General features: G+C 42.0%; 2 protein-coding genes across 7 annotated transcripts; one reads left to right on the top strand and one right to left on the bottom strand.

The window, feature by feature from the left end:
* Positions 1-23,824: 23,824 nt before the first annotated feature.
* LOC115831757 (putative uncharacterized protein FLJ13197) lies at positions 23,825-93,254 on the bottom strand. 6 transcript variants are annotated; one of them, XR_004027249.1, is made up of 4 exons: positions 53,625-54,237; positions 49,287-49,377; positions 43,808-43,891; positions 23,825-24,053 (listed from the first exon to the last, which is right to left on the bottom strand). XR_004027249.1 is itself a non-coding variant. In XM_030800973.1 (4 exons), exons 1-3 carry the CDS (start codon positions 92,603-92,605, stop codon positions 31,781-31,783), a joined length of 699 nt encoding a protein of 232 aa, XP_030656833.1. In that variant the 5' UTR covers positions 92,606-93,254; the 3' UTR covers positions 30,057-31,400; positions 31,664-31,780. The 6 variants fall into 6 exon arrangements, 4 of the variants coding, with proteins under 4 accessions (XP_030656834.1, XP_030656835.1, XP_030656833.1 ...); XM_030800973.1 differs by lacking the exons at positions 23,825-24,053; positions 49,287-49,377; positions 53,625-54,237 and adding exons at positions 30,057-31,400; positions 31,664-31,848; positions 92,059-93,254; XM_030800976.1 differs by lacking the exons at positions 23,825-24,053; positions 49,287-49,377; positions 53,625-54,237 and adding exons at positions 30,057-31,400; positions 31,664-31,848; positions 91,441-91,662.
* Positions 91,461-128,174, top strand: KLF3 (Kruppel like factor 3). Its single transcript, XM_030800972.1, has 6 exons — positions 91,461-91,726; positions 107,801-107,896; positions 115,789-116,275; positions 116,926-117,076; positions 121,883-122,043; positions 124,208-128,174. The coding sequence occupies exons 2-6, from the start codon at positions 107,840-107,842 to the stop codon at positions 124,387-124,389; spliced, it is 1,038 nt and encodes a 345-aa protein (XP_030656832.1). The 5' UTR covers positions 91,461-91,726; positions 107,801-107,839; the 3' UTR covers positions 124,390-128,174.
* Positions 128,175-144,179: the final 16,005 nt, after the last annotated feature.

The following is a 144,179-nucleotide window of genomic DNA, read 5'->3' as shown; positions in this document are numbered from 1 at the left end:
AATGGTTTAAGATGGGATTGACTGCTGGAGAATTGGAGCAGCCATCTCTTTTTAACATGTCAGTACGTGTCCCAAATAGTGTCCTCCAACCTATAATTTGCTTGTATAGTCCAGTCAAGAAGGACTGACTGCCCAAGGGCATGGAACTGAGTCTTCTCTCTTGCCAACCCCCCTTCTTCCTCCCACTAACAATCCAGCAGATTTCAGTCTCAAAGACAGGAGTTTAGACTTCATAGCTCTACACTGACCCTATCCCATCCCAACAAACCTAATGTTTGTATCTTCACTTCTCTGCAGATGGCTTTCACAAAGAAAGCATTCTTAATCACTCAGGAGGAGCTAGATCACCACCACAAATTGTCCTCCAGTTAAAAGCATGAGCTCTTCTGGACACGAATTCTCTTCTAAGTGTGAGGATGCCATGACTGTGATACAGGGTAAAGTGGGATGGAGTGCTTAATCCCCAAGAAAGTCCATCAGGAATAGGAGAAGGCCAGTTTAAGAGCATTTAATGTTGTCCAACAAGTCCAACTGAAATCGGGAGTGGTTAATCCTCATAAATATAATATCTATCATTAGTTATTCAGGAAATATGGGAAGTCAGTACCAGGTCAGATGGTCCAAAACACGTAAGTCAATTAAGCAGCCTGAAGGAGGTGACACGAGGCATGAGTGATGCCCAAAGAAGGTGACACGCCCAGTGTAGCTGGTTACAAAGCAAGCCTCCTGATAGCTGGACTTGTTTTGAAATGCTTGTAAAGTCCTTGGATAAGCATCTCCTATTCTTGTGATAAACACTACCAAGGAAAAAGTACTAAACCACTCAACTGAAGTTTGAATTGATAAAGAATGGTAATGTGCACAATACTGAATGACCTTGGAGCCTCTTTGATCTGTGCGTTTCTATATTCGGCTCAAGGCCCCATTGAAACCAAGGAGTTTATGTTTGGGCCAATAAATAGAGCTAATAAAAGTTCACCCTTGGACTGGGACTCTTTGAATGGCTGGAACATGGGTCATTTATGGTGTTTGATGACTGTGAATGCCGACAAAACTACTACTGAGTATATACGGCTTCTTTTACACCCTAGATGAGAAAAGCCTGCTTGTAGCATGTAGGAGAGTAAACAAGAGAATAAGCAACCTGATGTCACACACTGAAATTTCATTTGACTAATAGGCATTGAATATCTACTACGTGGCAGACAGCCTTGAAGCAGGAGGGATACACAGAAGAACCAAATGCAGGCCCTGCCTGTGAGACTCCAGACTAGACAGAATGCACTGAAGTCCTCATAGCAGTAATACACGTCGGACTGTGAGGATGGCTGGGCAGAAGGAAGAGCAATGAAGAGCAAGGAAGAGCATGGGAAGACTCTGGAAGGCTTTAACAAGGAGGTGCTCTTTAGTTGAACCTTAAAGCATGAGTGAAAAAGAGTAGAAAAAGGTGGTGTTTTGAGCAGAGAACAGACACTGAGCAAGAAGCAGAAAAGCAGAGGAGCCGAGAAAGCTGGACAGAGTTCTAGAAATGTGGCATGGAAGGAATGAAAGGTCTGAGGAGGGAAAGGGAGTCAGGACCAACTACGAATGGTCTGGAATAACTTGCTACACGTGCATTTGACTTTATTTGTAGGCTGGGGGGTTGTAGAGGTTTTCTATTTTTATACATTTATTTTTTAATTTTCATATTTCAACAGAGCTTGTTTCAAGTAATTCTTATGTAAAACGTGAATATATACAACAAAAACAAGCGGGTGATGTTTCATTAGTACAAACGTGCGTTTATAATCTTAACTTTATTAAACTTGCTTATTCTTAAGTTAACCAATGAGAACAATTCTAATCGTTTGCACATCAGTCAAGATTTTGCACTCCGTGCAAGTGACTGAAAACTCAATTCAAACTAACTCAGGAAAAAAAAAGTGGGGTAGGGGAGGAAGAGGACTTATTACCCATATAAATCCAGGAGGGGTTCTGGGATTCAGGAATCAGTTGATTGTAGCGCTGAAAGAATATTATCAAAGCTTCAGCTCATTTCTCAGCTCCATGTCCCCTCTATAGCAGTTGCTTCATTCTCAACATGAGCATCCTTGGTAGTCCCCAGGAACGCTGGGCTTAGAATCATCTTTACAAGCGGCAATCTTCTCTTTCCTACCAAAGCCCACCACAGTCCCAGAACTAAGCCTCAGTGACCTGGCCCGCCTCACATGTCCATCCCTGGACCTGTGGCCAAGACAATGGTGTATCCCAAATGAGCATGGTGGATCCTGCATACATCCAGGTCTCGAAGGAAAATCAAGCTGTTGTCACCGGAAGGAGGATGCACAGGGAAAAAAACAACACAGTTTATTCTATTTTGACTAATGTGAAAATTTTAAATTTAGGATAAGGGATTGCAGGTTTATATCAGTTTTAACACTCACTTTGTTTCTGTATTTTATTTGCACAGTATTGAGAAAATTCTGATTCATTACTGGTAACTGCTTTTTAAACAGCATACCTGTTTAAATTACACCTGGAACATTCAAAATAGTCTTAAACTTGTGCCAAAGTGTAAGTAGGTTGAAAGTCTGAGTAATGGGAAGTTTATTTCAAAGTTTAATTCTATAAACAATCTCCTCTGTTAATTTAAGTGTTCACTGGGAAGATGTTTCTCAAATGTATCTATAATATCTGACAAGAAATTCAGCAATGTTACTTATTTTTTAAACTTAGATATCTCAGTAACTATTGTTCAAAGCTTGAGTGTGATAAAATTAATGTTTTGCCCTTTGAGTCATAAAGTTAGGTTTCAACTTAATTGCTGGCATGCTATCAGTAAATGTAAGCATGGTGATATTGCAACTACACATTGCCAAACTGAACTCATTCAGTTTCTTGAAAAACATCAGCAAGTTGATGCAACTCTGTTATATCAGAGAACTATTTGCTAAGTCTCATTTGGGATACAATATTTAGTGATTTCTTGTCTCATTTGAAATAGTAATAACAACACCTTGCCTCAAGACAGTTGATAAGTGTTCCCAGGAGAAGGTACACTGTGGAACCCACTACCCAATACATTCCCAAAAACTATAAAAAGGCTGAAATTGGAATCTCCTGTCTCATTAAACTGACAGTGTAAAGGAAATCGCCAATCACTGTTTTTGGTTTTTTTTTTTTTTTTTGAGACGGAGTCTCACTTTGTCGCCCAGGCTGGAGTGCAGTGGCGCAATCTCGGCTCACTGCAAGCTCCACCTCCTGAGTTCACGCCATTCTCCTGCCTCAGCCTCCCCAGCAGCTGGGACTACAGGTGCACACTGCCACGCCCAGCTAATTTTTTGTATTTTTAGTAGAGACGGGGTTTCACCGTGTTAGCCAGGATGGTCTCCATCTCCTGACTTTGTGATCCTCCCGACTCGGCCTCCCAAAGTGCTGGGATTACAGGCGTGAGCCACTGCGCCCGGCCTAATCACTGTTTTAAGAGATGCTCGTGACACCTTAATAGCTAGTGCTTTTCTGTGCAACTCGCCATGTCTTACTCAAAATCACATTTCACCAAGAAAATTCCTCAGCACTTTGCACCACTTCATCCCATTCTGCATAGCCTTATTTTCCTAATTGGGCTAACATGACTCTTTTCCTAGCCTGAGAGCCTTGCAAGGACTGGAACTCTCTTATTATGTGCTTTCTCTCCATTGAGCTTACTAATGTATACTCAGAGCTTAGACTGTAAATGTTTGGTGAATAAATATATATGTATGTATGTGTGTATATATATTTAATGTGCTTTATTTACAAAAAAAATAAAGGGAAATTTTCACCAAGCCATTGTTTCAAATAAAATTCTCTTTTATTTTTTTTATTTATTTTGAGACAGTCTCATTCTGTCATCCAGGCTGGAGTGCAGTAGTGCAATCTTGGCTCACTGCTGCCTCCGCCTCCTGGGTTCAAGCGATTCTCGTGCCTCAGTCACCCAAGTAGCTGGGATCACAGGCATGTGCCACCATGCCCGGCTAATTCTTGTATTTTTAGTAGAGACCGGGTTTCGCCATGTTGACTAGGCTGGTCTTGAATTCTTGGCCTCCCAAAGTGCTGAGATTACAGACATGAGCCACCACACCTAGCCTCAAATAAAATTCTTGAGAGTAAGAGTTTTTACACTGCTTATGAATAGCAAACAAAACAAGAAACCAAAAACTTATCTCCTCTACAGAAATGTTTTCCAATGGCTATTTTGACCACAGGACCATTTACATTCCTCATTCATTCATGAAACAGGAAGTACCCACTACATGCTATTAAACTGTCCCCATTGCTGAGGATATTTTTTGAAAGACATTAAATACAGTCTTTGACCTCAAGGAGTCTAGTCAGGGAGAATCATAAGAACTCAAATCATCAGCATGCCACCTGATATGTGCCATAAGAGACATACGAATATTACGTGGTGTTGATTAGGCTCTTCTGGGTTGCCAGGAAAAGAGACGTGCTCTGGTGACTTGCATTAATGTGGTTCGTTATGAGGCTACACGAGGAAGTAGGGAAGAACAGGAAGCAGTTTTAGCAGCTGCCTGGCGGGTCTGGCAGAGGCAGGAATGTCATTCAGGACATAGTATACCTCCAGCCACCTGTTCTTCTTGACATTGCTTCAACGGCAAGCATCTGTTGCTCCTTCTCTAGTGCTCTGCCAGTGTGATGACTCAGCCACACTCTGCTCTGCTTTCTCTGCTCGTGCTGCTAAATCCTCTCTGCATTCCTTTTCTCTCCTCCATGGCTCCCGCTTAGTTGTGGCTCCCACTGTCGTGTGGTTATGGCTTGCAGACTCCTCTCAGGACGTCTGCCTTTTTCGGCCCAACTTTTTGGCTTAGTCCTCTGATAAGTCTCAAATTCAAAATGTGTGAAACAGGCTTTGTTTGACTGGCCACTCATCATCCAGGGTACAGTGACCTCGCTGGGTGGAGCTCTGGCATCAGCCGCTGGCCACTGGACTCTCCATGGATGGCTGCCTTTGGGTCAGGCATCAGTTCTCAGTTCAGTGCACCATAGCCAGGGAAGCAGGGTCCTGGCAGAAATCACATCCACCCATGCAGAGAGCACTGTCTGCAGCAGCTCTCATCCCAAGAGCAGTGTGGCAGAGGCTGGCACTCATGCCAGCACTGACTTTCCTCCAGCATGATGTCCCAATGCATTGATTGCCATCCTAACTTTGACTGTGTCAACCATTCAGCTTTGCTACAAATCATGTCAGAGCTATGACAGATATTTGAAAACACATTTTTAGAGCTATTTAAAATAACCAAAAGTTCACTTTGGGAGGCCAAGACAGGCAGATCACTTGAGGTCAGGAGTTGGAGACCAGCCTGGCCAACATGGTGAAATCCCATCTCTACTAAAAATACAAGAATTAGCCGGGCATGTTGGCAGGCACCTGTAATCCCAGCTACTTGGGTGGTTGAGGTACGAGAATCGCTTGAACCTGAGAGGCAGAGGTTGCAGTTAGCTGAGATTGCACCACTGCACTCCAGTCTGAGTGACAGAGTGAGTAGCTCTGTCTCAAAAAATAAAATAAAATAACCAAAAATTAAAAACAACTTGAATACCAGAGGAAAAGAAAATACTTGAATAAATTTTAATATATTTGTAAGGAATATCATACAACTGTTCAAAAATATGACTTGGAGAATATCATGACAAGGGAAAATGCCCACTGATATACTGTTCAATAAAAGTCAGTGTACGCAAGTTATATAGTATCATTACTGAATTAATTATACACATTCACATATAGAATATAGACAGAATAAACTGGAAAGATAAGTTGACAGTGGCTGTTGATGGTGGGATGATGTGTGAGTTTTATGTTCTTTCTTATGCGTTCATTGTATTTATTAACCTTTCAAAAGTTAAAAAAAAGTAGTTCTCAATTATAAGATATAGAAAGCAGTATATAAGACCACATTATTTCAGTAGGCAAAGCCCATAAATTGGTTTGAGAAAAAGTACGAGATATCTCGGATCCTATTTCCAGTAAAGAAGCAACATTTCCTTTCTTATTCATGACTATATTAGCAAAGAAGACAAAGATGACAATGAAATCAAAAGCATGACAGAGTAACAGGATGCACAGTGCCTACTCATGAGCCCTGGGCTGTAGCTCTTAGGAGGATGTCTGGCTTGTCAAAGTACAATTCTATTTGGTGGATGGAACATGGGAGATGGCCTTCGGAAAACTATAATCCAACAGGAAAAAATGGAAATAACAGAAGATGATACAAAGGAGTATGGGAGCCCAGAAGACATGGTTAACTCTGCCTGTGAGAGGGAGGGGAAAATTTAGAAAGTTACCAACCTTTGAGCTGAGGCTTCAGTGATATTTATTGAATTTTCAAGGGAGTCTCCCAAAAAGGGGCACTTTTCTTCCATTCTTGAATTATCAGCTGATTGAGAAATAAGATCAGAGAATAGAGCAGATGGGAGACCAAACTATGACATTTACTTGGTAAAGTTGATATTGAAGAAGACTTTATAGCTTCAGGTAAGATAAGTGGGTTTCCAATTCTGAACTCAGAAATAGACAGATTTATCCCTCCAGTGTTGCTAGGCCACAGCAAGCTTTATAATGGAGGGCAAGGCCCTTGGAAAACCTACACAGGAGAATCAGAGCAGAACACGTGTTCTCAACAGGCAGACTCACTCCAAGAAGAAAAGGAGAGGAAGAAGCTGAAATGCACACGCCTAATGTGGTGGGCTGAGTGTGCCCCACACACCCACACATACTATGTGTATATATAGAGAAAGATATACATACACATATAGAGAGAGTCTGTAAATGTGGGCTTGTTTAGAAAAAGGATCTTTGCAGATGTAATGAAGTTAAGGACCTTGAGATGAGATCATCCTGGATGACAGTGGGCCTGGATTACAGGAGACAGCCTTGTGAAGATGAAGGCGGAAATTGGTGTGAAGCATCTACAGGTTAAGAAACTTGGATTCCAACCAAGGATTTCAGAAACCTAGCACCCAAAACCAGGAGAGAGGCAGGGAATGAATTCTTCCTTAGAGCCTACAAAGGAAACCAACCCGGTCCACACATTGATTTTGGACTTTTGGCCTCCAGCAGTGCAAGAAAATCCATTTCTGTTGCTTTAAGCTACCCAGTTTCTGGTAATTTGTTACAGCAGCCATACACTCAGTTTCTCCTAAACTCAGCAGGCCGTGAGTGGAGCGAGGAGGCGAAGGCCACATTATTCCCCAAGTGGAGCTTCCTCCACCTAGAAAATACTATGAGTGGGGAAGACACATCTCATTCAAAAATAATAATAAAAGCCAGTAGCATTTTTCAAGTGCTTGCGATACTAGCCACAGTTTTGAGTGGTTCTATAAAGACTGCACCAGTGACTATGTAGGGGAAGGGAATTCTAGGCCAAGGGGAAAAGCTCTGTGGGGTTTCCCCATCCCACACACTTCCTCATCTATTCCTATGCAACTTCCACCCATTTCATGGACATTTATTTGGTCAAGGACAAAATACTTCCCACACACTTCCTCATCTATTCCTATATGACTTCCACCATTTCAAGGACATTTACTGTGATTTACAGCTTTAACTCTTCAGGTTTCCCACATCCTCTGATAACAAAAATACAGGCAGTGTTTGTTTAATTATAAAATTTTTATAAATATCATACAAGGCTTATGAAAAACATGGGCGTATTAGTCAGTGTTCTGCAGAGAAACAGAACCAACAGGATGTATATAAATAAATAAATAAACACACACATACACACACACACACAGAGAGAGATTAAAAGCTTAAAATAAGGAATGGACTCACCTGATTGTAGGCACTGGCAAGTTCAAAATCTGCAAAGCAGGTCAACAGCCTGGAAACCTAGGGAAAAGTTGATGTTGCAATCTTGAGTTCAGAAACAATCTAGGGGTAGAATTTCTTCTTCCTCAGGGCACCTCAGTCTTTTTTCTTAAGGCCCTCAACTGACTAAAGGAGATTCATTCACATTATGGAGAGTAATCTGGTTTCCTCCAAGTCTATTTATTTAAATATCAGTCACATGTAAAAAATACTTTCACAGCAACATTTAGGCTACTGTTTGACCAAACTAATGTTATCATAGCCTAGCCAGGTTGACACATAAAATTAACTATCAAAATGGACTTTTTTATCTTTTATTTTTTACATTGTGGTAAAATACACATGAAATAAAATGTATCATCTTAACCATTTTTAAGTATCCAGTTCTATGGCATTGAGTGCATTCACATGGTGCAACCATCACCACCATTCTTCTCCAGAACTTTTTTCATCTTGCAAACTGAGATTCTGTACCCATCACACAACAGATCCCCATGTTCCTCTCTTCCAGCCCTTGGAAACCACCACTGTCCTTTCTTTCTCTGTGAATTTCACTACGCTAAGTACCTCGTATGAGTGGGATCATACAGCGTTTGTCTTTTTGTGACTGGCTTATTTTACCTACCATATGACTTCAAGGTTCATCCATGTTGTAGCATATGACAGGATTTCTTTCTTTTTTAAGGCTGAATAATATTCCATTGTATGTATAGACCACATTTTGTTTCTCTGTTCATCTGTCACTGGACATTTTGGTTGCTCCCACCTTTTGGCTATTGTGAACAATGCTGCTATGAGTATTGGTATATAAGTCTCTGTTCAAATCCCTGTTGTTAATTATTTTTTGTGTATATACCCAGAAGTGGAATTGCTGGCTCATATAGTAATTCTATGTTTAATTTTTTTACTGTTTTACTATGTTATAGTCAGCATTTTAAAATTTATATCAGGGCCGGACATGGTGGCTCATGCCTGTAACCCTAGCACTTTGGGAGGCTGAGGAGGGTGAATCACCTGAGGTCTGAGGTTCAAGACCAGCCTGGCCAACATGGTGAAACCCTGTCTCTACTAAAGATACAAAAAATTAGCCAGGCGTGGTGGCAGGCATCTGTAACCCCAGCTACTCAGGAGGCTGAGGCAGGAGAATCACTTGAACCCAGGAGGCAGATGTTGCAGTGAGCCAAACTCCAGCCTGGGCAACAAGAGTGAAACTCCACCTCAAAACAAAAACAAAACAAAACAAAACTTGTATCAGAAGATAGGACAAACAGTTGCCCAAGAAAGCCAATATATACATTAGTACTCAGATTACAGCCATACATCCAAAGGTGAGCAAAAACACTCAAAGAGCAATCAAAATACATTATGGATACTGCAGGTTGACTATCTAGCCTCCACTCTACCCTTCTTCTTTCCTAAGAGAACCCTAGCTTTATTCATATAATCTCCTTTTTCCTACGGAGTCATGTTCCTTGGGGTAAACAAACACTAGCTTTAGGAATGGGTCTGATTGATCTGAGGAGAATTCCATTGCCCTTGTCAGCAGTTAAGACATGCTTAGGCACATGACCTCATTTTGGCCAAGAAAATTAAAGAGAACTCTGGGGTGAGACTCCTGGAAAATTATTCTTCATTCTTAAGAAAGCACCATAGGAAGAGGCCCTCCTCTTCTCCCTTTGGCATTGCCATTCCTGCCTGTAACTCCTAGAATTGGCATAGCCAGTCTGCCACTAACGTGAAGATGAAGCCCACATCAATGGTGGAACAGTGGAGAGGTGGAAAGTATCCAGGTTCTTGATGTTAACATCACTGAACTGCCTAATGGACTCAATTGGGAGCCCGCCCTACACACTTTGATCTACTTGATGACAAAACAAATTGACAACAAGTTTTGGCCTTCTGTGAAAAATCAATCTGCTTATTAATATGAAAAAAATAAAAACAAAGAAAAAGGATAAAGGTGAAAAAAAGTATAAATTGCTCAAAATCCCACTGTGTTAATGAGAGTTCTTGGTGGCAAGCAACAGAAACCAACTCTGATTCACTTAGGCAGAAACATACCATATCAGATGGATTATCAAGGAACTGACAAAACCAAAGGCAGGAGAACCAGTAGTCTTTCCCATGAGAACCAGATCAAAGCTTATCCCAGTGTTCACGCTACCATTGGAATCAGCAACACTGCAACCATGGCCACCATTGTCACTGTTTCTGCTGTCACTAGTACTATCACAACTGCACACTGCACTGCCGTCATCTCTGCCACCACCACTGTGATGATCTGCTTGCTGACTTTCCAGACTTTCCAAGTATCACACCAAGGCTGTGGGACTAGTAGAAGCAAGCCAGCAGCCTACGGCACACCGTTTAAGGAGGCACTCACTTTCAGGGTTGTACAAATGCAGATCAGCACTCACATGACTCTAAGAACGAGTGCCTCCTTAAATGTTACCCCCTAGCACCCTAGATGATTCTTTGACTCACTTAGTCCCATTCCTGTGCCATCATCCAAGTTTCGGAATTTCATCATCAGTGTCCAAGCTTAGTTCATGTGACTACGACCATGTTGCTATGCAGTGAGCACTGAAGGGTCTCCCTCTTCAGCTCCCACAGACGACTAAGGCACTCTAGCCAAACTACACACAATGGGAAATTGCCCCCAAATGGGAGCCACATCAGAGATAATGACTCTGAGCTATTCATCCAGTCTTTCTTCCATGCATAATACTGGGGTTGGGGTGCAAAAATGACTTTATGTTACTTAGCATAGTTTTTTGGTTCTTAGAAAATACACAACATTCTCAAGTGAAATTTCCCCCCAAATTTCCTCCTAACCAGCCTCATGCCCTGGTGTCTGACCTGTGTAACCCCCTGCAATACATGACTCGAGAAAATGATTTAAGTCAATCACATGTTAAATTTATACTTTTATTGCCAATATTTGAGCAGTGACCAATTACCCACTTTGTTAATTATTTTCTAAAACCATTGTGGTTTGCCTTTGAAAGTCCGTGGATATCTAAGTCATTATAGGCAAGAAGATTGACAGCCAAAAACCCACACACATTCTAATGAGAAAATCCTACCAGAGAATCAACACCAATACTATTTTTTAAAAACCCAGAGTGTGGAATGCACTAAACCACTGGCTGATTTCACTTTAACAGTAATGCTTGTAGAAAGGGGAAAAGCTTTTGAAGCGTAAGCAGTTTAACAAGGAGAGAAAATAGACATTCAAACGAATCATAAATGGAAGGAAACTGTAGAACAAAGCAATGTTCAAACTGGCCATTCAGGGTAACTTCTTCTTTTTTTAAATTTAAACTATGTTTACTCTAAATTTAAATAGTTTCATCTTTCACAAAGCATAGTCAGAAGTCACTTTTTAAAAAATTTTACTTTCTTTAATGGCAAAATAATTACACCTTAGCTGCAGGTTTATTCATAGTTTTGCTCTGTCTTCATAAAGCTGATTCAGTTGACAGTTGCCAAGGTGATGGCCTTTTTACAAGACACTTTGTTTATGGAGAAGAGTTAAAGGATAAGCACTTTTCACTTGAGACTTTCTAGAAAAATGATACTTGCATTTGCCATACATGCCACCCCAGGTCAAATTTTAAAGACAAGAGAACAAATAGATGTAGTGAGACTTAATTAAATTAAGGACAAATGTACTCTGTAAACAAAAGCTTTAAAGTATCCTAGCCGGTGTCTATTTTTCCAGCCTGTACTTTTTGACTGTTTAAGCTGTGAAACACAGAGCTCATTGCTGCCTCTAAGATTTAAAGAAATATACTTCTTATTACATGACTCAATGAGCATACATAAGTAGTCAAAATAATCACATAAAGAGAAAATTTTGAAAATTATTTGTTTTAATTTACTTGAAATGCATTGATCCGCATCATCTCCTACCAGATGAATTAGTGTTATGTTTGCACAGATGTTTACCATTCATTATTGTTGTTATTATTGTTATTAAAGAAATCACTGCAAATGGTAGGAACATCCAGAAGGATAAACTCAAATCAACTATTCTGAGTAGAACCAGTTACCCTACATTCAACCTTCCTAAGCTGCTATATTTCTTGAGGAAAATTCTCACCACCCAATTCTCACCTTCTCACCTCAATAGCTAGTAGTAAGATATCAACGAGCAGAGCTTTTCTATAGCCAGGCTGACACTAACATGAAGATGAAGCCCAGATGAAGATGAATTCCTATGCTCAGGCATAGAAATGTGATGTAATGGGACCTAATGGGAGTACTGCAAGGGCTTCTGAGTAGATGTTCCTCATTTGTAAAAGAAGACACAAGACAGAGCCATTCCATTCTTTTCCTCTGGATTCTATCATCTGTGAGTACAGCCTGAAACTGTCATGGACATCTTGTTAAAATGTGGACAAAAACCAACATGCTGGATATGACAGAGTGGAAAGTGAAATTTAAAAAATAACTCTAGGACCATGATGGCATTGCTAAGCAGCTGAAGTAACCCTGGAATCACTTTTCTTCCAAATGTTGTATTTCAAGAGATACATAAGGTGTTTTCATCATTTAAACAACTTGGAGTTATTTTCTGTTACTTAAGGCAAAAGCACCGCAGCTGATTGTGATGTGTTGCAAAAATGGCCACCATTCTTCTTCCCTCCCTGTATCTATAGCCTATGCAATGCAACTCTGCCTCTCCTTTCAAGAGACAATTTATTCATCCCTTGCATCTGGGTGAGGCTTGTGACCTGCCTGTGGCAATAAAATGTAGCAGAAGTAACAGTGAAAAGTTCAGAACCTGGGCTTCGAGAGGCTTTGCGTAGTTCCTTTCTCACTTGTAGACTCCTAATGCCATTATATAAAGAAGACGAGGTTAGACTGTGGAGGAAGAGAGATCCTGTGGAGAGTGACCCAGTTTTCCCAGCTGTCTCTGCTGAGCTGTCAAACCACCAAGCCCCAGTCAACTTATTAGCTGATCATAGATACTTAAGTGAATTCAGCCAAGATCAGCCAAGATCAGCCAAGCCAGCCCAGACCAGAACTGCCCAGGAATCCCAGCCTAATTGCCAAACTACAGAATTAAGAATTAAATAACTGGTTTCTATTTTAACCATCATATTGTGGGATTACTTGTTACATAGCAAGAGCTAATTGATACATAGATAAAAGTAAAATTCTAGGTTATTGCTAAGAGCAACAACTTCCCTTAAGTGCATGTTGCATTATGTAATCATTGAATATACATTTTTCTTGGAATTGGAAATAGATACATATGTGTACTGCCAAAATTAAGCCAATAAATATATAGTACAGGTGAGACTCTTTCACAGGTGTGGAAATGGAACAATTGAAGGTAATAATGGCATCCTACCACCATTTCCTATTTTTGACCTATTGTAAGGTTGTCCCTGTTAATGGGAGAGAGGAGAGAATAGAAAGAAAGGATGGCTAGTATAAAACTGTGCACAATCTGAAACCATTCATATTTGGCATCAGCAAACTGTATTTGTGTGCGTTCATGAACCCAATCTTTTCTTCTTTCCTTGGACTGGCATGAGGGTAAATTGCATTCTCCACGCACTCAGTAATCAAGTGAGGAACATGCAGCTTAGATATCTTCTCACAGGTAGGGACATGCAACCTGCAATCAAACGGATTATAAAATTTTAGAGCAGAAAGCCTTAGAAAATGCCAAGTTCAACTTCCCCACTCCCTAGTTCAATGCAGTCATCTTCTTTGTAACATTGATTCCACTCAGCAATCATTTATGGGGTATCTCTTATGTGCAAGTGACTATGCAGCAGGGAATTCAGGAAGAGTAATGAACCTCCCTGCCTTCAAGGAGATTACCATTTGATAGCGAAGGTAAAAGACTTACATAAATAAGATCCCGGTGCAAACTGTTAAGGAGACCTAAATACTAGACCTAAATACTAGGAGTTCAAGGGAAGAGAGAGCTCTCCTATAGTGGACATAGGAAAGAGGTAGAATGGGAAAAGAGGTATCCATCCTTTAAGGATGGATACGGGCTGGGCATGGTGGCTCACTACTATAATCCTAGCAGTTTGGGTGTCCAGGGCAGGTGCTTCACCTGAGGTCAGGAGTTCAGGACCAGTCTGACCAAGATGGTGAAACCCCATCCCTATAAAAATACAAAAATTAGCTGGCCATGGGGCACACGTCTGTGGCCTCAGCTACTTGAGAGGCTGCGGTGGGAGAATCGCTTGGATCCAGGAGGCAGATGTTGCAATGAGTTGAGATGGGATGGATACACATTTAACACGATAGTGAAGAGGGAGGAGAAAGTTCCAGATTGAGGAATTATGAGCATTGTATGGAGATAGAAAACAATAAACCAGTGTGTCAGGAGTATCAAATGCTGGTAATAACTTTCGGCATTTATTATATAAGCATTCTGGATTTTAACTTTCACACTTTTCCTCTCCTGTCTTCTTCATGTAAGTAAAAAGCCTGTCCCTGGCTGGGCGAAGTGGCTCACACCTGTAATCCCAGTACTTTGGGAGGCCGAAGCGGGTGGATCATGAGGTCAAGAGATCAAGACCATCCTGGCCAACATGGTGAAACCCCATCTCTACTAAAAATACAAAAATTAGCTGGGTGTGGTAGTGCATGCCTGTAGTCCCAGCTACTCAGGAAGCTGAGGCAGGAGAATCGCTTGAATCTGGGAGGCAGAGGTTGCAGTGAGCTGAGATGGTGCCACTGCACTCCAACCTGGCGACAGAGAGAGACTCTGTCTCAAAAAAAAAAAAAAAAAAAAAAAAGCCTGTCCTTCACCTAGCTGCTCCAGCCCAAACCTAGGAGGCATCCTTGATCTCCTCCCTTCCCTCAAACCCCATATCCAAACCATTATAAAGCCAGTCAGCTCTAACCACCAAGATATGTCTCACCACCTCTATCCCCACCAGCTGAGTGTAATCCATCTTCTTCCACAGTATCTTCCTGACTTGGCTTGCTTCCTCCACTCTTAACCTCTTCCAGTGTAGTCCTCACACAGCAGCCTAAGTGAGCTTCATAAAATGTAAATCAAGTCCTGTCACCTCTCCATTGGAGGGGAGCCTCTGATGGTTTCCTGTCACACTGGGAGTAAAATCCAAACTCCAAGGGCTTGTAGTATCTAACCTCTGCATTGTCTGGTCTCACTCATTATGACTTGCTCACTTGCCCACTGTGCCTTGGCCACACTGACCTTTAATTCTACTTTAATTCTCCAAGCTCTTCCCCTCTTTAAGGACTTCGTATCCTCCATCCCCCCATCTGGAATGCAGACCCATGGCTTGTGCTCTCATCTCATTCAAACATCTTCTCAAATGTCATCTTCCCGGAGATGCCTTCCCTGATCATCTAAGAGATCCCCCGTCTCCATCGTTCCCTGTATCCTGCTTCATCTTTTATTTTTCTAATCTCCCAAGGCTCGGTCATCCATATCCTGCTTCATCTTCTTCCTAGTGCTTTTCATTACCTGAAATCATACTTTATATTTGTTTGTCCACTTACTTCTTATCTGCATTAGTATTAGTTTCCTGTTGCTGCTGCAAAAAATTATCACAAAAAACATAGTGGCTTAAACAACACAAATGTATTGTCTTACACTTCTGGAGATCAGAAGTCTGAAATGGTTCTTAATGGGTCTCACTAAAGCCAAGATTTCAGTAGGACTATATTCCTTCTTGGGGCTTTAGGGGAAAATTCATTTGATTTCCTTTTCAGCTTTTTTTTTTTTTTTTTTTTTTTTTTTTGAGATGGAGTCTTGCTCTGTCAGCCAGACTGGAGTGCAGTGGCATGATCTCAGCTGACTGCAACCTCCGCCTCCCAGGTTCAAGTAATTCTTCTGTCTCAGCCTCCCAAGTAGCTGGGACTACAGGTGCATGCCACCACATCCAGCTAGTTTTTTCGTGTTTTTGGAGTTTCACCATATTAGTCAGGCTGGTCTCAAACTCCTGACCTCAGGTGATCCACCGACCTCAGCCTCCCAAAGTACTGGGATTACAGGCACGAGCCACCACGTGCAGCCTCTTTTCCAGTCTCACAGAAAAAGATTCTACATTCCTTGGCTTGGGTCCCCCTTCCATCCTCAAAGTCAGCAGCAGCACATTGAGTCCTCCTCACATGGCATCATTCTGACACTCACTCTCTTGCCTCCCGCGTCCTTCTCTTAAGGACCCTTGTGATTCTATTGGGCCCACCTGGATAATCCAGGCTACTATCTCTATTGCAAAATCAGCTGATGAGTAGCCTTAATTCCATCTGCAACCTTAACTCCCCTTTGCCATGTAACCTACCATGTTCATAGGTTTTGGAGACTAGAACACGGACGTCTTTGTGAGGTGGCATTATTCTACCTCCCACCCCACAAACACTAGAAGATAAGTTTCATGAGGGGCAGAACCGGCCCTCCTTCATCATTCTCCCATGCCTGGCACATAGAGATGTATATTACTCCATATACATTAGTTAACTAAATTCTTGAATGCAACCTACTGTTCCAAGAGCTTCACATGTATTATCCCAATTCCATCATCACAACTACTCTGTGAAGTAAGAACAATTTTTATCCTCATTTACATTTGAGGAAATAGAAGCATAGAGAAATTAAGTAACTTGCCTAAGGTCACATAATTAGCAAGTGCCAGAGCCAGGGCACAAACGGAAGCACAAAAACTCTAAGGCCTGTGCTCTTGACCACTGTGCTACGTCCTCCTCATCAGGGAGTCATGGAAAAGATAAGGTAGGGCCCCAGTAGAACTTTCCTTGAATGAACTTTGGCCTAACTGGTAAGCACCAGTTGGGAGAATGCCATTCTCTCTCACACATGCCTATTCAGTCTCTGTCTAGATACTATTGATGGAGACAAACTCACTATTTGAGGAGGAAGCTTACTTCAATCTTTCAGCCAGGTCTGGTTTTGGTCCAGCTAACCACAGCCACCCACAGATTCCTGAGGATACTTTCAAGCTAAATGCACACTCATTTTTCCTGAGCAGGCCTTCTACACAGAATCTTCCTCTGCTTTCCTACCCTGGTAAAATGGGCTGGGCCTTGAAGTAACTGTGGGACCCCACCACCACCTTCACTTCGATGCTAGATCAGAGCCAGCCTCAGCAATCAACTTTTGTGGGCTTTCTCCTGGATTCCACTCTGTTCTCACTCAAAGACCACAAACCTCTACTCTACACACAACACCCCTTGCTCCAAAACTCAGCAGCCAGAACTCCTCAGAGGAGGGAGAGTAAGTGAGGGTCTTTCATAACCATTTCCCTTCATTCCTCCCCCAAATTTCCAGCTCCCAGGCCAGGAGAGGGGGTGGATAAGGCATTGTTCTAAAAGAACCCCATTGAGTATTTGATGAATACCAGGGCCCCTCCCTCAGGAGGGTGGAAAGGAGAATGGAGAGTGGGTGGCCACAGAGAGTATTTTTCTTTTTCTGGCCAATAATCCAGAAAATGGATAATTCCTGCAAACATAATCAAGTTAGTATTCCATGTGTAATTTGGCAGTAGACTTGCTAGTCAACCAATGACTTAAATTGTGTGTGGGATTTTTAAAGAAAAATTTACTTAGTCATTTTAATAAGAATATTCCTTGGAGAAAAATTTTTCAAAGAAAACCAATAAGGCTAAGGTCAAAATATTATCTCCAGGTCTGTGTCATAAAAGCTGTCCAGTACATTATCTCCCCTTTGATCCAGCTACCTTACCCACACATCCACACGTTCTCTCTCCCTCTCTCTCTCTCTGTCCCTCTCTCTCTCTGTCCCCGTCTCTTTCTCTCTGTCTGCTATACACAAAAATATACGCACTCAACCATCTCAACCATACACGTGCATCCATTCATAAAGACACTCATGCACTACCTCCTGGTATCTCCCAGTCACCCAGGAATTCTCCTGGCCCTTCTCCTGGATGTTGTCCTGCTCTTCACGTGCAGACACTTGCATAATGGCAGCACTGGAATTGCTGAGGGCCAACCAAGTAGTCTGTGGGTATCAGTCCCTGCGCATAAGTTGGTTTCTCAGCTCCACCACTTAATGTCTATGTGACTTCAGCAAATTAACTTCTCTGAGCCTCTGTTTCTGTGTCTGAAGTTGGCAAATTTATACCTATCTCATGCTAAATATTGAGCACCAGCTATGCGACCAGCATTGTTCAAGTGCTGGGGGTACAGCAATAAAAAAGATTAAATTCCTGCTCTTGGGAAGCTTATCTTCTAATGGGGAGGAAATAGGTCTCTACCAAAAAAAGATGATTTCAGATAAAAACCATTAAAAATAGAACACAGTAATATGATAGAAATTTAGGGGGAAGATGTGGTAGGCAGCTTCAAAGATGGCCACTAACGATCCTCGCCTCCTGGTATTCATCCCCTTGTGTGTTCCTCTTCATGTTGAGTGGGCTAACACAGGTAACCAATAAGATATTGTGGAAATGGGAGGGTATTATGTCCAAGGACAGGTCATGAAAGACATTGCAGCTACCAAATCACTCTCTTGGGTCACTCATTCTTGAGAAACCAACAGCCACGTTGAGAGAACACTCAAGTAATTTAACGGACAGTCCTAGGGTGAGGTGGTGATGAATGAAGCCTCTTGCCCATAGCCAGCACCAAGCTTGCCAATGGCCAGAGCCAACCTATGATGTTGAAAGTAATCCTCCAATCCTGGTCAAGGCTTCAGAAGACTGTAGCCTGCAGATTCATAAGAGACGTCCAGCCAGAACCACCCAGCCAAGTTGCTTCAGAATCCCTGGCCCATAAAAACTATGAGATGATACATTTTATTATTGTTTTAAGCCATGAAGAGTTGAAGTTATTTGTTACACAGCAATAGATAATGTATACAGGGAGCTTTGGATTGGATGAGGGAAGGCTTCAGTAAGCTTCATTAAACTTGGGTTATTGTGAGGATTAACTAAAAAAGTAAAAAGTGTCCTTAGCAAAGGGTCAGGTTTTTAGTCCATGTGTAGTAAACCTCAGCTATTGTAATTTTTATGCTTTGTGGTAAGATTAATCTTCATCCAGCACCCTCATATTGCAGATGAGGACCTTGGGATCTAGGAACTTCAGACATTTGCCCATATCCTACAAAGCAAGTATTGGCCAAGCTAAGTTGGAGGCTAGGTCTCCTAGCTTCTCCTAGGCCCTAAGCCACATTTCTTTCTTCTACACTCTGTTGCTTCCCTCCTTGCATAAAAAGCTGCTGGAACAAGAATCTGACAAATCTGCACAGAGATTCAGACTCCGCTGAGTCTGCTCTGTGCCCTTAGACATGGGGATAGAGCAAGGGACAGAGAGAAAATGGATGCGGTATATGTGGGTCCGGCGACTCCACAGTTGCCCACAAGGACTTCTTCAGAAGCCAATAGCCATGGCCAGGAGAACGTTTCTGGATTTCGATGGAATGCTCTCCTCCTTGCTAATTGCTGTTAGGAGCTCAACAGCTGTTTTTAATATTCTGATGCTAATCACCTGAAGGGCCATGGAGAGAAGGAAAGAGAGAAAGGCAGATTGTCTGCAAAGCCTAGGAGCCCATCTGTACCTCAGCGCCAGAGAGTTTAGCACAGGCTGGTTCCCACGTGCTGCTGTCCTCATTCTTCCCTGGGGTCAAGGATGCAGCCAGCTTTCCTCTCTTGGTGGCCACCACACCCATTTTCTCCCTGGGCGTTCTGTCCTTCCCTCCACCCCCACGACCAGCTGTGGAGTTGCACATGACCCATGCCCCTCCCTCCTTCCTTACATCCTCTCAAAGATGAGCTCACAGGCTCTGCTTGTTATAAGAGATTCATTGCTAGTCACTATAGAGAAACAGACAACAGACAATGAAAATAACTGAAGTGGGAGAAATTACAAAACAGTAGAATCTTTTGATGTGACCATGCCACTCCCTTACTTAAAACCTCTGGGTCACTCTGTATCCCTACAGAGCAAATACAGAGATCTTCAAAGAGGCACAGAAAGTTCTTCGAGATCTTGCCTGAGTTCAAATCCTTACTCTGCGCTTGACAGGTGTGTGCCCATGAGCAAGTTATTTGTTTAATCTCTTTGTGCCTCATTTTCTTCTAATATAAAAAGGTAATAATAATATAGGTTTGCTGTTAGAATTGTTTAAATGAGTTAACATATAGAAAACCTCAGATCCACATCTGGCATATATCAAGTGTTCAATAAATGGCATCTATCCTGATGATGATGATGATGATGACACCTCTGCAAACTTACCCATTACTTCCTGCTTTCACCTGCTTGAAAAGCCCTCACATATATACCATGCTATTCATCACCTTCATCTTTTCTTGCTCTGTACCTAGACAGCCTTCACCTTCCCTCAAGCCTGGTTCACATCCAGGTCTATAGAGATGTGAAGTTTGCTACTCAAGCCAACCTTCTTTGGAAAGCATTCAATGCCCATCCCACCATCACCACAGGCTATCTCTGGGACCCCTCCTCTGTTCTCCTGTAGCATCCTATGCGTATCTCTATCATTATTGAAGAATATGTGTGTGTTTGAATGATCTATTAGCTGTGTCACAACCTACCCCAATACCTACTGGGTTCAGATGACAACCACTTTATTTGTTCACAATTCTATGGATCAAAAATTTAGGCAAAGCTTGGCTGGTCAGTTCTTCTGCCCCACAAGGCATTGGCTGAGGTTCATTCACTCAGCTGCATTCAGCTAGAGTCTAGGTCCTTGAAGGGTTCACTCACATGCCCAGTGCCTCAGCTTCTTCTCACATTCCCACTCCATGTGGCTAGCTTGGGCTTTCTCATAGCATGGTGGCCTCCTTACAAGTCAGCCTCCTTACAGGGTGACAAATGCTCCTTACAAGCAGCATTTTAGGAGTGACAGAAGCAGAAGCTGTAGATCTCTTAAGTCCCAACCTCAGAAGTTGCACATTTCTTCCACCACATTCTATTGGTCAAAGCTAGTGAGAGAGAGGGTCAGTCCAAATTCGAGGGAAGGAGTAGGGAGAATGTGTGGCCATCTTGAAGCCATCACCACAGGTTCATCTCTTGTTAATATTCTGAGCTCCTTGAAAGCAAGGACAGAATTTATTAGTCTTGGTATCCCCAGCACCTAACTGGGACTAGATGCCTGGTATGGAGTAGGTGCTTAACAAGTTGTTGAACTGAACTCCCACACAAACACAGGAAAGCTCTAGAGGAGGATGAAACATTCTAACAAAACCCCCGAGGAAGCTCCTCTGGGAGCTGCCAAAGCCTCCCCGCCCACAACCTCTGCTCCTTGTTAAATCCATCTTCAGTTCATTCCTGGCACAAGGTGTGTGAGCAATGCCAAAGTCACTAATTAAGTACCAGTGTCTCTAACTGGCTTTAACACAGATAAAGGACAGAAGCGAAAGAAATGAGTGTAGCTGGAATGTTCTACAGTCCTATCCAAAGAACAGATAAAATGTGAAGTGCATTTGTATAAACATTTCCAACTCTAGCACTGTGCAGGTCAAGAGCACCCCCAACGAAGAGGACTTTCAGGTCTCCTTATTTGGGAAAACCCTCCCCCAGCCTCATGCAGTAAAAGCCAGTGGTTAGACCGTGAGACTCACTCCTGAATTCCCTAAAGAAAGTCCTGTTGTTTTTGCCTATGGCTCATGGCAGCAGCCCGAGACTGCTGCAAGAATGCAAACCTCCCAAGACCAGGCGCCAAGGGCAGAGCCATGGGAGGTGAGGGCGTGAGGGTGAGTCAGCCCAGACCACCAGCAAGTGTCTGCAGAGAGAATGTCCAGGCCTTGCCTAAGCCAGCATTGGCATAGGCACTTAATTTTTAATGAGCAAACCATTGGGAGAAAAACAAATACAACTTTAAACTGAGTATGCAGGTTTGCTTCTTTGTTCATCTCAGTGTCCACATGTCCTTGGCAATGAGATGGATTGGGTTCGTTCCTAACCTAGGATCTCAAACAGCTAGAAGCACCAGGGGCAAACAACTGCAGACAGAGCCCACCTGACACCAACAGGCACGGGGAAGCAGCTGTCCTTCCCTTGCTGTCACTGGGGACACTTGACAGAGGCAAGCCAGACTGAAGAGAATCACTTACACAAGTTAGAAGTGTTCCAGATGCATGAAAAAGTAACCCATTTAGCAACTCTCTGGAATCCTGAGAGTGAAATTTATTGCCCAAGTCCCCATGTTGTCTTCTTATGAGACAACCAAGGGCATAGAAGACTCTGCAGGGAGAGGAAAAGTGCAAACCCCTTTCCTTCACACTGCAAGCTGGCAGAATCCTGGCAGCCGTGACACAGGCAAGGGCATGTGGGGTGCATCCATATTCCCCAGGCTCCCATGTTCCTTTTTCAGTGCTCTTCATTTCCCCTCAAAACTAGGTTATAAAGTAAGAGTCCCATGCCAGCCACCCACGTTTGCAACCAACATATATCTAGTTGAACACATTCCACATACCAGGCCCCGATCCAGGTGCTGGAGACAGCAAAGAACCTAAGAGATGAGGAGTCTGTTATATTGGAATTTTCCAACAGGCAAATAAAAAGGCAATTTCAGATCACGATAGGTGATGGGAACAGAATAAACTAGGAGAGCGGGAAGCATCATAGAGAATGGCTTCTTCAGGTAGAGAACACCTCACTGGGCCTTCGATGATGACACAAAGAGAGCCATAATCTAAGACAGAAGAGGCTCAGGCAGAAGGAGCAGCAAGTGCACACAATCAGAGATAAGCCTGGTGTCTTTAAGGAGCAGAACAAAGGCCAAAGTGAATATAAGAAGTGCAGTGTGAGAAAAAGTAGGGCTATAGTGTGCAGGGCCTCATATATTACAGTAAGGAATTTGGACTGATTTTACTCCACATTTTCCCTAAACATTGCTAGCCTTTTTTTTGAAGACAGAGTCTCACTCTGTTGCCCAGGCTGGAGTGCAATGGCATGATCTCAGCTCACTGCAACCTCCACCTCCTGGGTTCAAGTGATCTCCTGCCTCAACCTCCCAGGTAGCTGGGATTACAGGCACCCGCCACCATGCCTGGCTAACTTTTTGTATTTTTAGTAGAGATGGGGTTTCAGCATGTTGGCCGTGGCTTGTCTCGAACTCCTGACCTCAGGTGATCCACCCGCCTTGGTTCCCAAAGTGCTGGGATTACAGGCGTGAGACACCACACCTGGCCTGCTACTCTTAATTCTTTAGCACTATGAGGTTTCATTTGTCAGAGACTATGATGTTCCAAAGCAGCAGTCCTCAAAATGTGGTCTTCAGACCACAACATCAGCACCACTTGGGAATTGGTTAAAAACACAAACTCTCAGGTTCCGACATGGACCTGCTGAATCAAACACTCAGGAGGTGGGAGCCAGGCAATCCGCCTGTCATAAGCCCTCCACGTGATTCTGATTCATGGTGAAGTTTGAGAACCACTGTTCCAGAGAAAAAGGACTTCCTACACTGTGGAAACATCCTTTAACACATCCTTTAACACAAATACATTGTTAAGGAAAACAAAGATATGTGTATTATATGTCTTAGTGTGGTTTCTCTGTAAAAGAATGGAAATAAACAGTACAGTACATAGATTCTGACTGGCCTTTGCTGACTTATGACCCCCCATGTGGCCTGTGATACATTGAGGCTCTTAGTATCGAGGAAAGCCGACAAAGCTAGTTGCCCCTAAACATAATGGCCCAAGGTAGCTATTCTTTGGGGTTTAGAAGCTTCCTTTTTATAGCTGCTCTATAGCTCTCTTTGTTCTTAAGCATTCACTTTACTCAAAAATAAATATAATACAAATGAAGGTAGCTATATATTAAGAAGTTACTAAATATCAGGATGCTGCCTCAAGAGCACTGTAAGTAAATATTATTACCATTTTGAGAAAACCAAACAGGCTCCAAGAGATGAAGTCATATGTTCAAGTACACACCTAGTAAGGGGCAGTGCTGGTATTCAAACCCAAGTGTATTATGTATCTATTGCCAAGTAACAAATGACTCCAAACTAAGTAGTTAAAACAGCAAACATTTATTACATAGTTGTGTAGCATCAGGGATCCAGGAGGGACTTCGCTTTGTGGTTCTGTCTCAGGGTCTCTCATGAAGTTGATGTCAAGCTACAGTCATCCGAAGGGTAGAACTGGATCTTCCAAACTCATTCATGCAGCTGTTGGCAGGAGGCTTCAGATCCTTGACAAATAGACTTCTTCATAGAGCAGCTCATGAAATGACAACTGGCCTCCTCCAGAGCAAGCGATAGAAGAAAGAGAGATAGCAATCAAATTGGAAGCAACAGTGCCTTTTATAAGCCCATCTTATATGTAACATGCCATCACTTCTGCTGTACTCTTTTGGTCGTGGAGACCAATCCTACTATAGTGTGGGAAGGAACTACACAAACGGAAGAATATCAGGAGGTGGAGCCCTTGGGTGCCATCCTGGAGGAAGGCTACCACACCGTGTCTGTCTCACTTTGAAACATATAATCTGTTTAATTATTCCTTCAGTAAATATCAAAGGATTAGTCATTTCCAGATGCTGTCCTAGGCTCTGGGTATTGTTGGTAAAAGAAACAAACATAGGCCTGACACGGTGGCTCACGCCTGTAATCCCAGCACTTTGGGAGGCTGAGGCGGGCGGATCATGAGGTCAGGAGATCGAGACCATTCTAGCTAACACGGTGAAACCCCGTCTCTACTAAAAAATACAAACAAAATTAGCCAAGCGTGATGGCGGGCGCCTGTAGTCCCAGCTACTCCGGAGGCTGAGGCAGGAGAATGGCATGAACTCGGGAGGCGGAGCTTGCAGTGAGCCGAGTTTGCGCCACTGCACTCCAGCCTGGGTGACAGAGCGAGACTCCGTCTCAAAACAAAAAAAAAGAAACAAACATAACCCTTACCATCCTGGAGCTCATAATGTAATAAATAAGTAAACAAACAAATACATATATAATTATAATTTGTGATAAGTACTATGAACAATATAAACAGAGTTCAGTGGGAGGAAAATGGGGTGAGGGTAGTGGGTAGAGACCACTTATCCAAATTGGTAAAACTTAGAAGGCAACTTTCCAGAGGCAACCCTAAATAATGGTCACCACATTTTTGGGACTAACCAATAAAAACTTTTGAGTAAGCATTCCTAAAATGTATATATTTTATTCAGTTTTAAATTTTATATATGTATATATGAGTATAATATAGACATTGTATATTTAACATATAGAAAACACAGTATATATAATATAGAGAAAAAGTAAAAAGATGAAAGTTGAAATATAAAATATTTTACCTTTTTATAATGTTATTAATGATGCAAAAACTATTTTGTGCTTACCTTTGAAATTTTCATTAATAATATTTTGATGAGAGCTGTGTGATTGAATATGCTTCACTATTTAAGCCTCTATGAATAAAAGGTCTGATTTTACATTCATTTCTTTTGGTGCTTGGCTTTTTTTGTTTTTTGTTTTTGAGACAGAGTCTTACTCTGTCGCCAGGCCAGAATGCAGTGGTGTGATCTTGGCTCACTGCAACCTCCACCTCCCAAGTTCAAGCGATTCTCCTGCCTCAGCCTCCTGCGTAGCTGGGACTACAGGCACGCGCCACCACGCCCAGCTAATTTTTGTATTTTTAGTAGAGACGGGATTTCACCATGTTGGCCAGGATGGTCTCTATCTCCTGACCTCTTGATCCGCCCGCCTCAGCCTCCCAAAGTGCTGGGATTATAGGCGTGAGCCACCATGCCCGGCCTGGTGCTTGGTTTTAATAGTTATCAGACATGGACAAGATACTTCCAAAATACTTTAATCAAAACAAGAAAAGAGCTTTATTGCTTATCTCACTAAAGTATGATACTTGTTTTTCAACCCTATCCATCAAAGTTTCCAATACAAATTGGATAGTAAATTTTTATCTTCCCTAATGTCAACTACTTGTTAATACAAACTTAAAAAAAATTGATTCAAAGTCCCCTAGAACTGTTTATTTATCATTTTTAAAAGGTTAAAAATTCCATTTCCAAGTATGTAGATACAAGAGTTTTCAAAGAGGCATATTCATTGCATTTTTGGCAATAAAAATACATAACTATTGGAGATTTTCCAAATATCCATTTTCAAAATGCTCTACTCATAGCATTAAACGTGGTTACTTCCTCGTTTATTGTTAAAAGATCACGTTTATCTGAATAATTTCACAATTTTTTGGCCAAATTATTTTGTTCATGGCTTTCTCTGGTAACGTAGCTAAAGAAGTACTTATGTAAGGGGCTAGAAAAAATGTCAGCCCTGCCCTTTCTTGTTGTTCAATTAAATTTGTATTATTAGGGAAATCTCCAGAATCAACCTCTTTTTTAAAGTATTTTCATAATCACTTATTCATTAATGGAGATATTTGGTTAAACCTAGATTATATAAGACTTCCTGTTCTAGGAATGGAGAACTAGGTAATTCATACCATCCGACCTACTGGGGACAATCAGCAAAACAAAATATACTTTAAAAATCTACTCTGGTGTGCTAGACAGCTAACAAGATGGTGCAGAATTACTGGGTTAGTATCAGGTAAAGGATAGAGACCAAGGGAGTTGAGTCCGGCATGTAGGGCAGTTTTCTCTACAGTATATGCCAATACGGTATATGCCAATTTCTTTTTTCTTTTCTCTTCCTTTCTTTTTTTTTTTTTGAGACAGGGTCTCACTCTGTTGCCCAGGCTGGAGTGCAGTGGCATGATCTCGGCTCACTGTAATCTCTCCCTACTGGGTTCAAGTGACCCTCCTGCCTCAGCCTCCCAAGCAGCTGGGATTATAGGCATGCACTACCGCACCCGGCTAATTTTTTGTATTTTTAGTAGAGACAGCCACCATGTTGGCCAGGCTGGTCTCGAGCTCCTGACCTCAAGTGATCCACCCGCCTCAGCCTCCCAAAGTGCTGAGGTTACAGGTGTGAGTCACTGCGCCTAGCAGCATATGCCAATTTCTAAAAGCAGGACTGAGAGGGCAAGTGGCTGAGCAAGAAGGTGGTTAAAAAGTGTCTCACAGAGCTAAGGCCAATTTTGGGGCCCAGCATCACCAAGCCTGGATAGCTCTGGTGAATCCCTTTACATTTGGATGGGTCACTGAAGGACAGTACCCTAAAAACAATGTTAAACCAAAAGAAGGTTCTAGAAACTCAGTTTCACAGTACCTGGAATTGAATTAACATGATCCCATAATGCTAAGGCCCCAAGTACCTAGCAGAAGTAAATATAAATTTGCTTTGGAGAATGACAACATCATTACAGAATTCTAATTATGTCTACAAATAATGTTTTAAGTACAAATATCTGAATACAATAAAAGAAAAAAAAAAACAGAAAAACAAGACAAGACCACACAAATGAAAACCAAGAAAACACAGACATAGATCACAAAGGCTCAGAAATTAGTTTTTCAACTTAAAAAAAAAGTGTATTGACTTTAAATAATACTATACTCTATTTAATTTGCTCAGAGAGACAAAAGTCAACCTTGAGACTTTTGGCAGAGAACTGAAAACTATTTTTTTAAAAGAGCCAGTGAAAATGCTAGAATTAAAAAAATAACAGTTAAAACACAATAGCTTTCATATTTAATTACAAACAGATGAAGAGAGAATTTGTAGTATGGAAGAAAATATCCATACTACAAAGCTAAAAGACAAAGCTAAAAAAAAAAATTATAAGAAGGTTAAGGAACCTAGTAAAGCACTTTCCAAACTTAAACAAAAAATCCAAAATGTCATAAAATGATACCTTTGTAAAATGTAATTTAAATGAATTATTAGAACAATGAAATAATAAAAAGACACTGAATATATGCCCAAATTTTTATTGGATTCAAAAGACATAAAGTTACTCTGCCAGTTGGTTTCAGGATATTTAATCTCAATTTTGTACTTCTCTTTTTCCAAATCATGACACTGATATAAAAGATCCATGAAAATTTCTGATATGTATTTAACTGAAATACTAAACGGAGAGAGATAATGGAACAGAAACATCATTTACGAGTAATTAGCTGAACCATTTCTAAAACTAATTAAATACATCAATTGATGGATTCAGGAAATCGAAAACTAGTTAAAGAAGGGGAAACCTAGGTGCACTTTATAGTAAAACTGCTAAAAACAAAAAAATGAACAAAGAAAATATCTTCAACACAATCAGAGAAAAAGATTGCCATCAAAGGAACAATAATCAGACTCACAGCTTATTCCTCAACAGCAACATTCTGAGCCAAAAGACAATGGAACAATAGCTCCAAAGTGCTGAAAAACAATTACTGCCAACCCTGAATTCTGCTCTCAAGATATAAATATATGTAAAGAACGAAAGTAAAAAGCGACATGTTCAGACAAACCAAAACTGGGAGAGTTCAACCCCAATAGACTTGAATTTATATATCTACATATATATAAATCTGTCTTCAGGCAAAAGGAAAAGGTTTCAGGTAGAAAGTCAGAAATGCAGAAAGGCATGATAACTATAAATGAATATTGACTATATAAAACCAAAAGTAAAATCTTGTGGAGAATTATATAGAAAATTACAATACACTGAAAAAGCATTAAGTCAGGAGAGACAGAGTGATAGTGTTTTACAGTACATACATTCCCCAGAAGAGAAAAAAGAACCAAATGATATTTTATTTTTATGTCAGATATACATATCGCAATATTTGGTGTAATCACCACAAGAATTTATAGGATTCAAATAACTTAAAAATTTTCAATCAATGCAAATGAAGGCAAGAAATGAAAAAAATGGAACATAGAACAAGCAGTACAAATTGAAAAGCTGAGCGAAATGGTAGATTTAAACCCCAAAATATCAGAAATTACATAACATGTAAATATTTAAATTCAGTGATTAAAAGACAAAGGTTGTTATCTTGAATAACACTGAATTTGATATGCTACTTACAAAACACAAGACTAAAATATCAGAATTCTCAAAGATTTAACAATAATGTCAAACTAGACACTAAGGTTAAAAGCATTCCTAAAGACAAAGAAAGTGACCTCATGATGATGAAAATTAGATTTGTCAAGAAGATATAACAATTCTAAATTTACATGTAACTAATAGCATAGATTCAAATTTTATTACTCTCTCTGAGATCTAATAGAATAATAAGACAAAAATCAGTTTACATTTACAGGAGTATACATTTGTAAACTTGACTTAATCGGTCTTCATAGAATACTGCACCCAACATCTGCAGAATACACACTTAGTTCATACACCAAAATTACAAAATGCTGGGCCATTAAGCAAGTCTCAACAAATTTCAAGAACTGAAATCACAAAGTATGTTACCTGACCACAGGGTAATTGAGCTAGAAATCAGTAACAAAACTATATTCACAAAGTAGTCATATGTTTGGAAGTTTCAAAACATACTTCTAACTAAACTTATAGATTCAGAGAGGAAATCACAATGGGAAGTTAGAAAACATTTTGAACAGAATAATCACGAAAATATGACAAATCAAAATTCGTTTGATGTAGCTAAAGCTGTGCTAAAGGAAACTGTATGGCCTTGACCATCTCTAATCTGAGAGACAATGTCTTCAAAAAACCTATGGAAAATATTATACTTATTATACTTATTTAAGTAGGTGCTCATTCTCATTAATAATCAGGTAAATGTAATTAATGCCTCAATGATATTTTATTACAAACTCACCAGAATGGCTAAAATTCGAAAGACTGACAATACCAAACGTTGAAGAGGATAATTACTGCCTATGCTGCTGGTGGAAATGTAAACTGGTGCAATCACTTTGGAAAATTGTTTGGTGATATCTACTAAGCAGAAATATACGTGTGTGTATGTGTATATATATGCCTGTGTGTGCGCACACACGTACTTTTTCTATCAAAGGTCCTGCCCCTCATTTACCTCTAGGCTCACAAGGCAGAGACATAAGTGCCTTGTGAGCCTCTAGGTGCACAGGGGGAACAGGACCTTTGACAGAAAAAGTGAAGGGATTATAATACTACAAGGCAGTCTTTGTAGTGCTTTCTCTTTTCTCCCTGGAGACTTTGAATAGAAAAACGTTGTGACTGAGTGTTTTAGAGGTGCTCATCTGGGAGCCTTTAAGGTTTTGGTAAATGTCTTAGTCCCTTCAGATTGCTACTAACAAAATATCTTAGACTCCGTCACTTATAAATAACAGAAATTTATTTATTTCTGACAGTTCTAGAGGCTGAGAAGTCCAAGGTCAAGGTGCCAGCAGTGTCTGGTGAGGGCCACTTCCTCATAGACAGGGCTGTCTCGCTGTGCCCTCACATGGTGAAAAGGAGCTAGCTAGCTCTCTGCAGTCTCTCCTATTCGACAGGGCACTAATCCCAATCATGGGGGCTGCACATTCATGACCCAATCACATCTGAAAAGGTCCCACCTCCTAATACTATCAGCTTGGGGGTTAGGATTTCAACACATGAATCTGGAGGGAACACATTCAGACCATAACAGTCGGTGCTTTGAATGCTGGGTCTAAAATCAGGTACTCTGAATATTGGCTCTACATTCAATGTCCTGCTTTTTTCTCTTCTAGTTCTGTGAATTTGGACAAATTACTTAACTTCCCTGGGGCTCACTTACAAAACGAAACAAGGTAAGGCTGAAATTAGACCATCAAGGGGCCTAATTAGTGCATATATGAAGACATTTTCCCCTTCTCTCAAAGCAGGTATAGAGAATAGGAGGTAGGATTTGCCTAAAAGAGGTTTAGGCAAGAGAGATTCAAGGGATCTTTGAGGGTGCAAGAGGTATAAAAATAGAAAAGATGTGTAGGGTACAAGAGGAGATGAGTCACAAAAGCAGAGGAAGAAACTAGGTGTATGTGCTGAGGACAGAAGGGAAGGTTGACTGGGCACTCCTCAGAGCTGCCAAATGAAGATTCTTTACATTATCCCTGACCAGCCATTATGGTCAAGTGGCTCTAGAAATGAGCAATGGAAATATGCCAGGACAGGAAACCAGACAAGGCATTGCATAACTCCTCCTGTGTGTGCACACACACCGGTAAGAGTGGGTTTTTCACTTCATCTGGCCTCCCATGGCATCCCTTATATTCCTCTATTTCAGCACCTGTCAGTGTCAGGCAATCAATAGTCAATGGCATTTCTGTCCACCTCCCACTACACTATGAATTTCTGAAAAACAAGGAAACATCGTTTTATTCATCTTTGACCCCTACCACCTAGCACAGTGAGTAGCATAAGAGACTCTCAATAAATGTTGACTTAACAAATAGATGAGTAAAAGAATGAATGATATCATTCTGCTTACAGAAATCAGAGCCCTGGACTGCACAGGCACTATGAAAAACCCGCCAAACGGAGCACCCTGAACCTCCCTCCCACAGTTCTCACCCACCTGACCCATAATGTCTCTTCCATCTGACTTGCTCCCATTTTGCCTCCTCCAAATTTCTTCCCAACCTTGCAGGGAGAAGCCCAGAGCCTGAGGGTACATGCCTTGGCTTCTCTTACTTCATCTAAAATATTCCATCAGTTGACTGATGTTAATTCGAATGTTGCTTCTATTTTCTTCTTCAGATCTAGGTGAAACAACATTTTTTTTTTTTCTCAGACAGGGTCTTGCTGTGTCACCCAGGCTGGAGTGCAGTGGCATGATCACAGCTCACTGCAGCCTTGACCTCCCAGGCCCAAGCAATCATCCCATCTCAGCCTCCCGAGTAGCTGAGACCACACAGGCATGCACCAACACACTCTGCTAATTTTTGCATTTTTTTGTAGAAACGGGCTTTCACCACGTTGCCCAGGCTGCTCTTGAGCTCCTGGGCTCCAGTGATCCACCCACCTCGGCTCCCAAAGTGCAGGGATTATAGGCGTGAGCCACAGCACCCAGCCTGCAACTAGATTCTTGATGGTGACTGTGACGAGATGATATTGCCTTCCTCAAGCTCTGCCCCGGCCTTCATTCATTGCTTCCAGACCAATAACTGCAGTTAGCTCTCAGGGTAGTCCAGGTAGAGAAATACAGACCTGGATGCAGAAGAAAACAGCTTATGTTCAGAAAGAGCTGCAGGGCTTGGCTTGGTATCAGCATGAACTAGGGGGACACAGTGGGGACTGTCTGGAAGGATGATAAACAGGAGAGGGCGGGAACTACTGACTCAGGAACTGTCTTGAAGGTAGTATTAATTTGTTTCTGAATGGTTCCTTGAGGGTTGGACATGATTATGCCTTACAGTAAGTTACAGGAAGAGGCTGCAGTGCCTTGGCAGAAAATTGAGGAAGGGGTCAGAATGCTCAGGGAGATAGGATTGTTGGAACAAACTTATTATGTGACACCTAGACTTCCTGGGAGGGTTCAGGGACATTCCCTTCAAATATATCAGTGAGGGACAAGAACATCTCTCGGTGTAGGGGTGACAACATCTTTTGGGAAGCTTAGTAATGATTGTCCACTGTAGGCCAGGGTAAGAATAGGTGATTCTGCCATTTAACTGGGCTCCCTAGTGTCAATGAAGACGCTAAGATTTCAAAATAACGAAGACCAGGTGTCTGCTCTTAACCATCAGAGTCAAGATGAATATAAACCATAACAGCCAGCAAGGACAGAGTGCTTCAGTCCACAGAGTTTTTGATGATGGCTAACAGAGCATGGTGTTCCTATGAGTGAGACAGACAAGCAGTCAATGAGGGTACTGCATGACTTGTATAACAATTTAAAAAATCAAGAGCTGTCAAGAAGGTTGATGGACCCACAGTTTCCAGATCCGAGCCAGTTCTCAGACCCCACAGGCTGCACTCTCTTGTGAAAGGATCCTGCAATGTCTCCCATATTAGTGAAGTGTTTAGGGGTTCAACGGTCTAAGGCATGTTGAGACATGCCCTGTAAGATAAAGAATAAGTCATTAGCCAGTTGCAGTGGCTCATGCCTGTAATCCCAGCACTTTGGGAGGCCGAGGCAGGCGGATCATGAGGTCAGGAGTTTGAGACCAGCCTGGCCAGCATGGTGAAACCCCATGTCTACTAAAAATACAAAAAAAAAAAAAAAAAAAAAAAATTAGCCGGGCATGGTGGTGGGTGCCTATAGTCCCAGCTACTCAGGAGCCTGAGGCAGGAGAATTGCTTGAACCTGGGAGGCAGAGGTTGCAGTGAGCTGAGATCACGCCACTGCACTCCAGCCTGGGCAACAGAGTGAGACTCCATCTCAAAAATAAATACATAAATAAAAATGAAACAAGTTATTACACCCTGTACTTACTAGGGCTGAGGAGATACAGTGCTTAGTGAGCCTCTTTGGATTTTGGAGAACTATAAGCCGTATTGGGGAATACTTCTTGTACCAATGTGTTGAGTGACTTAAGAGGCTGTCAGTTTTGTGGGGGGCCCAGAACAAAGAGAGCTCTGGAGCAGATCCAAGCTGCCACGCAAGGTGCCCTTAGCTCATACGATCTGCCGATCCAATGGTGCTAGAGGGATTTGTGACAGATAGGGATGCCGTGTAGAGTGTTTGGCAAGCCCCATCATAGAGTCATAGGCGAGGCTCCTAGAGTTCTTCTTAGCTATCTGCTTCAAAATAGAACAACCCACTGTTTGAAAACCAGCTCTTGGCGTTGCTATTGAGCCATTTTAGAGACTGGGCATTTCTCCCTCCAGCAAATGCCTCCATTTATTTCTTCCCTTTATATAAAATTCCTTAAAAGAATTTTCATATTCACTATCTCCACCTATTCTTTTTCCATTCTGTTTTGAAACTACTTCATCTTTCATCCTCACAATTCCACTAATACCACCGTTACAAACTCACCAATGACTTCCATGTTGTAAATGCAGTGACCAATTTTAAGTCTTCTTCCTACTTGATCTGTCAGCAGCATCTGACCTAATTGGACACTCCCTCATTGAAACAGCTTCTTCCCATGTTCCCCAAGACATCATTCTCTCCCGGTCCTCTTCCTATCTCACTGGTTATCCTCATCCCCTTGGCTGATTTCCTCTCATACCACAAACCACTAAATGTTAGAGGACCCAAGGCCAGTCACTGATTTCTTTTTTACTTTTTCTTTCTACCTATACTCTCTTCTGAGGTGACCTTGTCCCATCCACAGCTTTAATTTTTCATAGACTGCCTACTTCCAAGTTTATATCTATGGCCCCATCTTCCCTCCTGAACTCTAGATTCCTGTATCCAACAGCCCATTAGACATCTCCACTCTGTGAGGCATCTCAGGTTTAACAATTCCAAAACCAAATTTTGAATCCTCTACCTCCCAACCTATTCCTCCACCAGCTTTCTCCATCTTAGTAAAGGACAGCTTCATCCCTCCAGCTGCTCAGACTGAAGATGTTGACTCATCTTTACTTCTTTCCTTCCAATTCCATCCATCAGAAAATCTTGCCAGCTCTTCCTTCAAAATATTTAGAATCTGGTAAACCCTTAGTCTAAGGCACCATCATCTCTTGCTTAGATTATTGTATCCTGTTTCCGTGCTTCCACCCTTGCCCTCTTCAATTTGTTTAAAACAGCAGCCAGAATAATCCTGTCTTGCTTCTGAAAACCCTCCACAGGCTACCCATCTCATAAAGAGAAAAATTCAAGTCCTCAGAGTGACCCATGAGGCCCACAAGGTCTACACGGCCTCTGCCTCTGATTCCCCTCTGACCTCACCTTCTGCCACTTTCCCTCCACCCTTTCTGGAACACCCCCTCTGCTTTGGACAGCTTCCTTCAGCTGGCAGCAGGCTCGCTCCCTCACTTCGGCTCCAGTTGCCCGTCCCCAGAGATACTACCCCTGTCTATCTCTTGTATCCTCTTCATTTTTATTTTTCTGGTAGCATGTCTTGCCATCTGACATATCATATGTTAATTTCATTGTTTGCCTCCCCCTAGCCCGGTGGATTAAGTTCTGGAGACAGCAAGAGCTGATTTGTTCTGTACGTGTCTATGGCCCCAGGACTTAACACAGTGGCTGGAAGAAGATAAATACCCAGTCGATTTTTGCTGAGTGCATGCATGAATATCAAATCCTTTGCTAAGCTGAAGGTAGGGGAGAGGAAATGCAGATCGAAAATGATCAAGACCTAGCCCCAACCTTTAGGACCTCCCAGCTTAGTACCCTTCCCCAGAGCACAGAGTGTGGTCTTTCATAGGCCACAACACACAGTTACAACCAGAAAAGTGTGATTAAGCATACCAAGTAACTGACTGTTTTGCTTTTGCCCCCTCTCAACTTAGGATATTACTTTACTTCAGAGACTTGCCAGAGATCCGTTTGCTACAGCAAATTCAGATGTTAACACCCAAAACCACATATATTTTCTGCTCTCCTGTCAACGTAAGGATTTCATGTGGCTGACCTGGTCTTAAAGATAGACCAGGCCAAGAGTTTCCTAGGTGTCTCAGTGACACCACCCATGCCTCTCCCACCAACCCCCTCAAAAGTCTCCTGACCCTGCAAAGGCAGATCCTGAAATTACACAATTTACAATTCACTGACCTCTGAAAGAGCAAGTCAGGCTCCAAAGAGAGCTGCAGACAAAAGCGTTCCAAGCCAGATTCCTTGTTGACATTGGTCTCTGGTTACACCCCAGGCATAAAAAGGAGGAAATTCTTCAAAGCCAGTGAGCGCTTCCCTACCTTTGTTTGTCCCCAGCAGAACCTCTTCCCTGACTCCACCCTCCACAGAGGACTCACTGTAAGTTCAACAGCACAAGTGCTGCAAGGGGAGGCATTTTCAGGTTACACACTATATATAGCTAAAGTAACTTACAGGTCTTGTCTCACGTTATTCGCCTTGGCGAGGGTTGAAAGCCTTAAAAATTCCTCCCAAGCATGCCCTGTTGTGAGTCCCCTTTCCTGTCCAAAACCCTTCCTTGGCCCAGACCTTGGGAGTCACCTTTCTTCTTCCGGCCACTCCCCACTCATCTTCTTTCAGCCTCCTCACAAAGCAGGGACTTTCCCATGAGTCTAGGTCTGCCCTGGAGTTGCAGGACCACACCACGGCCAAGCAAGGCCACTGCTCGGACCCTTGGCAGCTTCCTGAACTGTGAGTGTCCTGTTTTTTTGAGGCTGGGGTCAGAGGGAACAAATGCAAGACCCAGATGAAGCACCTCCCTCACCACATGCTAACAGCCAGTTCCACCCCTCCACCCGGACACCTGCCCTGTTAGCCTCGCCACCCTTCTCAACACAACCTTCTGAAATGGGAAAAGTTCCCTTGTTCTCTTAAAGGGCGTGTGATGGGGATGTGGCTCACTTCTTCGGTGCCTGCTGCTCAAACCCCTAGTGGGAGCAGGCAGATGGGCAGGTCATGGGGAGCGTGGGTTCCAACTCCATGGCAGCATCTAGGGTTGAGTGTTTACAGCTCCTGAAGCCCCAGTGGGCGTATGTTACAGTGTGCTCTTTCAGCTTCGCCGCCTGCAGGCAGCTTGTGTCCAGTTAGACCCTCTGCCTTATCACAAGGACGGAGGGCTTTCTGTATCCCGGATTCTTGCCCTAGTGCACCAGAAAAATCGAATCATGTGTGGGCTTAGAGAATGAATGCAAAGTTTTATTGAATGATGGAGGTAGCTCTCAGCATATAGATGGGGAGTCAGAAGGGGGATGGAGTGGGAAGATGGTCTTCCCCTGGAGTCGGGCCGCTCAGCAGCCAGGCTCTCCTCGGACCACCCTCCGTGTCATTCTGCTGTTGATGGCCTGTCAGTGTCTATATGTTCTTCTGCCAGTGTGTTCCTGTCGATGTCCAGCCACTTGTGTGTGCTTCTGCCAGTGTGTTCCTCTTGATGTCCAGCTGTTAGTGTAGGTGCCCGCTAAGGTCTTGGGGTTTTTATAGGCACAGGGTCGGGGGCATGACGGGCCAGGGTGGTCTTGGAAAATGCAACATTTGGGTGACGAAACAGGAGTGCCTGTCCTCACCTAGGTCCGTGGGCTCAGGCCCAAGGGTGGAGCCCTTGTCAGGGACCCTGCCTTTCTCTACCGAGCACTTCCCTGTACCCCTCCCATATCACTTCCACACAGCCCCAGACCTGAGCTAAGACATAGCAGTATTTGCCATTCCTAGTTGGTGCTGTGGGGTTCATCTATGCCAACTTTATCATTTTCACAGAGGAGAAGACCAAAGCCCAGAAAGTGGCAGCCATGTGTTCAAGGTCAAAGAACCTGTTCGGGTCAGAGCTGGGGCAGGAATCCCTGACTTAGAGACCCCGGCCAGGGCTCCGCTGCAGCACTAACCTCTTCACTCATGTTCCTTGGAGTTTTTCCATTCCTGGTTCTTGCTCTTCTTGTCCCACTTTTGAATCCTTCTTGGAGTTATTGCTTCCAGGATTTCCATCCAGGCCCAACCTACAGGAGCAGCTCAGTAGCTTTCCCCTGTTAGGATTCAGCCCCCAACCCTGTTCCCTCCCGGCATCCTCAGCCCATGTGCTGGGTTCAGCCTCCTCCACTTCTCCCTTTTTGCTTCCCTACACATCCTACTGTGAAGAACTTTTCATCCTTACAGCACGTCTATGTACAGTACCTCACTGATGACTACAAAAAATCTCATGAAGTCATCCAGGGAGGTGGATTATTTTCTTCATTTTTACAGATGCAGAGATTGAGATGCCAGGTGACAGCGAATAAGTGGTGGGACCTGGGCTGGGATCTTCATGCCCATCATGATTTTCAAAGGTCTTCTATTCCCAGTGTCCTCTCCTTCCATAGAGTGGTCCCCAGGACACCAGCATCACCTGACTTCTTCCTCTACACATTCATTTCCTAAAGTCCATTATCATATGTCAATTTCCAAGTTTCCAAATGTATATATTTATAATACTTTTTCCCAGGCATCTCCATGCTCTCCTGGCACCTCAGGCATCTTAAGACCTCTCTGGGTATGCTTGCCTCCCTCACTAGGGCATGCTGTCAGAGTTTAAGGGTTAAGATTCTGAAATCAGGCCAGGCCCAGTGGCTCATGCCTGTAATCCTAGCTATATAGGGAGGCTGAGGCAGGGGGCGCACTTGAGGGCAGGAGTTTGAGAACGGCCTGGCCAACATGGTAAAACTCCATCTCTACTAAAAACACAAAAATTGGCCAGGTGTGGTGGCTCCCACCTGTAATCCTAGCTACTCGGGAGGCTGAGGCAGGAGAATCGCTCCTCTGCCCTAGGAGGCAGAGGTTGCAGTGAGCCAAGATTGCACCACTACACTCCAGCCTGGGCAACAGAGCAAGACTCCATCTCAAAAAAAAAAAAAAAAAGATTCTGAAATCATACAGACCCATATCCTGGCTCTTACCAGCAGTGTGACCTTGCACAAGCTATTTCACCTCTGAGAACCTTAGTCTCTTCATTTGAAAGTTGAGAGTATGATTATCTATCCTTTCAGGCCATTGAGAGGATTAAATAAGAACAGAGTAGCACATAAGTTCCACTGTACATAAGTGCTTAATTAAATATTCATTGTCATCATCAACATCATCAATATCTCTTGCCTTCTAACTTCTAACTGTGCCTCCACCCCCAAGCATGCCTTCCCACACACACAACTAATTTCCCAGGCCACCTACAAGTTACCTTTCACATATACACATATGCCTAGAAGAAAAATTAAGGAAATTTTAGGAAAAATTTTACTCCCATACAGAGATAAGCAAAAGAACTTTTTAAATCACTAAAGTTTCTCTTACACCCTCCCATCCCTCATTGGCCACCCACTCCAAAAACCCCAGTTGCAAAATTCCGATCGGGCTTGTGATTAAGAAATATATCACTTCCCAGGTAAAAATCCAACAATCTGCCACCCAGGAAGCAGGCTAGGCTCTAAGTTTACCAAGCTCCTTAATAGGGTCAAACAGAGCAGATCCTTTCTGCAAAAACAGGTTAAGAGACTGGACTCTGAGATTCAAATCCTGGTTCTACTACTTACTAGCTGTGCAACTAAGGGTAAGTAGCATAGCCTTGCTCTGCCTTGATTTTCTGTGGATTAAAATGGGGATGAAATTGGAACCAAAGTTTTTTTGTTGTGAGATTAAATGAGATCATCTATGTAAAATAGTTAGCAGAGCAGCTGCCTGTAATAAACTCTCAACAAGTGCTAGGCACTCTTATTATTATTAGTTTTCATATGCTTTTTCCCTTTGCCCAAACTAGTTCCACAGGATCCGGTCACCGCCACTTCCTCCTCGCTTCCTGTTTATCTAGTTATTTGCAAAACACCTCCTCAATGAAGCCTTTCTGGATTGGCTGCTCTGTGTGTGGCAGGTACACACCCCTTCTACAGCCCTTTCCACTCTGGGCTATCTGCATTTGTTTGTTTGGAGTCCTCCTTTACTCTCACACAAGCATCACGAAGAAGACATATCTCAAACCACTGCAAAGGAGAAGAGGGATCTAAAAGAAATTCTGATGCCCGTGCTGAAAACTCCCTAGACCTTAACTCAAGCCTCAGTGTGATCAAGAAGCATCAGATTGACCCATCCATCCTCAGTACTATCTTTCCAATAATTATTTTAGAATATTTAAGAACCCCTATTGACGTATTACATCTGCCTCCAGCTCCACCCCTCAATCAAGAATCGGTTTAAGGGTGGGTGCTGTTTTGGCCACATGTTTTTCTGACATTCTCTTTTGAAATGGTTTTTTAAAGAAATTAAATTGTGGCTGGGTGCAGTGGCTCATGCTTGTAATCCCAGAACTTTGGGAAGCTGAGGCCAGAGGATCACTTGAGCTCAGGAGTTTGAGACCAGCCTGGGCAACATAGGGAGATGCTGATTCTACAAAAAATTTTAAAACTTAGCCAGGTGTGGTGATGTGCACCTGTAGTCCCAACTACTCGGGGAGCTGAGTGTGGGGTCCTGAGGTGTAAGGATTGCTTGAGCCCAGAGGTCAAGGCTGCAGTGAGCCGTGCTCGTGCCACTGTACTCCCCCCTCCGCGACAGAACAATGCCCTATCTCAAAAAAAAAAAAAATAAATAATAAAAAATTAAATTATTAACTTCTATGAATTTGTTTATCTGCTCTATTATGCTTTAGCCTAGTCTCTCAATGAGCCGCAGTTGCCTTGGAAGAGCATACTATACAGGCAAAAGAACCACAAAAGCTAAGGCTAAGGACAGCCGTAAAAGCATAAGCCTGCATCTAACAGTGACAGGCTTATAAAGCACACTCACACAACACAAATCTTGGCCCCAAAGACCAGGAAATTTTATTTGCCATTAACCGTGCTCTTTCCAGGAATTGGATGCCTCATGGCAAAAGAGAGAGCTGTTTTCCCACACCACCTCCTCCTCCCCCCCCACCCCCCCCCCCAATCCCCGTCATTCCCACCGAATTCATACTTTCTCCCTGTCTCCTACAAACAGGGCCATAGTTCACATAAACAACTCAAGGCAAAGATGAGGGAAATGCAACGTCTCCTGGAATTGATACTTCTGCATTTTACCAAACAATAAATACATGTCATATCCTCTTTTGTTTGTCATGGCACTAAAAAGGGAGGAAAATCTCAATTCTGCTAGTTTCGATCTGGAATACAAACGACAGGCGCCAGGCTTCCCATCTCACAATGAGTGCCTTGGAGAGATGGTGGTGTGCCAGGGGTGGGGGAAGAGCTGTTTTTAAAGAACCCAGACAAAAATTGCAGAAACTGCAAAACCCAAATGTTTGCAGCATCTAAACTGGCGGAGAAACTGTGGGGTACAAACTTACAGTCTGCACTAACAAGTACCTGACTGGCCCGGAAGTACAGAGCTCTCTGAGCTGAATCCTGTGAACTGCAGGTGCAGGTTACAGATGGGAGGTTCAGCTGTGGGAATGTGCCAAAGATGTAACAACACTCAGTTGAAGGGAACCAAGTTTACCATCACAGCCCGAACTTAAATACAGGAGGCGGCAAATTCCATAGGATTTAGGCATAAAAGAAGAAATGCCATGTTTTTCCATATGCGTCCATTCAAATACGCATAATACCGTGTATGGAAAGGTGGCATCATGTTTACTTTTCACTGAGTGCATTTTCATGATAGAGTTAACTCTTCAGAGACAAAATTCTGTGTATAATTTGGTTCTCCAAATATTATATCAGAATCAGTCCGATCTTCATCAAAATAAAAACAGATCTGTTTTAAGAATGTTTACAAAAACTTGTAAATTTAAAATACAAGTATAAAATGAAGCAGTCAGAAATAAACCACCACTCAAACAACCCCATCCTAACACAGATCACAGTTTTGCCTATTTTAATCTCTAGATTGACTTGTAGTGGTGGAATGAATTGAGGAAGTTGAGAAAGGAACTAATAAATTCATAAGCCTTTACAATATGTAGGCGTCACTGAGATACTTTATAAACACCCACAGCAGCCCCATGAGCTAAGTATTATTATTTATTTATTTATTTATTTACTTTTATTTATTTATTTATTTATTTGAGGCAGAGTCTCACTCTGTTGCCCAGGCTGGAGTGCAGTGGCGAGATCTCAGCTCACTGCAACCTCCACCTCCCAGGTTCAAGCGATTCTCCTGCCTCAGCCTCCTGAGTAGCTGGGATTACAGGCGCCTGCCACCATGCCTGGCTTTTTTTTTTTTTTAAGTAGAGACAGGGTTTCACCATCTTGGCCAGGCTGGTCTCGAACTCCTGACCTAGTGATCCACCCGCCTCGGCCTCCCAAAGTGCTGGGATTATAGGCGTGAGCCACCGCACCCACCTCTGAGCTAGGTATTATTATTCCTGTTTTACAGATGACACTGAAGCTCAGAGAAGCCAGGTAACTTACCCAAGATCACACCGCTAGTGAATGGCATAGGCAGATTCAAATCCTTATATTTGGAATTTTTTCTCCCCATGTTTAGACAGAACCCTTGTACATCACTGGGTATCCCAGAGCATATGATGAGAATCTTGGTACTATTTAAACCCTTGTTAAAATGACATGGTTTGTAGTCAGCTTTTACTATTCATTAGATAATAATTTCTGGGGAGATATTTATACATTGAATTTTTTATGTGTCCAATTTTAACCTTAGAATTTATCATTGAATTTGCAATACTTGTAAAATATCTGCTCTAATATAAAGACATTTTGACATTTTCTTTTTTTATTTTTTTATGGCATAGTTCTAGAATTGAAAGTGAAAAATTCTATTTCAGCATGTTATCTGCACTTCCAAATTTTCTTGGCCATTACCAGTAGTTCCTTATATGCAAACATATGAGAAAACTCTGAAGAGCAAATTCAGTTTCGAAAAACAGCTAATGATATCAAAGAAAAGTAGGCACTGGGGGATACTTTCTAGAAGACAGTATTAATACAGCAATACTTTAGGAATAATGATGAATCTGTTTAAAGGCAAAAGATCACTAACCTAATCAGATCACTTAGAGGAATAAGTGCTTTTCTCTGTCTTATCCTGAGATCATATTGCCATTTAACCTATTTTTAAACAAACAGAAATTTTTAAACATTTTCTATCCTTTAAGAAAATCTTCTTTGCTTGGCTAAATGACAATGTTCAAGAAATGCCTGCCACAGAAGCATAAAAAATCCTTGGCAACATTCCAGAAGAAATTCACCCTGCATAATGTGTTCCAGCAAACGCTCAATAGCTTTCTGGTGAACCTGCTGGCTCAGCGTACACTTGAACAGGATCTAGAGAGAACAAAAGAAAAACTGATAGACATTTTCCTTTTTGTCAGTCTGGTGAAGTAGCCCTCAGCTCATTTTAGCAAACTTCCCCAGCTTGGAAAAATGAGCTTGTGTACGGCTCACTTACGAACCCTGCCCTGGAGTCTGGTTCACACGCTGTTGTACTACTTTTGATTCCCTGAAATTCAAGTATAATTATGTTGTTTGTCTTTTCATCCAATAAAATGTGCATTAGCATTTGGTTCACTTTGGAGTGTATTTGTTGAGATGAATCTATTCTTTCAAATGACAAGTTAGTGCTTTCATAATGAGAACACTTTAGATTATATAAAACTCTTAATATTAAAAAGAGGTAGACTGGAGGGACAGACTTCTTTAAAACATCTCAAAAGTGTGTTCATAATTGGCTGAAGCTAATAATTCCCTAGACATTTATGCAAAAATGTCACCAAATACAGACATAAAGACTTTAAAACGAGATCCATTTCCCTTCTATAAAGTGAAATAGATGCATATTTTTAATATTTATGTCTCTTCACAACTTTTTCTCAGGATGAACATTTCCTACTTCAAAAATAAAATGGTTGGACATTTTTCAGGTCTATTAAACTGCAGTGATACATTTGGCCCAAATTCTCTCCTTGGGCATGGTGGGAGGGAGCGTTGGGTGGAGCAGGCACAGTGTGTGTATTAAAAGCCTGTTTGACCTTAAATGCCCTGAATTGAGGGCGGGGAGGATGGTTAGGAAGGTAAAATTTTCCCCATTCATTGTTGTAGAACAGCACATAGTTCTGAAATAAACCCATTTTGCAGGAGAGAAGTTCTAGATCCAACTCTCAGGCCTAGGAGAGAATTTACACCCTGGGGAAAGAGCTGAAGGCACTAGAACATGTCTCTACCACCCTCCCATCACCAGTCATCCAGCCTGTTTTATACAAGGCCTTTTTCTGATTCCTTGGGGCCAGCAGCAGGGCCACTTGGAGGAGTGAGCGGGCAGACCATTGGCTCAAGGTTTAAAATGTAGGCTTTGGATGGTCTCATAGAGACATGCCAACAAGAGTCAAGGGGAAGGATTCATCACACAACTTCAACAGCTAAATATAAACATTAAAAATATACTGTGCCTGTGCTGGCTGTAACATTCTTTTGGCTTTCTTCATTTTTTACTATGCTGGAAACCTCAAAAAATGGAAAGACCCAGCTCCCTGGACCTCTGACTACCAGCAAGTCATGTGGTCTATTAGAAGAAGGCAGGATATTTACAAAATCCTCAACTGCTTTCTGCAGAAGAAGACGGGGCTTCCAGACTCCCAGTCACCAGAGTAAAACACCAAATACAAAACCAACACAAAACATGTCAAACTAAGGATACCTTCGACTGGCTCCTTCATCCTGGTCTCCTCTCTCTCTCCAAAGGTTAACCATGATGATGAATTCAATGTGTTTTCTTCCAGAGCTTTAAAAGGAAACACACACACACATATTAAAAATAATATGTGTGGGTTTATAAAACATATTTTGTATAATAGTGTACATATCCTAAAAGTTGCTTTAGTCACTAAATAATTTTTGAGACCTATCCATGCGACTACACATAGATTTAGTTGATTACTTCTGAATGTTGAATAATATTCCACCATTTGAAACCACCACTTCCATCTAGCCATTCCTCCTATGGATGGACATTGGATATTTGTCTGTTGACGATCTGATGTATTCTTCTGACTTCCCCTTCTCTGATTGTACTGGATTACTCCTTAGTTGTTTCATGTATGTGAGGTCTGTCTCCCAGACCAGAAGGTAAACTTCCAGACCTCCATGTCCAGCATGCATTACTGAATAATTTTTTGAATGAATGAACTTTGTGTTTCTGACTGCCTCATAGACTAATAGTAGCTTTGGATTCAACAGAGGCTCAGCAAATTCTATTTATTTATTTATCTTTTTCCCTTTTTAAAAGAGAAGTTTTGACCGGGTGCAGTGGCTCATGCCTGTAATCCCAACACTTTGGGAGGCCAAGGCAGGCAGATCACCTGAGGTCGGGAGTTCGAGACCAGCCTGACCAACACGGAGAAAACTCATCTCTACTAAAAATATAAAACTAGCTGGGCGTGGTGGCACATGCCTGTAATCCCAGCTAGTTGGGAGGCTGAGGCAGGAGAATCACTTGAACCCGGGAGGTGCAGGTTGCAGTGAGCCGAGATCGCGCCATTGCACTCCAGCCTGGGCAACAAGAGTGAAACTCCATCTTAAAAAAAAAAAAGAGAAGTTTTGTATTTTCAAATCAGGTTCACCTAAAATCCACTTCCTTTCCCAGTCTAGATTTATGGCAGTCAACATCTCCTTAACATGTTCCACATCCTGACACTAGGGATATAATAAAGGTTGTGCCTTTTATTATTATTATTATTTTATTTGAGACAGCATCTCACTCTGTCACCCAGGCTGGAATGCAGTGGTGCAGTCTCAGCTCACTGCAACCTCCACTTTTGGGTTCAAGCGATTCTCCTGCCTCAGTCTCCCAAGTCGCTGGGACTTCAGATGCGTGCCACCACACCCAGCTAGTTTTTGTATTTTTAGTAGAGACGAGGTTTTACCATGTTGATCAGGCTGGTCTCGAACTCCTGACCTCAAATGATCCACCTGTCTTGGTCTCCCAAAGTGCTGGGATTGCAGGCGTGAGCTACTGCGCCCAGCCCTCGTTGTGCCTTTTAAAGATGAGTGTGTGTGTGTGTGTGTGTGTGTGTGCATGAGAGAGAGAGAGGAGGAGGAGGAGGAAAAAGGAGCAGGAAGAGAGTGAATGGAGCCAAAACCACCTTAGGGTGTGGCCCTGGGGCCCCTGCTGGCCTTTAGGCAAAGCCAGACACAGAGGACTTATTCTCTTTGCAAATGAAACCTGGAAAACAGGCATTTTTCCTTCTTTTTTTTTTTTAAATCTCATCCTGCCACTTTTACTTTACATTTTTAGGTTGTTGGTGTCAAAATCAATTTTCTTTCTTTCTTTTTTTTTTTTTCGAGATGGAGTCTCTCTCTGTTATCAGGCTGGAGTGCAGTGGCGCAATCTCGGCTCACTGCAACCTCTGCCTCCCAGGTTCAAGCGATTCTCCTGCCTCAGCCTCCTGAGTAGCTGGGACTACAGGCACATGTCACCATGCCCGGCTAATTTTTGTGTTTTTTTAGTAGAGACGGAATTTCACCATGTTGGCAGGATGGTCTCGATCTCTTGACCTTGTGATCCACCCATCTTGGCCTCCCAAAGTGCTGGGATTACAGACGTGACCACTGCGCCCAGCCAATCAATTTTCATTTATTTCCCTGGAAACTTTATTCTCTGACACTTTAGGCTTCCTGTAAAACAGCAAAAGTGCCCTTTCTAGGGACAAAGGGAAGCACGCAAAGTCTCCACTTCCACTCATCAGTGATCCTCCAGACCATTCGACCAGACCCTGGGTTATGTTATAAAGAACTATCTGAAACCGTGAAAACCTTGCCAAAGAGACTTAACCATTACGTTGTGGGTTAGAGGGAGCAGAATATGTGGAAGTTGTATGAAAGCTGCAGAAGTAAATGGGTACTTAGGGACCTCTCTGTGCTTGTGTTATGCCATCTTTCCATCTTGTGACATCATTTTTATTCTTCCCTAGTCTGGGACACTCTCAGCAGCAGTTCTTGGCTTTTTTGTGTGTTGTTGTGGTTGTTGTTGTTGTTGTTTTGAGTCTGATCCCTTTTCTCTGGCCGGCATTCTTCCAAAATACAAATATGCTCATACACAAGCAATCCTGCAAAGAATTTCGAGAACATGAAACATCTAGGAGACAGCCCAGGTAAGGTAGATCTAAACTAAGGTAGGAGTCCAGATGTTTGCAGAAACAATAAACTTGACGGGTGTAATAAACATTGATAGTAGCTGCAAAATAAAGCCAAACTTCATATTTGAGTATTGGAAAAAAGAACTGCTTATCCTGGGTTGGTCTTTTCAGATACATTCGTCTCTATATGGATAACAAAAGTAATCATATGTGATATCGTTTGGACATTTGTTCCCTTCAAATCTCATGTTGAAATCTGATCCCCAGTGTTTGGAGGTGGGGCCTGGTGGGAGGTGTTTGGGTCCTGGGGCCCAAACATGAATCCTGGCTTGGTGCCTTTCTCTTGGTAATGAACGACTTCTCCCTCTATTAGTTCCCTCCAGATCTGATTGTTAAAAAACAGTTTGGCAACTCGCTTCTCTCTCTCTTGCTCCTCCTCTTGCCACGTGATCTGCGCACTCCAGCTCCTCTTCACCTTCTTCCATGAGTGGAAGCTTCCTAAAGCCCTCATGAGAGCAGATACAGATGCCATGCTTCTGACACAGCCTACAGAACCACGAGCCAAATAAACCTCTCTCTTTCTCTCTGTCTCTGTCTCTCTCTCTCTCTATATATATATATATGTAATGTGTAATATGTAATGTAATATATATGTAATATATATATACACATTACCCAGCCTCAGATATTGAGTAGCAATGCAAAATGGACTGAGACAATATGTCATCAATATACCATCTTTTTTCAAAAACAAAACAAAAAAACAAAAAAAAACAGAGTCTCACTGTCACCCAGGCTGGAGTGCAGTGGCACAATCATAGCTCATCGCAGCCTCAAACTTCTGGGCTCAAGTGATCATCTTGCCTCTGCCTCCCGAGGAGCTGAGAGGATACAGGTGCATGCACATCAGCTAACTTTTTTTTTTTTTTTTTTGAGACAGGGGTCTCGCTATGTTGCCCAACTTGGTCTCCAACTCCTGGGCTCTAGCGGTCCCCCCATCTCAGCCTCCTAAAGTGCTGGAATTACAGGCATGAGCCACCATGCCTGGCCTATCACCATCATTGAATACAAAAAATGACTGTGTCCAGGAGATAAATCATGGACAAGGCACAAAACTGATAATGAGGTTTTCTCATCAAAATATTGACACTGTTACAAGTGTATACATGGGTAATAAATGAATAAATTATGTTGCCCATCAGAGCCCCTCATCTGAATTTTTTTTTTTTTTTTGAGACAGAGTCTCACTCTGTTGGATTGCAGTGGCACAATCTTGGTTCACTGCAACCTCTGCCTCCCAGGTTCAAGTGATTCTCCTGCCTCAGCCTCCCAAGTAGCTGGGATTACAGGCACCCGCCATCATGCCTGGCTAATTTTTGTATTTTTATAGAGATGGGGTTTCACCATGTTGGCCAGGTTGATCTCAAACTCCTGACCTCAGGTGATCCACCCACCTCGGCCTCCCAAAGTGCTAGGATTATAGGCATGAGCCACCGTGCTCAGACCCTCATCTGAATTTTTAAATTCACATCCTTTGCATCATTTATTTCAGTAGCTGCTCTACCCTCAAAGTCATTCTTAGCCTTTCTTTAACTTCAAAGAATTCTGCATATGTCATCTTTCTTAGATCGAATCTATTTCAAACCCTTAGCTAATCCAAAAACCATGTAGTCACAAGTAATCATAAGATTACTGTCATCTTAGTAACTTTTGCCATTTTCGGAATGACTGCTATGTGCCACCTAGGCTTATAGCACCTCAAATGTGCTATGAACGTGTACTAAATCTTTACAACAGCGCTGCTCTGTAGATAGCAGTATTTCCATTTTAAAGAGAGAATCCCAGCCAAGTGCCGTGTCTCATACCTATAGTCCAGCACTCTGGGAGGCCGAGGAGGACGGACCACTTGAGATCAGGAGTTGAATACCAGCCTGGCCAACATGGCAAAAACCCATTTCTACTAAAAATACAAAAAAGTAGCCAGGCATGGTGGCGCGTGCCTGAAATCCCAGCTACTGGGGAGGCTGAAACATGAGAGTCACTTCAACCCAGGAGGCAGAGGTTGCAGTGAGCCCAGATGGCACCACTGCACTCCAGCCTGGGTGACAAGGCGAGACTCTGTCTCAAAAATAAATAAATAAATAAAAAAGAGACAGAGAATCCCAAGGCTCAGACAGAAGTAATTTTCTAGGGGATATGGAGCAAGGAACTGGCAGAACTGGGTTCAATCTTAACTTCATTTGACTGCAAACTCTCCATCTTAGTCCTGATGGCTGGTGCCAGGGTGCCATCTTTCCAGATGAATCTTAAAATTACAGAATTCTCAATTTATATGTGTTCTTAACCTTCTTTGGCTCAATGAATATTCGAGCAGAAAAGGATCTTGGAGGCAATGTTGCCTGACGCTCACACTTTATAGATGAGGAAACTGACACTCGGCTGTGGTAGGTTACTGCTCAAGCTATGGCCTTCCCTTTTCTGATTCTGAGGAGGCAGGACCCACTTCCTTTGGGAGGTGATTTCACGCTTCTGCTAGCATAGCTCTAAGTGCACCAACAGTCTTTATGCAGACCTTTGAGGACCTTCCAAAAGGAGCATAAAAAGGCCAGAACACGTGAATGACCCAAGAAAAGGAGACCCATACTCAGATGGCATCTACTGCAAAGGGAATAGAGCAAGTCTGCTCAACCCACAGCCCTCAGCCTGCATGTGGCCCAGGACAGCTTTGAATTTGGCCCAATACAACTTCATCAACTTTCTTACAACATTATGAGATTTTTTTGCATTTTTTTTTTTAGCTCATCAGCTATTTTAGTGATAGTGTATTTTATGTGTAGCCCAAGACAATTCTTCTTCTTCCAATGTGGCCCAGGGAAGCCAAAAGGTTGGACATCCCTGGAATAGAGCAATCCAAGATTTGTCCCGCCCCACTCCCCACAGGGCACAAGGGCAAGCCAAGGATGTTGGCTGATCCACAAAGCTGGTACAACAACAAAACAAGACATGCAAAATTCCAGCAAAGGAGATCCAAGAAACCAGCACCTGCATCCCGGAGCAACTTCTAAGGACAGCAATGACATGCAGCCCAATTAAGCAGGAAATTTCAAAGCCCTCCACTTTAGGTCCATAGCAGCTGGAATGAGGAAGAAAAGGACAAATCAGTGCTCAATAGCTTGCCCTTAGATTTGTTATCAAGCTAGAATAACAAGCAATTGTCATATTTCAAGTGTGTTTTAAAAGTCCTGAATCAGATAACTATCATGCCTTGCATTGTTCTTGAAAATGCAAAAATAAAAAAAGGAAGAAATTATCTAAGAGCAATAAACCAAGGAAACAGAGACCAGGCAGGGGTGGGGCTGCAGATCATCACTACTGATGCTTATGAACATTTACTACATGACAATAGTTACTACATGACAGAGTTAGACACAGTTCCAATCTCTCTGTCCAAGAGAAAGAAAAGGAGAATAAAAAATGTAGCTATTTAAAAGAATGTAATGAATTAATAATAATAGAATAAGAGAATAATGTAACTAATAAAAGAATGTCACATTTGTATTTTCTAAAGAAGGCAGTTTAGGGTGACCCTAATGTTTTTCAACTTTTTTTTTTACTTTATTATGTTGTTAGGGAACATCAAAAACACAAAGTACTATACTAAATATATCACATGTCATAAAGACAGTACACATTGGGTGGGTCAATTGACTGAGGCTTGCCTGAATTAGCTTTAATTGATTCACTTAACATCTCCAAGCTTTTCCAGGCTGTTTTGTAATTAAGTATGATTATACACAAGGTGATACATAAATATTTAACATAAGCATATGTATATATCTATACATACACATGCATATGTATATGTCTATACGTACACATGCATATCTATATACACACACATGTGTGTATGTATGTATATGTATGTGTGTGCACGTTTTTATATGTAATATACTGAGACCATTTGACATACCCAGGTACTGAGCCTACCATCCCACTGCATAAGTTAATTTACTGGGCTCTCAAAGTATGAATCCTTAGCCTTCTCAGAGCACATGCACTGTTTGCTCAATCTGAAAACACGTAATTATTTAACTTGCCTTCTAAAGTAACACCACACCCTGGATATGATGCAAGACCCAGCATTACAAGATAAGCTCTGTCTCAAGTTTCTGCTCGTTATAGTGCCTGAAGTATTTGCTCATATGCTCAGGGACTGAAGCAGAAGTAAACAGTCAGGCCAGTATTATAGGGACACCTGTGTTACAAAATCGACTTTCTTATATTGTGAAAGCAATGAATGAAGTTCAGCAGGCCTCCTGTAAGGATGCCGATTCAGCCCACATCACCTTGGTCAAACAGGACTTCAGCCTTATTGTTGCCCTCCCTAAAGCACCCAGGTCAGTCTACTTTCCTCAGGTATCTGATCCAAGCTACAAGTCATTGGTCTCCGCTGCAGCACCTCCCCTCCTGTTTATCTTCTGTTTGCGCCCGTCTTCGGGGAAGTTAACCTTGCTTTCTCTCAATGTGTGCTACCCCCGGATCTCCAAATAGGCCTTTGCATGGTGCGTTTAACAAGCCTGGACTCTATCTTTACAATTCTACAAAATCAGGCCAGGCGCAGCGGCTCATGCCTATAAACACCTAACACTTTGAGAGGTCAAGTCAGGCGGATCACCTGAGGTCAGAAGTTTGAGACCAGCCTGGCCAACATGGTGAAACCCCGTCTCTACTTAAAAATATAAAAATTAGCCAGTTGCGGTGGCAGGCACCTGTAGTCCCAGCTACTCAGGAGGCTAAGGCAGAAGAATTGCTTGAACCCAGGAGGTGGAGGTTGCAGTGAGCCGAGATCATGCCACTGGACTCCATCCTGGATGACAGAGCAAGACTCCATCTAAAAAAAGAAAATTCTACAAAATCACTTCGTTTATGACTCCCTCTCTAATTAAACAGAACACGGTGTCCTGGAAAACAGACTCAGGTACAAGTTTACATTTCTATTCGGCTTGATGCCTGATATCTTCCCCACAACAGGAGTACTGAGATTTGATATAGCTGAGTGATTAAGAGCAAGAACTTGGAGAACTAGTTAGCCAGGGTTTGAATCCGGACCACCACACACTAACTGTGCCTCACTTTCCTTACCTTTATTTTTATTTACTTATTTATTGAGACAGAGTCTTACTCTATCACCCAGGCTGGAGTGCAGTGGCACAATCTTGGCTCACTGCAACCTCCACCTCCTGAGAATTGAGGCAATTCTCCTGCCTCAGCCTCCCAAGTAGCTGGAACCACAGGCACGCGCCACCATGCCCGGCTAATTTTTCTATTTTTAGTAGAGATGGGGTTTCACCATGTTGGCCAGGCTGGTCTCAAACTCCTGACCTCAGGTGATCCATCCAGCTTGGCCTCCCAAAGTGCTGGGATTCCAGGCATGAGTCACCGCACCCAGCCTATTTATTTTTTCTTTGAAACAAGTTCTTGCTCTGTTGGCCAGGCTGGTGTGCAGTGGCCTCATCACAGCTCACTGCAGCCTTGATCTTCTAGGCTCAAGTGATCCTCCCACTTCAGCCTCCCAAGTAGCTGGGATTACAGGCATGTACCACCACACCCGGCTAATTTTTTGTGGTTTTTGTAAAGACACAGTTTTGCCACGTTGGCCAGGCTGCTGGAACTCCTGGACTCAAACAATCCACCCGCCTGGCCTTCGGAAGTGCTAGGATTAAGGCGTGAGCTACCACACCCAGCCTTCCTTACCTTTAAGATAGATGGATAGGTAGGTAGCTAGGTAGATAGATGGAAGGATGGATAGATAGATAGATGATAGATAGATAGATAGATGATAGATAGATAGATAGATACATACATACATAGACAGATAGACAGACGGATGGATGATAGTTAACCAAAGTGCTCAGACTAGTGCCTGGTATGCACTAAACGCTACCGAAGTGCTAGCATAACAAATGTGATGATAATGGCGCTTCCTGTCTGCCTTGGTGTTCAGGAGAGGATGAGGAGGGACAGGGCCACCCCCGTGGTAAGCAAGCGAGGGCATGCCTGAAGTGGCTACAGCTGTGCTGCACTGTTCCGTTGTCTCCATGGAGGGCCTGACTTGGTGTGACCAGCTCTGCACATTTTCAAGAGAAAGCAAAATCCAAATTTCTGGATTTTAAATTGTTGGTTTACATTTTTAAAACTTAGTGTTTGAGCCAAAGAAAGCATGTCTAGAAGCAGATTTTTCCCTTAAGTCACCATTTTGTGACCTCAGACACATATGAATCTATAATGTGTCGGTTTCCATTTTTCTTTGCTTATCATCCATACTTCTTTCTCAGCTGAACACCCCAGGGGTAAGAGAAAGCACACAGAAGGCACTCAATGAAACCCAGCTGAACAATGACCTGGTTTGTTAATAAACAAACATCAGTGGGCTTTTCTGCAAGAAAACAATGAGTAACAGTGTCAGCTACATTTAGGAACTTTTGTTGTTGTTGTTGTTGGAGCCTGAGTCTCACTCTGTCGCCCAGGCTGGAGCGCAGTGGCTCAATCCCGGCTCACTGCAACCTCCACCTCCTGGGTTCAAGCGATTCTCCTGCCTCAGCCTCCCGAGTACCTGGGATTACAGGCGTGCAACACCACGCCCAGCTAATTTTGTGTATTTAGTAGAGACGGGGTTTCACCGTGTTAGCCAGGCTGATCTCAAACTCCTGGCCTCTGGCGATCCGCCCGCCTCAGCCTCTCAAAGTGCTCGGATTATAGGCGTGAGCCACTGCGCCCGGCCTAGGACCTTCTCTTAAAGTGCATCTTTAGGTCAAAAAGCCAGGCCCTGGGAGCACACATCTGAAAAAGATGCGGCCCCTGATTCTGAGGAACTTACAGACTTGTGGGGGACACAAAAGTGCAGACAACTGGCCGGGCACGGTGGCTCATGCCTGTAATCCCAGTGCTTTGGGAGGCCAAGGAGGGCAGATCACAGGGTCAGGAGTTTGAGACCAGCCTGCCCAACATGGTGAAACCCCGTCCCTACTAAAAATACAGAAATTAGCTGGGCATGGTGGCACACACCTGTAATCCCAGCTACTCGGGAGGCTGAGGCAGGAGAATCACTTGAACCCGGGAGGCAGAGGTTGCAGTGAGCCGAGATCATGCCACTGCACTCCAGCCTGGGTGACAAAGCGAGACTCCATCTCAAAAAAAAAAAAAAAAAAAAAAAAAGTGCAGACAATTGCAATGTTTACAAAAAACACTGGCATACATTATGTCATTTCACATCATGAGAACCTGCTGCAGTAGGTACCGCACGTGATTTTATACCCAACAGAAGAGAAACTGAGGCACAGAGAGGCTAAGTAACTTGTCCAAGGAGGCTAAGTAACTTACCGCACTAGTAAGAGGAGTTGTAACAAGAACCAGTTCTGCATACTCCAAGCCCAGGGCTCTTTCTGTTGCATTCTAATGCTCCAGCATACTGTGCATATTTTCCCGTGCCTGTGATACTAGCAACATCAGACTCATTAGGAGGGCCAATATCCTGTGAGCTGAAAGAAGGCATTGATAGCATCATGGAATGCAGCCCTTAAACACACCTGAGAATAGTTAGGAAAATTTTTTCTTTTCACGAATTACAATTTCCCTTCTACCAAAAACAATTTGAGGCCACTTTCAACAAAATGTAATGCTGTTTTTAAACAGTTAAAAGAACAGGTGATGAGGGGAAATGGAGATGAAATCGCTGCTTCAGGAAATCGAAGTTAAGAATAGGCAGCACGAGTGGGCACAGATCGTAGTTCTGAGTCTCCTGAATGACAAGACAAACTGGGAAGTGACAAAGTTCTTGTTGTCTATAAAAGGAGGCATACTAATTTTAAGTTTAGCATATATTATCACCATTTGTTCTCTAATTTCTAAAGCACATAGCAAAAATCCCTATTATGGAGAACACTGATTAAAAAGTAGAGCACTTGGCCAGGCGCAGTGGTTCACGCCTGTAATCCCAGCACTTTGGGAGGCCGAGGCAGTGGATCACTTGAGGTCAGGAGTTCAAGAACAGCCTGGCCAACGTGGTGAAACTCCGTCTCTACTAAAAATACAAAATCAGCAGGGCATGGTGGAGTATGCCTGTAATCCCTGTTATTCTGGAGGCTGAGGCAGGAAAATCGTTTGAATCCAGGAGGTAGAGGTTGCAGTGAGCCGAGATTGTGCCACTGCTCTCCAGCCTCGGCAACAGAGTGAGATTCCGTCTTAAAAAAAACAAAAAACAAAAAACAAATATATATATATGTATGTATATACGTATATATGTATATACGTATATACACACGTATATATGTACATATATACATATATGTATATACGTGTATATACGTGTATATATGTATATATGTACATATATACGTGTATATGTGTATATATGTATTTATATACGTGTATATGTGTATATGTGTATATATATACGTGTATATATGTATATATGTGTATATGTGTATATATGTATATGTGTATATATGTATATATGTATATATATGTGTATATATGTATATATATGTATATATGTATATATGTGTATACATATGTATATATATAGAGAGAGTATTTTATTAAAAAATTGATTTGTTATATTTATAAAGTCTATAGTTGATCAGAAGATTTTGTAAATTTATTAAGAACATACTCCCTACCCCATGGTCGCCAATATTAATAGTCTGGTACATCTTGAAAAGGAAAATAGGACAATTGTCATCCAATTTAGAAGGATTGTATAAGAAAGTTTTAGAACTGTAATTTTGGGGAAAGGATAAGCAAAGTGTCACCTTTGTCATAAATAGCATACACTTCAAATTCGTAACTGGATGAATGATAGCTGCAAGAGCACTTCAAACACAGGATGACACACAGCAGCTCTGAGCACATTTCCTCCTTCACGCACTCATTCGGCCAGTAGATTCTGAGGGCTCACAGAGCAGGCATTCACACACGGTCCTTAAGGGTAGAAACAGCAGCGAACAAAAACCTCTGCCTTCACCATGCTCTCCCATGATAAAACACAGTACGTTGCACACATTAAAGATGGTTGTTCTCATCCAAATCAGTTTTCCTAAAAAGGCAACTGTGTTTAGGACAGCCCTGTGTTACTGCAGACGTTGAGACAGATCCTTGGCTTTTGCCACAGCACTACCTAGAGCATAGGAACAGCTAGAAAAAAAGGAGGAGCAAACCTCAATCCATAAAAAAGGCTGAGGCCTAGATCCTGCCCTTCTGAGATCACTACGGATGGAGGGTGGGCCTACCTTCTGCTGCAGAAGCAGCCAAGTACCTCTTTCAGTCTGATGGTGTAGTTCTCTTCTAGAAATGGCTTTAAGAAGTAGCAAGAAGAAGAAGAAAGAAAGCTACAACAGCCATAGAAGCTGTTAGCCAGGTTAAAACAAAAAAGGAAGAGGGGAAAGACAGGTTTTTAAAACCCATACAGGCATTCATTCAACAAATATTTATGAAATCTTCACTGTATATACAAAAGGTCCTGGGGAAATAGTGGGAGAGAAGGAAAGACATGGCACTACCCTCGTGTCTCTTCCAATCTAGAGAATCAGATGTAGAACAAGTAATCAATTTTTTTTTTTTAATGGAGCCTCACTCTGCCACCCAGGCTGAAGTGCAGTGGTGCAACCTCAGCTCGCCGCAACCTTCTCCTCCCGGGTTCAAGCGATTCTCCTACCTCAGTCTTTCAAGTAGCTGGGATTACAGGCGCCTGCCACCATGCCTGGCTAATTTTTGTATTCTTAGTAGAGATGGGGTTTTGCCATGTTGGTCAGGCTGGTCTTGAATTCCTGACCTCAGGGGATCCACCCACCTTGGCCTCCCACAGTGCTGGGATTACAGGCATGAGCCACCGTGCCCAGCCTAATTCTTTATTTAAAAGTAGGATAGCTACTAGGAAGAATGACTGGAGATTGTGAGCTATAAAAAGGCAAACTAACCTAGTGCCAAAGATTCCAGAAACCCCTTTACCCAAACCAACTCACCTTCCCTCCTTCTCTGGCACACACACAAGTGGGCACATACACAAGCATACACAGTCATGATATAATCAAGCTCCTACTATCTTCCTTTTTCAAGGAGACTACTTTGGGGCTGGAAATACTAAGGATGCTATTCTTTCTAGATTTTAGGCCAACAGGCTGCAAGCCTAGAAAATCTCATGGCCAATATTCCTACTCTGAGCAAGATGCAGTTGGGTCTAGAGAAAAAAAGAAATATTAGCTGGGCATGGTGTCTCGCGCCTGTAATCCCAACACTTTGGGAAGCCAAGACCGGCAGATGACCTGAAGTCAGGAGTTCGAAACCAGCCTGGCCAACATAGTGAAACCCCGTCTCTACTAAAAATACAAAAATTAGCTGGGCGTAGTGGCGTGCGCCTGTAATCCCAACTACTTGGGAGGCTGAGACAGGAGAATCGCTTGAACCCACGAGGCGGAAGTTGCAGTGGGCCGAGATCATACCACTGCACTCTAGCCTAGGAGACAGAGTGAGACTCTACCTCAAAAAAAAAAAAAAAAGAAAGAAATATTTAGACAATTACTTCTTCAAATGTCTTCTAGATCTTTGAGTTTATGGTGCTTGACCCTATTGATACTTAATTAGAACCTCCAGTAAGAACTTGCATGAGAGCACAATGCTGAAAGTGAAAATGACAGCTTCCCGTTGGACTATGTGCTGATTTACAGCAGTTCAGTCTCAGGAAAGAAAAACTACATAAAAATAGAAGATGTAAAAGGTGAAATCGAAAAATTAGAACTTAGAATCTGTGTATACTGAACTTTGATTGGCTGTCAAATTATATTAATCAACAATGTCAAGTTGAAAAAAGCAAATAAAAAACAAATAAGGAACATTCTTCTGTACACAGCATTGAGCTAGTCAAATTTTATCACTTTTTAGTTATATAAGTACAATATAATTGTGGTAGATAAAATTAGAAAATTTAGACAAGAACGGAAAAAATAAAAATGCAGTTGACTCTTGAACAGCACAGGCATTAGGGGTACCTATCCCCCACAAATCCCAAAGTCAGAATTCTGCAGATAACTTTCAATTTCCCAAAAACTTTACTGCCAGCCTACTGCTGACCAGTAGCCTTACCGATAACATAAACCATCAATTAATGCATATTTTGTATGTTATATGTATTAGATGCTGTATTCTTACAATAAAGTAAGCTAGAGAAAAGAAAATGTTACTAAGAAAATCATAGAGAAGAGAATATATATTTACTATTCATTAAGTGGCAATGGATCAACATAAAAGTCTTCATCTTTGGCCAAGTGCAGTGGCCCACGCCTGTAATCCCAGCACTTTGGGAGGCCAAGGCGGGTAGATCATGAGGTCGGGAGTTTGAGACCAGCCTGCCCAACATGGCGAAACCCCGTCTCTACTAAAAATACAAAAATTAGCTGGGTGTGGTGGCACGTGCCTGTAGTCCCAGCTACTCAGGAGGCAGAGGCAGGAGAATCATTTGTACCCGGGAGGCAGAGGTTGCAGTGAGCCAAAACCACGTCACTGCACTCTAGCCTAGGAGACAGAGCGAGACTCCGTCTCAAAACATAAAATAAAAAAAAGTCCTCATCTTCGTAGTCTTGACATTGAACAGGCTGAAGAAAAGGAAGAGGTGGGATTGGTCTTGCTGCCTCAAGGGCAACAGAGGAGGAAGAAAATCCATGCATAAGTGGGCCTGCAGAGTTCAAACCCATGTTGTTCAAGGGTCCACTGTACAGCCATTTTAATAACCAAAGTACTTTTCATTAAATGACTGTAACAAAATGTATTCAACCAATTTCCTATTATTGGACATTTAAGATATTTTTGATGTTTAACACAAATGCTTTAATGAACAGCCTTATACATACATCTCTGCATAATGTATCTCTCATTATTTTCTTATGATAAGCTCTTAGAAGTGGAATTTCTCAGTTGAACAGTATTCAGATGTTAAAAAGCAGAATTACGGCAATAGCCAAATTCAGTCATTTAAATTCTTTTTTTAGGTGCTTGCGGCATCTTCAAACTTAGTAAGCATTCAAGAATTGAAAGAGAACAGTCTTTATTTTCATATCAAAGTCAATAATAACATTACATATATTTAATATATAACTTCAGAACTCTGACATTTCTTAAAACCTCACCAAATACTGACAGACAGTAATACCATATGGTTACAGACGCTTCTGAGAGAGCAAGACTGTTTCCAATTGCAATACAACAAATATGTTAACTGACTGGTTCATTTCTGAACTTAAAATGCTGAACAGAAAACCAATCACACCAAATATAGACAATATTTTTTAAAGTACACAACTGCACCATATATCGTAGCAGGAAGACACAGGACTGAAACATGTATTTCTTTGTTTGGTTTATGGGCAAAGTCATCATCCCTCTGGATCTCAGTTCTGAGGGTAAAGACACAAGAGCTAGGGTTTCCAGACTTTTAGATTTAATAGACCAATTAAACTAAAAAAAAAAAAAAATCAAGAAGGAACTAAAAACTAATGCAGGGTTACCAAGGAAATAAAAACACACCACCACCACATACTAGCATATCACCCATAAATAACTTAAAATGGGAGGAAGGCAACATACTCTCTGAATAAGAAACCATCATTAAACATAATGCATTTATCCGGATTTTTGTTTTTTTGTCGGCTCCATTGCTCATGTTTTTCTCATTTTGCCCTGGAGTGTGAAAACTGTGCCTCAGACTTGTACTAGTCCACCAACTCTTGATTGAAAACAACCTCCCTAGATAACTTCTAAATCCTTTCCAGATTATAAAATGCTGTGTTTTGTGATTCCAAATTTTAATTTAGGCTCTATGTAAAGAAGTCATTTGCAAGGCCTTTTTTTTTTTGAGATGGAGTCTCGCTCTGTTGCCCAGGCTGGAGTGCAGTGGCACGATCTTGGCTCACTGCAACCTCTGCCTGCCAGGTTCAAGCCATTCTCCTGCCTCAGCCTCCCAAGTAGCTGGGACTACAGGAGCCTGCAACCACCCTCGGCTAATTTTTTGTATTTTTAGTACAGACGGGGTTTCACCATGTTAGCCAGGATGATCTCGATCTCCTGACCCCGTGATCAGCTCGCCTTGGCCTCCCAAAGTACTGGGATTACAGGCATGAGCCACCACGCCCAGCCTTTGCAAGGACTTTTAAAATTCAGTCTCTCTTACTTCTTTGAGGCTGTCAATGAGTGGATCCCAAGAAGTGGGGGTCGGGAGTGGATGCTTTCTGAGGGAGGGCCTCCTGGGGCCAGGCAGTGAGCCATGCATGCAATAAGGACACAGAGACACAAAGCACAGCCTCTGCCTTCAGGGTGCTGTCACCTAGGGAGCAACAGGAGACTAATACCCAGGAGGGCACAAGTGATAGAACACATGAGGTACGCCTGGGGTACCTGGGAGCATTTAGGAGCAGCACTGTAACCAGACGGGTACAGAAGGTGAGTGGGCCAGATCTTCTGGATAAGGTGACACTTACACTGAGCCTTGGCAGCTGTGGATGCCACTACAGGCCACGAGCATCCTTTGTAAAGCTAAAGCGTGTCAGAAGTCATGGAGAATCCTGCCAGGGCGCGGTGGCTCACACCTGTAATCCCAGCACTTTGGGAGGCCGACACAGGCAGATCACGACGTCAAGAGATCGAGATCATCCTGGCTAACGGGGTGAAACCCCGTCTCTACTAAAAATACAAAAAAATTAGCCAGGCGTGGTGGCGGGCGCCTGTAGTCCCAGCTACTTGGGAGGCTGAGGCAGGAGAATGGTGTGAACCCAGGAGGTGGAGCTTACAGTGAGCCAAGATCGCAGCACTGCACTCCAGCCTGGGTGACAGACTCCGTCTCAAAAAAAAAAAAAAAAGCATTTATGTCCAACACAAATAATGTTTTGTGAGTCTCTAATAGAGAATGTATTGTGCCACATATGTTGGTCTGCAAATTGCCTTTTTCACTTAATTATCAGTACAGATAGATCTCATTCTTTTTGACTACACAGCATTCCACTGTATGGATGGGTATGTTTAAAAATTAATTGAACCATTTCTTTGTTGGTGGTCATTCAAGCAGTTCCTAATTTTCTAGTTGTTGCTGCAATGAACATCCTTGACTATTTGGATATCTATGTTTGTTTTCCTAAAGGATAGTTTCTTAGACTTTGAATTAGTAGGTTAAAGAACCTATGCATTAAAAATTGTGAAAGCTACTGCCTAATTGCTCTCTAAAAAGTTGTTTCATTTTATGTTTGCCCAGTATTATACAAGAGTGCTCATTTCTGCCCACAAAGGCCAAAGGTGGGGATTATCAAGCCTTTGAAACTTTGCCAATCTGAGAGATGCTATCTCATGATTGGTTCTGTTGGCTTTTTGTTGTTGTTGTTAATGCACTTGACCAGCTTTTCACATATTCATTGACTAAATGTATTTCTGTCTATGAATTGCTTTTTTATAAACTCTGCTGTCCCGAGATTCTCAATCTGTGGTCCCAAGGCCCCTGACATGTACTATAAAATGTTCTGTGCTTATTGGTTGTGCATTATTCTCAGGATAGGGGCCAACAAACATTAAGAACCACTGATTTTTGACTTCCTGCTGGCAAGGATTAAAAAATAAATAAATACATACATACATAATAAAGAACCACTGATTTTAATGGATACATGCTGAAAAGTCTATGTGGAAAGAAAGAAGCAGGCCTAGAAGAAAGGGTGTAAACGAGGTGAGGCAGAGTTCTATGATTCCAAACCAGAGTGTGCGCACACACACACCCTTTTATTATCTCTCCCTCAATTACACTAGGACTTCCCAATAGTATTTTCTCATTTTCCTTCCTAGAAGGCCCACCAGCCAGAGGCAGGCTCATAGATCTACTGCAGATTGGGCTTATTTCTTTACCAATATGTTTGTACATATCACAGAGAATAAGGACACACAAGTCAAGATGCTGCTTTATTTACATTCTGGTTTATAGACACATTCAAAACTTTATACAGACAAGCTGTCACCCATTTTTTTGGAATCAGGACAGCCGTTAACTTCAACTCCATCTCCTAAATATTTCTCTAATCTGCCCATTTCTCTTCATTTCAACTCCAACTATCACATCTTGCTTTGACCACGGCAGCACCCTCCTACCTTGCTTCCCTATATCCTCTCTGCCGTACTCTCCAATCCACTGTCCATGCTTTAGCCAAAACTATCCCTTCACTCACCAGCTCTCAATCTGCCCATGGCTCCTCTTTGCTCTCTGGCTGAAGGGCCAACCTCTTGGTGCATGTGCCCAGCTGTGCGGTCTGCCCGACCTACCTCCTCTGTGATGCTGAGCCCCTCTTCCCTCACCCTGGCTCCCACCACACCTGGGACATGCAGCCATTCTCTCTCCCACACCATGACCTTTGTCATTCTATTTCTTCTGCCTGAATGCTCTCTCTCCCACTCCTTTCACTGAGTTGACTTCTACTCAGCTTAAAAATAACTTCCCTGACTTCCCAGGCCAAGTCATGTGCTGCTATTTCATGCTTTCATAACAAAAGCATAAAATACTCCACTTGTTTTCTTTAGCAGTTATCCCAAATTTTCAATAATATAGTTCATTAACATCTGCTTCCACTCTGGCAGGAGACGTCCATGAAAATAGGATGGGATCTGTTTTGCTCTTCTTGAAATCCCAGAGCAGGGCTAACCCAGAGCAGATGACCAATAAGTACTGTTGAAGCAGGGAGAGGAAAAGGATGCTTTTAGAAATGATCCTTTGTAGGCCTTTATTTTCCTTTACACTTTTCTTCCAACCTAAGAGGACAGTAACTATATCCTGGATACAGAAATTTGCTAACTCTTTCAAGGCATTTCCAACATTTATCAGGAACCTACTATGTACACACTAGGTACCTTTCTAGGAACCGGGAGGCACCACAGTAAAAAAAAAAAAAAAAAAAAAAAAAAAATCCAGCCCAATCTTCTCCTTACATTCTAGGAAGAAACAGATACTCAACATCATAAATAAGTAAATTATATAGTATACTTAGAAGATGAAAAGTGATGTGAAGGAAAAGAGAGCTGGGTAAGCTGGATGAAAGAAGAAAGGAGGAGGGAACTCACACCCATTCATTGTATGTTAAAAAACCAGGTTGGGGAGCCGGGTGCGGTGGCTCACGTCTGTAATACCAGCACTTTGGGAGGCCAAGGCAGGCGGATCATGAGGTCAGGTGTTCGAGACCAGCCTGGCCAGCATGTTGAAACCCCCATCTCTACTAAAAAGACAAAAATTAGCTGAGCATGGTGATGGGCACTTGTAATCCCAGCTGCTCGGGAGGCTGAGGCAGGAGAATCGTTTGAACCTGGGAGATGGTTGCAGTAAGCCAAGATCGTGTCATTGCACTCCAGACTGGGCAACAAGAGCAAAATTCTGTCTAAAAAAAAAAAAAAAACCAACTAGGTTGGGGAGACAGACATAGAGGGGGTGTCATGAAGTGACATAAGCTCATGAAGTTTAAACTAAGTTTGAGAAAAACAACAGAAATAGATACACATACATACTAACTCTGGTAGTAAAATATCATATACACCGGCTTGTGAGCTGCCTTGAGCAGCATGCTGGCCGGTTTGAGTAGCTCTTCTCACTCCCTGAGTGCATCCACATCTTGCTCAAGAACTTCATCAATTTCAATGTTAACTCTATTCCTCAAAACCCACTCCTTCTCCCTGGCACACCTGGTGGATCTTTCTTCCACGTTCCTAAGGCCTTTTGTTCACCTCTAAGGTGTCACTCATCTCTCTGTCCTGTGATTATTTTTGCGTCAGCCCCACTAGAACACAGGAACTCCTCAAGGGCAGAAACCATGTCCCAGCACCCAGTGTCTGACAGCTCCCAGCATTTGGTAATACAGAATGTGCTCAAAGCATTTGACAAATGAGTGAATGAAAGAATGGCTACAGAATGAATGAAGGGAGTTAGAATGAGTGTAGCTCTGGCAATTGGAATGCACCTTGTTCTGAACAGTTGAATTCTCCAGAAATTCTCCGTGAGTGTGTGTGCTCGTCTTCAGCACTTCTGCATTCAAGAATACTGGTAGTCAGACAAGTTATTCTCTAGAGGTAATCAGAAATGCTTGGTTTAGACTCATTCGTGGGTTACAAAATTAATGTAATAGGTCCTGAAAAGCATTTTTTAAATTAGCTAGAATACAAGAAACAGAGTGCATCCAAATACATAAGGTCAAGTGATTTGGGGACATGTGGCCCAATTTGCCCACAACACCCTGCTTTATTCTTATTGACCCAGCATGGTTACTACTTTCAAAATAATAACTTTTCCAGTGTGTCCTGTAAATTGGGTGATCACGTTCATTATACATACATTTGTGTATAATGTATATACTGGTTTATGAAGTAAAGCATATTTCTTACAGTGGACAATGGTCAAAACAAGTTTGAAATTATGTAAGATAAGGTGAATATAGAAAATATAAATTAAAAAATTAAAAGTTTGATCAACATTTTTCTTGAGAGACTCAAACTTCTGAGACTCCGGGGAAGCAGCATCGAGGAGAAAAAGCCAGGGAAAAGCAGAAGAAAGAAAAGAGAATTGAAGTGTGCCTGGATAGCTTTCTAATCCTCACACTATCCTGTGTGGAAAGCAGAACTGTTCCATCTTACAAATGGGGAATGAGGCTCACAGGGCTTAAAGAACTTGCCCAGGTCTGGTCTATATGCCATCAAGCCACCGTGCCAGCATTGAAATCTAGGTCTACACATAGTGAAAAGTAAAAGCATTTTGTTCTACACATAGCAGGGGAAAGGATTTTTTTCCACTTCTTGGACACCACAATATTTGTAACCACATGAAAATTGAGGAGGGGATAATGGAACATATCTCCCAGTGTCCTATTATGACTTTTGTAATTTAAGAAACATACTTTTATTTTGGAAATATTCTGCATTTGAAAGTAGTTAGCATTTTGATTCAGAGATCAGTTCTTAATTATGGACCAAAAAAGTGGGTGTTTCAGATTGATGAAATAAGCCTTGCTAGGCAAAAGCAAGGAAAATGAGCAGTTCTGTGCAAAGTGTCACATTAATAAAGAGTGCAGGGTCTGAAGTCAGACAAGCATCGGTCCAAATCTTAACAGCCAGGGGACTGCAGACAGGTTCTCAAATTTCTCTGTGCCTTAGTTTACTCATCTATAAAATGCCCACAACAACAGTACCTACCTCATGGGGTTCTAATAAAGACTAAACAAAAGAATCCACATAAAGCTCTGAACATGTTTCCTGGAATGCGGTAAATGCTTGGTAATGTTGACCACAGTCAAAATAGAAATCAAGAGTATTGGAGCCAAAGGTGCTCTCTTTTTACTTTTATTTGTACTTCCCATTGTCATACACCCCCACCTTCGATGGTCTTCCTCTAGCTGCTCATACATTCCTGCAATAACCCCCACTTGGCCATGACACATTATTTCTTTAAGAGTGTTGCACACAATTTGCTAGTATTTTGCTAAGGATTTTTACATCTGTGTTTATGAAGTTTTTTCCCCTTGTAATATCTATCAGATTTCATATCAAGATGACGCTAGCCTCATAAGATGAACTGGGCAGCATTTCATCCTCCTAGTTTCTAAGAGTTTGTAAAACATTGGTATATTTCTTTCTTAAAAGTTTGATAGAATTCACAACCGAAGCCATCTGGGCCTCAAGGTTTTTTTGTGGGAGGTTTTTAAACTGCACATTTAATTTCTTTACTAAATATAGTGCTATTCAACTTCTTCAGTCACACGCAGTATGTTGTATTTTCTAAGGAACTGTCCATTCATCTAGGTTGTTGAATTTATTGACATAAAGTTATTCATAATATTCATGTATTTTCCTTGTGATGTTTGTAGCATCTGTCCTACGCTCATTTCTAGTATGATATTTTGTGTCTTCTCCCTTTTTTTCTTAACAAATCTGGCTACAAGTTTATAAACTTTGTTGAAATTTTCCAAGAACGAGCTTTAGGTCTCATTGATTTTCTGTATTATTTTTGTTTTATATTTTATTGATTTCTGCTTTTGTCTTTGTTATTTTCTCCCTTCTGGTTTTTTTGGGTTTAATTTGTCTTCCGTGTCTTGATTTTTTAAGGCAGCATCTTAGATTGCTAATTTTAGACCTTTCTTATTTTCTAATATAAACATTTAATATTTTACATTTCCCTTGAAACACTGCTGTAGCTACATCTACATTCCACACTTTTGATATGTGTTTTCATTTTTATTCAGTTCAAAATATTTTAAGTTCTCTTGTGATTTCTTCTCTGACCTATGTGTTGTTTAGTTGTCTATTGCTTAATTCCTAAATATTTGGAGATTTCTCAAATAGCTGTTATTGATTTCTAATTTAATTTCCTTATGGGTGGAGGACATACTCTATGATTTCAATATTTTTAAACTTGTTGGGACTTGTTTATGATTAACATATAGTCTCTTTTGGTTAATGTTCCATGTGAACTTGAAAAGAATGTATATTCTGCTGTCATTGGACAGAGTCCATTTAAGCCCAGTTGACTGGTGCTGTCTTCTATATCCTTGCTGATTTTCTGTCTTACTTCTTTATTGATTGCTAAGTGAAGGGTATTGAAATCTGTAACTGTAATTGTGGGGTTTTTTAAAAATTTCCTTTCAGTTCTGTCAGGTTTTGCTACATGTATTTTGAAGCTCCAGTACATTTAGGATTGTCGTATCATCCTGATGAATTGACGCCTTTATCACTATGAAAAGTTCCTCCTTATTCCTAGTAATATTCCTTTTTATATTGTCTGCTCCGATATTAACATAGGCAGTCTAGCTTTCTTGTAATTCATGTTTGCATAGTATATCTTTTTCCATCCTTTTAATTCTAACTTTCTGTTCTATAAAGTGGTTTTCTTGTACACAGCACATAATAGGATCTTACTTTTCGTAACCAGTCTGACAATCTGACTTTTAATTGGAGTGTTTAGACCACTTACATTGAACATAATTATCAGTATGGCTGAATTTAAATCTACTATTTGCTATTGGTTTTCTATTAGACTCATCTCTCCTTGTTATTGTTTGTTTCTTTTTTTCTGCTTCTTTTGAATTAATTAGTGCTTTTTAATATTTCATTTTATCACTATTGCTGGATATATATATGTATATACACAAACACACATATATGTTTAAGTATATATATAAAACATTTTATTTTTCATAATTTTCCTACTTTTTATAATATGCATTTCTAACTCATTATACATGTTCAACTAATATTATACTACTTAATATGTAATGTAACTCTTATCACTACAGGCTTACAATGGTTTGACTTTATGATGGTGGGAAAGCAATACACATTCAGTAGAAGTCATACTTTGGATTTTAATTTTGATCTTTTCCTTGGCTAGTAATATGCAGTGTGATAGTCTCTTGCAATGCTGGGCAGTGGCAGTAAGCCACAGCTGCCAGCCAGCCATGCAGTCAGGAAGGTAAACAACAGATACTCTACAGTGTACTGTGTTGCCAGTGTTTTTTGATACTGTGTTTTATGGTTTTGCATCCCATCATGTCCCTAAAACGCCAGTTTTGACTTATGATATTTTCTACTTACGATGGGTTTATCAGGATGTAACCCCATCATAAATTAAGGAGCATCTATATAGACTTCCATTTCTCCCTATCCTGTCCTTCAAGCTGTGGTCAAATATTTTACTTCTATTAATACATATTTGATATATCTCAAAAATACATTGTTATTTTTGCTTCATGCAGTCAATTAGCTTTTCAAGAAATTTAAAAATAAGAACACAAAGTCTTTTCTATTTGCCCACATATTTACCACTTCTGAAATAGTGTCTTTCAAGTTTCCATCTGGTATCATTTTGCTTTGGCCTGAATAATTTCCTTTAAACATTTCTTGTTGTATATATCTGCCGACAACAAATTCCCTCAAGTTATGTCTGATAAACTTTATTTCATCTTTGTTTTTGAAGATGTTTTCATTAAATATAGAATTCAAGGCTGCCTTTTTCTTAAGATGTTATTTCATTGTCTTCAGGCTTGCAAAGTTGGAGGTAAAATGAAGTCTGTGATCCTTCCATTGTCTGTTTTGTATATAATATGTATTCTTCTCTGATCGCCTTTAAGATTTTCTGTGCACCACTGGTCTTCGGCAACTTAATTATGTGTCTTCGTTTCTTTATTTCATTTTATTTTTGGAGATGGGGTCTTGTTATGTTGCCCCAGCTGGTCTCAAACCCTAGGCTCAAACGATATTCCCACCTCAGCCTCTCTAGTACCTCGGACTACAGAAGTGCATGCCACCATACCTAGACCTTAATTTTTTTTTATGAAATTTTTTCAGCTCCTGGTTCATTAAGCTTCTTAGATTTACGAAATACAGTTTTCATCAAATTTTGAAATATTTCAGCTATTATTTCTTCAAATACTTTTTCTGTCCCTTATCCTTTTCTCCATGTATGATAGACTGCTTGATATTATCCCACAGATCACTGGATCTCTGTTCACTAATTTTTTTTTCAGTTTTTTATTTCTCTCTGTGATTCATCTTGCATAGGTAACGTTGCTGTATGTGTAGGTTCACTAATCTTTTCTTCTGCATTGCCTAATCTATTAATCCCATCTGGTGAAATTTTCATTTCGGATGTTGTATTTTTTTCATCATGGTTCTTTTTCATCTTTCATTTTTTTCTTATTATTTTTGTGTTTTCGTTTATTTTTATTTTATTTCATTTAGAGACAGGGTCTCACTCTGTCACTCAGGCTGGAGCGCAGTGGCACAATTACAGCTCACTACAACCTCAACCTCATGACCCTCCCGCCTTAGCCTCCCAAGTACCTGGGACCACAGGCATGTGCCACCACACTCAACTAATTTTTAAATTATCTTTGGTAGAGATGGAGTTATCACTTTGTTGCCCAGACTGGTCTTGAACTTCTGAGCTCAAGCAATCCTCCCATTCTAACTTCCCAAATTGCTGGGATTATCCGTGTGAGCCACCATACCCAACTGTTTTTGTGTTTTCCTTTAAATATTGATACACACTAATAAAATTTACTGTAACATTCTTGTCTGCTAATTCCATTACCTTGTCACTTCCAGGTCTGCTTCTCTTAACTGATTCTTCTTCTTGTTACAGGTATCTTTTTCTGCCTTTTAGCATATCTAGTGATTCTGTTTGATGCTGGCATTGTTATCATTACATTATTAAGTGTCTGCACTATGTTGTCTTACTTTAAATAGTATTGGGCTTTCTTTTGCTAGGCAGTGAAGTTAAGTACTAATTTTCAAGATCTGTTTTTTAAGCTTTACTAGAGAGAGGCTAGGGCTGTGCTGTCCAATAAGTTAGTCACTAGCTACATGTGGCTACTGAAATGTGGCTAATCTGAATTGAGATGTGATAAAAGCATAAAATACACACTGGATTTGGAAGACCTAGTATGAGAATAAGAATGCAAAGTATCTCATTAATAATTTTACATTGATTACATATTGATGACACTTTAGATATATTGTGTTAAGTAAAATATATTACTAAAATTAATTTTATCTATTTCTTTTTACTATATATGTGGCATGCATTATATTTCTACTAGACAGCACTGTTCTAGAACAGAGGTCTGCAAACTACAGCCTACAGGATAGCCACCTATTTTTGTTAATAAAGTTTATGGGAACTCAGCCATACCTATTCACTTATCTATTGTCTATGGCTGCCTTCACACTAAAATGGATTAGTTGTGACAGAGAATATATGACCCACAAGCCTAAAATGTTTGCTCTCTGAAAATTTAACAAAAAATGTCCACCCCTGGTCCAGAGTACCCTTCACTCCAAGGATAGTTCAGCCCTATTTTCTAACTTGTGATGCCTCCAAGGTCTCCACTGAATGCTTCAGGGCTGAATGAGGACTCCCCTTTGGCTAGTCAGACAACAAACACTTTCCCATTTCATGTGTGCTCTGGGTTTATTCAGCTTACAACTAAAAAGTCGTTTCTTGCCCAGACTTGTACAGCATCATTCTATATACTTGTATCCTAATACTCAGCAAAAATTCAAGAGATTCCTATGCATATTTCTGGAGCTCTTTTTCTGCATAGCTTCCTCCTTCTCAGAACTCTGCCCCAGTACCTCTCACCACCTCAGCCTGCCCAAACTCTGATCTTCATCTCATCAATTCAGCGAGGCTACTAGGATCTGTTCATATCCCTCCTTCCTGGATCTATGGTCTAAAAATTGCTTTCAGACAGAAAACCAGGGCAGTCATTGAATTCACTTTGTTTCTCTTCTCTTAGGGATCACAGTCATATATAGACTGTTGCTCAATGTCCAAAAGCAGTTATTGATTACAATAATTTATAATGGGCAGTTAGGTCAGGCTATTATTATTCCATCATGACTATAAGGTGATGTCCCCTCTACTTATCATTTTATAGGTAGAACTTACTATGTAGTATACTCTGGGTCTTCAGACTTTCCAAAGACTTGGTAGATTTGACTGACTTGTATGGAGCTAGAGAACAAAGTGTAGAACTTTTCCTGCGGTTTGCCTAAATAGTTGATGATATGCTATATAATCATTGACCACAATTTCTCATGTTCAGGTTATGACAGAGAAGACAAAGAGAACTTGATAGAAGAAGCTGAAAGAAGGTTAGCTTGGAGCTACGCATTTCTGAATCTATTTGTACATTTATATCAGAGGTAGAACAAGCATATTAGCAGGCCTAGAAAAGATGATAGTGCAATGGCGTGATCTTGGCTCACTGCAACCTCTGCCTCCCAGGTTCAAGTGATTCTCCTGCCTCAGCCTCCTGAGTAGCTGGGAATACAGGCATGTGCCACCAGGCCCAGCTAATTTTGTATTTTCAGTAAAGACGGGGTTTCTCCATGTTGGTCAGGCTGGTCTCAAACTCCCGACCTCAGGTGGTCTGCCCACCTTGGCCTCTCAAAGTGCTGGGATTACGGGTGTGAGCCACCGTGCCCGGCCATGATGTACCTCTTTTTAAAGCATGTGAAAAGTTTAGGAAGCAATTATCATTAGCTCCAGATGCTATATTATGTGAAACAAATAGAGCTGTATACCTCCAGGTATTTATAATGAAAAAAAAGAACTGATCCAAAATACAGATAAATGATAGAGATAGATAGATGGATATCCCCCCAAAAGTTTGTTTTATATTAGTGCCATTTCTTTATTAAGAGATAGAAACTACAATCAGCCGATAAAACCAAAAAGGAAATTAAAAGTAAAAACAAACAAGTATCTATTTTCTTGCACCTGATTAGAAAAAAATTTATTTCATAAAAATGTGAAGAACCCATTTGTTGAAAATAGAATGAGTAGTTATACTTCTAGTCAAGGTGGAGGAGATGGAAGAGAACTGGGAAGAGAATAACATCAAAGATGGGTGTCAAAAACAGAAGATTCAAGAATCACATAAAGGGGTAGATAAAAAAAGGAGTCAAAACGAAAACAGGAGAAGAGAGAGGAAAAAATAAAGAACTTGGGGCGCAACAGTGCCAGGCTTATATTAGGTGCTCAAGGAAAGTTTATTAGATAGATAATGGATAGATGGATGGATGGATGGATGGATGGACAGACAGTAGGAACAATGTAATAGAAGAGAATAAATGTGATACCTGAAAGTGAGCATTTGATCTTGTAGAACAGAGAAGAAATCCAATGGAGATAGACAGAATTGTCATGAAGGGTTTTGTAGGATGGTAATTTGTAACTATTTTAAGTGCAAATAAGTTTTCCCCCAGTTAATTCATGCTTGAAACTTCATCTCAAAGGTCAACTTTCTGAAAGAGACCTTGAGCATCAGTCTAGATTAATTCACCTGCTTTATTCGTCTTCTGGTACCATGTATTTTTCCTTTATAACTCTTATTACAGTTTTGAAAAATGTTTTGGTAACTATTTGTTGAATATCTGTCCTCCCACTAGAATGTAGGCTCCATGAGGGAATGAGCTATGCCTTCACTGCTACCCCCTTTTCATCAGCGTCTGGAATAAAGTCTGGCCCAAATTTACCTCCCAATAAACATTAGTTGAGTAAAGTGTAAGTAAGTACATGAATTCATGAATGAAGGAGGGTGGTACTTGTGGAAATGCAGAGCTGTGAGACCTACCCAGCCCCATGAGGACTGAGCCTATTCATCCAAGGAGTGGCTTTAGTGCAATAGAAAATGCCCTGGAATTAGAGCCAGGAAGCTTCACATCTGCCTCTGCTATTTACTTACTGTATTAACTAAGACAAGATAATTTACGTCAGCTTCTGTTTTCTGACCTCTTAAATGAGGATTATACACCTCACATGGTTGTTATGAAACTTGGATGAATAGTGTTCAAACCAGGTGTGGTGGCGCATGCCTGTAGTCCCAACTACTCGAGAGGCTGAGACAGGGGTATCACTTGAGCCCAGGAGGTCAAGGCTGCAGTGAGCTATGATTGCACCATTGCACTCCAGCCTTCAGGAGTAAGAACAGAGTAAGAACCCACCTCTAAAAAAAAAAAGAAAAAAAAAAAGTGCTTAGAACTTCTCCAATGTTTTCTCCCAAGAACCCTTCTGGAAGAAGCGGGCATTCACATCTGTGTTGAACTCAAGGTACACTAAAAACAAAAGCGACTTCTTTGAAACAGATTTTAGCTAAAAAGTTCATGCAAATGTTTCATTTTATACCATAATATATATCTACATTGTCTCAATGCTGAAATTATGTTTTAAATTATTCATCAGTTAATTTAGATTTTTATTTCATAAAATAATGGAATAAAATGGATGTTTATAGAACACGCACCATGTTATCCTTTGCTTTTCCATATTTTTGAGAAATATGGATTGATGTAAAATGACCTGCTACATGGTGGGCAGGACCTCCGTTAAGTGTTTGCTGAATCCGAATCTGCCCACCAGAGGAGCTGCAGGGTTGAATCAAAAGCAAAGCTGATGATGCAAAGAGGATTTCTCCCACAGGAGGAGTGCCCAGGCAGGCTGCTAATCTGGGGATAAATCAAAAGGTATAGGTCAAAAATGACCTATAAACTTATTTGAACCTAGATAATCAAAAGGAAATGATCAGTACTATATAAAATGTAGGCTGTATGTAAAATGATTACATATTTATCATAAATTATTTAGAATTATCATTATAAATGTGTATAATAATGTTTTATTATATATAAAAATGTTATTATATAATATACTGGACTATCTACAGAGAAAAAAGATACTTAATGGTAAAGATTACTCCTGGCCAGGTGTGTGGCTCACGCCTGTAATCCCAGCCCTTTGGGAGGCCAAGGCGGGCAGATCACTTGAAGTCAGGAGTTGAAGACCAGCCTGGTAAACATGGCGAAACCCCATCTCTACTAAAAATACAAAAATAAATTAGCCAGACATGGTGGTGTGCACCTGTAATTCCAGCTACTTGGGAGACTGAGGCAGGAGAATCACTTGAACCTGGGAGGTGCCGGTTGCAGTGAGCTGAGATTGTGCCACTGCACTCCAGCCTGGATGACACAGCGAGACTCTGTCTCAAAACAAAAACAAAACAACAACAACAAACTCCTATCTTTGGTTTTATTCTTAGAATCTAATGTAAAACAAACAAACAAACCTTCCCCACGCCCAGCTCTATTTTAACATCCAGACTTTGGTCTGCTCTGAATCTGAATTCGCCATGAATTCAGCAACACATTTAGCTGTAGTTCAATTTCTATTTCCAAGGCTTTGACCCAATGAAAGCATTAAACATACTATCACAAAAGCAAACCTCCCTATGAACAAACGTGGTCTGCCCTCAGTTTCCTCACTGTAAAGTGGAGATAACAACACCTGTATCACCCGTTGGTTACAAGCATTCAATGAAATGATGCACACAAACGTACCTGGTACAGTGCCTGCCACATTGCAAACGACCACCCAACTTCTAGGGTTTATTCACTGCTCTATCACCAATTTCCACTTGTTACAGGCAGAACTGTGTCCTTAGCCGCAATTCATGTTGAAGTCCTAACCCTTCATATCCAAGAATATGACTGCATTTGGGTTGTGTTTGCTTGCTTGTTTTTTGAGACAAGGTCTCACTCCATCACCCAGGCTGGAGTGCAGTGGTATGATCACGGCTCACTGCAGCCTCGACTTTCCAGTCTCAGATGATCCTTCCACCTCAGCCTCCTGGGTAGCTGGGACTACAGGCAAATGCCACCATACCTGGCTAGTTTTTTGTAGAGATGGAGTTTCGCCACATTGCCCAAACTGGTCTCAACCTCCCAGGGTCAAGCAATCCTCCCACCTCAGCCTCCCAAGAAGCTGGGACTACAGGCACACACCACCATGCTTGGCTAATTTTTGTATTTTTTGTAGAGACGAGGTCTTGCTGTGTTGCCCAGGCTGGTCTCAAACTCCCGGGCTCAAGTGATCCGCCCATCTAAGCCTCCCAAAGTGCTGGGATTACAGGTGTGAGACACCATGCCCAGCCCAATGTGACTGTATTTGGAGATAGGGTCTTTACAGAAGTAATTAAGTTCAAATGAGGTCATTAGAATAGGCCCTAATGTAATACGACCGATGTTCTTTAAGAGAAAATCTGGATGCAGACAGAGGGAAGACAACGTGAAGACAAAGGGAGAAAAGGACCGTCTACAAGTCAACAAGAAGAAGTCTGGAGCAGATCCTTCCCGCACAGCTCCCCTGAAGAAACCAGCCCTGCCAACACCACCTTGATCATGAACTTCCAACCTACAGAACTGTAGGAAAATAAACATCTGTTGTTTAAGCCACCCAGCTATGGCAGCCCTAGCAAACTAACATACCACTAGAATAAAAGCTCCATGAGGGCAAGTGTTTTTCTTTTTGCTCTATACTGTACCCTAAGTGCCTAGAACACAGCCTGACCCATAGTAAGCACCTAATAAATAATTGTTGACCTATTCCATAAATGTCCAATCCTGAGCCTGGCACAGATATTTAGCAAATATTTGAAGACTGGATAAATGATTCTATTTCCAAATACCAAATTAGAACACAGTCTGAAAAAAATATATATTACCTGATTTTTAAATAGATAGATAGATAGATAGATAGATAGATAGATAGATAGATAGATGCTGTTAAACTTTAAATATTGTCACACTTAAATCACCTTAATTGGAAAGGGCAAAATGTCAGGAAATCCATGCTGGTCTTGGAAAATCCAATTTTGGTAGAGTACGTCCTTAATTGTTTAACATCCAAACTCCTTGGCCTAAATTTAAGCACTGCATAGCTCTCTCTCTTGCCAATCCAACCTCATTTCCCCAAGTCCCCCACAGGATCCATCTGCTAAAACCACACTGGTCTCTGCATCACTTCCAGAAATACCATCCTGCTAGGCTCAGCTCAAACCCCTCTTCTCACACGAAGCCTTCTTCACCCTCTGAAGCCAAAGTAATAAAGTAATACCACTTTCTTTAGGGACTTTTTTTTTTTTTAATGTATCACTTACTTCCTCATACCATTAGTTATCTTTGTGTGAGTTTATCTGGTTTCCATTCTAGGTTAAAAACTCTTTGAGGACAGGAACTTTTAAAAACACTTAATTCTACCCTATCTAGGTTGGAATCCAGCAAATATTATAAAGAGATTTTAACTGAATCACTGGAAAACACACAGTCAGCATTTACACCCAACCCCAGCCTTGAAAGCACAGAGAGCCAGAGAAGGCACTGGCAAATCCAAGTCTCTTAACATTAACAACTTGAGCACAAGTTCTACTCAAAGTGGGAAACAGAGAAGAACTGCAATAACATAGTTCAAAGTGATGCTGTCGCTTCCGAAAGGTATCGCCTTACCATTAACACCAGTATAATATCTATCATGCCCTACTTTTGAATAATATCTATTTGATTAATGCTGGGCATTTCCTTCCCAAGGCTTCATACTATTCCTCTTGCCGCTTGCTCTTTCTCTTGTTTTTGAGACTGGGTCTTACTCTCTTGCCCAGGCTGGAATGCAGTGGCACAATCATGGTTCACTGCAGCCTCAACCTCTCAGGCTCAACGGATCCTCCCACTTCAGCCTCCTGAGTAGCTGGGACTACAGGCACGCACCGCCACACCTGGCTAATTTTTCTATTTTTTGTAGAGACAGGGTTTCACTATGTTGTCCAGGCTGGTCTTGTACACGAGGGCTCAAGTGATTCTCCCGCTTCAGCTTCCCAAAGTGCTGGGATTACAGGCATGAGCCACCTTGCCTGGCCCCCCTCTTGCTGTTTTTTTGATTGAATAGGCATTTTCCATTTTCCTCAGATAACCAGATAAGCAGCAGGACCCAGAAATACATTTCAGCTGTTTTGTGGGCTTTGGCAAACAGTTAATGTGTGTTTGTGCAATCACAGGTAGAAGAAATACCATAAAGAATTACTTTTTTAAAAAACATCTGATTCTTCTGATTCACTTGATATGGAACATGAGCCAATGTCAAACAAATTCTTTTCTCTTGGCCAGGCACAGTGGCTCATGCATGTAATCCCAGCACTTTGGGAGGCCGAGGCAGCTCAAGAGTTCGGAGACCAGCCTGGGCACCATGGTGAAAATACAAAAAATTAGCCAGTCACAGTGGTGTGTGCCTGTAGTCCCAGCTACCTGGAAGGCTGAGGTGGGAGGATCACTTAAGCCTGGGCGGTCAAGGCTGCAGTGAGCTGAGATTGTGCCACTGCACTCCAGCCTGGGTGACAGAGGGAGACCCTGTCTCCAAAAAAATAAAAAAATTCTTTTCTCTAATTTAATGGGAAAAAGGAGTGTAATATTCCTCAAGTGGCTTTCTAGCCACTTGATCCCATCTTCATGCGACCTTTAAAAATCTTGTTGCTATGTTTCTTTTCATATAATTGCATCCAAGCAATATGATAAATAAATGTAGTTAGGGTGAGGCAGGAGAGTGGTTCCTAACCTCACACATAAGCAGGAATGTCAGTCCTTGGCTATTTCAGTAAACATTCCTCATTTCACCCCCAGTCTAATATTTTTATGTGATATAACAGTGATACTAGAGGAGGGCAGGGAAGTGTAGGGAAGGGAAGGGTGTGGTCCCTGGCTAGAGCTCCACCCCTGAGCCTGTGCCCACAGACCTATGTCAGGACAGGCATTTCTGTTTTCCTGCCTAAATGTTGCATTTCCCAAGACCACTCTGGCCTGCCATGCCCCCATCCTGTGCATATAAAAACCCTGAGACCCTAGCAGGCAGAGACACAAGTGGCTGGACGTTAAGAGGAACACACCAGCGGGAGAACACAAGCAGCTAGACGTCGAGAGGAAAGCACTGGCATAAGAGTACACCAACAGACACTGGCAGGCCATCAACCGGGGGAACGACAGTTTGGCCAGAGTGGTCAGAGGAGGGCCCAGGCTGCTGAGTGGCTGGACTCCAGGGGACAACCACCTTCTCACTCTATCCCCCTTCTGGCTCCCCCACCTGCCGAGAGCTATTTTAACTCAATAAGATCTTGCACTCAGGCCGGGCGTGGTGGCTCACACCTGTAATCTCAGCATTTTGGGAGGCTGAGGCAGGTAGATCACTTGAGATCAGGAGTTCAAGACCAGCCTGGCCAACCTGGTAAAACCCATCTCCACCAAAAAATACAAAAGTTAGCTGGGTGTGGTGGCACATGCCTGTAGTCCCAACTATTTGGGAGGCTGAGGCAGGAGAATCACTTAAACTCAGGAGGCAGAAGTTGCAGTGAGCCAAGATGGTGCCACTGCACTCCAGCCTGGGCAACAGAGCGAGACTCTGTCTCAAAACACAAAACAAAAAACCTTGCACTCATTCTCCAAGCCCATGTGTGATCCAATTTTTCTAGTACACCAAGGTAAGAAACCCCAAGATGCAGAAAGTCCTCTGTCCTTGCAATAAAGCAGGGGGTCTCATTGAGCTAACTGACACAAGCCACCTATGGATGGCTAAACTAAAAGAGCACATGGTAACACACGCCCACTGGGGCTTCAGGAGTGGTAAACATTCACCCCTAGACGCTGCCATGGGGTTGGAGTCCACTCCCCATGACCTGCCCATCTGCCTGCTCCCCCTAGGGTTTTTTTATTTTTTCTTGAGACAGTCTTGCCTTGTTGCCAAGACTGGAGTGCAGTGGTGTGATCTCAGCTCACTGCAACCTCCGCCTCCCAGGTTCAGGCAATTCTCCTGCCTCAGCTTCCTGAGTAGCTGGGATACAGGCGTGTGCCACCACGCCCAGCTAATTTTGGTATTTATAGTAGAGACAGGGTTTCACCGTCTTGGCCAGGCTGGTCTCGAGCTCCTGACCTCAAGCGATCTGCCCAGCTTGGCCTCCCAAAGTGCTGGGATTACAGGCATCAGCTACCGCGCCCAGCCACCCCTAGGGGTTTTGAGCAGCAAGGCACCGAAGAAGCGAGTCCAAGCCACATCCCATCGCATGCCCTGTGAAGGGGACAAGAGAATTTTTCTCGTTTCAATAGGACATCGATTTTTATGTGATGTAACAGCACATTTTATATGAAACTCTTAATTATAATACTTTAAATATAATATGGAATTATTAAATATTATAATTAAATTTAATTATATTTAATATTTTCCTTGAGAAATGGCTTTAAATTATACTATTTTGAGTAAAGTTTATATTTTCAAGAATATAACGGAGGTACTAAAGCAAGTGATAAGCCATAAAGTATAAGATATAAAAATACAAATCAATACTAAATAAATAATAGTATAAGCATCCTATATATGGAAAAATAAATTCAAATTTTAGAAGTCATTTATATGTCTGGGCACAGTGGCTCACGCCTATAATCCCAGCACTTTGGGAGGCCAAGGCAGGTGGATCACGAGGTCAGGAGTTCGAGATCAGCCTGGCCAACATGGTGAAACCCCGTCTCTACTAAAAACACAAAAATTAGCCAGATGCGACGGCAGGCACCTGTAATCCCAGCTACTTGGGAGGCTGAGGCAGGAGAATCGCTTGAACCCCGGCAGCAGAGGTTATAGTGAGCCGAGATTGCGCCACTGCACTCCAGCCTGGGTGACAGTGAGACTCTGTCTCAAAAAAAAAAAAAAAAAAAAAAAGAAAAGAATAAGAAAAGTTATTTTTATGGCCAAGGAAATTAGTTGTTAGAATAATACAGAACTGTCTGTTAAGTATAAAAATTGTAACAGAAACTAGAAAAAAGACAAAGCCCTTGCTCTAAGTAGCTTATAAACAACTACAAGAGTTCAAGCAAACTAGAAATGTATTTGGGTTTGTTTTTGTTTTTGTTTTTGAGACAGAGTCTTGCTTTGTCACCTAGGCTGGAGTGCAGTGGCGCGATCTCAGCTCACTGCAACAATGATTCTACTGCCTCAGCCTCTTGAGTAGCTGGGAACACAGGCATGCGTCACTGCACCCGGCTAATTTTTGTATTTTTACTAGAGACAGGGTTTCACCATGTTGGCCAGAGTAGTCTCGAACTGCTGACCTTAAGTGATCTGGCCCCTGCTCGGCCTCCCAAAGTGCTGGGACCACAGGTTTGTGCCACTGCACCCAGCTAATTTTTGTATTTTTAGTAGAGACAAGATTTCTCCATGTTGGCCAGGCTGGTCTCCAACTCCTGGCCTCCAGTGTCCACCTGTCTCAGCCTCCCAAAGTGCTGGGATTATAGGCATCAGCCACCACGCCCAGCTGCTAACTAGAAATGTAAACTGCACAGGATGGTAGTGGTGGTAATAATTCTAGAGTATAAAAACAATTTAAAAATTTTTTTGGAGAATTTGTTTTTCAGATTTGAAAAGAAAAGGTGAATGATACACATATCTGTTTAAAACAATGATACAGGAAAGGTTTTCTTTAAAATAGGCTAAAAATTTTTGCCTTCCTTACCTAATTTCTAAAGATGATGGAACAGAAAGACTGTTATCTGGGCCAGGCGCAGTGTCTCACGCCTGTAATCCCAGCACTTTGGGAGGCCAAGGTGGGCAGACCACTTGAGGTCAGGAGTTTGAGACCAGCCTGGCTAACATGGTGAAATCCCCATCTCTACTAAAAATACAAAAATCAGCTGGGCATGGTGGCGTACACTTATAATCCCAGCTACTTGGGAGGCTTAGGCAGGAGAATAACTTGAACTTGGGAGGCAGAAGTTGCAGTGAACCTAGATCACACCACTATACTCCAGCCTGGGCAACAGAGCAAGACTCCGTATGAAAGAAAGAGAGAAAGAGAAAAAAGAGAGAGAGAGACAGAAATTAAGATTGTTATCTGGAATTGAAATAATAACATAATCAACAGTGTTGGCAGGGCACAGTGGCTCACACCTGTAATCCCAACACTTTAGGAGGCCGAGGCAGGTGGATCATGAGGTGAGGGGTTCAAGACCAGACTGGCCAACATGTGAAACCCCGTCACTACTAAAAATACAAAAATTAGCCGGGTGTGGTGGTGGACACCTGTAATCCCATCTACTCAGGAGGCTGAGGCAGGAGAATTGCTTGAACCTGGGAGGTGGAGGCTGCAGTGAGCCAAGATCTCAGACACAGCAATTGTTGTGTCTGAATTATACAATGCATCTTTGTCAGTCATCTGTACCAAATGGTCTAGATTAAATTAACTGGGTTTTTTTTTTTTTTGGAGGGGGGGCATTGTTGTTTGTTTGTTTGGATCTAAGGGTACTTCTGCAGGTACAGAAGAAAGTTAAGGGAAATACATTAATAAATGTGACTAATTTTGTTATTATCCAAACTACACTACTCACTTGATAACTACCACCTAATGAAAATTGAAAAGTCCTGAGGACTGGACTTTAGACAGGTACTTTCAAATGCATCACAACTGGGAATACCTTGAGATATGTGGTTCGAGAAAGTAAGCTGATATCCTACCAAGAGTATCTCTCCTAGGAGGTGGTGACAAACGCTCAAGACTTCTCCTGTTTCCTCCTGAATCTTGGGAACTCCTTTAAGATGCCCTCATCTTCATAGTACCAAATGAAAGAAAAGTAATTGCATTTGAAACAATTTGCCACATAAGAAAATAAACAAACATGGAAAAGGAGACACATTCATGTGAATCTGAGGGGAAATCTTATTTTTCAGATATTGATGAAATAGCAAAAGAAACAAGATATTGATACGAGTTTAGAATGCCATCATCCATTTCTGCTTCTTTTGAATCCATTTCCCTTATCTTTAGTGCAGAAAAGGAAACTGATTAGATACATTACTGTGTAGCAAAAGTTATACTCAAATTTTGAAAGTGTTTCCCTCCTTTTTAAAAAACTAAATGTTTCTCTTTTTTAGAAAGTGAATTTTCTCTATTGTGAAGATACCATGACTACTAAGCAGAATTACGTATTTAGTTGTGCTAGAGCACTGATGACTTCTTTTATGATGATATTTTTTAAAATGTTTAAATATTTCTTATAAACCTGCAAAACTTGTGCTAGACTCTGTAACGTTTCATAGTTAATAGACCCATTTGCAACAGCAATGAGAAAAATTTAAATGTAAGCCCAGACACTTCATATAAAATTACTGACTGGCTGGGCTGTGCACAGTGGCTCACGCCTGTAATTCCAGCACTTTGGGAGGCCGGGGCAGGCAGATCACGAGGTCAGGAGATCAAGACCATCCTGGCTAACACAGTGAAAACCCATCTCTATTAAAAATACAAAAATAGCCAGGCGTGATGGAACGCGCCTATAGCCCCAGCTACTAGGGAGGCTGAAGCAGGAGAATCTGTTGAACCCAGGAGGCGGAGGTTGCAGTGAGCCAACATCGCACCACTACACTCAGCCTGGGTGACAGAGCAAGACTCTGTCTCAAAAAACAAACCAACAAACAAACAAAAATTATTGACTGGCTAAAATGATCTGGAAAATCTAATAAACTAAACATCATATTGATGTGAGCATGAACACACTATATATTGTAGATTTCTTGTTCCTATCATAAGGAAGTAACTTTAAGGGCAAAGCACACCAAAGAAAAAGCCTTTTACATAATTCAAAGTTGTCCATACTTTCTTTTATCCTCTTCCATTCTTTTTTTTATTTTTTTATTTTTATTTTTTTATTTTTTATTATACTTTAAGTTCTAGGGTACATGTGCACAACGTGCAGGTTTGTTACTTATGTATACATGTGCCACGTTGGTGTGCTGCACCCATTAACTCATCATTTACATTAGGTATATAACAGTATCTTCAAGACAAGGGGAGGAAGGGAAGACACACTGCAATATATATCTAGACATATTTTAAAGATATTCACGACAGAAGAAAGCACAAATTAATGAATAAAAAACTGGATAGATGATGTGCCTTGTTTGATGTGGGAACACTTAATAAAAGGTTAAAATTAATGAGCTAAGGGAAGAAAACATGGCTAAAAGGGCTGGTAGCTCTGTAAGGGTGGGGACAGGGCGGGGAACAGAGTCAGGGAGACAAACAGGATGCTGGGAGGTGAGAAATAAGGGTGGGGAGTAGTGGGCAATCTCAAGAGGAACTAACAAGGCTGTTGCTTATAGTTACCCAGAAAACTTTATGAACAATAACAGACAAGCAGATGCAGCTCAGAAAGAAACAGCGGAGCAGCTAGAAGCCCCTCCTGCTCAGACAATGCACCAGACACGTTAATGGTGTTTGGGGGCTGCAGGTCATCTCTCACATACTCACATCCACAACTGCTGACACCTCTGTTTCCCGTCGAATCAACAGATCCTGGCAAAAGACCCCCAGAGAGGATGAATGGACCTTGATCCAGGAGTTTTAATATATTCCTGTCTCTTCAGAAATAGGAACTTCGGCTCTACTCATTCTAGTTTGCTAGCTTTTCTATCTTTGGTTTTGTTTTGTTTTTTGTGTTTGTTTTTAGCTTTTCCTCTTTGGAAAGGTTTGTCAAGTAAATACTCTACGTGTTATTTTGAAGAAGAAATTCCAGTTCCAAGAACCAGCACAGGTCCAACTATCCAAGCAGTCTTTAAAAAGCTAAAGAGTCGGCTGGGTGCAGTGGCTCATGCCTGCAATCGCAGCACTTTGGGAGGCCGAGGCAGGCGGATCACAAGGTCAGGAGTTGGAGACCAGCCTGGTTAACATAGTGAAACCCTGTCTCTACTAAAAATACAAAAACTAGCCGGGTGTGGTAGGACATGCCCGTAATCCCAGCTATTCGGGAGGCTGAGGCAGGAGAATCACTTGAAGCCGGGAGGCGGAGGTTGCGGTGAGCCGAGATCATGCCACTGCACTCCAACCTGGGCGACAGAGCTAGATTTTGTCTCAAAAAAAAAAAAAAAAAAAAAGCCACAGTCAATAAAAGACGTTTGCCTTCTCTCACTGCCTTTGATTCCTAGAGCCTCCCTCTTCACCACCTCCTGCCCCCCTAGACTCAGCCCCCTTCAAAATCCCAAGCAAAGGACTGCACCTCTGGCTCTGAGGTGCTTTCAAAGGGCCAACTTGCGAAACTGTGCTTCAGATCTGACACCTAATTATACATAACTTGCCGGTTTCTTTCTTAGCGTTTTTGTTTTTGTTTTTGAGACAGAGTCACTCTGTCGCCCAGGCTGGAGTGCAGTGGCACAATCTCGGCTCACTGGAAAGTCGCCTCCCAGGTTCAAGTGATTCTTCTCCCTCAGCCTCCGGAGTAGCTGGGATTACAGACACGTGCCACCACGCCCAGCTAATTTTTGTATTTTTAGTAGAAACAGGGTTTCACTATGTTAGCCAGGCTGGTCTCAAACTCCTGACCTCAAGCGATCCACCACCTCGGCCTCCCAAAATGCTGGGATTACAGGCGTGAGCCACCATGCCTGGCATTTTAGCTATTTTTTAAAACACACTTGTTTCTTATTACAAAAGGAATACATGCTCATTAAAGAAAAAAACACAGACTATTGAAAAGCAAAGAAAAAATATCCCCCCTACTCCTATCACTTGGATATGAGCATTATTATCATTTTCATGTTTTTGTGTATTAGCAAATCTTTTTTAATTGCCAGGGTGATGAAGAACTCTCCACTGTTCATGTGGGAGAACCATGTGTTTAATTTTTTCTAGGACAGATCAGCAAAACTTCCAAAGCATTTTTGAATGCAGAATGGCTTGCTGGGTTGGGAGACCAAGGAATAAAAGGTTGAAGTCCTCTTCCCAGCCAAGTACCAGGGGAGCCTGTGCAACTGAGCTTTTACACGGAGGGAAATGCTTCAAACTTCAGGGTTTTGGAAGTGTGGGCATGCAATGCACTTGGAATGAGCAGAAAAGAAAAGGTGGCAAGACCACTTCCCTAGAGCACAGTGTACACACTGCCTCTTTGCTGGCTTAGTCACTAAGGTAGAAAAATGCTCACATGTGCACATGTACATGTGCATGTGTGTACAGGGTGAGAGAGAGAGAGATGACATATGTATATATACATGAATAGATGTATGCACCCTTTGCTTGCTGCCTTCTGCTCTGCACTGTTGGAGCTTTATATTGACATTAAACTTCATGTCATTTTTATATATTATCATGCCACTCACCTGCTTAAAAACCTTCTGTGGTTTCCTGATGTCAAATTCCAATTTTCTCCACAACATGGCCTTGGCCTTGGCTGACCTCCTGCCTTATCTCACTCCACTCCTAAGTGACCCAGGTTCCTGTTGCACGCTTTGCCTCCATGCCTTTTCCAGGTCCTAAAATGTGATTTCTAGCCCCTTCTGCGGCCATGAAGTTCTAAGACAGGTATCACCTCCTCCATGAAGATTTTGAGGATTTCCTGACCAGATGTGATTTCTTTTGCAAGACTGTAAACTCCTTGAAGACAAAAACCAAGCCACACATTACTACTCATATTTTGGAGTAGTAATTTACCTTTTTATCCATTTAACTCTCATATCATTGCCCTTTTCTAAATTTTACTCATTATATTCTTGGCCGGGCACAGTGGCTCACATCTGTAATCCCAGCACTTTGGGAGGCCAAGACAGGAGCATCACTTGAGATCAGGAGTTCAAGACCAGCCTGACCAACATGGTGAAATGCCGTCTCTACTAAAAATACAGAAATTAGCCGAGGGTGGCACACAACTATAATCCCAGCTACTTGGGAGGCTGAGGCAGGAGAATCGCTGGAACCCAGGAGGCAGAGGTTGTTGCAGTGAGTTGAGATTGCGCCACTGCACTCCAGCCTGGGTAACAGAATGAGACTCTGTCTCAAAAATAAAATAAATAAATTTTATTCATTATATTATTATTTCTGCATTGTGTAATAATTAAGCAGAATAATACATATATTCTCTCTAATTCCTTGAATGCAGAGATTATGTCATACATGTTTCTTGCACTATCACCCCCACCCGAGACCTATGGTAAATGTTCAGGCAATACTAACTGAAGTAGATTAAATTCAAGATTTAAATGCCAATAATTATTCCTTCACACAGAGGAGAGGGCTGGAAACATAAAGAGTCCACCTTACTCCAAAATAGTTGAAAAACAGCCTCATTCCAAAACAAGGGAGGTAGTTTTTCTTACTTGTGGGTCTCCCATTCTTTACTTACTCTGACTACCAGCCCAGGAAAAATCTAGGTAGTCTCCAACTCAGCAAGAAGTTGCAGTCTCTTTGTATGTGTAGGACATTGATTTGGAAATTATAAATCATTTCCCTTTGAAGTCATAGTATAAATAATGTTTTAAGTTTTCTGACAGGTCTCCAAAAGTTGATTGAAACTCTCAATAAAGCAGAAATAATATATTTTCAATAAAAAGTAGAAAATAAAACTACTGACATATTTTACTTGCAAAATAACCAATAAACAATGAAATACACGTGATTTTTTTTTTTTTTTTTTTTTTTGAGATGGAGTCCTGCTCTGTCGCCCCTGCTGGAGTGCAGTGACGCGATCTCGGCTCGCTGCAAACTCCGCCTCCCGGGTTCAAGTGATTCTTCTGCCTCAGCCTCCAGAGTAGCTGGGATTACAGGCGCCTGCCACATGCTTGTATTTTTAGTAGAGACGGGTTGGCCAGGCTGGTCTCAAACTCCTGACCTCAGATGATCTGTCTGCCTCAGCCTCCCAACGTGCTGGGATTACAGGCGTGAGCCACCGCGCCCAGCCCAAGTGATTATTTTTAATTTGAATAATCATGATTCAAGGAAAGCAGATTTAACTATAGAAAAAGGAGGATATCTTCTAACCATTCTCTCCTGGTGGCTATCATCCATGTTTCTCAGAGGTTTTGTTTTTTTTTTGTTTTTGCTTTTGTGGAATTAAGACATGACTTGAGGGCCTAAGCCTTACTCTGGCCATAGCTCTGAGTAATTTCAGGATCCACAAGGAACCATGTTTAACACCCCAGTCACTCTTTTCCCTCGTCTCTTCATCTTCAGGGATCTTCTCCACTCCCTTCTAGTTCTCCCACTTCCACAGGCACTCCCTGGACCGCACCATCCCCTAGGACTGCTTCACCTCTAAATACTGAACTTACGGGTACGTCCCCATTCTCTGACAACTCACCTCCTAACCTTCCAGGTCACGCACTCCATTATTCCCGAGACACTCACTCTTCAACCTATTTGGAATGTCCAGTTCACCAATCCCTTGGCTATTTCTCTACAGCCTTATTCTGTTTTACCTGACTTAGATCCCAAGAACCAACATTTCCACTGTGCCACTGTCCTTGGATTGCACTGTCCTGCCAAACACGATCCAAGACAACTGTCCACCTGCACTAGAAATGCTGAGAGCTTCTGGAGGTGGGAGTGGATCATACATCAGTCTGATCTTCACCAGAACTCATGGTCACCTAACTCAACCTCAATATTTCCTGGCAATTCTAAATTAGATGGATGGATAGATAATAAAGGTGGAAACTTGCAGAGATGATGCAGAGATCTCCAGACCTTTTGTAATGTTTTAGAGATGGATAATCCCTAGACTAGCATTTATAATTTTACTTCAAATCATATAGTTTTGTTTTCCTTTAAGGTAAATGTATCTGTGCTGCTCGTAAATTCACAAGCACATGACACTTTTCTGCCCTGGTAGCTTTGTCTGTCATCACACGAGGAGGAGAAATTCTCTGGGAAGAAATAGAAAAGCTCTAAAGTAGACTGGAGAAGAAATAAGGAATCTCAAGAAAATGTATCTGTGTAGCAGGAAGAGACTGCCTGAGATGGGATATATTGTGATGTAAGTCACAACAGAGAAAGTGGAGGTTTGCAGTGGCTTGTGTCCACTAGCCCCCGAATCCATTTCAACATGGTGTTATTGTCCTGGGGTAGCTTAGCTGTCACACATTAATCAACAAATACTTATGGAACATCTTCTACTTCTATTTGTCAGACACTGTTCTAGAAGCTTGAGAAAAAGTGAATAAAACAACGTCCCTGCTCTCACAGAGCTCACATGCTAATAAGAAAAAAAGGTAGCCAATAAACCAAAAAAGAAAGGGGTATTTTTAGTTAATGATATACAAAAAAAGAAAAGAAAATAGGACAATGACTAAACAATGAATGGGCTTATTAGTCCACTTCGTGTTGCTGTAAAGGAAACACCTGAGGCTGGGTAACTTACAAAGAAAAAACATTTATTTGGCTCACAGTTCTGCTGGTTGGAAGGCTCCTTCCATGAATGGCAGAAGGTGACGGGGAGCCAGTGTGTGCAGAGATCACAGGGCAAGAGAGGAAACAAGAGAGCCAGGAGGGAAGTGCCAGGCTCGTTTTTTTTTTTTTTTTTTTGAGACGGAGTTTTGCCCTTGTTGCCCAGGCGGAAGTGCAACAGTGTAGTCTCAGCTCACTGCAACCTCTGCCTCCCAGGTTCAAGCGATTCTTCTGCCTCAGCCTCCCAAGTAGCTGGGATTACAGGTGCCTGCCACCACGCCTGGCTTGTATCTTTTTTTGTATTTGTAGTAGAGATGGGGTTTCACCACGTTGGCCAGGCTGGTCTTGAACTCCTAACCTCAGGTGATCTGCCCACTTCGGCCTCCCAAAGTGCTGGGATTACAGGCGTGAGCCACCACGCCTAGCCCAGGCTCTTTTTAAGAATCAGCTTTCTCCGAAACTAACATAGGAAGTGTTCATTTATTCTCCATCCTCAGGGATAGTGTTCATCTATCCACGAAGGATCCACTCCCATGACCCGAACACCTCCCATCAGGCCCCATCTCTAACACTGAAGATCAAATTTCGACATGAGATTTGGAAAGGACAAATATCTGAACCATAGCAAAGAGGAAGGGGGGTATGTTTTAAATTGTGTGGTCAAGGAAGTCATTCCTGAGGAGGTAATATTTGAGCTGAAAACTGAATGACTTGAAAAAAAAAAACAAAACTATCCACATGGAAATGGAAACGTTGGCTTTCTCTCACGAATCCAAGATGGCTACCCCAGCTTCAAGCATCACATCCTCACCTAACAACTTCCAAAGCAGGTCTGGGGATTTCCTTGTATCAGGAAGAAACCCCCAGCACACTTCTCTTCATGTCCCACTTGCTAGAACAAGGTTGCATACCTACCCTCCAACCAGTCACTGGCAAAAGAGACTGGGATTGGCTGGCAGTAACCAGGGTTCCTCTGCTGGGACCAGGCATGGGTATCCTCCACTGAGGATAGGCTTCCCACACCTAAACCAGACTGGCCTGCTGTCAGCAAGGAAAAAGGGCAAAGCAGCTACTACAGAGATCACACTTGAGATTGTCATGCAGGATTTACTGAACACCTGACCATGTTCCAGGCACTGTGCTAGTGTTAGGAATTTTAAAAAGACCCAGGCATCACTTGTACTGTCTCACTCTGTTGCTTAAAAGCACTCAGTAGAGGTAACTCCCTCTCCCCTCCTCTTCACTATTTCAAAGCCCCTGGACTGATGGAGGTATAGTTCACTGCCACTTGCCTCCCTATAGCCTCCGCTCACCTCTTCAGCTCAGAATGACTCCTCCTTCCTCTCAACTCACAAACCACATTTATTCCTTCGACAAATATTCATTGAACATCTGGGCCCTGGGAATACATTTTTGCTGAAAAGACAAGGTCCCTGCCCTCGTAGAGCTTCCAGTCTAGTGCCACAGAGAGATCATTAAATAGCCAATTACAAGAATGAAAAGTGTTACAAGAGGGGAAATAGGAGGATCCACCCCGATGACCCAAACACCTCCCATGAGGCCCCACTAGATGTTACCAGAGCACCTCAACTTGTCCAAAGGTGCAATGAGAGAATACATATTTGGAGAAAATGCCATTTAAGTCAAGACTGAAACGATGGATAGAATTTAGGGAAATGGGAGTTGAGGTCAGGTTGAGAAGACAAGGCTTTTCTACCTAGAAAAATGAGCATGTGCAAAGGGCCAGAGGTGGGAAGAGAGAGTTGGAAGAAAGGAACAGAAAGAAGTTCAGCATTGCTGGAAAAGTAGGAAGACAGAAGAGGGAGCAGTGTCTGCAATGACAGGCAGAGGCCAGGCCAGCAGGGGTGGAAAGCTTAGGACTTCATCCTATGGGAAGCCATTGAAGGGGCTGACATGATCATGCTTGCATTTTGGAAAGGGCACTCTTACTCCCGTGCTCCAACGCCTTTTCCACGCTTCAGCCCATACTACAAACAGGATGACAGGATGACCAACAAGACATGGTGGCAACAGGCTGGGCCAGCATAGTGGCCAGAGAGTGGGTAGTGACCAAGGAGGTCCAGGACTCAGTGAAACATGGGCTATGCCCTGCTAGCGAGAAGAAGGGCTTAGGTGCTTCTGTGGGTTTTCTGTTTGTTTTTTTTTTTTTTGACAGTCTCACTCTGTTTAGTGACATGATCTCAGCTCACTACAACCTCCACCTCCTGAATTCAAGCAATTACCCTGCCTCAGCCTCCCTACATAGCTAGGATTACAGGCGTGCGCCGCCATGCCTGGCTAATTTTTGTAATTTCCGTAGAGACGATGTTTCGCCAACTTGGCCAGGCTGGTCTCGAACTCCTGGCCTCAAGTGATCCACCCACTACCAAAGTGCTGGGATTACAGGCGTGAGCGACTGCGCCCCACCCTGTAGGGCACTTTGAAGAATGATGGTGTCCTTCACTGAGCTACCCGGCACTAGATAGATTCATTTCTGACAAGTTGCATTTGAGCAGCTTCCCACAGGGCACCGAACACACTGTGTTCACTAACTAACTTTTTAAAATGGCTTTTCTTCTCCTTTGCCGCCTGCCCCTTCCATATCAAAACCACTCCCTTCTTATCTTGGGTCACACTTTTCTCCGACAGGCCTATTTCGCTCTTCCCCTTTGCGTCCACACCCACATGAACAATGTAAAAAACATGGTTTGTGTGCTTCAAGTTTTCGTCACTGTGTCCCTGGAGAAAAAAACGTACTTTTTTGAGCACCTACCACGAGCCAGTTCCACCAGCCATTCCTAACACTATGTTCCGCTAATGCAAACCTTAAGGCAGCGAATCAGACATTTAATGATGTCAGTGATCAATAAATGGCAGTTAGTAATTGACAAGAATCCAACTTTTTTTTTTCTGGAATGTCTCTTATTCATTATGAAGAAAAAAAAACTCACACCCTTTACATTTTAAAGATGAAGCTTATGGGACAGCACGACGTCCCATAAGCCGGTGTCGGTTCTGGGTATCCTCCACGTGGCCTTTCCCGGACTTGCGTTATTTACAATATGCGATTTCACTACTTGAGGTTACCGAGTACTCATTTTACAATACTGTGTAGCTACATGAAGCGGCTCGGAATATACTATTATCACTCCGTTTTAAGCAGTACGATGTCTGGATGAAGCATCAAAGCGAGATGGGTCAACTTAAAGGGCCTTTAAAACATCTTGAAGCAATAATAAGCCATACACTGAAGCAGAGGCGGTTTTAAACATGACACAGAACTCAAAACAATCGAACCAATTTGTCCTTTGTTCTTTTTATTACATTCATTATTACATTAATACTGTTTAAAAAGAAACTCAAAAGGCATTAAACTTAGGTACCAATCTACACAAAGTCCTCGAAGGGGCCTGGCTTAGACCGAACGCGCGTTTGTGCCGCCCCGCTCGCTCGCAGCGCCCTGAAGGCCACTGAGCTCAGGGCGCTCGGTCCCTAGAAGCGACTTGAAATGAGGTGGTGGCCAGGCCAGGGCCTCGCTCTGCAGGGGAGGATCCGACCAAAGTTTGCCAAGTTTCCAGGCAAACCCAGCTGCGCAAATGCAGCTTTTTAGCTCCAGCGGCAGGCCTGGCCCGTGGGAGGTTTGCCCCGGGGGTCTCCAGACCTTCAAAGAAAAGTCCCACGAGGCGCGGGGCGCCGCCTGGGCCGCCGGCCAGGGGACCCGTCGCCCCGGGGCACAAAGAAACAGCGCGCCCACAGGGTGTCCCCTGACCCCGGCGACTCGGGGCCAGGGAGGCTCGGCGCGCCCCAGCGGCCGCTCTTCCCCTCCCGAACCCGCCTGGCCCACCCGCTCCTGCACCGCGGCCGCCTCGGCTCGGCTTTTCTCTTGCAGTGAGCTGCGTGCGCTCAGCCGAGGAGGGGCCGCGCCGCGCCGGCCGCGGGGCCCAGCCCTTCCCGCCGCGCCCGGGGCCGCCCTTCCCGCTGGAGCCGGCTGATCGATGGCCCTGGCCGCCCGCGCCCCCCGCCTCGGCTCGCCCGCGAGCCCGGCTGTGTGTTTTGGAAGCGGCGCAGCGGGCCGCAGCCGTGTGACGCCCGGAGCGGGCAGCGCCGCCCTTCCTTCCCCCCGGGCTCGGGCGGCGGCGCGGCGGCGGGGCCGGGCGGGAGGGCGGGCGGGGCGCGGACTCCGGGGAGGAGGGCGCGGGGAGGGGACGCGGGCGGGGACGCGGGCGGGGGCGCGGGGCTGGGCGGGGGGAGGAGGCCGCGCCGCGCACGCCCAGCCCCACGGCCGCGCCGCGCCTCGTGGGACAGGTTGGGCTGGCGGGGCGGCGCCCGGCTCCGGGGAATAATGAGTGTCTGTCAGGCCGTCCCCGGGTGACTGGGCGGGGCGGGGCGGAGGCGGCGCGGGAGGCGGGGGTGGCGGGGGAAGGGCGCAGGGCGGGGTGCGTGTTTGCGCGAGTGACTCGGCCGACCCCTCCGGCGGCTGCCTCCACCCAAGTGGGTGGGGACCCGCCCAGCCCGGGCGGCCGCGGCGGCTCCCTCTCCCCTCCCTGACCCTCCCACCCCGGGTCCCAGCCTCTACTTACCCCGCCAGCCCCGGGAGGCTCGCAGAGCGAGCGGCGCCGGCGTCATGTGACTGCCCGGAGTTGGTGCCAGGAGCCAGAGGGGAGCCAGGAGCGGAGCCGCGCGGAGCCGGGGCCCGAGCCGGAGCGCAGCGAGAGCGCCCGCCGCACGCGCGCCCGTCCCCGTCCCCTGCGGCCGCCAACGCCGCCCGGACTGGAGCCCTGACATTGCTGCGCTCGGGGGGCTCCAGGCAGCCCGGATCGGGGCCTTTATTTCTCGTCAGCGGCGCCCCGCACCGCGCCTCGCAAAGTAAGTCCCGTCTCCCTCACCTCTGCTCCGCACCGCGGCCCCTGCCGCCCCCCTCCTCGGCCAGTCTGGTTTCATTTTTTCCCCTGGAGGGGGCCGCGGGGAATGGGTCGGGGGTGCAGCGCTGGTGTCGAGGGGGGCGCCTGCGGGCTTGGGAAAGTGCGGCGGCTCCACTTAGCCGGGGTGGGGGCGGAGAGCCAGCAAGGAGGAGGGGGTCACGGGTTCGCGGTGAAAAGTGAGGGGTTGAGGCGGGGCACCGTGCGGACCCCGGGTGCGGGGCAGCGGGGCCGGCAGCGCCCGCCGCCGTCCCGGGCAGGGCGCGGGCGGGGGCTCACCTGTGTGGTCCCCAGCCTTCTCCCGCCCGCTCACGATTCCCTCCAAAGCCCCAGAAATCTCCGTGCTCTCCGCGTGTGGCAACGTTGTTTGGAGAAAGGTAGCGCCGAGGCCGCGCGCTCCTGCTCCTCCCCCTCCCGGTGCCCCCCCCCCCACCACAAACCCGGCTCCCGCGTCCTTCCCCTCCCCGCCCTCCGCCCGCGCCCCCCGCCGCCCCCCTCCCAGGACACGGCGCGCGGCCGCTCGCCCGGCAGAGCAAACTTGGAGCAGCCTCCGGGCCCTCTGGAAAGAAACTTGGGGCAATTGGGATTGGAGGCAGCATCCCATTCTCGGTTCTGGAGCCCAGGAGCTGCCAGGGCGTCTGGATCCTCCGGGGCAGGAGAAATGAGCTGGCCGGGTTTGGAGAGTCTTCCTGGGGGCATGGAGAGAACCTGCCGCAGTGCCTGGAGCAAGGATTGCAGCGTGGCTGAAGGCGGAGGACGCCTTAGGCAACTGCCTGCAGCCGAGCCTGATGGGGACCCAGGGACAGATCCCTGGATCAGGACCCATGAGACCTACCTAACATTTCCAAGTGGCTTTCTTAGAGATGGCAGATAAGACCTGGAATTGTCATATTCAATTTTTGGGGCAGATAACTACCGACAAGGAGAAGCACTTTTCTGGTTTAAATTTTATAGAAATATACAATAATACTAGAAGAATGTGAATGAGACTTATTTTTAATAAGTCAAGTTAAACGGAAATTGGAAATTGCTCACCTTCTTGTATTTCACTAAAATAAACATTTTACACTTAACCACTGAATTTCTTACTCAGAATTTATGTTTCCATTAATATCACCCAAGACATTTTAAATATATTGATTGTATTCTCACAAGAGTCTGGTATATGGGAAAAAGTATGAAGTGGTATTCTGACAAGTACCTGAAATATGCCAGCAAAATCAAGTGGGGAATAGGCCAGTTGTAAATTATAGGTTTTTCCACACAGCAGTTTTGTGCTATCCTTTTCTGTATGAATTTGAGGAGCATTTTTATAAGAGAAATTCATCTAGATGATCTGCCTCACCCTAGGGAAGAAGACTTGCTTTTAGGGGAAAAAACAATCTGCTAGCATTAGTATCTACAAATTTTTTGGAGTTAATAATAGTGTTTAAGGAAAGTGTCCACGAGTGATTTCTTCTGGTTTGAAAAGAGGTATGTTAGTTGACCTTAGGCTGTTGATAGAAACCTGAAATTAGATGTTCGATTGAATTAAACTCCCTAGAGAAATGGGTGTCTTCATTTCTGCAGTCAGTGGGCTTTGCTGCAGAACTATTTATTAGAAGAAAAAAACCTAATATACTATCGGTAAGTTCAATGATGATACATTGTAAAGAACATTTAGCTTGCATGAAACAGAATGCAAGTATGAAAATCTCAACATGGGAATAACAAAGAAAAGTGACTGCTTAGACCACAAAACCTTGTCAGGTACAAAACAACAACAGAGTTCTGCAGAAAGCTATTGTTTTATTCACTGCAAAGTTTCTAAATTAAAACCCAATCTTCTTGTTGCTATGGGCACAGTGATGCTTTTTTTTCCTTTTTTTCTTTTTTTTTTTCCTTACCTGTACTTAGTCTGCACACACCACATTCTTAAATCTCTGATAACGTAAGCTTGAGTTAAACAGTCCTGGCTAACAAAGTAAAGAGAAATAATGGGAAAGGAACTGTGAATGGATTTTACTATCTTAAAAATAACCCAAAGGGAAAATAGACATTTTAGAATGACTTCTAGAAATTAGTACTCTGGTGTACAGATTGTATAATAATTTTTAGATAAAAGTCAGGAACAGAATCACATTCTTAAAAGGCGAATATCTGTATACGTGTGTATATGTTGAACAGATGAGCAGCTCTGTGCAAAAATGTGTATAACTGCATTTGAAAAAGACAGTGAAAATTTGGGGTTACTCTAGATGTCCCACAGTCTGTCTTGGAATTTAGTTCTGTGACTAAAGGAGGCTTACAATTGCTCCAATTTTGGTTCTGTGGGGTACCCCAACTGTAATTTGAATTCCTAACAGCAGTGCTCTATCTTTTTTCCTCTTGATGCACTGAGGCTGAACCATAATCATTACCCTAACTCGGAATTTGATCAGAGCTAGGGACTAGCCATTGGAATGGGGCAGAAAGAGACAAAAGAAATCAGGAGGGAGGCTGGTGTTCATTAGGAAGGTCTCTGCTGCCTGAATATGATAAAATCATATTTCACTTATGATGTTTACTGTATGTGGCAGCTCTTATTTGTAAATAGGGCAGGTCCCCTGTATAAAGCTGGTGTTATTATTCACACCCATAGAACAAACACCTCCACCCCCCTGTTGTTGTCTTAAAAAACTCCAGCTGCTCATGAATATAGGGTCAGGGAGGGCCGGCTAAATGTTTCTCTGTGCTTTCTCTCCAGCACAGCCAGCAGAGCTGTTTCCTGTTCTTTGTTTCAAGGCTGGGGTTTGCGTCATACATTCCAAGTGGCATATGTGTGCTCTTTCCTGTTTCAGGCTGTTTTCTGGTAGATCAGTAGCCCAGACCAGGCTGAGGTCCCTGCCCCTAAACTCCGTATCCCCACCCATGGAGTTATCATGTCTCTACACACTTGATATTGCTTAAGACGCCTGTGTTATGTCATAATGAGAAGTCAGTTAACCTTTTTACGTACACCCTTTGCTCCACTGCGTTTGTCTGGGTGAATAAATGCTTTTACCTTTTTAAATTTTTTATTGCCAGATTGTGATTTGGGGAGATTTGGGTCCATCTTGGCAAAGAAACCTAAAGGAGTTTTGTTTTTATTTGTTTGTAATTCTTGTGTTTGGACGGTTAGGGCGTTTGTTTTAAGATAGGCATTTTGCCCTGAAGCTGTCAATTTTGGATCAGGATTAACACCTTACAGTTTAGAAGACCTAGCATTATCTGAAAGATGTGATCCACCCTCGTTCACGTTTAACCCAGGCTGCTCCAGGTGGCTTCCGTGGATGGAGAATTTAAGCAGTGTTGGCAGCCTGGCCTTAGTTGAAAGTCTTGCTTATGTTTGGAAGGAGAAATCTTTAGAAAAATCATTGAAGCAAAGCATAAGACATTGAGAAAATCCCAGGATTATTTCTTTTTAAGGACAAAGATTTCACTGTGTAATATTCTACATCTACATCCAACCCGTTTTTAAGAATGAAAAAGCTCAAAGAAAAGGAGAACTGGCATTAACAAATTCATTTAATGATAGATTGTTTGGAAAATTTTAATCTTCTATTTTGAAAACAAGAAGAATGCTCTTCTCATTTTTTGTTTTACAATAATATTTTTCATTATTTTTTAAATATTCTGTCAGTTGTGGGTTAATGAATTTCTGGGATAACTATTTAAGACCTGCCTTAATATTAGTTTTCTGTTGGTTCTGGAGAAACTAAGATTTAAGGAAATATTTGGTTGAAAAAGAAAAGTTTTGGAAAGTGCTTTTGTAAACTTACTTGGGGATTTTTTTTTTAATCGAAAGGAATCATCTACAGCATCTCCGTGGAATTAATTTAAAGAGTTACTGAAGCAGCAAATCCTGCTCTCTTCTCCGCAGAATTGATGATAGTGGTGCGTTAGTTTTAAACGTCACATTCCACCACATTCTTTATGTATAAATGGAAAGTATAAAATATGATATTAAGAGAGTTATTAGTATCAAATAGTTGTCTACTGATAACCTTCTATGAAAAAAGCTGGGAGTTTTGGAAGTCCCAATAAGTTCTTTCTCCTTTGGGAAAAGCAACTGGAAATACTTAGCTGACCTGTAGGACAAGAGGCTTTTAAGCTTAAAATTCATAAGTAACTCCAATCGAAGCAGGTTTTTTTGTTTGTTTGTTTTGGTCCCAAAGTTGTTAACAATGTAACTAGGTTTGGTAAACAGAGTCTTTATTTGGCTTTCCCCAAATTCTTTCCTCTCCCTTTTGCAGGGAGATGAAGTGGTTAATAGAGATAATTAGGGTGTAATATATTCTATCAGAAAAAAATTCTACAAGCTTCTAAATGCTAAGCTGAATAGTTGGGGGAAATTATCCTATCTTATAGTTGCTATAATTACCAAAAAAAATGGAAAGAAGAGTTTTATTTCTTAACCATATAAATCATGATTCCTAATGTTATTTCATTGTGTCTCCATCCCCCCTTGAGATACTTGCCTTCTTAGTATTTTCAAATCAACATTTTTGCTATAAAACGAGAGATTTCTTAGGCAGCATTTCTTTTTCTCTGTTTTCACACCCAGTTGTGTTTAAGAAAAATAAATACACACAACCTCATTCTTTAAGGTACTAGGAATTACAATTACATTATTCTGGAACTTGGATTCTTTCTGAAGTGCTTCATTTATCATTGGTTCTAGCTTTTTAAAAAAACAAATCCCTAGAATCTTAAAACAATTGATACCTGGTTTGCTAGTATGTGATATTCTAGTGAGAATTCCTCTTGGGAGTGAGTTGGAAGAGGGTTGTGATGGTGGCTAGCATTCTCATTTTCAAGACCACTCTGTTCCTTTCTTAGACCATGTTTCTCATCTTAAGCAGTCATGCCCAAGCTGGAGACAGGAAACCAGACAGCAGTCTGCCCTGATAAGGGACAGCATTGTCTGAAGGCGGGGATAGCCCTGCTTTTCCCCCCAACTCAGCTCTCTTTCCTTGAAATTTAGTAGTCATAGAAGGGGCACAATGCTGTTGACAGTTTCTGAACCAGAACTAGGATTCATTTCTTCCAAAGCAAAAAAATAATGTCCTCGGCCAGGCGCGGTGGCTCATGCCTGTAATTTCAGCACTTTGGGAGGCCGAGGCAGGCGGATCACCTGAGGTCAGGAGTTCGAGACCAGCCTAGCCAACATGGCGAAACCCCGTCTTTACGAAAAGTACCAAAATTAGCCAGGCGTGGTGGCGGGCGCCTGTAATCCCAGCTACTCAGGAGGCTGAGGCAGGAGAATCACTTGAACCCAGGAGGTGGAGGTTGCATTCAGTCGAAATTGTGCCACTGCACTGCAGCCTGGGCAACAAGAGCGAGACTCCGTCTCAAAAAAAAAAAAAAAAGGCGTCCTCTTAACTGGCCCTGTCCTAATTCTGTAATGTGACCATATTCACTGGAACACTAAGAAAAAAAAAATGATCTGTGCGTTTTGTATCCGTTTTTGGTCAGAGGGTTTGTAGTAAAGTTCTTTCTTTAGCAAAACCGGTTCCTGGAGGTTTTTGAAACTCACTCCATTGTGTCGGCAGGCTGAATTCATTATCATTTCTCCATCTAATTATTTAGAAGGGCTGGAGACAGAAGAGAGCAAGTTAAGTGGCCCTCTAGCCCATGCATTTCATGTAACCCCTGGGTCTGGCTCTTACTTACCCTGTTTCCTGTAAGGGAGCGCTCCCTGAGGCAGGCCCTTTGCAGGAGGACCCAGAATTGCCCTGCTTAGCCTGGGACATCCTCAAGATGGTTGCCAGTCTCTGGAAGGCTTGTGGATCCTGCCAGGGATGGCCCAGAGCTAGTCTCAACCCAAATCAGTGGAGTTTGGCCAAATCTGGACATAAGAGATCAAATGGATATTGAGGTCAGCGGATTCTACCCTGGAGAGCGACCTGCGAATCAAGTGTGGGGTTTTTTCTCCTTTGGCCTATATGCTGTTCTTTCTACTACCACTGTTAAGTGTAATCACTGAAATCCACTCCTTTATCTGTTCCTGTACTTTGCACCCCTGGTACCTTCCAAAGCTTCACACTCCAAAGCCTCTTTCATTTGTAAGATCAAGTTCCTGTTACGCTGAGTTTCCAAACCAGGGAGTTTTTCTCTCCCAGGCTCCCAAAGTTTTCACATTTACCTTGCGTTTTAGAAGATGGGGTTTCAGGCTGGCTTCACCAGCCGCTAGACAGAGTTTCCATGTAGGACACCTGGTGTGCCATCATTCCAGGGCCCTTGTCCTTAATTTATCCTAGCATGTGAGAAGTGTAGTTTGACATCCATTCATTTATTCATCTCACAAGTATTTATTGAGTACCTACTTATTAGAGCTAATCTCAAATTATGTGCAATCATTACTCTGAGTTATGCCATAGGATGGAGTAGATCTACAGTGATCTAACCTGAAAAGGCATTTTGAAATCTTAATTGCCTGCTGGAACCTCCCCCTGGCACTGCTTCCCATGGGCCAGTTGTGGCCGTGCACACACCCACACCCTCCCTACTGGGGAATGACCCCAGCATTAGGCGATTTTACGTAAAAGTCGGTCCCACAGCACAGGCTCTGAAGCAGAACAGAAAGTGCCCGGGTCTGCAGGCAGACACACTTCTGTTCCTGGCTGCAGCTCCAACCAGCTCTGTGAAATTGGGCGGGTCATTTCACCTCTGTTCCTCCATTTCCTCATTTCTAAAATGGGGATGAGGACCTGACCCTTCCACCTTCGTACAGTTATTATGAGGATTTCCGTATTTACTTGGGTCAAGCTGCCAATTTTTCTCAGCAGCTGTATTGACAATGCAGGTGCACTGGCTAGGAAGAATAATCGCCTAATTTGGGGCCGTCAGAATGTGTCTTTTGATCCTGCATACTGAGTGTGCATACTGAGACGGGGTGGGCAGCAGGGGCCAGTTGGAAGGAGTGGAAACTGTCACTAATGTAAATAGACTGTCCCCACATTCTATCTTCTCCAGGGACCAACCTGTTCACAGAAATCGCTATCCTGAACTTACTGTTGGTGTAATGTTGTCTTCCACCTGGGGAGGTGGAAGAGTGGTGTGCCAAGGCCACCGGTCTTAAGTCAGACTACCTTGTGTTCGTGTCCTGGCTCTACAAGTTAGCAGCTGTGTGATGTTAGGCAGGTTACTTGACCTCTCTGTTTCAGTGTTCTTTTCAGTAAAATGGGAAGGTAGTAACCACCTCATTGACATTAAACAGCACCTGGGGATTACCAATCACGAAGGTGGTGGTGATTGGCAGGAAACCTGTGGCATCACTTAGCCCCTTGCCTTCCTTGATCCCTTTTCAAAAACCTATGTTTGTGCACACACCCCTTCCCCATGCAGTTCCCCCCCCCACCTGCCTCCTCTGCTCCCCTTCTTGCTTTCTTTTTTCTATTTTAGATTTGAAAATACAGCAGAGAGCTCGACACTAGACTTGTTTAGAAGACCTCGCTGAGTGAATAATAATAAATTATTTGAAGATGGTACTGATAAGTTCCCTGGAGTACACAGCATGGGCCAGGCTAAGGTTAGGGGCAATAACTTTTTCTTAGGAAGTTTGGTTTACTAGGTCTCCCTTAGAGTTAGGCCCTTCATCCCTATTACTTGTTTAAGGGAGATTTCAAGTGCATTCAGAGGGAAAGGGAGATGATTGTGGAACTCCTACTATGAGCTAAGTGCTCTTATGTTAGCTCCTTAGGCTTGACATAAAAACTTCATTCAGGGAACAAGCCCGATCTCCTGTAGGGAGTGGGGAGGGAGCCGTCTCAGGAAGGCTGAGGCCTGCCTGTCTGTCCTTCCCAGTACTGGTGGTGGTGTGGGGCGTACCACTGGGAAAGCTGAAAGGCCTAGCCTATCTAGGTAAGAAAAGGCGGCCTTGGATCCCCCAGGGAGCAATCAGCTGGCTGCACAGAGTGGGGAGGGCCTTGAGCTGGTCTTTGAAGAATTAGGGGGATTTAGATAAGCCGGAAGGGGAGGGGGCATTCCATGCCGGTTGCCCAGCATCAGGGCCAAAAATGAACAAAGGCCTGGGGGTGGGCAGGGCAGCCGGCATGAAGGGCACTTGTTGGAGCAGGGGGCAGCTGGTGGGGAACGGGGTGCCAAGCATGGGTGCCTGAGCCCACTGTCAGACCCGGGGAGTGCACGGGAGGGAAGTTTGTGAGCTGGGGAGGGACGGGATGAGAAGAGATCTGTGAAAAACGTGGGTGGCAAGGGGCGAGGGCTGGATTGGAGAGGCTGAGGGATACCAGTGGCGGAAAAGCTGCAGCAACACAGGTGGGAGACGCTGAGGGCCTGGCCCCCAAGGCAGGAAGGTAGAGCAAAGGAGGTGAGGAAGGCTTCAGAGATGGCCTGTAGGTTTCCAAGGTGAAGGACCAGAAAATAAGGCCAACGGGAGGTGGGGAGGGGGCAGCCTTAGAGGCAGGAACAAGGATGAGTAGGGTTGGTTTGGGCCACGTTGATAGCAGTGGTTCAAAATGCTTTTCTCTTTCTTTTCTGCTTATTTTTAAAGGGAGAGGGTAGACTTCGCTCATGGTTTTGTATCCAAAGTTTCAGTGGCTCCCTGAGAGGAACTTCAGTGGAGAATCCTCAGGAGCAGAGGAATGATCACAGCCCCACGGTTCCTTCTGGTTATTTTTAAGATTCTAACCATCCCTGTTCAGGCCGGAATTTCCAGGAACTGGCTGCTGCCCAGAGCCAACTGGTCCCTCCCAACCTCCCACTCCCTGCAGGGTGGGGCCCCATGGGTGGAGGCTCCTTAGGGTGGAGTTGGGTGGGTCTCCAGTGATAGGGAGGGCACTGAGCAGAGGCAGATGAGAGGCAGCGTGGCCTCACGCAGCCCTTCTGGATTTGATTATATAACACTTCACAGAGGAGAATTGTGAGGGCTTAGGCGAGGCCTTGTGAGATATGTACACAGCAGGATTAGACGTTATGGGTATTTTTCAATTTATCTTGGGTTGCTTGCCCTTAAAACTAAAACACAAAATTGTCAGAGAGCATAAACAAGTGTGTAACCCTAGTAGGGGAAATGATTCGAGTTTGCTGCAGTTTCTCTAAGAAGGGTGTGGAATGCCACTAGCCAGATGGCCTTGAACTTAGAGGGTAGCATGGGTGTGGGTGTCCCCGCCCCCAGCCCTGCTTTGCTAGGCCTCAGTTTGGAAACTTGTCAGGCTTCTGCTTGGTTGTTACCTTTGCACCTGTCCTTATTGACATGCAAAATCAATTGCTTCACTTGGTCTTTCCGAAGTACAGGGTGTGGGCAGAATCTTATCTAAAGCCATGTCCTGTTTGGACAAGTTGGACTTGCCTTGGCAACTCTCCATAGGGTGGAGCAGATGGGTGGAGGCAGGAAAGTAAAATTGGTGGCTTGTTAGCAGAGAGAGGAGAGAGGGTGGGTTGATTGCTCACTGGATCATTCTATTTCATCTGAAATGAAATAATTAACTTCTTTCCCATTTATAATACACATTAATGCAAAATAACTAATTCATGAGGGGCAAAGATTTAAAAACACCCCATGGAATTTTTCTCCTTTTCAAACCAGCCATAGAAGGTGAAAATCACGGAGTGGCATGAAAATTTCCAAGAATGTCCAGGTAGGAATTTCCAGGTAGGTGCCAGTGCTTAGCTTTTCTTCAGGGAGCCTCCAGCTTAAAAATGCCTGCTGACATCTGTTGCCTGTCCCCTGTATGTCTGGCTAGGGCAACTGTCCTTAAATAATACTTGAGCCATTGGGGGATTTTGAAGAATTTGGGTAAAGAAACGAAGAGAGAAAAGTTTCTCTGGAAAGGAAGTTTAAGCTACAGGGATGTTGCTTGCCTGCCCAGTTTTCCTAGCCAAGAATTACACACACATGCACACACAGCCTTTTTTTTTTTTTTCTTTTTTTTGCCTAAAGTTCCTTTGGGTAGTCAGGGTGGGGGAAGATAACATGTTTTCTCTTTTAAAAATCCAAAAACTTTGAAGAGTTGAAAGGGAGGCTTAGCAATTGTGTGTTGGTGTATTGCTCCGTACGCCTAGCCTAGCCGAGGTCAGCTGGGAGAGGGAAGTTTGCTTGGAGGAAGGCAGGTGATTTGGAGCCTCGGGGTCAGTCCTGGGTTGGGGAAGATAATGCAGGGACCCTTTGAGGATCTGCGGGAAGAAATGAGGGCATGGAAAAAGGAAGAAATAGGGAGATGAGAAGGAAGAACGTCAGAGGCAGGTCTTGCTCTAACCCCAAGAAACAGGGAAGAAACTGCTCCTGATACGTACACATTCTCTCTCCACCTTCCTCCTCCCTCAGGAAGGGGCAGGCAGTTGTCTGTAAGGTCGTTTCTGTAATAAATCATGCTCTAGCCTCCAGGCAAGCTGCTTTCAGAGGAGGTTTAGTAACCCCTTAACCTCATATTCCATGAAGAACTGTGTGTGTGTTTCTAAGCCCTGCAGCTCACCTGCAGCCCCGCCCCCCACCCCATAAAGCCATCGTGCATAGGCCTCGGACACCACTGGATAGGGCTCCAAAGCAGGACTGCATTACTTCTGAAACTTCATGTCAATGATTCACCAAGCCTTTTAATCTATAATCACGCAGGCTTGCATTTTGACAGAAATTTGACCCTTATTTTAACATCTGAAAAGTCAGAAGTGTAGGTGGAAAGAGCATGAAGGGAAATCTGTTTCTCCTTTTTGAGGACCATTCATTTTTATTGGCCTTTCTCTGCAAAATAACACAGCTGGGGAAGATTGCATTTGCTCCAGTTATGGAAAATTATTTTGGCGGTGGTGATGTTCCTGTATATTTTTGCTTTTAAGCACCTCGATAACTTAGAATTTTTAATAAAAACAATTTTACCCTTCCCCCACCTTTTAGATGCAGTTTTGTTATCCTGGTATTGCTTAGTTTAGCATTAGAATGTATTTCTAAGGCTAACTAAGGCTAGCTAATGTATTTCTAAAGCTAGTTAAGCTAGTTAAATATAATGAAGATGTAAATGTGTTTATGATTGGAAAATAGTCGTCAGAAAAAAATAGAACCACATTTAGAGCCTCCTCTTCTCTGTGATACCCACATAAAATGATTAATAGAATTCCTGAGCCTGGTTAAAACCCACTAGGTTTAAAGACCCCGAGGTTGGCCAACTGGATTGATTTACTGCCGGTGTCCTGGTCTCTAATGCCTGTTTTAGTTCGCCACCTACTGGTTCTACTTCAGATTGCCGTCAGTACTGTATGATAGATTTTCTAAGCATTTGTGGTTTACTTAGCATTCTTTCCGAATGATAACAACCCCAGTGCACTGGGCCGCCCATGGATACCAAAGACTGCCAAGTTTAGGGACCCTAATTCTTCCAGGGCTTAAGTTACTTCTCAGTTATGTGGAAGGCGCTTTGAAGACTTTACAGTCACTCTTTTATGATTCTAGATCAGAACCTATAAACAAATCAGTACCAATGACAAAAGTGGTCCCTCTAGCCAGAGATATGGGTGCAAAGCATAGAAATTTTTTGCAAATACATAAACAGAAGTCTCATTTCTGTTCACGTGTTTGATTCTCTTTCTAAATTTGGTTCCTTCCTAGCTTGGCTTCCCTGTCTTGTCTTTGTTAAAAGTTTTGATTAGGGAAATAATAAACTTGGCCGGGTGTAGTAGCTTACACCTGTAATCCCAGCACTTTGGGAGGCCGAGGCAGGCAGATCACTTGAGGTCAGGAGTTCGAGACCAGCCTAGCCAACGTGGTGAAACCCCGTCTCTACTAAAAGTATAACACTAAGCCAGGAGTGGTGGTGCATGCCTGTAGTCCCAGCTACTCGGGAGGCTGAGGCAGAAGAATCGCTTGAACTCAGGAGGCAGAGGTTGCAGTGAGCCGAGATTGTTCCGCTGCACTCCATCCTGGGTGATAGAGTGGGACTCCATCTCAAAATAAAAATACATATAAATAATAAACTTTAAAAATAGAACACAGATGTATAGAAAGCTGTCCCACCCACTGCCATTCCCAAGAAGCTCCTGTTAACAGTTTCAGGTGTGTGGTTCCAGGCATGTTCTTTGCATGTCTTTGTCTTCTTGTTTTATATCCTGTGACTATCACTAAAACCATCATCATTTAAAAGCTATTATCAGAAGCTACCAAATTGGAAACAAAGTGCTTGTAGACATGTGAAATAGTCAGTGAGCTTGATTCTATTCATTGTGATATTTGAATTTTGCACAGACTTTTTTTTTAATGTCCAGGGATGCATTATTTAGTTAGGAGTTTCAAAAATAGGTATTCTAATCCTATCATTCCTTCTTTGTTTATTAACTTAAATACTTCTGTAATAAGAATATCCCTTCATCAACATTTGGATTACTTTGAGGTACATTTCTGGGCAAATAAACATACTTTTGTAATTATTTTTTAATAAAAGTAAATCAGGTTTTGTTAGTGCCAGTGTTTTTTTGGTGTTTTTTTTTTTTTTTTTTTTTTTTTGAGACCAGAGTTTCGCTCTTGTTGCCCAAGCTGGAGTGCAGTGGCGCTATTTGGGCTCACTGCAAACTCCGCCTCCTGTGTTCAAGCGATTCTCCTGCCTCAGCCTCCCAAATAACTGGGATTGCAGGCGTGCACCACCACACCCAGCTAATTTGTTGTATGTTTAGTAGAAACGGGGTTTCACCGTGTTGGCAAGGCTGGTCTCGAACTCCTCTCCTCAATGATCCGCCCTCCTCGGCCTCCCAAAGTGCTGGAATTACAGGCGTGAGCCACCACGCCCAGCCAGTGCCAGTGTTTTATTCTAGACTATGTTTCTCTTAGGATTACAAGTCTTGCATTTCCTTAAACTTAAACAAAACAAAAAATTAAAGAACAATAGTGATTTAAATAATGTCTTAATGATAAAAAGATGTAGCACATTAATGTGTAATTCATTTCTAAAAGGATTCAGTAGTCATTGCTGTGGCCATTAGACAAAGTCATTGAAAGCTATGTGAGCTAAATGGTAGACTTACAATTTGAATGAAAAGGAACTCCAGAGCCCATCATCTTAATTTATTCTGCTGTGCTGCAATTAGTGGTAGTAAAGAGTGCAGGATGACATGAAGTGTGGAGATGCTGGCCTCGCTCAGAGCTGTTGTTGCAGTGGTACAGTTGTGAAGTGACAAGGCCTTATATGAGACCTCATACAGGATGTAAGCAGCTGTTAACTTTGAAACTGAATCTAGTCTGAGTTTTATTTAAGGGTGGGGGATAGACCTCTAAGGCTAGGGTATGTTAGCAAAGAGGCAAACACCAGACATTTTTGCTCCGGAAGTTGGAACCAACACATTTAGTGTTGTGTGTACAGAATATATATCCAGATTTTATGTGCATATGGATATAAATGAGGGCAAAAGGAGTGTGTGTGTGTGTGTGTGTGTGTGTGTATGTGTGTTTTAATCTCATTTGATAGACCTAAATCCTTGAGAAGCAGATAAGGGAGGCATGCTTTGCATTTTACAAATGATCACTCTTGCCCTGTGGCTGCGTTAGTTTGCAGCCTGCTTGAGTCTCAAAACCATGGCTCCTTCCTTATACACCTGAGAATGTGAATGCTTTAATTTAGAAGCATTTGCATCAAGATACTGTCTAGTGGGAAAGATGAGTCTGGAAGAGTGAATTCAGTGTAAAAAGCTGGGGGTGGGGAGGTGGGAGGCTGCCACAGGGTGACCAGCCGTGAGTCAGGGCTGCTAAATGATCTGACCTCATTGATGTAAGCAGGAGATCTCACATCTTTTGTTTATGGTCCACTGTGAGGCACTGGACAACAATTCTTAGAACCATGTTCATCCGTACAGCTGCTAGGCTGGGAACTGGTTAATAATAGATCCCAAGACACAAAAGCGTTTTCATCCCTCATTATGAAATCATCTATTTTTCACTGGCTGTTGCGGTTTGTTCTTGCTGGAATACATAAGAGGGTAGTAGCACCATTGATTTGAGCAGCTTGGTATCAAATTGTGTTTGCAGATTACAATACACCCTGTGATGTAGGAAAATATAATTTTGAAGTCAAGGCCTTATGTCGAGTTAATGATGAAATTCATGTGTTGTCATGAGATTCAAAACAGGCTTTCTTCAACGAATCAGCGAAGCACAAGAGCTACATAGTATCACTTCCATAATTGTATATGAAGATATCTTAGTATAACCCATAGAGCACCAACACAACAAATTATAGGATTGCTATCATGGAGGTGGGGATGGGGGTTTTTAACACTGAAATACAAGAAGTAATCCAGAACCCGGGATTCCTGCAGCTTCTTCAGCTAGAACTCACTCTAGAACTTGTTCACTTTGCCACTCAAACCAGGGTGGTCTATAAAGACCTTACCTCTAACCAAAGCACTGAGCACTTAAACCAAATTTGGCTAGTGAGTGCCTGAAGTCGATTTCTGAAAGTGTGTCTAGTAGCAGGACAGTGTAACAGAGGAGACACATTTGAACATTGAGCAGACTGAATATTTCGTCTTGTGAAGAAGCAGTTGGCTTGATGTAGGTTAGTGTTAGAAGTGGACTACACAGAAGAAAATAGAAGGGATGACAAGCAGAGAACAACAGAAGAAAAGGACAGGACAGGATCAAGGTGGACATTTCCTTTATAATAGGCTCATTTCCTAATGAGGAGAAATCTGAGTGAAAACAAGCCAATATTCTTCATATGTGAAAAGTGCTTAGAAAACAATAAGAAGTGGTGGAGGCTGTCAAGCCCTAAGTAGGCATTTCTCAAAAGAAGAAATCCAAATGGTCAATAAAAATGAAAAAAAAAACTTAAATAACCAAATCAATTTAGAATAAAAATTATTTGCCATTTTGAGACTTAACAAGTTGGCAAGGTGTTTATCTTTTATAACACAATGATAACACATGTTGCTGGTGTGGAGATTTGGGGTTGTATTTTATTAATGAAAATAATAGTTTGTCTTTGCCAGATGATGCATCAGGTGCTTTGGGAAATGTACATACTTCTTACCCAGGAATTCCCTTACAGAAAACTTATCCTAAAAATTAATGGTGTGCAGGACGATATATTTAAAGAGGCTCACTGCTGTTTATAATGGCGAAAATTTAGAAGCAACCCTAAGTGCCTAATAAAGAGGAAGAAGTTAAGTAAACTGATGTGTTCACACAGTGGCACAGGGGATTTGATGGTACAGAACCATGCTTACTGTAAAAGAAACATTTTCACATAAATTGTTCAGTGAATGATAGCTACTAAATAGCATGTACACTGTGAGCCCAGTTTTAAAGGGTTTGTTAGAATAAACATGAAATTTTAATGATGGTTGGTTCTAGGTTTTCTTTTTGCTTGTCTTTTTTCCCCCTAATTTTTCTGTGACCAACAGCAGGGGAAAAGGGAAGGTGTTTAACAATCATATGTAATCTGAACCTCTAAAGAGTTGCACGGCAATCCCAAGCAAGCTTTGGTGCTCAGAAGGGGCTGTACATAATGTTGCAGAAAAGTCAGGGTTTCTGTGTTGAGTTAGAAATGCTGGTTGGCTCTCATCTGGTTATGACCATGGAGTCTGGTTTTAATTATGCAAATGGCATCTTTCATAGGTAAGGGAAACAAATTCCAGCCATTCCAGGGGTAGGGGAGGAAAAGGAGTAGAGAAGTGGGGTGAGGAGTATTATATTTCATTTTATTCTGTATTTATTTATGTTTTTTTTTGAGATAGCGTCTCGCTCCGTCACCCAGGCTGGAGTGCAGTGGTGCCATTTCGGCTCACTGCAACCTCCGCCTTCTGGGTTCAAGCGATTCTCCTGCCTCAGCCTTCCGAGTAGCTGGTATTATAGGCGAGTGCCACCACGCCCAGCTAATTTTTGCATTTTTAGTGGAGACGGGGTTTCACCATGTTGGCCAGGCTGGTCTCGAACTCCTGACCTCAGGCGATCCATCTGCCTCAGCCTCTCAAAAGTGCTGGGATTATAAGGGTGAGCCACCTTGCCCAGGCTATATTTTATTTTTACTAGTTTGTATTTAAAGTAACCTTGAGACTTAGATGGATACCTTGTTTTGTTTTCTAGGCCGAACACCAGAGCACCCTAGAAGGTTTAACTAAAAGAATGCTCATGTTTGACCCAGTTCCTGTCAAGCAAGAGGCCATGGACCCTATCTCAGTGGTAAGTTTTCCAGGATTGAACACCTCGCTTTATTTTTTCCAAGTGATGATAACATTATTGTGTGTTGAATTATTCCTTGAAATCATGGCCGGGCATGGTGGCTCACGCCTGTAATCCCAGCACTTTGGGTGACCAAGGCGGGAGGATCACCTGAGGTCGGGAGTTTGAGACTAGCCTGACCAACATGAAGAAACCCCATCTCTACTAAAAATACCAAATTAGCCAGGCGTGGTGGCCCATGCCTGTAATCCCAGCTACTCGGGAGGCTGAGGCAGGAGAGTCACTTGAACCCAGGAGGTGGAGGTTACGGTGAGCCGAGATAGCAGAGATCGCACCATTGCACTCCAGCCTGGGCAACAAGAGCGAAAGTCCGTCTCAAAAAAAAAAAAAAAAATCACTCATTGCTTGACAGGCATTTCATAGGCAAACTTTTCTCAATGCCACCAGGCATGAGTGAGCTAAATACTGTTCTAGCAGCTGTGGATCCTTTAAATGGGATCTGCGCTTCCTTAAGACCTGTGCCTGGCGTCCCCCTAAGATATGATCAGCATAGAACTTAGGCCACAGGCGAATCCTTTCATGACAGAAGTAAGTTTACAAAACTTCCTCAGCCCTTTTGTGTGTAAAAATATATTAAGAATAGGATGATTTGCTTAAAAACCAATGACAACAGCCATATGGAGCTGTGACTATATGAGATGACTGAGGGAAGCCAGCGAGAGAAAGAACTTGGCAGTGAGGACGGAATCTCGTTTACTTGGAAGAGTCTGGCTGGGTGGGAATTACGTTCATTGTCCTTTTCAGCACCTTAGCGCCAAGCCAGCCCCTCATGGGAGCCAGGCCACTGGCTGCTTTTAGGCCGCCAGGGACTAGCGAGGAGTCTGGGGTTTCTGCAGGTACAACACCAGTGCCATGGAGGTGAGACCTGGTGACAGAGGAAGGTGTCTGACTTCAGAGCAGGGAGTGGTTTCAACTTGAGGGATCTGGTTGAGTGAATATTGAATAACAAGGCAACGCTCCCACTCTGTCTTGCTCTTTTCTTCCACGGGCTTGGAAAATATTCACAAGGGGGAAAACTTGGCCCGAGTTGTGTATCTGAAGGTTGGTAATGACACGCTTGCAAAATTAGATCATCCTTATGCATGGGCTCTGGAGGTTCCTGCCAAAAATGTTTATACAAGACACGGGGGTCACGCCAAGGCCCTTGGAGCTGAGTTGCCATGGATATTACTAAGCCAGTAAAGTGTTTACCAGTATCTATAATGCAAGTTAAGTCAGAGGGGCTTTAAGGAAATAACATTTACATTCCAGCATGATAACTGAATAACCAAGTGTCTGAATATGGTAGCAACTGAGCAATAAGGATTTTATTAATCAAAAAACTAAATTACTTTTTAAGATGGAGTCTCACTCTGTCGCCTAGGCGGGAGTGCAGTGGTGTGATCTCAGCTCACTGCAACCTCCGCCTCCCAGGTTCAAGTGATTCTCCTGCCTCAGCCCCCATAGTAGCTGGGATTACAGGTGCCTGCCACCACGCCTGGCTAATTTTTGTATTTTCAGTAGAGGCCGGGTTTCGCCATGTTGGCCAGGCTGGCCTTGAACTCCTGACCTCAGATGATCCACCCGCCTCAGCCTCCCAAAGTGCTGGGATTACAGGCATGAGCCACCACTCCTAGCCAAAAAACTAAATTACTTCGAATGTTATTCAGTGTTGTCACTGTATTCATCAAATCCCCCTCCCCAGCATCACTACATGATCACGTTAGAGGAAAATGAAGGTATAAAATTTCCCCATTAATTATATTCTTGAAATAGGAATAGGTTTTTAGCACTGGAGAATATGATTCATTTTACAAATGGTGCAGAGCCATCAGTGAGGCATTTTACTGTTCAATGTACTTCCAATGCTTTTAATCAAGCATGAAAATAAGGCTCAAGAGTCTAATATAAAGCTAAAATGAAGATCCACATTGCTAAATTGGTGTGATATATATAATTAAGTGCAAGGAAATGCATTTAACCGAAAAAAAAAATGTGGAATAAAATGAATTTGAAGTAACTGTTAAACTTGTATTGTTGTAACGTATTAATACATGAAGTTAAAATATGTAGAAGTGATTTTGCAGTTAATGGTCTTTTTCTCCTTCATGTGCTAGATTTCAACTGCAACTGACACTTTTAGAATTTAGTTTCACCAAAAGTTACTGTCAGTCCTTTAAAATGAAGGTGTTTTGTTTTGTTTTTTCTTTTTTTGGTTTTAACTTTCTTCAGCAGGAAGTATTTTTTTCTTAATTCAGTGCAACCTCAGTTAACAGAAACATTTGAGCAGTGGGGTGTTAAAATGATTTTACTTAAAAAAATTAAAAAGCTTCTGTTTCCACTCTTAAATCTTCAAATTTCGTCTTTCCTGCCTTCATAGATGAAGTATATTGAACCTAATTTATTATTCCTTTTTCTTTTTAATTCAGTCTTTGACCTGAAGGTCAAAGTCTTTGGCTATTCAAGTCGACACTGTAAACATTAAGGCACAATAGGACATTTGTAAAAATATTTTTAATTTCTATAGATGAATAAAAATATTTTATGGTAACTTATTTCTCCCCCTCTTCCCACCCCCTAAAAGGATAGCAGAGCAGAAACAATTGCTTGTTTGTGCTTTTGCTATAGGTTAGAGAAAGTGAGGACATGTCATTTCCGTCTTAACCAAATATAAGCCCTCATACTCTTCTCCACTAGCCTTGTTCTTTGATGCTTGGGGTCACCCTGTTAAAATTTGCAAGAATGAGGAACAGAGGAGACTCTGCCTCCCCAAGTCTGTGCCTTCAGTGTCTGCTACTTACGTCCACCCAGTGTTGGCAAAATCACCAGCAGCTCCCCGAGCTTCTGTTTTTTTGAAAAAATTATAAAATATGAAACTGTGTAAAAAAAAATGCACATGTACATAAATTGTTTTTTTTTACCATTTCCCAAAAGATTGAAAATTAAAGGATTTAATTCAGGAAGTGAGCAAGGAAACAAATTGTAAAAAAACAAAACGAATCAAAAAACAAACTTTAAAAATATTCTTCTATTCCTGTGGAAAGATTACTTTTGAAGAAAGGATTAATAATAATCTGTCATCTTCGGTCATCTAACAGACTCCTTATAGATAGGAAAGTATGTCACATCAGTAATTTCCTCTGCTCTGTTCTAACAGAAACTTTTCATGGCTTTTTCAAGCCTGGTAGGAAGAGAGCTTTCTACCTCTGTTTGCATGGGGGTGCATGCCATTTGCTCTTCCCAGAGTGTGTGTTTATACATGCACCACGCCTTTCTGTGCCTGGAACCCTCTCTTGGATGAAGATTCTTTTGACTTGTCCTGTCATGGACATTCACTTTTTTTCATGTTGATGAATAGTGAAATAGAGATTTCATCCATGTTTCCATCATTCCGTCCACTGAAACTGTCTTACAATGGAAAGCTCGCCAAAACTGTTCCTCATAAAATAAGAAACTATTGCAATTATCACCTTAGCATAAAGTGATAGAGCTTTGGGAAATTATCCAAATGTGGTACCTCTTTCTCTGTCGCAATTAAAATCATTTTTTCAAAGTTCAAAATAATTGGTATATTATTCTTCACCTTATCAGTAATAAAAACCCGCTAAGAGAGTGTGTTAATTTACTGCACATTCATCAAGTATTAATTGAGCACCTATTGCAGGCCCTCATCACCTCACAGTGCAGTGAGAAGCAGCAGTCAATAAGTAAATGCACACTGTGCAGGGGTGTGAACATCTGAGTATATGTTACAGACGGAAATAACTTTTTCTTATAGCAAATCAGTGGTTTTGTGGGGTTTTTTTTGTTTTGGTTTTTTGTGTTTTTTTTTGGTTTTGTTTTGGTTTTGAGACAAGGTATTGCTCTGTTGCCCAGGCTGGAATGCAGTAGCGAGATCACTGCAACCTCAAACGCCTGGGTTCAAGCAGTCCTCCTCCCTCAGCCTCCCAAGTAGCTGGGACTACAAGCAAGCACCACCACACCCCGGTACATTTTTGTTTTTTCTATAGAGACAGGGTCTCACTATGTTGCCCAGGCTGGTCTCAAACTCTCGGCCTTAAGATATCCTCCTGCCTCAACCTCTCCAAGTGCTGGAGTTACAAGTGTGAGCCACCATGCCTGGCCCAGCCCATTGTTTTAAGCCCTTATGATCCCTAGTGGGGGCCAGAGGCGGAAGGAGGAAAGACCCATGTCTGTGTCTTGTCTTTGGACTGCTCTGTTCCGGGACACAGGGTCTCTTGGACTAAGCAGCATGCACAGAGGGCACTGGAGGTCCATCCGTGGCCAGAGGCACATTTTTTGCTTCATCAACACTTGCCTCTGATTTGGATATGGGGCCAGTACAGCCGTGCTTGTATGCATTGCTTTGATAGAACATAGGAACTGTCTGGAACAGAGGGGGGCTGACTGTTACCAGGTTGTACCTGCCCAGGGCACACACCCTGCCGTGTCAGTCCCTACACGGCACCAGATTGTTGGAAGCTGATTGCAAAAGCTTGTGTGCACCACCCAAATAAAGTGAACCAGTTTGAGGGGCCACATGTCTTCACCTTTTTGTGAGGCAGTTGGGCTGGAAACAGTTAATTATCTGCCCAGAGTTGGGTGTCTGTGTCCAAATGTGTCTCTCCCCACAGTTAGTCTTGTACCTTACAATAATCGCACATCCAGTAGAGGGAATGAGGGCATTCATTTGAGAACAGACTTATCAGCAAACTGCATAATGTTGATAAAGCTTAGCTTTATGTGTAGCTTTTTCTGTCTTAATGGCTTGAGAAACCTGAGAATATTATTAAATTTGCAAATCTGGAGGTTCTAAATTCCTACTCTCCCAAAACTCACCCCATGAATAGAAAAATCCAGCAATGACAGCAATAAAACTAAGTCCTCATTTTGCTTCCCATTTAGCTGCCAATAACTATTGGCATTAAAATCTAGGTCATAGGGAGGTCTTGGAAGAATAGGGCTGAAAATAAGGGCGAAGCTACATTTTGGTCAATAGAAACAATGCTGCCTCCCATTTCCTAAAGTTTTTTCCTAGTACCAGAACCGTTGCCTTTTGGAGAATTATATAAAGCACATTAGACTTTAGGACTAGGCGAAATCATTCTCCTTCCTATATGTAATTACTCCCTGAAACCCTCCAATATACATGATTTATAATGGATTTTTGTTGTTGTTGTTAATGAACCTTGTGCCTCTTTTAATAATACCCATCTTAATATTTAAATTTAAATCTATTTAATACTTAATGTTGCCATCTTTTGGACCTCTTGTGTTGGTACTGTGTGTGCCTGGCTTTAAAGAAAGGTAGAGAATCTTTTCTTCATTTGATCCTTGATCTATAACTCAAAGCTGTTTTTATGCATTTTGTGTTTTCTGATTTTATATCCTTCATGTTCTTGTTTTTAAGCAGTGTTAGTAGTGAAAACTGGCTGCATGTGGTGGCTCATGTCTGTAATCCTAGAACTTTGGGAGGTTGAGGCAGGCAGATCACTTGAGCCCAAGAGTTCGAGACCAGCCTGGACTACACGACAAAACCCAGTCTCTACAAAAAAATACAAAAATTAGCCAGGCGTGGTGTCACGTGCCTGTAGTTCCACTTCGGAGGCTTAGTTGGGAGAATCATATGAGCCCAGGAGGTCGAGGCTGCAGTGAGCTGTGATTATACCACGGCACTCCAGCCTGAGTAACAGTGAGACCCTATCTCAAAAAAAAAAAAAAAAAAAAAGAAAAGAAAATTATTTTTCCCTCCTTTAAATAGACCTTTAGTGTCTTTATTTTCTATCTCTGTCATTTAGAGCATTGCTATTCAAAAGGTAGCCTAAGTTCCCTGGGTCCACTCCCCAGTAATTCAAAATTTGCATTTTAACGAGTGCTCCAGGGAGGTGGATGTGCACAGTAAAGTTTGAGAAGCTCTGATTGGGAGCGGTAGAGCCCGTGACAGTGAGCATCTCTTGTATAAGCAGGGACAAGAAGGGATTTCCAGGATGGCATGTGTATAAGCTCATTGTGTAGGTTATCCCATAACCTTGATCTTAACCGTGGGGACCTGACATCCAAACCAGATAAAGATAAACACAGTTATGTGATCAAAAAGTTTCACTGACTGACTCCTCCGTGACAGGCTGCTCCGCAGGCCTGGAGCAGGGACTGGGCATCTGGAATTTTAAAAACAACACAGATGATTCCAATGCATAACCAGCCGGGGATTCGCCCAGACCAAGCCCAGAGAGGAAAGAGCGTGATCTCAGTAGGAATCCCTATCAAAACCACTGCTGCCCCACAGTCATAACTCACGATAGTGGCCCCTAGAGGGGCCAAGGAGACCCAGAAATTAATAGTGCATTTACGCTGTTTAATTACAAGGCACCACTGGGTTTTCTTGGTTGCATCCCAAGTTAGTATTGCCTCTAACTCATAAACACATAGGGTTTTAGAGCTGGAAGAGAAGCACAATATGTTGTTTATCACTGTCACTGTCAGACATTCAAGTACAAAGAATTTTCTGCAGGTAAGCAGGCTTGACATGCAAAATTTCAGTTTCCCTAAAATGCCTAGTAAAGAAAATGGTTTATGTTGAGTTTAATTTTTTTAATTAAAAATTAGGTTGCATTCTACAAAGAAAATTTACAACAAAATGTTAGTTAAGGAATAGAAGTAATTTAGGTGAACTCCATGGTCAAGGATAGTGCCCATTGTGTGAAATTATGATGACTGGTTTGTATTTAAAGCTGGCAGATGAAAGTTAGGTTATCTTTGATATTTAAAGAGAGAAAGGTGTTTGAAGATAAATGAGGTCAGTTGTGGACCAGATCTTGGGAAGGAAACAGACTCTTTTGTCTCTTCTGCACTCCCTTGTTTGTGCCCCAGCCTCATTTGATGAGTGGGTAGCAGGGTATAGAGGAGAGAACACAGGGCCTCAGCTTGTGTGAATGACTTTGACCGCCACATTTCCTTATGTGAGTCATATCACGTTAGCTGTTTCTTATAGTTCCGTGTCGTCCACAGACTTGCCATTCAAGTCTACAGCTTCATTCAGATTCTGAATAAGAACATGGAGCAAGTTAGGGCCAAGGACATTATTGCCCCAGTGAGGGTGGCCTTCAGTACAAAGGTGTGTATGGTGACTGACCCCCTCCTGGTTTGCCTGAGACTAGAGTTTCATGGGATGTGGGACTTCCAGTGCTGAAACTAGCACAGTTCCAGGCTGACTAGGATTGTTGGCCAGTCCTAGGCATGGATTGTACAGCTGCTGAAGCCCATCAAATGAAAGGTACTGTGTATCATGCAGCCCCATTCTTGCTTATTATACACACGTATGGTGAGAAATCAATGTCCTGCTGAAGTTGAAGACACTACTTACCCTGAGAAAGAACTGTCCTGCCAAAGTTAGACACCAAAGCTAGAGAGCATTTGCTACTCATCAAGAAACCCCACCAGAAAAGTAACCAGGTTGGTTTGGCTTGACTGGTTCTTGTGATCCCCAGCTCTGACTCCTAATGATAGTGGCCCCCAAGCCTGTGCTGTCACCTGTCTTAGAATTTTGCCAGGTATCGGCCTTAATGTTTGACACAGGAATCATCTTAGGATTAAATTTCAGATTTTTCATCTGCAGTAGTGACCGCATTGCTCTTAGTTTTAATATTTTTGAGACCGCCTCTCATAGCATTTTTAATGTTGTTGAGACCACCTCTCTGGGCATTTTTTTAAGGTCACGTATATATCGAAATCTAAACTATTTTGTAAAGCCCATGTAATTGTTAAGTGCCTTGTTGGCTTGTTTTTCTTAACTCATGTTTCAAGTAAATGGACTTATTTGGCTGTTGACACGTTTTCCTTTTCTTTTCTAATAGTCATACCCATCTAATTACATGGAATCCATGAAGCCTAACAAGTATGGGGTCATCTACTCCACACCATTACCTGAGAAGTTTTTTCAGACCCCAGAAGGCCTGTCGCACGGAATACAGATGGAGCCAGTGGACCTCACGGTGAACAAGCGGAGTTCACCCCCTTCGGCTGGGAATTCGCCCTCCTCTCTGAAGTTCCCGTCCTCACACCGGAGAGCCTCGCCTGGGTTGAGCATGCCTTCTTCCAGCCCACCGATAAAAAAATACTCACCCCCTTCTCCAGGCGTGCAGCCCTTCGGCGTGCCACTGTCCATGCCACCAGTGATGGCAGCTGCCCTCTCGCGGCACGGAATACGGAGCCCGGGGATCCTGCCCGTCATCCAGCCGGTGGTGGTGCAGCCCGTCCCCTTTATGTACACGAGTCACCTCCAGCAGCCTCTCATGGTCTCCTTGTCGGAGGAGATGGAAAATTCCAGTAGTAGCATGCAAGGTAAATTCCGCCACGGCTCCATGCTGCTGCACTTGCTTAGCGTACTGGCGCTTCACCAGATGGGCTGGGTGAGGAAGCATGGGGGCAAGAGCTGTTGAACTCTTCAAAGGAAATACTCATCTGCCTAAGGCATTTCCTTTTTTTTCCCCCCCTAAAGTGTTGATACTGGAAGAGATCCCAAGAATCAGGATGTCTGTTTGATACCATGAGATGATTACTTTCACTATGTAATAGTCAACTTGGGGATAGAAAGAATCTTGACTTTATGTTGCTTTCTTGAATACCAACATGGTTCTAGGTAGAAAAGGCATTTAATAAATACTTTCTGATCGTGGCGAAAACTAATGCCACCTTGTTTATCAGCTGCTCACAGACAGAGGACTAAGGGGCCGAAAGGAAAAAATCCAGAATTATAAGAACGAATCATTTCAGGGCTGGTGTCTTAGGATCCAGGTCCCTATATTTGCTGCTTACTGGCAAAATAATGGTCAGGAGAGGTGAGAATCTCCCACAGAGATTCCTGCTATAATCTGCCAAAGGCAAATAAACCTGTCATATCTGTGTTGTAGATAGGAGCTATGCAGTAAGCTTTTAAAAAGCTGAAATTGGTAAACTGTACGTGGAGTGACTTTTCTATTTTTATTTTTTAGTACCTGTAATTGAATCATATGAGAAGCCTATATCACAGAAAAAAATTAAAATAGAACCTGGGATCGAACCACAGAGGACAGATTATTATCCTGAAGAAATGTCACCCCCCTTAATGAACTCAGTGTCCCCCCCGCAAGCATTGTTGCAAGAGTAAGTATATTTAGGTCTACCCAGCATTTGCATAGTAGCGTGCATCTTGGAACCTGGAAGAGAAGCACAAGATTTCACACGTGTGATGTGGTGTGGATGACCAGGAACGGCTTGTGGTCTGTGGCCGCCACTGGTCCAGTACCACTGGTCAAGATGGGAGAATCTCTCCAAAAACAATATGCTGTTACACTGACAACGCTATGACAAAACTTACATCAAGTTTTCATGGAATCAGTCATCCATGATTTTGCACCTTACCACATGAATTATTTTTGTTTTTTTCCATTCTTCCAGGCTATGTATACTTAGTTTTTCCATGATGAGAATCCTTGTATAGATTAAACTTGGTGTTCTGTGGATCATGTAAAGTTTTCATGTGGACACACATAGTCCTTACAGAGTGTAAAATATCCTGTAGAATTGCTATCCAGTAGGAAGGCTGTGCAGTATTGGTCAGCATCCAAGCACCTCAATGGTGGTTTCTTGTAGGTCTAACATGGTATAATATGGTAATTGCCACACACAGGTTCAGTAACCTCATTTATGGGATCCTGCTGTAGATAACCTTGACCTCCACCAGTGATTACACTGAAGCCTGGGTTTGTAGTTGCTAAGAAGATGGTTTTCAGGTCCAACAAGGATCCCACCTCTGCTCTCTACCATATGGATATGTGTGATCTTGGACTAGTCACTTAATCTTGCTGCCCCCATTTCTGTTTTCATTATTGATTGTAGTTGTAATTGTCTTGTGTTACGGTGCTTCAACATTGGATTCAGCAGCCAGCTTCCTAGTACAAAGGCAATGATTACCTCCACAGGGTCCCTTCCATTGTCCTCCTGCATCATTTTCCTCCAACTTGAATAAATGTTCTACCCACCTTTCTCCTTTATCTTCTCTACCCCCTCCACCCCGCCGCCTCTCACAATTAACTCTACAGCAGAATGTGAATTCTCTGATTTTAGAATAATTATTTTATGGTAACTTCAAATATATCCTAGTTGTATCCATATTCAGCTTGGGTAGGTACCTTCATAGTAGCTCATGGATTAATTGTCCACTGCACCCAATCATAGTCATTTTTGGTTTGGGTTGTCATATGCTCCCTAATAGATGAAGAAGAGAATAACTCTTAGCCAACTGCATCAGCAGGTGGGGAGAGAGTCTCTGATGGAATTATATTTCATTATTCCTCACAATTGCATAGTGCCCTCTTCCCTCAAAAAACCTTCCCAGGTGTTTTCAAAGGAATTATTTCATTCCTCCACAACAAGCATGTGGGAGTCGGAGCGAAAGGCGAACTGATTACCTGAGACATTAGATAAATCACCAATGATCACACTGCTAGCAACTGAGGTGCCTTGGGCTTGATCTCCTGCTTCTGAATCAGGGCTTTTCCTGCCATCTTGTCATATCCAACCCATTGCATCTGCTCATGCACTCAAGTGAAAGGAAAAAATGACTAGGCAAAATGGACACATCTTAGAGGTGGAATTAACTCTTTTTTTATGTGGAGGGATGTTTCTGGCAAGGTAACTAGCAACATGGCCTGCGCTTATAGTTGTTCCTGCATGGGTGATGAAAGAGATACTATAAAACTAAATAAAACCAACTGCCTCCATAGGGAGGGATCCGTTGACCAGACAAGTGTTATCCCAAAGTCTGGGTTATTATGAGTTGCAATGTAAAACATTACATAAGAAGATTTGAAGGCAATATTCTGTGCTCTGAATGCTGCTCAAAAGAAAATACTTTTCTCTTATTTTAAGTAATATTCTTTTGATGATCTCAAGCTCAGTGGCTTTTAATGATTAATGAGTAATATGCTTATTTTAATGCTGACCTAAGAATGCATTCTGCTTCTCAAAAAAATGCAACAGATTAGCCACAGCTGGGACATGTACTCTTTAAGTAATGTTCTCACAGATGTGATTAAGTAACGTCTTGGAGTATGCCCAGTAGCAGCCCACGTAGGAAACCAGCTAGCCAGGAAAGAATCACTTGAAACTAGGCACCCAGTACCACTGCAGTGAGGCAGCCCCAATAATATTTGCCTTAGGAAACCCTTCCTTTCCAGAGTCAGACTTAAAAGTACAGCTCTGAAATCCATTTGCTTGATTGTGGTGTTGCAGCTTTAGCATTATTTATAAAGGCACTCAAAGGTACATCAAATTCTTTTTGTTATAGATTTACAAAAAAGATTTCTTTGTTCTAAATATACAAAACTATATTTAGAACAAAAAGCATAAGGATCAGATTTCCCTATTGAGTTGTGTATGCGAATTATAGCAAACTTAAGAGGGGCTGTCTCAGCTCAAAACAGTGGACAGATATCTTATATGTATTAGCTCTCTAACTTCTTGGTTATAATAATCCCAAACCACCTCTTTGAAAATGGGAGTGGAGACCAAAAAGTGTGAGATCCCAAGACTCTTAATCTAGCCTTGGCCTGAACCAACATCAGTGTCTTCAGAGATGTGGCAGGTAACTGTGCTCAGAATGTTTGAGGGACACAGCTCAAGCAGAGATATCCTGGTTTGGGGACGTCCTCAAAAAATTCATGAAATTAAACAACCGTAGGGTACAAAGTTACAAATAGAATATTTTGAACCTGAAAATATTCATGGCTACCATTTATAGCTTTATCTTGGGAACAGACATTGTTCCGAGATATAACCTTCTGAGATGACATTATTATCATCCCCAGTTTACAGAGAGGAAAGAGGAAACTAAGACACAGAGAGGGCGAGATCTTGGCCCAGGATCACAGAGACTGTTAGTGACAGAGCTGGGATTTGTAACTGGAGCCCACAGCCTTTCAGTGCACCTTTATGTGTAAAATAAACAACTGGAAAGGGCAATCAGAATTACTGCACAGAAACAGTTAGATTCCCAACCCATAAAATCCAGCAATTGGGAGAGATTTCTAAAGTTATCTGAGAAAGATAGTCTCCCAGTATCCCAAAGACATATAAAAGTTTTATAGTTAATAATTAAATTTCTACCCCAGCACTTTATTTCCTGAATTTCTTTTAATGGAGATGAAACATTTTCATTAGATGGCATTAAAGCTGAAAGTTAAAAATAAATTGAACTTTTTTCTTTCTATTGAAGGATTTTAAATGAATAATTCAGCCTTATAAAAACTCTGTCTGTAAACCTCTCACTTTGCTGTGTTCTCTGCTGTTTGCACATATATATATATATATATAATTGAAGTCCTTGTTCTTTTCCCCCTCCTCACTACTTTATGTTCACTTTTCCATGTATCTAAACTTGGCCTATTTTATCCATCTCTACCACCCTTCCAGGTATTAGAGTAGGAAGGTGAGAGTCAAAACTGACAGTGTCGTTTGCTCATAATGAAGCATGAAAAGTAAATAAATAAATAAATAAATGATGGGTTTTTTTTTTTTTTAAAAAGCATGAGACGTAAGGTCACTCAAGAAACACACCTTTTATTCTTTTTCTAGTCACTTCTTAGCATGCCTGAAAAAGTGATTGACGAGATGTGTATTCAAATATTTACCAAGACAAGTTTTATATCAAGAGACTCCCTTTTGATTTTTATGGATAAATTTCTTTTATTCCTTTTTTAAGCTCACGAGTTAGAGTGTTTACTCTCATCAAATTCTTTTTTTCCTTTTCACACACCTTTTTTCTCCTCAAACACTTAGGCAAAATGTTCCTGTATTATATGGAACATTTTAGGAGCTATAGATTCAAATATGAAAGAGAAAGAAGTCTTTCATTATAGTTAGAGGTCAACGACATACACTTGTGCTATATCAAGTAATTAGTCATTAGGAAAGTGAATGAGCAGATTAGAACATTATGATTACTTACATTAATCAGCAGGGGAAGCCTGAGGAACTTAACAGACTTTTCCCAGCTCTTCCTCCATCTCCCTTTTCTCTCCACCTCCTTCTTGCTGAAAAAAGAAAGCTTAGATTATAAGATTTTTAACAGGATTTGGTTTCGAATCCACCCAGGGAAGGTGCAAACTCAGGAATGAGAGAGAAATCAGGAAGGTAGGGAGAACGTCAGGCATCCCATGGGGGAGCCGGCACCACATGAGCCAGCATCACGGGTGACCACAACACTGCATTGAAATTCTCCCTCATACGGGAATCACAGTGACAGTGGAGGTTTGAGTTTGTGAAGACAGCAATGCCAACTTTTTTGTTGTTTTTTGGAAGAGCCGGCATTTGAAAATTGCACATGAATTGGCAGTCTCTAAGGGACTCCAATTAAATGCCAATTACATAAAGGATAAAAACGTAGATATACTCTACAATGTGGTTTCCTGAGACTTAGGAGTTTGATCTTTTCCATTTTTCCCTAGCCAACAATAATGAAAATCAGAGCAGCCTGTGAAAAAATATAGTGTTCAGCATTGCCTAGAACCACAAGATTCTATAAGTAGGCAAAAGTTGACTGAGGGAAAGAGCCTCCCCAGCCCTCGGCGCCTGCCTCTAGCATAGCACTTAACCCTTCTTACTGTCATTACTTATCTCCATGTCTGTCTCCCCCTAGAGTGTGAGCTCCTCGAGGGCAGGAACCCTGTTTTTATTCATCTTTGTGTCCCGGTGCCAAGCACAGTGCCTGGCTCATGGTAGGTGCTCACTCAATGTTTGTTGAATGAATATAGCAGTGCTTCTTGGGTTGATCAGCTAATTTCTTTTTGTTTATTTTGTTGGGATTTTTTGTTTGTTTGTTTTTGCCCAGTGTTGTTAATGCTTTTAGTAAACTGATAAAAAAGGAAGAGCGTGCTCTCAACATTTTGCCTGTAACCTTGGCTTTCACAGGAATCACCCTTCGGTCATCGTGCAGCCTGGGAAGAGACCTTTACCTGTGGAATCCCCGGATACTCAAAGGAAGCGGAGGATACACAGATGTGATTATGATGGATGCAACAAAGTGTACACTAAAAGCTCCCACTTGAAAGCACACAGAAGAACACACACAGGTAATAGAAACACCAGACCCACTTCATCTTCCTTCTAAAGAAGTATTAGAATGGAATGCAAAGGTTGTTACGATGAAAGTTTTCAGGCATCTTGAAAGTCACCATAGTCATCTCCAGATGTGTCGTCTCCAGATTAGTTGTGCAGGATGAAGATATTGCTAATGATTTGCCTTTGTAATAAGTTAGAATAGATTCAAAGTAATCCCCAAAACAAGGCCGCTCACAATCACTTGCAGTTCTGTGCTCCCTAGCAAAGGAGGGAGAAAGGGTTGGAGCCTTCGCCGCTGGAATGGGGGAAGTGTTTTCACAGTCGAGGATGTGGCCTTCCTATGAGCTATTTCACATACCTGCATTGTAAATTCATGAGCGAAGAACAGTCTTTGTGCAGCACAAATTAATGCAACAGTTTAACACAAACAATTCAAATAGAAGCCTGCCCTTGAAGGAAAGAAAAGTGAAGAAATGTGGTTAATATTGGTCTTCTAAACTTGAGGGAACTCTTATGCCGTTCGTTGCCTACCACATTTGTTCTAGGATTTCTTCCATCTCGCCCAATACTGAATATAGAGCATGAGCAGCCAGATCATATAAAAGTCATTACATAGCTGAGAAAAATGTGAAATTGGTCTCGGTGCCAAACATTTTGGTAGTAAAACATCTTAAGGAAATCATACAAAAATGTTTTAACAGCCAGGTGCAGTGACGTGCACCTGTGGTCCCAAATCCTTGGGAGGTTGAGGCAGGAGGATTGTTTGAGCCCAGGAGTTCAAGTCCAGCCTGGGCAACATAGGGAGGCCATGTCTCTAAAAAAAATTAAAAATGAAATCTTTTAACAGCCTGATTGACTATTAGTAGTGGTGATGTATATACAGTAAGGCTCATCTCACCTCAAACTCTTTGATGTGAAATTCTAGTTTGACAGCAGTTTGCATCTGTGTACATTTTCCTTAGCAGTGTAGGTTGCTTTTCTGAGTCTTGCAAATCATTTTTACTCAAAAAATTTACAAAGAGGAATCTGAGGTTTGGAAGAGAAAAGGGAAGGAAAGTGGCAAAATGGAAGTGAAGTTTTTAAGTGAATCCTGGGAGGAGGCAGAGGAAGCTAACACCCACAGAGAGAGCTGAGGGTGATAGCCTTGTATCTAGAGCAACGCCCAAACAGCAGTGCAAATCGATGATTACTGAGGGCATTGTTGAGGCATTAGTGGGACCCAAGAGGTGGATGTTACCCACTTCCAGCCTCAAATTAAAAAGACATTGAATATTTGGGTGACAGTTTAGATGTAGGAAAAAAAATGCCTCTTTGTGTGTGTATTCTGTACCAGGAAGCAGATAATAGAAATCCTGCATATCTCATTCAAATGCCAAGGAATAGTAATCCCTCAAGGCTTCTAGAGAACAAAGGGTGTTAAATGGGAGTTAATTTTGTCATACTCATGACCCTTATGACTAATTTAAAATGTAAGATTGCCATAATGGCCTTTTTATTTGTGGGGGTCTCCCTTCATCCTGGTTCTCCCCGTCATTTTCTCACAAAGCGCTTTTGTTCCTTATCTGTAAATGATCCTTATCCTACAGGAGGGGGATGTAAAAACCTGGCTCAGGACAGATGGGGAAGAATTCGTATATTTTAGTACCCCCGAATTAAAGCATTATACTTAGGCATAATTGTTATTGACTAAACAAGAAAATAAGATGTTAATCCCTAACAGATACTTCAGTTGTTAGAGACTTCATATTTTTGGAAAACTATAGAAAAGTTTAAGAAAATCCCACAAACTTTCAATTTGGAGTTCTCATTATCTCATTAAATGAATAACACTGCATATAATTAAGCTCCCAAGCAGGTTTAAGATTTGGGAGATATGCAAATGCAGATCACCATGTGTTCATTCACTATTTGGTAGTCCCTCAGAATGGATTTCAGTGACTCTGTGTTTTAAGAACTCTTAAAATTTTCCTCCTGTTTTTTTGGCAGAGAGCCAATGAAACATACGGTATTAGTTCATTTTTTTCTTACTTGTCTTGCAGTAGTTTATAATGCACTGTATTATTGAAGAACAAATGTATGAACATATCTTGGAAATAATATTTGTCAAGCATTAGCTCAAAGATCTTTACTACCTTTACAGAAAAAAAAATAGCTCTTTTCTTTTTCCTTTTGCAGGGGAAAAGCCCTACAAATGTACATGGGAAGGGTGCACATGGAAGTTTGCTCGGTCTGATGAACTAACAAGACATTTCCGAAAACATACTGGAATCAAACCTTTCCAGTGCCCGGACTGTGACCGCAGCTTCTCCCGTTCTGACCATCTTGCCCTCCATAGGAAACGCCACATGCTAGTCTGATTGCCTCTGTGTCCTGCCTCAGCGTGACTCCCCACTCACCTGGCTCTCTCTCTGTCCTGCCTCCCATTATCTAACACATTTTTTACATGTACATTTTAATTTGATTCAGCTGGTCTGAATCTCTGAATTTATATCATCCAAAACTTCCATATGGTCAGTAGTAGATGTTCTCTAATCCTCCCTCTCCTTACCACGGGTCAGACCTAAAGAATGTGAACACTTTTTTTTTTTTTTCTGGGGATGCTAAGCAAACCCTTCTTATAGATACGTTTAATGTAATAAGAACAAGGGAACATGTAAACTAACATAACCAACTGTCAGTTCTCCATGTATTCCTCAAAAGAATGTCAGAGTAAATGTATTAGAAATACAGTATCCAGACTGCTAGTCCTTGCCAGAGACATTCTTACCTCTGCCCTGTGATAATATTTTATGCTTGACAGTGAAAACAGGTGTGGCCCCTTGCACCGGTTAGCTAGAAGTACAGCAAGATTTCAAGCCAGTGCAGTCACCTCTTCCGTCATTCTTCACAAATCTTGTCAACCTGGATCTTAGACTTCATCTGAATCAAGTTCTTTGCCCTCCTTTGTGCCTGCAGCTCATATGGAGGTCTTTGCCACCAATGGGAGATGAGCGCAAACTTTCCATCTAGGTGGGTGATGTGTAGCAGTTCAAGGGAAGGGTGCTGTGTTTTCATAGCATGGAGTCGGAGGAGAGGGCCATTTAGCACAGGGGAGCAGAAGAGGCAATTCCTCCTGGGCTAGGGGTTGTCAGTGAGGTTTCAACATTTTGTTAGCTGTGTGCAGCATTCCCAGAGCTTCAGTCTCTGTGCATACTCAGCTTTGCAGAACCATGCTGCAAAGCCATATACCGATAGGGTTATCCATGCAACTATCTCCATTCCTACAATGTCCTTAATATGAGATCATCAAACATTGATAGCAGGGACTCCATGGAATATTTGCCCAGTAATGATAAGAAATCTCTTGGGTAAGAGTATGGATGGTTCTTCTTTTACCCAATCTGCTTATAGCTTTTTTTGTAAACAGGGAAATGTTGAGTGGTACTTGTATTCCCTTATCAAATTAATCACATAGCTTTTATACAGAAACTCTTCTGTGTGAGCTGTTAAGGTGCCAAATTGGCTGTCATTTGTATTCATGACACATACCATAAAGCATCTGCTAATGCTTTAATGGGTTGATTCAATTAAGACCTGAGTGACACTATTTGTAAATATAACTAGTTGTGAAGCACACATACCTTTATTTTGGGAATTTATGAAAAAATATAGAAAACCACAGATCAGGGATTCATATATGTAGCTCAAAAATTCCCAAAAGTTTACTGTTAGAGTTGGCAATTTCCTATCACTATTTCAGTGTCAGAACAAACTGAAAATAATGGCTCGTGTTTATGTTGAAGATAAATAGCACCGTCATTGGGGGAAGTTATTCAAAAGCAGGCTTTTGAACACCATAGTCTAAATGCTAATAAAAATAATTCATACATAGAAATGTCATTGGTCCTGAATTTGAAGAAAGTGAGCAACAGTAGTTAAATGTGGGTGCATATAACCAAATTCCCCTTCATCAAGAATGGAGGAGAAGAGAGAAGAAGAATGAAATCCTGAAGATTCATCCCAGCCACAACTCAGGATCCAACACAACTTTAACTGGGAGGAATACATTGTTTGATCACTTTTAAAACATCTGTGAATGAGTGATTCCGGAGGCCTGTGAATTGTGTGGGGAGCTTACTTTGATGGCACTATGTTAATAAAAGTTGTAGGGACTGTGCACCTAAGAGGCTAAGAGGTCCCACTCATCCGCCCTGTGAACCAGCTATAAAGAAATGTAGTTGAGAAATGCAAAGAAATGTGTTATCTTGGCACTTGGGTTTGATTTTCCTTTTTTTTAAGCACTGCAAAATTTCTTTAGGATATTAAAACATCCTAATTGGGCTGTTTTTTTGTTTTGTTTTGTTTTTCAGCTAAAGGCAAAGAGAATTTTTTTTTTTCAGCCGAAGGTTTTCTTTTTTGCAACTATGACATGAATTGAGTGGTAAGATGGCTCTTTGAAAAGTAGATATTGTCTGTGTTGTAAATGCTTAGTCATATTCATGGCAAAGTGTTCGTTTCTTGAGATGGTTCTTTCACAACACACAAGAATCAAGATGGAACGCAAGGAAAATCTTTTTGTTTTGACCGAGGTGACCAGTTTGTGTGTGTTCCAATCCACAGAGAAGTGGGGAAAGGGCGAGAAAGGATCAGATTGATCTGGGATCAGCTTTGAGCCTGAGTTCAGTGAATAGCCTCATGGGCATCTCATGGAATTGATGCATTTGCTGTGGCATATTTAAATTTTGTTCAAAAGATTTTAAGCAAGACCTTGCAAAGACTCTTAACGTTACTGTTCAGCTTGCTTAGATTGTGTTAACAGTTCATTTAACAAAGATCCATTTTAACTCTGGAACAAAAGCAACCCAGAGCGGCCATTCTCTATTCCCACGCTGGTCAATATGCTTTCATTACCAATTGGCCCTTACCAAACTTTTCTTATATATATATTTGTATTTTACTATGATAGTTGAGAAATTTAGCCTCTTAGTCATTTTTAGCTGTTATTGTGGAAGACCTCAAATACAAGATTAGATGCCCTTGAACGTGTTTTAATGATGTGTGTCATGTTACTATCAATGGTGATTTCAATCACAGTATTTTAAATTGATGAGAATGATTTGTAAACATGAAGTTGCTATTATGTAAATTCTGTTTGTTATAGAGTTTCTTCAATTGTTACCCAAGTGTCATCCTAGAGAAGTCAGAAGAATCGGAATCCATCGTATTTTAGAGTTATGTGAATCTACATCATAAATGGGCATTAACATTCTAAATTGCTTGGTTTGGAGAATGTGTTAGCAGCATAGCTATATTCAACTAGGGAGATGCTAAATACACAGAAGTTTCAAGAGCCTTGGAACAGAATTACAGGGGAACTATATATGTATATGTATATTTTATTAAACACCCATCTGCACTATCAGTATTGCACTAATGTGGAATTTGAAAGACTATTTTGCCGATACTGTATATATGCGCATCATTCCTGATTAGATTGTTGTAAAGACAATCTGAAAGATCTAAGGTTTTAAAATAATTTGGTTTGAAAATATACAGTTGTCTTGAAGGAATTGCTGTCATACATGAAGTTGCTCCGAGCTGTCTTTATTCTCTTCTTGGTCAAGGTTAACAATTGCTAAATGATCGCAAATTCACCTAAACAATACATTTACAAAGCCATCTTTACATGCATTAAACGAGGGCTACAACAATATTGTTTTACAAATACTAGCACTTTTTTTCTGTTATGTACTTAGTGTTAGAGGGTCAAAATAATCTTTCTGCTTAGCATCTCTTAAACCATACCTGCAAATAATAGCAGGATTATTACATTTACAGTACTTTAATACTTGTATAAACTATGCAGAAATTTTTAATAAAGTGTAATATATTTTATAAGCTAATAAGACTGAATGGGTAAAGGTTTTTAGCATGCATTAGTATACTTGCAGATACTGAAACATTTTGGTAATCTTTCTTACTAAAGATGTGAATGTTTAATGTACCTTCTCTGTTTCTACTCTGTAGTCCAATGGGAATTCAGTAATGACATTTTGTCATGTCAAACTGTGAACATAAATTTGTACTGTACAGTCCTCATATACTATATTACAGTATGCAATATATATTATATACTTGTTAATAAAACCATCAGAATATTAAATGTGATCATGTGATTACTTCATATGCAGTGATCACTAGAGCAAAACTTACAGAGCAATGTAAGAACCCTCGCTTAGAACTTTACTTACTCTGATGGGCAGTTATTGATGGAGGGACAGAAAAATAGATCTAACTGGAAGATGAACCAACGGAATTAGCTCAGCCCTCAAGCTACGTCCCTGGTTTTCTGAAAATAGCCAACAGGAAGTCTTCTAGGCTGAAATCGTAAAACTGCAGACAATTCAGCAAAAATCTACAAACTCACCTAGTTCATTCTTGAAATACTTTGTGTATTTGTTATTTATGACCCCCTGCCTGCTTCCAAAAAGAACTTGCAGCGTTTTGTATTAAAAGACACATGTGTATAATACTTTAAACTTTTAGAGCAAAGTATCAAGACTCTCATGTTGGGGAGTGGGGAACGAGGAACAGAACAATAACGCATTAAATAATTCTGGATAAAAGTACTATTTTTCAAGCCTTTAGTAACCATGTTCATGGACACCGCATTCTCCAGCATCACATGAAGAAGTAGTTTCCAATAGGGATTTAGAGTTGAGTTTGTTTTGTTTTGTTTTGTTTTTGAGACAGTCTCGCTGTGTTGCCCAGCCTGGAGTGCAGTGTTGTGATCTCACTGCAACTCTGCCTCTTGCTTTCAAGCAATTCTCCTGCCTCAGCCTCTTGAGTAGCCAGGACTACAGGCGCGCGCCACTGTGCCCAGCTAATTTTTGTAATTTTAGTAGAGATGGGTTTTCACCATGTTGGCCAGGCTGGTCTCAAACTCCTGAACTCAAGTGATCCACCCGCCTTGGCCTCAGAAAGTGCTGGTATTTACAGGCATGAGCCACTGCACCCAGCCAAGGATTTAGAGTTCTTTTGTTTAAGGCAAAATGTAATTACCTCCTCTCTTCCCTCTGCATCCCTGCAATGTAATTGAAACTGAGGCTAGCTTGTTAGATCTCAGCAGTTTCCTCCAGCCTGGACTTCATCTTAGCGAAACACAAGATAATGTCTGGCCAGCACTTCCCACATGACTTACTTTCACAGGTTGGAGGTGGAAGGAGGTTGGGAGAAGGCTAAGTTCAGCCTTTGGGGCACTCTGCAGCCTTCTCTGGGGAACTTCTCTGTTTTTATACCGAGATAATTGATTGCAAGATCAAAAGTAAGTGTATATGACTATAAATCCTAATGGAATATTGGCTTGAATTAGTCCAGTTGACTGGCTGTAATCCTTCCACTATATTTCTTTTTGTTTGTTTGTTTTTGAGACAGAGTCTAGCTCTGTTGCCCAGGCCGGAGTGCAGTGGCACGTTCTTGGCTCATTGCAACATCCGCCTCCCAGGTTCAAGCGATCCTCCTGCCTCAGTCCCCGTAGTTGCTGGAATTACAGGCACACGCCACCATGCCCAGCTAATTTTTGTATTTTTAGTAGAGACGGGGTTTCGCCATGTTGGCCAGGCTGGTCTCGAACTCCTGACCTCAGGTGATCCACCCGCCTCAGCCTCCGAAAGTGCTGGGATTACCGGCGTGAGCCACCATGCCCAGCCAATCCTTTCATTATATTTCTTATGCATGACTTGACACTTGCTGAGTTCAAAATAAGATCCATCCTTCTAGGAAGAATTGTTACAAGCTGGATTCTGCCCGGATGAATGATCAGGATGGTAACAAATGTGGATTCTATGAGAAACTAAATTCTTTGGGGGAAATGGTTGAACAAAGTTAAGATATTCCAAACAAAAAAATATATATATATAACCATTTCCCATTACAGTTAGCCCTCTGTGTCCATGGGTTCCACATTTGCAGATTCAACCCAGGGCGAATAGAAAATATTCAGGAAAAATAAAAAAAAAAACACTACAATAATAATACAAATAAAAAGAACACAGTATAATAGCTATTTACATTGCATTTATATTGTGTTAGGTATAAAATCCAGAGAGAATTTAAAATATACAGGAAGATGTGCATCAGTTGTGCAAATACTATGCCATTTTATGTAAGGGACTTTAGCATTTGAGGATTTTGGTGTCCCTGCCTGGGGGTCCATGCATACCGAGGGATGACTATATTTTAAATGCTATCAGGTTAAGAAAGCAGGATTAGGAGGCTTACTGGGGGCCAAGTTATCAATTCTAATCTGAAAGAGAAGAAATGGCTGTGTTGAGGGAAAGATGGTGCTAAAAGATAAACTTCGATACATTAAAATTTTAAAAGAATTTATTTGAGCAGACAGCAATTCATGAATCTGGCAGTACCAGTTGCAAAGAGTTGCCTGATTCAAGGAGACTGAATAAGCTGTTCTCAGAAGCAAAAGAAATTATTTGATGGTTGAAGTCGAGAGTTTGTAGTTAGAGGTTAGTTGGCAGTTTCTGATTGGTTAAGATTGTTTCCCTAGGCTATGATCATTCACTCTGATTTGGACTTTGGTTTGCTTACACAGGAAACCAAGGCATGGGAGCGGTCTCAGCCTAATCATCTCCCAATTCAATTATCAAAGCAATGGATTGAGATGGAAGTAAATACATACACATATACATGTGAAAGTTCAACTACTAGAGACCTGACTTACCGGTGTGTATGCATAAAACTCAACAATGAATTGTTCTTCAAGTGTACATTCATTTTAAGAATGTAAACGGAAACTGTTACCATTTCCTATTGTCTGAGCAGATCATAGTCACACTAGTTAGTAATAGTGCAGTATGTAGAGAGAGTGACTCCGAAATTAGAATAACACAGGCTGTAAATTAGAATTATTTTAAACTTATGGGGAAGTGGGAGGTTGATTCTCACCAAGTCCAGATATGCTTATTGGTTTGAGAGCTTCTGCTCATTATATCTCTGGTTTTGCATTCCCTACAGGCACCCTGAGTGGTGGGGTTAAGAATAGAAAACGAAAGCTGGATCTTCAGGCTCCTGGATCATGGCTATTTCACACTGCATACACTTAATGCATTCGATGTTTCTTCCTTTTCTCATGATTCAGGAACTCCATCAGTCTAAGGACTTGGTGTCTAAATAACTCAGAGAGGTGGCTCTTGGGGACTTTCAAGCCTTGCTGATCTGCTCCAGAAGAGGTATCACCTCCTGCTGCAAAGTACAAGAGCTTGCCTGTCAGTTACACACCTCCAAAGCTATGTTCATGTGATCCCTCAACTAAAATAGTATCCCACCCACACATTCACCACCAGAATGAGATCCTCATGGCTGAGCTGGGACTTGCTCGTCTTTATGAAGACATTGTTAGATGGTAGTTTGTTTCTGAACCAAGCTAGAGTCTGCTAGTCCAGTGCAGTAAGGCCAAACATCCACACCAAGGTTTTGCAGGAGAAAGGAGGGCATTTATTTGCAGGGCACCAAGCAAGGAGAACTGGGCAGCTCATGCTTAAAACTCAACCTTCCCTGTGACTTTTAATTAAGCAACGGTTTTTAAAGGCAAAGGTAAATTTCAGGAAAGCAAAAGTTATAAGCAAAATCATAAATGTATCCATGGAGTTTATACATTGGGTTGGCCTAAAAAGATGGGATATCTTGAAGTGGAGCTGCACAGGTCATAGGGAGATTCAAAGATTTTCTGATTTGCAATTGATTAAGGAAGGGAAGATTTATCTGAAGACTTGGGGTCAGCAGAAACGAATATTAGGTCTGGCCCATGGACGTGACTTCCTCCAGGATCCTCAGGAAGAACTTTAGAACAAAGAGCTGTGGTCAGAGCTCAGTCCTTAGTTCCCACTTATCTGAGGTCTACATGCCAGCAGATGGCATTTTCCATTTGGTGGTGTTCTGGGTTTCTGAAAAGCAACTGAGGGACGAGTTAAAATATTATCTTTAGTTTCTACAGGGAACCAAACATCTTGTAACTCTGACTTCCTTGGCTATTGTTTAACGCTACTATTACCTTCTTGCTTATCAAGATGCTCATTTACTTCTCATGGCTAGCTAGGCACCTGGAATTCCCCTTAAAGGAACTCAAGAATTTCTTTTATTTCCATTCTTGGGGGCCCAACAGGCCCCTCAGAGAAGTTGGTGCTCCATCTCAGTTTAAGGAATAGGTGAGCCTGAGTTCTGCTCCTACCTCTGACCCTAACCTCTCTCTCACCCCTTCATAGCCAGCTAAGCACTTCTGAGGCCACTTCTGGGTCTTTTCTCTTCTGTGCATTGCCATTGAGCTCCTGTGTTTCTCACTGGGGCTAGCACAGAAGTGTCTTCACTCTCCTACTTCAATCATTCTCCTCCACCAGAAACCAAAGCCATCTTTCGCAAACTAAGAGCTGACCACGTTTTGCCCCTCTGCTTAGAATCCTTCCATGGTCCTCACTGTACTGAAGCTGGTTCTTCTTAATTCAGCCCTACCCCCTTTAAAGCTTCATCATTTATCATTAAACTTTTGTTTTCATTTTCCTGTTTTTTTTTTCTAAGAACCTTCAAATACTTCCCATACTCAGTGAGTTTGATAGGTGCACAAGGCATTCAGGGAGATACAAAACTCTTACTCATTTGTCAAAATCCCACTCAAAAGTTACCTACTCTTTGAGCTTTCCTTGAATGAACTCCACTCACCCTCTCTGCAGAGATACTCTCTCCCTACTTCTCTTTTTTTTTTTTTCTTTTTGAGATGGAGTCTTACTCTGTCACCCAGGCTGGAGCGTAGTGCTGTGATCTCGGCTCACTGCAACCTCCACCTCCCAGGTTCAAGCGATTCTCCTGCTTCGGCCTCATGAGTAGCTGGGATTACAGGTGCACACCACCATGCCCGGCTTTTCTTTCTTTCTCTTTCTTTCTTTCTTTCTTTCTTTCTTTCTTTCTTTCTTTCTTTCTTTCTTTCTTTCTTCTTTCTTTCTTTCTTTTTTTGTATTTTTAGTAGAGACAGGGTTTCACCATGTTGGTCAGGCTGGTCTTGAACTCCTGACCTCGTGATCCACCTGCCTCGGCCTCCCAAAGTGCTGGAATTACAGGCATGAGCCACTGCGTCTGGCCCACTCTCCCTACTTCTTTCTGTAACCACATAATCCTTGAGTTTCCCTCAATTTTCAGCACTTATCACCCTGCATGGTCAGTCTGTCCGTCTGTCTCCTTCCCTCCCTAGATCTCAGATCACCCTAATATGATTCTCTTCTGGGTGTCCAGTGTCCAATCCCCAGCACCAGGCACAAAGCGTGCCTGGGTGTGTGTTGGAAAGTGTGCTAGGGAAGGTGTGTTGAATGAGCGAATGGGTACTAATAGCTAACATTAAGTGAACACTTACTATATACTTTGCACTATTCTAAGCAATTTGCAGGCATTAATTAGTTTAATTCTCAACACTGTAAAGCATGTAACTATTATCATTTTCTTTTTACAGATGGAAATTGGGGCACAGACAGATTAAGTAATTTACCCAAGGTCACAAAGATAGGAAGCAGAAGAATCAGCTTCAAATTCAGGCCACCTATGTCCAGAGCCTGCTGTCTTAACTATTATGTGGGTCTCTGGCCTGGGTGGCCCTCAGGCCATTTCGTGCTTCCTCTCAAATTTCAACCCAGGTGTGCTATGGGTTGAATTTTTTTCATACTTTTACTGTACTGAACCATCTGCTGGGATACCCTCCCCGTCCAACCCAGGCCACACTCATCCACCCCTTCATTAGAAAAATACTGCTAATTCTTCAGTACTTGCAAAGCCAGAAATCCCCAATGGGTAAAGGAAGGAGGAAATTTGCTGGTTTCTATAAATAAAAGGTTTGAGATATATAAATACATATACTTGTATATATGTATGTATATATAAGTATACATATATACATGGGATTACACCTGTATTATACAAAATATACAAAAATTAGCTGGGCATCCCATACATATATATATATATATATATATATGAGTATATACTTATACTCATATATATATATATGAGTATATACTTATACTCATATATATATACATTTATATATGTACATATGCTTATATGTATATGAATATATATCTACATATGTATATGTATATATGTATATGTGTATGTGTATATGCATATATATATATTTAAAAAATTATTTTTTTGAGACACCATCTCACTCTGTTGCCCAGGCTGGAGGGCAGTGGTGTCATCTCAGCTCACTGCAACCTCTGCCTCCTGGGCTCAAGTGATCTTCCCACCTTAGCCTCCTGAGTAGCTAGGACTACAGCCACGTGCCACCATGCCCAGCTAATTTTTGTATATTTTGTACAGATGGGGTTTCGCCATGTTGCTAACGCTGGCCTTGAACCCCTGGACTCAAGAAATCCACCCGCCTTGGCCTCCCAAAGTGCTGGGATTACAGGTGTGAGCCACTGTGCCTGGTCTCGATTTATTTTTTTTTATGTCAGGTGAATTGTATCATTTAGAGAAAAATCATTCTTTTTAGTGTACATTCAGTCATATCATTACAATGAAGATATAAAACAATTCCATCCCTTCTTAAAATTCCCTCAGGCTCCTTTATATTCACCCGTCCTCCAGGCCTATTTTATTTCCCTGTACTTTCACCTCTTATATATGTGTGTCACCTTTTTGAGTCTGGTGTCTATTGTTTCACATTACGTATTTGAGATTCAACTATGTGGTTACATGTATCCGTAACTTGTTCCTTTTAATTATTGAATAAGGATATACAACAATATGCTTATACATTTACCAGTGGAAGAATATGTGGATTATCTTCAATTTGAGGCAATTATGAATAAAGCCATGATAAATACTCATGTATGGGTATTATTAACCTTTTTTGTTCAATTTTTGGGTTTTGTGTTCCTTACTCTTGGGTAAATACTTAAGAGTGGGATTGCTAGATTGTGTGCTAAGTAAATATTTAGCTCTTTAACAAATTGCCCTACTCTTTTCCAGAGCAGCTATGCCATTTTGCATTTCCACCAGCAATGTATGAGAATTCCAAGGTATTCTACAACCTCACCCACACTTGGTATTGTCAAGTGTTTTGTTTTGTTTTATCCAACCGAATAGGTGGGGCAGTATCTCATTGTGGTTTTAATTTGCATTTCCTTCATGACTTATGATGAGCATCTTTTCATGTGCCTATTTGCCAGCCTTGTATCTTCTTTAGTGGAGAATCTCTTAAAATCTTTTGCACATTTTGTATTGGGTTGTTTGTTTTCTTATTATTACATTCCGATAAGTCTCTGCACGTTCTAGATACGCGTCATGTTTTGCTAATATTTTCTCCCAGCCTGTGGTTTGTCTTTTCATTTTCTTAACAGTGGTTTTTAAATAGAAGATATTTTTAATTTTGATAAAGTTTAATTTATCAATTTTTTCTTTTATGAATCATAATTTTTGTGTTCTAAGAAATCTTTCCCTAACCCAAGGCCACATACATTTTCTCCTATTTTCTCCTTCTAGATTTCTTATGATTTTAGGTTTTACACATACATCTATGATCTATTTGGGCTTAATCTTTGCACATAGATATAATTTATGAATTAAGGTTCATGTGTATGTCCAGTTGTCCCAGCACCATTTATCAAAAAGACTATTCCTTCTCCATTAAATTGATTTTGCATGTTTGTCAAAAAAATCAGCTAACCATACATGTGTGGGTCAGTTTCTGGATTCTTTGTTGCATTCCATTAATCTATGTGTCTATCTTTTCACGAAGACCACACTATTTTAATTACAGTAGCTTTACAACAAGTCTTCAAATTAGTATGAATTCGTTAACTTCGTTATTCTTTTTAAAAATTATCTTGGTTGTTCTAGCTCCTTTGGGCTTCCATTTAAATTTTAGGACCCGTTTATCAGTCTTTCGTAACGTAAGCCTGCCGGGATTTTGCTTGGGATTACACTGAATTTATAGAACAAATGAATCTTTCAATGTAAAACATGGTCTATTACTCCATTTATTTAAGTCTTCTTTGATTTCTTTCATCAGTGTTTTATAGGTTTTGTGTACAGGTTATAGACATATTTAATTAGATTTATACTTAAGATTTCTGTTGTTGTTCTGTGCAAGGGATTGGGTTTAGCAGTCATAGAGGGACAGATGACAAGTCCTGGCTTTGAATGAGATGGAGAGTTAAAACTGAGACCCTCTACATAAATCTCTGAACATAAGCAAACACAAAACACTGCTGGAATAACATACTTAACCCATGACACAGAGAGTTTTCACAGAGAAAGCTCTACTTTGATTTAAGTTCACAAGTCAAGCTAACAAAACTCATAAAGAAACATATATTATAAGCAAGAGCACAGATGCTGCAAAGACCACACCACCAGAATTTCCTATGGTAGAACTGTCAGAACACTATAAGTATGTTTAAAGACATAACAGGATTAATCAAAGCCCTAAGAAAATGGGTATCTGGAAAAGGGTTCCAGTCACAACATTAATAAATGGATTCATTCCACACTATTCCTTCTGCTAATTACCTCCCAAAGTGCTGGGATTCTGGGCATGAGCCACTGCACCTGGCTGACTATAACAGTTGTATCAAAGGGGTCCAGCCTACAGAGCCATTCTCTTCCTGGTCTTTTGGGTAATGGGTGAGGGGGGTGCTGCACCTCTTACGGTGTTTACCTGGAGTATAAAAGTGGTTCTTTTTGTTTTGTTTTGTTTTTTAGATGGAGTCTCGCCCTGTCGCCCAGGCTGGAGTGCAGTGGCGCGATCTCGGCTCACTGCAACTTCTGCCTCCAGGGTTCAAGTGATTCTTCTGCTTCAGTCTCCCTAGTAGCTAGGATTACAGGCACCCGCCACTATGCCCAGCTAATTTTTGTATTTTTAATAGAGACGGGGTTTCACCATATTGGCCAGGCTGATCTTGAACTCCTGAGATCATGATCCACCCGCCTCAGCCTCCTAAAGTGCTGAGATCACAGGCCTGAGCCACCGTACCCAGCCAACAGTGTTTTTAAAAATTTTTTTAAATTAGAGACGAAGGGTCTTGCTATGTTGCCCAGGCTGGTCTCACACTCCTGGGCTTAAACGATCCGCCTGCCTTGGCCTCCCAAAGTGCTGGGATATGCTGCACGTAAGCCACCACATTGGCTTTCAATTATAGAATGAGGGAGAGGATTATAGAGAGCAGGGAGCAGAAGGAAAAGCTATTTTAAACCCACGTCTGAAGTCCCTGGCTCATCTGTGAGTAGCCCAAGCATCAAAACTGACCAGAATCAACACAGAAGAAGCTTTGAGAATTGAACTACAGCATGGAATATCACCATGTTTCAAACTGGCCTCTGTGCACAGTGTGGCTGACCAGAATCATACTACAAAGCTTCAAAATTTAAGTTAACATTCAAACCACAGCCCACAAAATGGGCCAGGATGTGTGCTCTAAATCTAAATGGGTGGATGGCCAGCTAAAATAGAAGATTTAAACAGGAACCAGAGTCTCATAACAGTACACACAGAGTTTCTAAGACATAATCCAAAATTACTCAGCAAAAAACTACAGATTCAAGAAGGTCGGCAAAATCCCAAAAGATTAAACCCAAAGAAATCTCTGCCCAGATATAACATAATCAAACTGCTGAAAACTAGACAAATAAGAAAAATGAGGGGTCAGGCATAACCTGCATGAAGCACGGTATTGAATTTTTACATCAACAACTAGATAGATACTAAATACTAGAATTGTAAGTGGTTTTATTTGTATTAAAACATTTAATATTTTATTTTTGCCAAAAAATAAATAAAACTTCTTAGCTTCTCCCTCTGCCCAATCCTGTTCCCCTCACTTTCATGCAAGACTTCTTTATTGCAGATGTTTTCCCCCGCTTTAAACCACCTGCATGCAAATCTGTGTCTCAGAATGTATTTCCAGGGAACCTGACCTAGACATGTGCCAACTGGCACAGAGGCAGAAGGAAACGGCCCCCGCCTCCTCTTTCAGATGTTGGTATAGTGAGACAAGCAAATGGTGAGCTTGCTGATAGATATTATTATTAAATGTACAAATGTGTAAATAAATTTATAATTTATTTTAAATAGCTTTGATTTCAAATTGTAGATATTTAAATACATAATGGTATTTTCCCCTGTATTCTTGCCCCAGGTCCCACAAATATTTAGAGTAAGTCTGCCCTTCCTTCTTGATTTCTATTATATTTTCTAGTTTCTGGTATAGAGGAACATTATCGGCTTTATAATATCATCTTGTATCTGGCAAACAGGCTGAGCTGTCTAATTAATTCTATTACTTTGCCTGATGATGCTATTGGTTTGCTGTTATTGTTTTTAACACCTGTAATAACTACAGTAATAACTATTTAATTTTCCCCCAACCACCCCATCTTCATTTCTTTTATGCTTTTCTCATTTCTTATGGTATTGGCTAAATTATGCAACATCATATTAAGCATTAGTAGCGACCATCTGGCATCCTTGTCTTATAGTGATCTTCATGGAAGTGTGTCTAAAATGGCTCCAATAAACATGATTTCTGTTATAGGATTTTTGTCATATAACCTTTACCTGGGTAAAACTAGTTCCTTTCTTTTTCTAGTTTTCTGAGTGTTTTCATGTAAATAGGTATTGAACTTTAACAAACGCTCTTTCTGCATCTATTTAGATATAGGATTTTTCTCCTTTAGACCATTAATATGATAAATGACAGTGATAGATTTTTTTTTTAATGTAGAACCATCCTTGCATTTCTTGTATAAAGCTTGCTTGTTCACAGGATATATAAATATGTAGTTTTAATAAAATGTAAAATTTGGCTAGCTGATGTTTTATTTAGGATTTTATATCCATGGGAATAACTGAAATGAGCTGGTAATTACCTGATCAAGGTTTCATTAGCTTCATAAACTGTGTGCAAATGAATGAAGACCAACCAGATGAGAACAAAGGCAATTAATTCAGAGCTTGCTAGTAATGGAGTCGGCCATGAGCATTTGCATTTTGACAGAGATTCAAAGGCAGGGAAAAGAGGGAGAAAGCTTCAGAGCAGAAAAAGGGAAGGCTACAGTTAAGCCCTTATTGGAGGCTGTTAGCCTGGGGAAGCAGGTTAACTCAAAGCAGGGTACCCTATGTGATTGGTTAGGGTGCATATTTAGCTTTCTCTGGTTGGTCATAGATTGGAAGCAGGAGCAAAAATCAGGGATGTTGGCTGGGCACGGTGGTTCACACCTGTAATCCCAGCACTTTGGGAGGCCAAGGTGGGAAGATCACCTCAGGTCGGGAGTTCAAGACCAGCCTGGCCAACATGGTGAAACCCTATCTCTACAAAAATTACCCAGGTGTGATGGTGGGTTCCTGTAATCTGAGCTATTTGGGAGGCAGAGGCAGGAGAATCTCTGGAACCAAGGAGGCGGAGGTTGCAGTGAGCCGAGATCATGCCATTGCACTCCAGCCTGGGTGACAGACTGAGACTCTGTCTCAAAAAAAAAAAAAAAAAAAAAAAAATTAGGGAAGCTGTCAATTTTAATCAAGTCCTGGCTATTTTGGACTGATTGTTACAGGGGTTATTGTTTGGCTTCCTGGACTGTTTGCCAGAGATAGTGGTCTGACTTCCTCCAAGTCTAATTTGTATATTGCAGGCTGGTTTTCTAGGCTGGTTACTGTAGGTAACGGGTTAGCTTCCTGGGCTAGTTGCTGCAGACTGTGGGGCAGAGTTCTATTTTTATATATACCCTGGCCATTGTGTGTTTATATAGACCATTTCAACTGAGTTGGACAACTTTCACTCTTTCAGTTTTCTGGAACATCTTATAAAAGGCAGATATTCTTCCTTGAAAGTTTGGTAAGATTCCTCTGAAAAACTGCCTGGGCCAAATTCTGGGCAGAGGGGGTGCTTGCTTACCCTTTGAGGTTTTAAAATAATCATTACTCTATTGAAATATTCTACTTATTCTTCCACCAATTGTTGCCCTTTATATTTTTCCAGAAACGTATCTGGTTCATCTAAGTTATATTTATTAGAAAACAGTCATAATAGCATTTTACAATTCCTTTAATCTCTAGGTCTATAGCTATTTTCCTTTTTATTATATATTTTGTGTATTTGTGTCTTCCTTCTTTTCTTGATCAGTTTCGCCGGAAGTCTATCTTCCTAATATTTTTCAAACAACCACATATGTTTTCTTAATTAATATCCTGAAGTGCTTTATGTTTGTTGGTATCTAATACATTAATTTCTATTTTCTTCCTTCTTGTTTGAGTTTGCATTGTTGTTGTATATTTTAATTTCTTGAGATAATTCCTAACTCATTTGTTTTCAATCTTCCTTGGGTTTTTTATTTATTTATTTTTCAGACAACACCCGGTTCATGAGGTTTTTTTAAGAAATGTATTTAGAATTTTTTTTTATTATACTTTAAGTTTTAGGGTATATGTGCACAATGTGGAGGTTTGTTACATATGTGTACACGTGCCATGTTGGTGTGCTGCACCAAATGTATTTAAATTTACTGTATGAGTCTGTTCTCACATTGCTAATAAGGACATACCCAAGACTGGGTAATCTACAAAGAAAAAGAGGTTTAATGGACTCACCGTTTCACATGGCTGAGGAGGCTTCACAATCATGGCAGAAGATGAATGAGGATCAAAGTCACCTATTACATGGAAATAGGCAAGAGAGCTGGTGCAGGGGAACTCCCATGTATAAAACCATCAGATCTCATGAGACTTATTCACTATCATGAGAACAGTATGGGGGAAACAGCCCCCATGATTCAATTATCTCCACCTGGGCCCACTCTTGACCTGTGGGGATTATGACAATTCAAGGTGAGATTTGGGTGGGGACACAGAGCCAAACCATATCAAGTTATAAATGTCTTTCTAAGCTCTGCTTTAATTTGGCACCCTAAATTTTGTCACTCGTGCAGGCAGAACAGCCTCACAGAGTGAACTATTTTGCTCACTGCATAAGGTCTGGATGAGCCAGTGAGAAGAGCTCTCTGTAGAAAGGAAGAAATGCTTTTTCTTTGCAGAAAAGGACCTCTAGCTCTCTCCTTATAGGCCCTCAAGGTTGTGACTGTCCAAAGCAGGTGCCTCTGTCTGATTCAAACAGAGATGTCATATAGGATAGTGAGACTCCTGAGGTGGGGCTGTTGCTCAGCCCTAAGCATTTTATTTGTCTTATGATTTTGTTAGCCCAGGAGTTACTTAGTAGCATTTTATCCAGTTTCCATGTGTCTGGGATTTTGTTTGAGTAATATACTAGATAGGGGCAAATAGACCAATAGGACTGAGTAGACAATTGAGAAATATCGTGCACCCTTGCACCTCTGGGCTCTTGAGATGTAAGACAGGTGGTGCCAAACATTAATGGAGAAAAACAGAAGCGCTTTAGGAAATGATGTGAAAAGAACTGGATCACTATTTAGGGAAAAACAAAGCTGGATTTGCTCCCTTATCTCCTATGCAAAGATGGATGTCTCGTGTAAAAGAAATAAACTGCAACCTAGCTGAAGAAAATGTAAGCATTCATCCTTGTGAGCCCCAAGTGGGGAGAGAGATCCACAAGGCTGAAAATGTATAAACCACACAGCAAAATGTTGATAGGTTTGACTATATCAAAATTAATTTATTTCAGCAGAAAAAGTTAGCAGGAGCTAACAGAGTAGGAGAAGATGTTTCCAATATCTATTCAAGGACTGTCCTAAGAACACAAGTAAATCAACATCAATGAACTCAAAAACAGCATTGAGTAAGAAAACTAGAAAAAAATACAATAGTTTCCCCTTATCCATAGTTTCGTGCCTTCCACAATTCCAGTTACCACGGCCCAAAAATATTTCATGGAAAATTCCAGAAATAAGCAATTCATAAGTTTTACATTGCATGCCATGTTGAGTAGCATGATGAAACCTCGTACCGCCCTGCTTTGTCCTGCCTGGGACATGAATCATCCCTTTGTTCAGCCTATCCATGCTGTCTACACTACCCACCCATTATTAATTTAGTAGCCGTCTAGGCTATCAGATCAAAAAAACATAAAAGCAAACAAACAAACAGCATAGTATATATAGGGTTTGGTACTATCTGAGGTTTCAGGTATCCATGGGAGGTCTTGGAACATATCCCCCAGAGACAATGGGGGACTATTGTATTAATATCACACATCATTCATATAAATTAGAAGCACATATATGTACAAAGCTACATGCTTTACAAGAACACAGGCATATTTAAGGTCACAGCTTAAACACATTAAAACTGGTGTGCATGGGGATAAGAAAAAGGGAATAGAGACAAAGAAAGAAGGGAAAAAAGAAACTGAGAGAGACTTACACCTCAGCTCAGAGCGTAAGATCATCATTAGTCTATCCATGAGTAACTAAGTTCTCAGCAGAAAAAACAATTTAGACCAGAAAACATTTGTAAAATGTCTATCTAGTACCGTCACATGCTGGTCAAATAGTTATGTTAGTTGCTTTTCTACACTTCTACACGACTGTGAAAATCCATGTCACATTATGCAACCTAGCCTAGACCTGTTTTTTTGTTTTGTTTTGTTTTTGTTTTTTTGAGACGGAGTCTCGCTCTGTCGCCCAGGCTGGAGTGCAGTGGCGCGATCTCTGCTCACTGCAAACTCCGCCTCCCAGGTTCACGCCATTCTCCTGCCTCAGCCTCCTGAGTAGCTGGGACTACAGGCACCCACCACCATGCCCAGCTAATTTTTTTTATATTTAGTGGAGACGGGGCTTCACTGTGTTAGCCAGGATGGTCTCAATCTCCTAACTTCCTGATCCACCCGCCTCGGCCTCCCAGAGTGCTGGGATTACACGCGTGAGCCACCGCGCCCAGCCGATCTGTTGTATTATTTTAATAAGCAAAAGCTTTCAACCTTACCAGTCAGAACTTCCTTGTTATTAAAAATAAAATGGTTGAGCAAAATGCTGAATTGAGTATTTGAAATGAGACAGGCGTCATCTGGCTAATTTCTTTTAAAGTCTTCTCTCCCCTAATGAAGAATGGAGTGAAAAAATTGGTTGTATTTGAGCTTTTAATTAGACCCAATATAATATGCTTACAAGTATTTTGCCTGCCAGGCATCGCAAAAATCACTCTGCTGATTTTACAAGAATACATGGGAACACAAATTGGCTGGGATTCAATAAGCGATTATCTTGCTAAGTGAGAATAATGAAAAAATCAAGGAGAAACACAACTTTATTGGAAGGGGTGGGAGGAAAGGAGATGGGTGGGAAGTCACACTGGAAATGAGTTTCAGAAGTACAGACTAATTTACTCAGGGACAGGTCCTGGTTTTGTGGGGCCTGACGCCTACCTATTTGGTGGAGGCAGGTGAGAGGAGTAAAAGATTTAAGGAAAAGAATATTAAAATATGAATATGAAACCAGTTATGATTATATTTATATCAAATGAGAAAAAAGTCTCAATAAGCTACAAATTTTAAAAGATGATAGATATGTTAAACAAAATAAAATCTAGACAAATCTCATAATGTTTCTTAATGACTTGCCTGACCATCTCTACAATATTTGTTTTCTACATATTTTTTGGCTGTGTAGCCTTTATAGCCTTTTTCCGTGACAACAATTTTATAATGTTTTTTATATGGAGAGAATACAAAGACAAGTTAATCTTTTCCTAGCATGGATTTTTAAAATTTATTTTTTATTACTTTTTATTTTTGAGATGGACTCTCATTCTATCGCCCAGGCTGGAGTGCCGTGGTGTGATCTCGGCTCACTGCAGCCTCTACCTCCCGGGTTCAGTCTATTCTCCTGCCTCAGCCTCCCAAGTAGCTGGGACTACAGGCACACCACCATACTCAGCTAATTTTTGTATTTTTAGTAGAGATGGGGTTTCGCCATGTTGGTCAGGCTGGTCTCGAACTCCTGACCTCAGGTGATCTGCCCACCTCAGCCTTCCAAAGTGCTGGGATTACAGGTGTGAGCCAGCACGCCCATCCTTGTTACTCTTTTTTAAAGAAATTTTTTGTGTGTTTTGTGGAAACAGAGTCTTGCTATATTGCCCAGGCTGGTCTCAAACTCCTGGCCTCAAGCCATCCTCCCACCTCGGCCTCCCAAAGTTCATGCCAGTGGG

This window comes from Nomascus leucogenys, chromosome 20, assembly GCF_006542625.1.
Source record: "Nomascus leucogenys isolate Asia chromosome 20, Asia_NLE_v1, whole genome shotgun sequence".
NCBI lineage: Eukaryota > Metazoa > Chordata > Mammalia > Primates > Hylobatidae > Nomascus > Nomascus leucogenys.
This window is presented reverse-complemented; position numbering and strand designations above follow the sequence as displayed.

Bases quoted from the DNA above. Each gene is read 5' to 3' on its own strand.
- KLF3 (XM_030800972.1), top strand. From the start codon at position 107,840: ATGCTCATGTTTGACCCAGTTCCTGTCAAGCAAGAGGCCATGGACCCT. The intron at 107,897-115,788 runs GTAAGTTTTCCA...CTTTTCTAATAG, and splicing joins CCATGGACCCTATCTCAGTG to TCATACCCATCTAATTACAT. The intron at 116,276-116,925 runs GTAAATTCCGCC...TTTATTTTTTAG, and splicing joins TTCCAGTAGTAGCATGCAAG to TACCTGTAATTGAATCATAT.
- LOC115831757 (XM_030800973.1), bottom strand. From the start codon at position 92,605: ATGGGTCCTGATCCAGGGATCTGTCCCTGGGTCCCCATCAGGCTCGGC. The intron at 43,892-92,058 runs GTGAGCCCCCGC...TTCCTTTTAAAG, and splicing joins GAAGGCTGGGGACCACACAG to CTCTGGAAGAAAACACATTG. The intron at 31,849-43,807 runs GTATCCTTAGTT...TTCTGCATCCAG, and splicing joins GATGAAGGAGCCAGTCGAAG to GTCTGTATTTCTCTACCTGG.